The sequence below is a fragment of the Cervus elaphus genome, chromosome 7 (assembly GCF_910594005.1).
Source record: "Cervus elaphus chromosome 7, mCerEla1.1, whole genome shotgun sequence".
Taxonomy (NCBI): Eukaryota; Metazoa; Chordata; class Mammalia; order Artiodactyla; family Cervidae; genus Cervus; species Cervus elaphus.
The window spans coordinates 26212867-26357045 of NC_057821.1; the positions used below are offsets into that span (position 1 = coordinate 26212867).

General features: G+C 38.5%; 4 protein-coding genes and 1 long non-coding RNA gene across 16 annotated transcripts; 4 read left to right on the top strand and 1 right to left on the bottom strand.

Moving 5' to 3' along the window:
* The first annotated feature begins 326 nt into the window (after positions 1 to 326).
* Positions 327 to 18423, top strand: BTNL2 (butyrophilin like 2). Of its 7 annotated transcripts, none has more exons than XM_043908750.1 (10): positions 327 to 482; positions 745 to 869; positions 3415 to 3498; positions 5338 to 5685; positions 7858 to 8139; positions 9963 to 9983; positions 13475 to 13822; positions 14918 to 15199; positions 15869 to 15973; positions 16516 to 16795. In XM_043908750.1, exons 3-10 carry the CDS (start codon positions 3420 to 3422, stop codon positions 16638 to 16640), a joined length of 1590 nt encoding a protein of 529 aa, XP_043764685.1. In that variant the 5' UTR covers positions 327 to 482; positions 745 to 869; positions 3415 to 3419; the 3' UTR covers positions 16641 to 16795. The 7 variants fall into 7 exon arrangements, with proteins under 7 accessions (XP_043764685.1, XP_043764686.1, XP_043764689.1 ...); XM_043908751.1 differs by having other exon boundaries at positions 745 to 813; XM_043908754.1 differs by lacking the exons at positions 327 to 482; positions 16516 to 16795 and adding an exon at positions 17569 to 18423 and having other exon boundaries at positions 507 to 869.
* A 2072-nt stretch (positions 18424 to 20495) lies between these two features.
* Positions 20496 to 29294, bottom strand: LOC122697768 (butyrophilin subfamily 1 member A1-like). The gene is made up of 10 exons (XM_043908755.1): positions 28995 to 29294; positions 28392 to 28519; positions 27478 to 27825; positions 25247 to 25528; positions 24723 to 24890; positions 24340 to 24360; positions 24219 to 24245; positions 23155 to 23181; positions 22915 to 22941; positions 20496 to 21464 (listed from the first exon to the last, which is right to left on the bottom strand). The coding sequence occupies exons 2-10, from the start codon at positions 28468 to 28470 to the stop codon at positions 20812 to 20814; spliced, it is 1632 nt and encodes a 543-aa protein (XP_043764690.1). The 5' UTR covers positions 28471 to 28519; positions 28995 to 29294; the 3' UTR covers positions 20496 to 20811.
* A 5021-nt stretch (positions 29295 to 34315) lies between these two features.
* On the top strand, positions 34316 to 42062 carry LOC122697769 (butyrophilin-like protein 1). Of its 3 annotated transcripts, none has more exons than XM_043908756.1 (10): positions 34316 to 34621; positions 35188 to 35293; positions 35957 to 36307; positions 37177 to 37458; positions 37600 to 37800; positions 38360 to 38380; positions 38471 to 38497; positions 38680 to 38706; positions 40536 to 40562; positions 41272 to 42062. In XM_043908756.1, the coding sequence occupies exons 1-10, from the start codon at positions 34481 to 34483 to the stop codon at positions 41769 to 41771; spliced, it is 1683 nt and encodes a 560-aa protein (XP_043764691.1). In that variant the 5' UTR covers positions 34316 to 34480; the 3' UTR covers positions 41772 to 42062. The 3 variants fall into 3 exon arrangements, with proteins under 3 accessions (XP_043764691.1, XP_043764692.1, XP_043764693.1); XM_043908757.1 differs by having other exon boundaries at positions 34316 to 34592; XM_043908758.1 differs by lacking the exon at positions 37600 to 37800.
* Positions 42063 to 47514: 5452 nt separating this feature from the next.
* LOC122697770 (butyrophilin-like protein 1) lies at positions 47515 to 76622 on the top strand. 4 transcript variants are annotated; one of them, XM_043908760.1, is made up of 9 exons: positions 47515 to 47652; positions 52335 to 52355; positions 53221 to 53241; positions 56936 to 56956; positions 70621 to 70641; positions 74404 to 74430; positions 75125 to 75151; positions 75753 to 75779; positions 75957 to 76622. In XM_043908760.1, the coding sequence occupies exons 1-9, from the start codon at positions 47616 to 47618 to the stop codon at positions 76019 to 76021; spliced, it is 267 nt and encodes an 88-aa protein (XP_043764695.1). In that variant the 5' UTR covers positions 47515 to 47615; the 3' UTR covers positions 76022 to 76622. The 4 variants fall into 4 exon arrangements, with proteins under 4 accessions (XP_043764695.1, XP_043764696.1, XP_043764697.1 ...); XM_043908761.1 differs by lacking the exon at positions 70621 to 70641; XM_043908762.1 differs by lacking the exon at positions 52335 to 52355.
* Positions 76623 to 88950: 12328 nt separating this feature from the next.
* Positions 88951 to 105235, top strand: LOC122697218. Its single transcript, XR_006342021.1, has 2 exons — positions 88951 to 89210; positions 105125 to 105235. It is a non-coding gene; the product is annotated as an uncharacterized LOC122697218 (long non-coding RNA).
* Positions 105236 to 144179: the final 38944 nt, after the last annotated feature.

Genomic DNA, 144179 nt, shown 5'->3' on the forward strand with positions numbered 1-144179 from the left:
AAGGGGAACTTAAAGGAAAATCTAAGTTAAACCAAAGTGCGTGTGCATGTGCGCACAATGAATGTGCCTATAACTTCCCTTTTATAATTTTTGTGCCTGAACATAGTATTGAAAAGCTTTTTAAATTTCTTTGGTTCAATGTCTGTAATAATTAAGCTCTTTATTACCCATCAAAGGGAGATAAAGAACCAACGTTAAAAGAGCAATAAACTAGCAGGAGAGACCTTGGCCTGGTGCTCTGTTCCTGGAGAAGGTAGTTCCTGTCTCTGGGCCTCGGGCTTCTCACTATTGGAAGACAGGAAGGATACTTGATATTCAGTCTTGAGTCCAACTTTAAGCCCCGTGTGCACTGTTTTGTGGAGGCCTGACACTGGGTGGGAGTCCTTAACGTCTGTAGACAGATGGCCAGCCTGAGGGGCTGTGAGGACCTGCCAAGATGGCCCAGACCAGATGTTAGATGGGGCCTGGCTTTCTGGGAAAGGGTGAGGAGTGTAAATGTTAGAGTTTGGTCTGCAGGTCTGGAGAACTCATAACTAAACCCGGTCAAAGTTCACTTGCCACCTGCGTTTCACTTTTCAAAGGATTACAGCTAGGAGGTGAAGATGTGATTCTGACTGGAGTTTCATCTTCAGGGATTTGGCTTTTCCTTCAGTTTGGGGGAGGCAGCTTAACGCCTGCTTCACCCAAAGCCCAGGGGACCGGGGTTGCCTCCCCCCTTTGACTGTGCCCCCATTCTTGCTCCAGGCAGCACTTCAGGCTCTGACCTGTCTCTGTGGAACCTGCTCTGTGGATGAAGGGCGCACCCGAGACCAGGTGAGGAGAGACCCCAGTGGCACCCTGCCTTCACCCGGAAGGAGAGAGGGAGACACGTGAGTGGACTGGGGAGTCCCTGGTCGGGGAGGAGGAGGATGGGGGAGTTGACTAAGATGAGGAAGCAGGGCCTAGAGATGCCTGGCAGGGACGCCCTGCCACTTGTTGTAACACCCCCTACTTGTATTTTATACTCACCCCACCCTATGTTTTTCAAAGTGCTGCCATGGCGTATTTGAGCCTCACAATATTGCAGTGAAGCAGGCTGGGTGAAGAAGGGGCTCTAGATTAAGCCTCAGAAAACCGGGATCATATTACTCCTTTGTCTTGTCTGAAGCTGTGTTTGTGCCCCTGAGCCTTGCTTCCTTGTCTATCACATGGTGATGATTCAGCTGGATTTGCAGCATCTGCCTGCAATGCAGGAGACTCCAGTTCAATTCCTGGGTCGGGAAGATCCCCTGGAGAAGGGATAGCTACCCACTCCAGTATTCTTAGGCTTCCCTGGTAGCTTAGCTGGTAAAAAATCCGCCTGCAGTGCGGGAGACCTTGGTTTGATCGCTGGGTTGGGAAGATGCCCTGGAGAAGAGAAAGGCTACCCACTCCAGTATTCTTGCCTGGAGAATCCCATGGACTGTAAAGAGTCGGACACGACTGAGCAACTTTCTTTTTCATTGACATTTGAGACTGGGTGATTCTTTGCTGTAGGGACTTTCCTGTGCGTTGTAGGATGTTTAGCAGCAATGGTGGCTAGTACTCATTATATGTCCCCCTCCCCTTAGGTGTGACAACCGAAAATGTCTGCAGACATTGTCGAATGCCTTCCAAAGGCAAACCGTCCTCCCTCCCCACTGACAACCCTGGTTTAAGGCATTTATTCTCCCTGTTTATACCCTCTCACCAATCTCTTTCTGAGCCTCATTGAAGGTTCACATGCATTTTCACAGCTTTTTTCAAAAGCTTCCCTGGTTTGGACAGCTTTTTTCCTAGAGTACTTTTGTCAGTTTTCTCTCTGCTTTCACATAAAGAGTCTAAAGGAACACAAGCTTACAAACTGATTTGTAGCAAGTATGGGTCCTTCTTAGCTTGCCTCAGTGAGTGATGGTACTTTGACATGGACTTTGCAGGTTTTCTTAGCTTTTACTTGCTGGAACCACATATTTCTGCTTTCCCCAGGAGGAGTTAAGAAGTCAAGATGGTAATTTCCTTCCATCTGAGGGAACGGGACTGATCCTTTTCAAGCGGCAAACTACTACTGTTCCGCACTGTCTTCTAACCCTCAGCCTCATTTTCCTTAAATATTTGACCACTCTTTCAGGTATTGTGGTTTTGTGACTGGGTTTGTATCACATTTCTTAGAGATATTTTAGATGAAAGGGACTTCCCCGGTGGTTCAGGGATAAAGAATCCGCCTGCAATGGAGGAGATGCAGACGACACAGGTTCCAATCCCTGGGTTGGGAAGATCCCCTGGAGAAGGAAATGGCAACCCACTCCAGTATTCTTGCGTGGGAAATCCCATGGACAGAGGAGCCTGGTGGGCTACAGTCCATGGGGGTCACAAAAGAGTTGGACACAACTTTGCAACTAAACAACAACAAACGACAACAGTGCATCACTTTAGAGAGTAAACAGTCATAATACAGTAAAAATAACCTCCTGAACCATTTGGTTCATCATCTCCATTTCAGATGAGTGTTGGTTTTTCCTCCTGCTCTGTAAAATTGTATTGGCATTAGTTTATGGGGGGAGAGGAGCAATACCTTATTGCTCTTGTGCAAGTTCTTATATGTGATGTGAAGTTTTTCTTTCCATAAGATTCTTAACACAGCTGATAGACTAAGTCTTAGATACCTTTCACCCTGAGTGTTTCATTTTCCAAAACCAAATCCAGCATTTTAATCTTGGTAGTTTTAAAATATTTTAACTGTGTGGAAGTATTTTTATGTTGTTGGTTACAATGGACATGTTGAGTTTGCCCATCTCTACCAATTAGGCTTTTTCTTTTATTCATTTCTGTGTCTTCAAGATGATACAGAAAGATGATACTGAAAGGTTATTCAAGGTCATTTCCTTGGTCATCTTCTTCTGTATCACCGTTTCCACTATTATTTTCTTTACTTTCCAAGGCATCCCCTTGCCCTGGTGTTCTCCTGGTGATGGCTTCCTGGTTCTGAGGCCTTCTTGCTCTCCTTTGCATCCAGGAGACTGTAGAGATGAGGGACTTTTCAGGACTGACTGAAAGGGGAGGGGTGAGAAAAAGTAGTTGAATACTGCTCTCTAATTCTGCATGCTCAGAATAGATGGACCGAAGGAGACCTTTTGTAATCAAAGCATCATTGTCCCTTTGGCCCCAAAGATCTTTTCATTTCAGTCAGAAATCTACCTTCAGTGCCCCAAATAGCATGAAATACAACAGTGTAAGTAAGAGGTTGGAAATGATCGATAAAAGCAGAGAAGGGGAGCCAAGCCCATTTCATCATTTGATTATGGAAGGTGTTGATGTTGCTTCCCTGTTACGTCTCCATAACCACTGGAAACCACAGAAGCGCTTGTGTATTGCAGCCACATTTAGGTACCGTTGTATTTTCTCTTGTGTTTGCCCCAGGGAGGATGGTGGAGCTTCCTGGATACAGCCTGTCTGGTGTGTTTGCCTCCTTCTTCTTTATATTTCTCAGCATGAAGCAATCAGGTAGGATGCTCTTCTTCCCTTTATCACGTATTCCATTGCTCAGAGGTCCAGTCTGGGTGCTGACTCCCAAATTCAAAGGAGCTAGCGTAATATTAAGAGTGAGGATCCAGGGGTCAAAGCCCTTGTGTTCCACAAAGACCTCCTTCTCTTCCAGCTGTGTTATGTTCGGAAAGTTACTTGAATACCTTCTGCCTTAGTTTTCTCATCCTTAAGAATGACAACCTAACTGTATCTCAAAGGCTCACATGGGCTTTAAGAGTAAATGAGGCTGTACATGAAAAACACTTGAATCAGCACCTGGAACATGGTGAGGCGCTCATTCTCCTGCTTCTATTCAGGATAGCTCTTTCAGGGCAAGAAAAGGGGTTGCTTCTTACCATCAATTAAACAGTGTAAAAATACATGGAAATAAACTAGAAGAAGATTTCAAGAAATGGGCTTGGAAAGCTCAGTAGCTAAATTTTCTTGGTTGAAATATTATATCTTGAAAAGGGATTGTGAAAATTCAAGGCCAGTGGGTAATGTCAGAACCCCCAGTAAAATGCAGGATGACAAGGTGGGAAAAAAGCATGGGCACAGGACATCGGAAATCACAGGGTCCAGACAGAGGCTGCCAGGAGCTACGTGATGTGGTGAGGCTGCCCTCCTCTCTAGTGATGCACTTTCCCAAGCTGTAAAATTCACCCAGACGGCACAACCTCAGTTCTAGTGTTATGTTCAGATTTCATCCACACAGGATACCAGCAGATATCTGCCTATGTTCCATAGTGAGCACCATTAACTTGATACTGAACAACAACTCAACAAGATGAAGTTCCTTCTTAGGAGGTTTGGATCTGCACAGAGAAAGTGCAACTGGCCCTGGAATATTTTAGGATGAGAAAAAAAACATAATATACATGACATGAAATTAGGAAGCATAGGGACATACAGACCTATGAAACATCTGTTCAATTTGTAGATAACAGAGAAGTCAAACATGACTTAAAATTTTATTGGAAGGCTCGAACTCTTCATACTAATCACCGCCCTTAATCTGCCAAAAATATCCTTGCAAAAGCTGCATTTTACATAGCCCTAGTAATTGGAATCTTGCCTGTTTCAGAGAAAAACAAACAAACAAAAATCCAGTTCATTACTTAGGACAAGACAAGAACAATTCTGAAAAGCTGAAAAGTCTATTGAATAAATCTATTACCTAAAATTTAGGAAAAGTGATTACAATGTCAGTCACTAAAGTGAAATTGTTATCATTCAGTTGCTAAGTCGTGTCTGACTCTTTCCATCCCCGTGAACTGCAGCATGCCAGGCTTCCCTGTCCTCCACTATCTCCCTGAGTTTGCTCAAACTCATGTGCATTGAGTCAGCAATACCAACCAACTGTCTCATCCTCTGTGAAATTACTAACTATAAAATAAATCACAGTAAAATATAAAATAAGCCACTAACTAATAGAGTTTTCAATTAGAAAATCAGTTTAAACTTTAACTTATTTGAGAATAAAAGCAGTGCAGAGATGGTAGTGGTTAATCTTAAAGATGAAGAAATTAAGATTGCAAATCAATTTCTTGAGAATAATGGATTTCTCTCCAAATCACACAGCTGGTAAGTGATAGATTCAGCACTCATACTCAGGTTTTTGAACTACATGCTATTTTCAGTACACAAGATTATCTCTGTAGCCACCAAACATACATATAGTGCTGAGTTTCTTTAAAACATTGCAAATAGAACCTTCCCTCTTCCAGGGGCCTCCAATTGATCGAGCAGACATCCCAAAGAAATCGTATTGCTCCTCCAGGTGGCATTTCCCAATTCCTCTGTGTCACTCTTTTGTAGATGACTTTAGAGTGACGGGTTCTGCCCATCCTATCCTGGCCATGGTGGGAGAAGATGCCCAGCTCACCTGTCAGCTCCTTCCCAGGAGGACCGCAATGGACATGGAGGTGAGGTGGTACCGCTCGGAGCCCAGCACTCCTGTGTTTTTGTATCCGGGTGGAGATGAGATAACGGAGATACAGATGGAGGAGTACAGAGGCCGGGTAGAGTGGATAGAAGACGGCATCACTGAGGGAAGCGTGGCTCTGAAGATTCACAGCCTCCGGCCATCTGATCACGGGCAGTACTGGTGCCGTTTCAAAGACAACAACTACCTTGCAGAAACAAGCCTGCTGCTCCAAGTAGCCAGTGAGTATCTGGGGAAAGACATAGGCTCTCAGAAGGGGAAGTATATTAACCTGCATTAAGTTCATTTCCAGGTGAACAATTCTCTTTCAATCGTGGAGGCAACTGCTGATGTCCAGTCTGATTTATTTGGAGGCAAGTGGTTCTGCAGGCTTTAAAGTGAGCTCACTTATAAACAATTTCCCCAAGTTTAACTTACACAGTTTTGGCTATTCTTGAGGGTTATTTAAAATTGATGACACGTAGTCATTAGCAATTTTGCTGAGGCAAGAATTCATGCCATACGGGTTAGTGTGCAAAGGCAAGTCAGCTGCTGTGTGAGTGAGTCTAGTTGACAAGCCCCGCATCTCTGCTTTCTGCTACTGCTAAGTCACTTCAGTCGTGTCCGACTCTGCGCGACCCCATCCCCACGATTCTCCAGGCAAGAACACTGGAGTGGGTTGCCATTTCCTTCTCCAATGCATAAAAGTGAAACGTGAAAGTGAAGTCACTCAGCCATATCCAACTCTTCTCGCCCATGGACTGCAGCCTACCAGGCTCCTCCGTCCATGGGATTTTCCAGGCAAGAGTACTGGAGTGGGGTGCCATTGCCTTCTCCTCTCTGTTCTCTACTCAGCCTCAAATACACAGTCACTGAGATGTGAACTCACTATTTGAGTAATGCCGCCTTCAGTTAAAAAGCTAATGATGAGACTGCAGAGGTCAAGAGCGTTGTGCTTTTATGGAGATTATGGATACTAGTGTTTAGTGAATTTGGGGCTCACAGATGATTTGGGGACATACCCATTGTGAGTGGCAAGGACCTGCATGATGCTTTTGTGTTAGCAAAGCAGGAAGGGGTTGGAAGAAAGGTTGGAAGAAAGGATAGCTCTGTGGAAAAACAAATATCTGAAAGTAATCGATTGTATCGTCCCTGGCAGGAGTAACTACTTCACGTGCTAAAGAGAAAATTGCTCTTGTCATTTAGTCACTAAGTCATGTCTGACTCTTTGTGACCCCATGGACTGTAGCCTGCCAGGTTCCTCTGTCCATGGGATTTCCCAGACAAGAATACTGGAGTGCGTTGCCATTTCCTTCTCCAGGGGATCTTCCCAACCTACGGACTGAACCCACATCTCCTGTATTGGCAGGCAGGTTTACCTTTACCACTGAGCTGCCAGGGAAGCCCAGAAGAAAAAATTAGGCAAATCCATTTACCGTATCAGGAAAATTGTTCTAAGAAGAATTTAACTTCCCTAGCTGATGCTGCTCTCTTCTTTGCTCCCCTAGGAGGTTGATCTCCAACACCTTCTTTTTCTCAACACCTATGTGTGATTATTACTGTTATTAAGCTCAAGTTGATTCAAGATGGATGAAAAGAATCCTCAAACTTCTGAGATATGGAGTAGGGAGGGCCCGTACTAACGCATTTCACTTTCAGGGACATCTGAAAAGAAGCCATGCATTTTCTAAGGCTCTGGGTGAAGAAAATCGGTCTCTGTTCTCAACAAGTGGTAGGGACAAAATTGTCATCTATGGAAAATAGAATCCCCTTTGTTTGGGTTTGAGAGTTGTGTTGAATAGAGAAAGAATTTCATGATTATATAAAACTAGGATTCTCAAAAACATTTTCCATGGAATGGAGTACTTAGATACAGAAAGTCCTCATGAGACTTCCCATTTTGCATACCCCAGGTTATCTGTTTTCTCCCCCAGGTCACAACCACCAACAAAAGGAATGGGAAGAATATTCTCTCTGGAGAAGAGATCTCACTTTACAGTAAATATTCTGTTTAAATTGGAGTCAAGATATCATCCAACATGTCCAAGTGCCTGACACAATAATATTAAGATGAAAAAGGCAAAGTCTGTGGCACAAGGGGGTTCATGAGTAAATTGTAACACATCTTAGTTTGCAGTGCTAGAGACAGAAGCAAAATGTCATTTTGTAACTCTTATTTTCCTGACTGAGTCTGAATGAAAATACTGCTCATCTGCTAGAATTTAAAAATCCATACTAGGGTATAAAGGGTATGTAAGCTCCAGTTTGAATGGGAGGAGGACTTTGGCCCACCTTTTGCTTCCCAGAGCCTCGAACTCCTGCTTTCTCCCTATGAGCAAGGTCACTGGACTCCCAGCTCTGTGATTTGTGCCTCCATGGGCTCCGGGACCCAGGGCTGTGTCTTTCTACCACAGGTCTGGGGTCTGACCCTTACATCCACATGGGCGGATCTGTGGAAAGTGGACTCCAGCTTGTATGCACTGCAAAGGGCTGGTTCCCGGAGCCTCAGGTTTCCTGGCAAGACATCAAGGGAGAAAAATTGCTGACTTTCTCTAATCATAACTTCCAAGATGAAGATGGCTTGTTCTATGTAGAAAGCACTCTTGTGGTCAGGGATGCCTCTACAGAGACTGTGTCCTGCTTCATCCACAACCCCTCACTCGCCGAGGAGAAGGGCTCAGATGTCTCCATCCCAGGTCAGTGCTCTACCTCTAGGACCAAGATGCTTCCATTAGTGGGAAAGGTTGAAGGGACTGTTCTGTAGCACCTAATATTTTTTAATCAAGAAGAATATCTAATATTTAGTAATATGCATTGTGTATGTGTGTTAGTTGCTCAGTCATGTCTGACTCTTTGCAACCCCATGGACTGTAGCCTGCCAAGCTCCTCTGTCCATGGAATTCTCCAGACCAGAATACTGGAATGGGTTGCCACTTTCCTTCTCCAGGAGATCTTCCTGACCTCGAGGCTCCTGCATTGCAGGTGGATTCTTTACCACCTGAGCCACAAGGGAAGCACCAATATGCATTAAAAACTATAAAACATTTATGGCTGGAGATATACATAGCCTATATAGCTATATTGTTAATGGCATTCCATTTATTTTTGGATTCTGCCTTTTCTTCTTTATTAATTTTCTTTTCTCACAAGTATGTGTTACATTGTGAAGGATATACAGCTGTTCATTCAATTGAAATGTTTTCTTGTGCTGTATTTTTGCCAGTTACATCTAGGAACTTATCACCTGAAGATAATCAGAGATGGAGACAGCTATTTAGTAATGCATCTTTATTATAGCCTCATTTATAAAGAGCAGCAAAAATAGAAGCCAGAAACGCAATACAACAGTGGAGTGTTAAGTGTCTTATGTTACTATACGTTATACCATTGATGAAAAACAGTATTTCAAATAATTTTAATGGTTGAAAATAACCCCGATGGACCATTTCAATGATAAAGATTATATCTCTCTATAAATAGACATTTCCAATCATTTACAGATTATTGGCTTTAAATAACTTAAAATTGCACTAAGACTTTTGGGACACCCTCTACATTTAGATATTTAAAGATGTAAGTACTTAGCTATTTATATAAATGGTTATAGGGAAAAAGTTAAATGTTATATGTTGCTGTTAAAAGGAGTCAAATTTATATATACATATGTATATATAATTGCAAAGCATATATTAATATACCTCTCAGTTTGTAATTCGGAGAAGGCAATGGCACCCCACTCCAGTACTCTTGCCTGGAAAATCCCATGGATGGAGGAGCCTGGTAGGCTGCAGTCCCTGGGGTCGTGAAGAGTTGGACACAACTGAGTGACTTCACTTTCACTTTTCACTTTCATGCATTGGAGAAGGAAATGGCAACCCACTCCAGTATTCTTGCCTGGAGAATTCCAGGGACAGCGGAGCCTGGTGGGCTGCCGTCTATGGGGTCGCACAGAGTCGGACACGACTGAGGCAACTTAGCAGCAGCAGCAGTTTATAATTATGGGTGATAATCATCTTTGTCCACATATCATAAAGGTATAAAAATATGCTTTTCATATATGTGGAGAGGGAGTGTCTAGGGGAAGGCACAGGACAGCCATTGTGAGTTTCTAGTGTGAGTAAGCAGCGCCATCGTGGTAACTGGCCTCACCCACCAGCTGCACCCTCTCACCCTTCTATGGTTTCTGCACCTGCTCTTCATCCCAAAGGGCCTGTATTTATAAAAAGAATATTATTGTTTCAATAAAATAGTTAAATATGTTAAAGATAAGCAGAAATAAGCAGAATTATGGGGTGGTAGAATTGAGAACAGTCTTGTTGTGCAGAGAAAGGGAAAAATAGCTGGACCACCAGGTGATGGATGGAGAAAAGTCATTATTTTTCTACCTTTTATTTCTTTCTTATGAATCACCTGTTTCGAGAAAATGTAGACCTTACGTTTTGAGGGAAGGGAAGGAAATATTTTCTCTCCTTTCTCTTAGAACAAATTCCTTGATATGTTATTCTCATTCTTTTTCCAGAAAAACTCCAAACAGAGATGGGTAAGCGGAGATGGCTGGTGTGCATGAGTGTACACGAGCCTCTGCCCTCCCTCCACCCCTGAGGAAGGCGATGCTCCCTGGACAAAGCTCACACAGCAAAGGCGACACATCGTGACCCAGATGAGAAACTGGGGCATGATCTTCCCAGTCTCATCTTAATACTGGAGGGACCAGCCAAGCGCAGTCTCACGCAGGCACCACTACACTGCATAATCTGCCACTTTCCGTGTCCGTGGGGACCCCCGTGAGCCCCAGACGGATGCCTAAAATGGGTGTAGATGGAAGCTTTGTCCCACCAGGCAGGCGGAGAGAGAGTGTGTAGGGAACGGGACGGGACAGCTGCTGTGAGTTTCTGGTGTGAGTAAGCAGTGCTGTTGCGATAACTGGAGGTCCTCACCCACTCGCCGCCTGCACCCTCTTGCCTTGCTATGGTTTCTGCACCTGTTCTTCACCCCAGCTGGACCTGACCTCATCACTGTTGGGAGGAAGTTGTGACTTCCCTAGATGCAGCCTGGGACCCTGTGCTCAGGGTGGTCATTTTCCTCTTTTTCTTTACTTACTAGTCGGATTGCAGGTATTATTTTATGGTACCTAAGATAAGTGGTTTAAACAATAACCAACTGATTTTTGAGCCTCTTTCAGTTTCTCTTCTGTTGCCTTTTATCTTCCCTGCTTTCCTCCTTCCTGTGACCTCTTCTCTGAGCCCATAAAAACCAGTCTGCTACCTACCTGCTCATTTTCTCCTTCCGTCCATACCCCGCTCTCCTTTAAGTCACCTGCTACAGGATTATGTGTGAAGGTGTGTGTGGGTGCCTGTGTGCATGTTAGGTGAGTTTAAGCACATTTTTCAGCCCATACAGGAGCTTTCAAGGAAAATTAAGATGGAGAGCACACCCCAATTTCTGCCAGAGTCTAGTGTGGTACTTTGGACGCCTTTGGGCCATAAAGATAAAGAGAAGGGCCTTGGGACAGTCAAAGGTAACTCCGTAAACTGCGCAGATAAGATAACTCTGTAGACTGTGCCCCGATAAGCCTTACCTTCCAAGTCAAATCCCTTCCCTCCTCGGGCGGACAGAAAACTTGGCTGGCAGAACTTGTCAGTTACAGCTCAGCAAATCAAGCCAGTGTTGGGCAGGCTGACCCACATCTCTGTCCCGAAGGAAGGTCCTCTCATTTCTCTGGGTTATTTGAATCAAAATGACATGCTTCTTGGAGATCCAGCACACAAAGTACAGTCTGATGTCCTATTGTTTCTAAGTGGTGCATGCCTTCTGGGACCAAAGGTAAATAAGATGAAAAGACCAGAACTTCCCTTGGCTCTGCCCTCAGGAGCCTTGAGGACAGGCTGGTAATAGAGAGGAGATCAGGGAGTTCAAAGCTGCCACTGTGTTGTTAGAGCTTGTAACTTAGAGCTCAGAGGCTGCTGGCAAACCAAGATGTCTATAGAAGTGCTGAAAATGAAATCCTAGTTCCTACTCTGGCAAATGTTATTGGTTATAAAAATAATAACTAATTTTTTTTGAAATGATAATCACATGCCCAGTATGATGCTAAATGATTTTTGGAAATTATTTTTCTTTTCTTCCAATAATTTAAAAGGTAAATAGATTTATCATCATTTTACAGTTGGCAAATAATCAATTTTAGCTCTTAATTACCAGTCTCTGGTAGGGCAATCTAGTTTGAGACTATTTGAGACTAGTTTGAGATATGTACCACAGCGCATGGATAGGAGAAAAAGAAGAAAACCTCATATAGATAACAGAGATGAGGAAATGGTCTGCTTTATTACTCTAAGAAGCATGGATGGAGAAATAGCAGCAAACTAACTCCTAGGTCTTTTTTTCATGATTCCTACTTTTGTGTTTAGATTTTAACAAGTACATATAAAGTGGAAATAATATGTTTTAGGTAAAATTGCAAAACAAAGCAAACAACATGCTGGAAATAACTGGGAGACAAATTGTATCAAGAATAGAACAGAATAATCTGAAAATTAGAATTATGTTTCTAGAGAAGTACCTAGAAGATTACGCATGAAATACATAATGAGGACATTTTGCCTTTGATCATTGATTCTTCACCCAAACAAGTTACAAAGTTATGCCTGGATTTCTATCATAAATTACCATTTTGTTGTTTAGTTGCTAAGTAGTGTCCAACTCTTAGCAGTCCCATGGACCGTGGCCCACCAGGCTCCTCTGTCCATGGGATTTTCCAGACAAGAATACTGGGCAAAATTCTAGGCAAGAATAACATTATAAGATCATTATAACAGTTTTCAAGGTCACCCGAGAGCACTGACTAGTGTGTGTTTAGAGCCTCACATATGTGGGACCTTGGGGCACCGAAATGTGATGACTGCTTCTGACTTATGAGTAAGTAAAGTCGCTCAGTCATGTCTGACTCTTTGCGGCCCCATGGACTGTAGCCTACCAGGGTCACCTTTCCATGGGATTTTCCATGCAAGAGTACTGGAGTGGGTTGCCATTTCCTTCTCCAGGGGATCTTCCCGACCCAGGGAACGAACCTGGGTCTCCAGCATTGCAGACAGACGCTTTACCATCTGAGCTACCAAGCTAGGGGGGTTTCTTCATATTTCATTACTAAAAAGTCACCCCATTTTCATTTCGTTGCCATTATCAAGGTCTATAATGGGATTGGCTCCAATAACCTCAGGTCTTGAATCTCTTGCCTCACTCACACTGCATTGCTATCATTGTAATCCTTTTTATATGGATTATTTTGTTTGAAAGTGAAAGTTGCTCGTCATGTCTGACTCTTTGCAACCTCATGAACTATACAGTCCATGGAATTCTCTAGGTCAGAATACTGGAGTGGGTAGTCATTCCCTTCTCCAGTGGACCTTCCCAACCCAGGGACCAAACCCAGGTCTCGCAAATTGCAGGTGAATTCTTTACCAGCTGAGCCACAAGGGATGTCCAAGAATACTGGAGTGGGTAGCCTATTCCTTCTCCAGGGGATCTTCCTAATCCAGGAATTGAACCAGGGTCTCTTGCATTGCAGGAGGATTCTTTACCAACTGAGCTATCAGGGAAGGTTTAACTCCAGGCAAACCTTTTTATTTTGATAATGACATATTTATCTTGCAGTATAAGAAGCTGAGACATACACAGATTAAGAAGTAGTTTAAGGTCATGCAAATTTGGAATGATAAAATGTTAATTTGATTTTAATTGCAAAATTATTTTCTTATGGGTCTATAAACTGAATAAGATTATAGGAAAGGGATGCAGGTGTGGGTCTAATTAGTGATAATCTTCAGATGGAACCATGGGATGGTTCTGCCTTGCACAGGGGCAACCTCTATCCTGATTCCACCAAATCTCCACATCTGTAAAGGATAACTCTGAACCTCAGGCGCCCTTGGATGCCCCTGGGTCCTGAACACTACTCTAGATGTTCTTGCAGATGACACTCTTTGCTCCAGTTTGAATCTTCCATTGTGTTTTTTCTGCTGTATTTAACAGCTTCCTTAAAAGTGATTGGACCTTCCCAGCCCATCCTTGTTAGAGTGGGAGAAGACATACAGTTAACCTGCTCCTTGGCTCCAAATACTGATGCACAGAAGATGGAGGTGCGGTGGGTCCGATCCCACCGTTATCCTGCTGTTTACGTCTATATGGATGGGGCCCGTGTGGCTGGAGAGCAGATGGAAGAGTATCGGGGGAGAACTGCATTGCTGAGTGATGCTATGAGTGAGGGGAGGCTGACCCTGCAGATAAATGATGCCAGGATTTCAGATGATGGGAAGTACTGGTGCCTTTTTGAAAAAGATGGAGTCTACCAGGAGGCGGATTTGGATCTGAAGATTGTAGGTAAGGATTCTAGACAGATGTTCTGAATTCAATGTCTATTCCTACTGCATGTAACTTGCTGGGTCCTGGAAAATTTCTCTGACATCTGAAATTTTCTTAATGTCCATTCACTCATCAAATGTATAGTAAATTCTCCCTTGTGCAGGAGCTATCATAGATACATAATGTCCACAAACTCAAATGACCAGACCTAATTCTTTGTGTGTAGAATTTGTATCCTTCCCAGGATCTCCATAAAGTGGTCATATCTCTAGTGAAATGTGAGATTCTTACTCCATAATGACACGGGACTCATTATTTCAGTGTGTTACTAAAATATCGGGAAAGATGTAGTTATTTGGAAACATGGTAATTTGAAGGTTAAACTGTTGGGTTGGCCAAAAAGTTCATTCGAGGTTTTTCCATCATGTCTAAACAGAAAAACCCAGATGAACTTTTTGGCCAACCCAACAGATCCACCACATAAGAAAAAAAAAAATGTTGACAGTATTGGCAGGGATGGAGTAGGGACAAGATCACTCCCTGCATCATGATTTCCCTCTGTCTATATTTGTGGGTGAAAACTGATTTTTCTAAGCTTGGCAATTGCCATTGAGGACATTGCCTAACTCATAGATAATCTGTTTCTTCCATGAGTGGTGTATCCAAATTAATAAATACGTTTAGAAAACATCCATGGGAGCACATGTTAACAAGTTTAATGAACTTCATCATTTTCTGCCATTGGAAATATGTATTTATAAGATTTTGTTCTTTGAGAATATTCTCATCCCTTTTTCCGGCCATGTTGATTCATGACCTCATCAGAGTTAATTTTTGGGGTATAGAAGAATAAAAATTGGATTTGAAACTTATTACATCCCTTAATCTGTTCCAGAATGATTTTAGGAGTACAAAACATAAAAATATGCAAACAAAAGGAAACAAAGGCTCCAGCTAGTCTCATTCCTAAGCGGTGTATAAACTTCGCTTACCCCCGTAAGCTTCGCCTTCTGCTCCAAGTCTCTGAACCCATCTCTCCCCTTGCAGTGAAATCACTGACTATATAACCATTTGCAGAGACTCTCAGTTGCCTTCCTTGGTCTTTATTCCCAGGTCTGGGTTCTTCACCTCAGATCTCCATGGAGGGACTGAAGGATGGAGAAGTAACGCTAAAGTGCACTTCAGAAGGCTGGTTCCCACAGCCCCATGTGCAATGGAGGGACACGGAAGGAAACACAATACCATCCTTTTCCCAGGACCTGACTCAAGGCAGCCAGGGGCTATTCCAAGTGGAGGCAATTCTACTGGTCACAAACAGCTCTGTTGTGAATGTGACCTGCTCCATCAGCAGCCCCCTTCTAGGCGAGGAGAAAAACACAACTTTTTCTACTTCAGGTTAGTGATTCCATGTGCTCCTCTCAGCTTTGTGAATTAAATATGAAGACCAACCCAGACTTACTCATTTTACTGCTTTTCTATTTTTTTTTCTTTTCTGATGAAGTCTGTTGCTATCTCTTGCAAAGCTGGTCTTCAAGACACCTAGGATTCTACTCTTTTGAGCTTCTCCCTGAAATCCCCCACTAAAGCCTTAAGGTTATATGGTTACATCGTCAGCTACTAAATTCCAAGAATTGACTCTATCATCACTGTATCTAGACTCTTTTCTTCCAATGCAAAAACATTGACATCACTTCCCCCTGTCCCTCATGACAGGTTTTCTTCCAGATTAGAAATTAATTTTCCATAGCACCATTTTCATGGCTGCAGATTCGGTAAATTTATCTTTTTGCCATTCTTGTTATTCCAGTGATTGTGGTGATGATAGAGTTGGAAAAGAGGAGGGGGAGAAATGTGTGTTTTTCTGAGAGGAGCTAACGGGAAAGCTAGCATGAACCTCTAGTCTCTCCTCGGCTTCTGCAGAGCAGGAAGCAGGAAACCAACTTTCTTCTTGATAGGACCAATTCTCATCCACCTCTGCAGCCTAGGAGATGCTCAGATGAAAAGAATGATCCTGAAATTCTCCCAGTTTCATGATTTAATGTGATTCTGGGGCTTCCATTTCAGAGTCCGGGATGATTTATTCATGGAAGAGACTGCTGATTTGGGGATTGCTTCTTCTTCTTCTTCTTGGAGTTATAGGCTTGATCTGGAGGAAAAGCTGTGGAAAAGGTGAGTTAGGAGAACAGAAACAGCGTGGAGCAGGCTTTGTGGTGGGAGCATTTTCAGCAGACACTGAAGCACAGAGGCATCCAGTGGATATTTAGTAATTAAGGAAACATGAGAGTCCATGGCTTACATGCATGTAATTGAGGATCAGTGTTGAATGAGATCAATTTACAGTAATAATAGAAGCAAAAGGAGTGAAAGATAATAATTTAATCTCCCAGTGCACATTCCCAGGTGATCTAGTGAAGGGAGAGGAAGATAAAAAAGTGTCATTGATATCCTTGCTCTGAAGCTGAGACATAACTGAATTCTGTCAGCATGAACTGAGATCATTGAAATATGATGATTGACTTATTGGTTTTCCTTGCTCTGAAGGAAGGGTTTCTCATATACTGGTGATTTTGTGAGCCCTAGAAAGTTCTTCCACTTTAAATTTCTTAAGTCATCATGCCTTTTTCCCCTGTTTGGATGTTAATATTATGAAATTAATATTTTAAAATATTCTTATGTTGGTTATTATCAGACTGGATTTTCCTTCTTTGCAGTGAAGGACACACTGGGTTCAAAAACAGCTCAACGAATCCTTTCTGAGGGAAACAAGCTTGTGGCCCACAGACAGTCACGCAGCCAAAAGTCCCGCAAAAATTTGACGACCTCCTTCGCAAGCTAGGACGGGAGGGGCTCGTCTTAGGAGGGTGGTACTGAGAGGTGGAAGTTAGGGATAGGACAGAATAGGCCTTGACTGTTGCCAAGGACAGCGTCCGGAAGAAGTCATCTTTATATTATCTGAGAATGAGTTGGGGCAATGGGTTGCTATGGATATGAGGACTGGGCCATTTCCTCTCCTGTAAGCCTCCACTGCCTGAAGATGTCTCTAGGGCAAGTTAGAATTTCCCTTGACTACACCTCTGGAGGCCTCTCCTTTTATAACTTGAACAAGTGCCCTATTTATGGTGCATGAGTGCTCAGTTGTAAATTTTAGTACTGTGCCACCTGGGAAGCCTTATCTATACTTTCCCCCAATTTTCTTATCTGAAATTCTGCACCCCCTGCTTTCTTTGGTCTCCTAGTGTGGATCCTTCTGACATCTTTCCTGCACCCAAAGGAGTCTCAGCAACACCTCCAATTACCCTGGATTCTGGAAACCAGGGTTATATTCTAAGTCCCAGTTCTTTTCTCTTTTCACCAACTACTAGAAGGGGACTCACACACTCACTCACTTACCTAATCAAGAGGATTCAACCTTACTCTGGTGTCATGTCTGACCTGGAGACTTATCCTTTCTGTGAGCTGTCATAGCCCAAGCTCTCTAATATCCTGCCTGCTGATCACAATCTGATATCTGATAACAAAAGACCTTTAGAAAATCCAATGGAAAATGCAACTTAGCCTAGGGGAGGAAGTGCAGGGAACAATCAAATATTTGATTTGTGTCCCTAGAAAAGTAACAATTATCCCAATGGGACTGAGAAAACAAAAAGATACAGTTAAAATAAGGAAGAGAAAATACAGATAAATGTAAGGAGAAAAATCTGATCACTAAGATATAACCTTAAAAATCCCATAGAGTGTGTAATTTCTGCATCACACTTTTTCAGGAAGTTAACTGAGAGTGTGGAATGAGGAAATTTTTCAGAAATACTAGACCAAGAGGAAAATGTGTTACATGTCATGTATATGAAAATGTCAATTTTAGTTTTAGAGTGCAAAAGCACACAATTTAAAATGAGTACTTATAAAAGAAACAGAAGCAATATGTACAACACAAGCAATAAAATTCAATGGAAATAAAAAATACTTTAAATCACAGTGAATTAAAGAAGAGAAGCCACACATAGGAGAAGAAGAATGTGAAAAAGTAAAGATTTGGAAAAAGCCTTAAAATCTTCTGAAGTGAGAATGAAGGACACCTGCAAACGACAGACTGCCGCTTTCTAAGAAGGCAGACAGCACGGTTTTCACTGTCCTTTGAAGACTATTCATCTGTGGCATTCTGGAATTTTCTCTTTTGGATCATGTTATTTTTTCTTCTATATTTAAACTCATTTATGTTTGAAGTTATGTACTGAAATATTATAGTATGTAATATTATTCTTTTACAAATATTTTCACATTTATTTAGTTTTTAAATTTTTCCAACTGTCATAAAATACACATAAAATTCATCATTTTAATCATTTTAGAGTGTCTAATTCTTGTTGTTGTTTAAACTAAAAGAGAACCAAAAACCATAAACAGTTTCAGGGCTTTATTCAGACTCTGATTTTACAGTCTCTTGAAGAGAGAAATAGCAATGGCAGAATGCAAAACGGGAAAGATGCTATTACTAACATAAGAAAGATATGTAATTGCTGAAATGATGTCTCAAATCTGAATTCAATTAAAATTAGAAAGAATGTAATCAAATTGTATTTAATTTTCCTATCCATTAAAGTGTTGTTTAAGGAAAAGAATTAAGTGTCCAAGACATCGGTATTTTTTCCATTCACAATATGTGCAACCATCATTAGTGTTCAGTTCCAGAATATTTTGATCCAAAAGGAAACTCCATCACCATTAAGCAGTCATACCCAATTTCCCCTCCCTCCAGCCTCTGTCTACCTTGTTTCTATAAATTTGCCTACACTGGGTATTTCACATAAACGGAATCATAAAATACTGTGCCTAGACTTTTTGTGTGTCTGTATTTTTCTTTTTTACTTAGTGTAATGTTTTCAAAGTTAATCCATGTTGTCAAATATTCCAGTACTTCATTCCTCCTTTTTTTTCACTAAAATATTTTATTTTTTAAGAGTTATTTTCCTCAGGTTTACAGCAAAATTGAGTGGAAAATCCAGAGTATTCCCTTATCCCTCCCCTCTCACCCTTTAGTATCCTCTATTATTAACAATTTGCATTGGTGTGGTGCATATATTACAACATATGAGCCGAAATTGATACAATATTTTCAGTTAAAGCCTAGGATTTGTTTATGCGTGATATATACATACTTACATACATGAACACACACACACACACACACACACACAGGCTTTCCCGGTAGCTCAGAGGTAAAAGAATCTGCCTGCAAAGTAGGAGCAGCAGAGGATGAGGGTTCAATCTCTGGGAGGGGAAGATCCCCTGGAGGAGGGCATGGCAACCCACTCCAGTATTCTTGCTGGAGAATCCCATGGACACAGGAGCCTGGCGGGCTATAGTCCATAGGGTCGCAGAATCAGACATGACTGAAGTGACTTAGCGCGCGCACACACACACACACATATTGTGTGTGTATGTGTGTATATATATATATATATATATATATATATATATATATATATGACAACAGTAAACTATCCCAACTGAGCCCATTGTCCTTCCTGTTCCATGCCACACTTTCAGTATTATTGTACTCATTCTGTTGCTACCGCCACATATCTTCATCCACCACGTCCATTTGATTGTGCCTATTAATATATTCCCCACCTTTCCTTTGCCTCTGTCTTGCTTGTTATTTAAGCCCTTCTTTTTTTGTAAGTAAAGTTAATATTCTGGGCCCTGAATTTATTCTTCTTAGATTCAAATACTGACTGCCACTTAGCGGCTGTGTGTTAGGGAGGTTTTGCTATGGAGGTGTATCTTCCAAGAGAGACTGTTCAAGGGACTTGCCACTTAAAGATCTGCTCTAAGGGCAGAAAAATTTAAGGGGTCTAAGTTGATCTCTTCTACTGTCAGAAAGAGAAGGTTCATTTGATAGGAGAAGCTCGTATTTTATATTCTTAGGGAAGTAAACTTTGTAATAAATGGCTGGAGAAGGCTTAGACTTATTAAAGGCAAAGGGAAAATCCTCACAAGTAGGAAGAACTGGGTCAGAAAGAAAAAAAAAAAAGCCAGTATTAACAATAACTTTTTCTTCATGAAGGGTGAGGCTGTTTCTTCATTCCTTTGACAATTTTTTTTCTCTGAAAATACAAATTGCAACATTGGTTTTTTTTTATTCACATACAATTCTGAACTTGCTGATCAGTAAGAACTTGTTTAAAAGAGGGGAGAGGGGCTCCTCCTTCCCAGAAGGCTTGGTCTCCTGTTGAAATAGTTTTATAGCTATTTATTAGTCTTCTCCACACCTTGGCAAAGTCCAGCTTTAGAAGCTGATGGACACTAAAGCCTGAAAAAAGGACAAGCTGAGGCATTAACCTATAAATACTTGAGATTCCTTTGTACATCTCCAACAGTAGTGTTCAGCTGGTACCCTTCCCTTTAAACATCACTCCCAACTCCAGGCTTCCCAGGTGGCTCACTGGTGAAGAATCTGCCAGCCAATGCAGAAGATGCAGGAGATGTTCAGTTTGATCCCTGGGTCAGAAAGGTCCCCTGGAGAAGGGAATGGCAATTCCAGTATTCTTGCCTGGGAAATTCCATGGCAGAGGAGTCTGGTGGCCTGCAGTCCCTGTGGTTGCAAAAGAGCTGGACGCAACTTAACAACTAAAGAGCAATAACAACCCTCCTCATGTTTGATAAAAATAGTGACAACAGAGACTTCCACTTTAAATGTAGCTTTAAACATCTTTACTTCAAAACACAATAAATACCAGAACTGAAGAAAGGCCCATGTGTTTACTTGGAGTTTCCTTGTGACAAATCATTGCTGTCCACATTGAGTACTTCTCCAAAGATAACACTAGAGGAAATTCCCCCAGACATTTTTAGCTGCCCATTTCTCTTTCTCCCTCTATCTCTCTTTGAAAGAGGCTGAATTTAAACCTAATGAGAATGACCTGCTCTTCGAGAAGGACAGTGTTCCTGGACAACATACCTGTAAGAAGCCTGAGCAGGGGCAGCGAGGTGCTGACACTCACTTCTTACAATAGAGAGTTAGATTCTTGGGGGACGCTTGTTTCACAGCTACTTAAATGAGTTAGAGAGGTCTTTGGAGAAGAATCAGGACAATTCTCAGGGTGATCTGAAGTTGAGCAGATGGTCAAAGATGTACCAGTACCCCGAAGGCTAAAATAAGGAAAAAAGTTCCCACAGAAGGCGATGCCAGTAAAAGAATAGATGTGGGACCCATCGGCCATGTTATAAAAGGACAGGTTCTCAGCTTCCCAGTCCAGGAAAACTCCTATCCTGTGGAGCTGCTGCCTCAGTGACAGAGAGATTTTCTGGGAGGTGGGAACTATGACTTCTCCTTCCTTGTATATCAAAACCCAGAAATGCTTCTCTGGCCTTTCTACAAACCAGCCCTCTCTCTTTGCTGTCTCTGAGCAAATGCCCAGAGCCCATCGAGTTGCAGATCCATCTTCTTTCCTCATATTTACTTCTACCTCCCAGTATTGCCTCTCCATGGTGAGGGACTTCTCGCCCAGAACACTGAAGATGGCTTCAGACTCCCCTTGCTCTTCGTGTGTTGGGGTATCACCATTCTGGGGAACATTATTTTTTAAAGAAATGCGTTGTTTGTTCTCAGATAAGACGAGGTTGGGATGAGCTGTTTCCGGTTTCAGAGTGAAAGCCACTGCAGGTATGGAGGGGAAAATAAAGGTCATTCCACAGTGGAGACTGGTTGGCTTTAGGAAAGATGCAAATTACGGGGAAAGGAGAATGGAGGAAAAAAAGAGAAAAATGGGAGATTAGGTAAAACAATGCATGTTATATTCTATGTTCATTCACAGGAGACATGTGATGTGTAGGTCATAGAAGGCCAGGGATGGATAGGACCCTAGGTAACCATGTGTTCCAGACAGGCTGAGAACACTTAACTAAGAAGTCTGTCTCTGAAAATCCCCAGGGTCATGTATTTCAAGTTGAGGCTTCTCTAACCTCCTGCAAATGCCGATTGCTTTACTGCTTGCTCTTAATAATTAAGCCATTTCTTATTTCCAATCACAGTGTGCTCACTTTCATTTACGTTTCTTTGGGGTTCGTTTTCTGTGTGATTAGGTAATAACTAAGCCATCTATAGTTCTTATCTTACACTCTTCTTATACTTTTAATGGTTTAAATCCCAGGCTCTGTGGTCAGAAAGATATGAATTTGATAATTGCTCTGCTTTTAGTAGTGGCAGTCTTGAAGTTACTTTGCTTCTCTCGGCCCCACTTTAATCTCATGAAGGTATACATAATTATGATGCCTCAGCATAGAACTACTGTGAGAAGACAATGAAATAATATGCAGAGAACTTAGTACTATATTTTGTCCATGATGAACACTTGGTAAATTTTAGCTTCTGATGGTTATAGTAACACTAATACCTGTAGTAACAGTAGCAATAGTGTTAACACTAGTAGTAATGAATCTGCTTCTGGTCAAACCAAACGTCTTCAATAACTAAAATTTTTCTCATAAGAATGTGTATGTGAATGATTACAATATATTTTAATTTTTGGAGGATTAAATTAACTAGGCAATGTTTGTGGATACAGGGATATTCAGAGTGAATAGCAAGAAGTAGAAATAGAGAGTTGTGACTTGGGGAAGACTCTAAGATGCTCAGGGCCCATTTTCCACTTGCACTGAGATGCAACAAGCCCTTCTCTGTCTCAGACTGAGTACACAGCCGACATCTTTCTGATTGAACTACTCTCTTTCGCATGAATAGATCTACAGTAGCAGTTAAGTCTCAGACTAAATATAAATGCCTCAAGGGAATTCCTTTAATCCACCATTTTTTTCTTCATGGCAATCTCTTATTCCTTCATAAGGCATCACAGTTTGTACATGCACTTTCCCATAAAGTCAGAGACCAAATCCACTTTATTTACTTGGCACTAAGTAAATAGTTGTATAATTTAATGCTGAATGAATGAATGATGTCAGAATGGTAAGAAATCTGGTAACATTTCTGCGTTAGATTGAAGTGAAAGCCATGAAATGAATAACCAGTTTAGTATTGTTGGGAGTTTATACAAAGTTTCTCAATTGTATAGAAGAGATTAAAAGAGACAAATAATAGTAAGGTAACTCACCTGCTTTGAACTGTTCCTTCCTCCAGTCTAAAAAGGAAAAAAAAAATCAGATGGAAGAATATGCCAAGTACATGTCCTCTGAACTAGTGAGAAGCTTCTCCCTTTATCCCCTTGTGTTTTTTTGGACTCCTAGATTCAAAGTAAAATCTCCCGAGGATAGCTCCTATCTGAAAAATGCTCTGAAAATGCCTCACGAAATCCCGAATTACCTGAAGCCCCAAGACAATATCAGTTACTCACCAGCATATAACTCAGCTTTTCTCCAGTCTGAAATAAAACAAAGACATTAGCTTCTCCCATTTACAGGAATGTCACTTCAGAACGTGAAAATCTGAGGGTTTACCATAGTACAGTATATTTGTGTTTATGATCTCAATGACAATTCTGATGTACTTATCTTCTTTTACATCTCCAGTTTTATTTCTCACATTTTTCACAGTCTACATCTATGATAAAATAAGCAGGTTCTTTTTTTTTTTTTTTTTTTGGTTGGGGAGAAAGAAAAGGTAGGCTTAAGTTTTGAGAATATATTGGAAAGCCTAAAATTTTGTGTGCTACCTTGATACCCTTGAGCTTCACAGGGTTCCAAATGCCTAACTGGGGGTTCTCCTGCTCCAGCTCAGATGGTGAAGAATCTGCCTGCAATGCAGGAGACCCAGATTCGATTCCTGAATCAGAAAGATCGTCTGGAGAAGGAAATGGCAACCAACTCCAGCTTTCTTGCCTGGGAAATCCGTAGACAGAGGAGCCTGGTTGGCGCCAGTCACAAAGAGTCAGACACAACTTAGTGACTAAACAACAACAACAAAGGACAACCTGCTCTCACTAGATAGGTCCTCTAGTCATCAGGAAAGTCTCCCCTCTCAGCTAATTTCCCTGTGGGCCAAAACAGCTGAACCCCACCTGATCTTCAACCTAATGAATTTTACCTCTCTGTCAGCCTGCACAATTAATCAAACAAGCCAATTACATACTTCCACAGAAACAGGGTCACTTCATCCTCTTGTTACTACAAAACCTGTCTCCCACAGACCTTGCTCTATTCATTCTGCTCTCAAGTGCAACCTCCACGTGCTCCGGCATGGCACGCGGTGTCTTTCCATCACAGGATGTGAATATATATGTGAGGATATATGTGTTTAAAAGACGGCTGTTATTTGTCCAGTGTTGGATATCACGAGTTTGACCATTTTATACTGTTTAGGGTAGTCGGTCCCTCTCTCACTAACAAGGTAAATAGAATACAACCAGAAGAAAAGGGCCGATTAGAGGGTTTCTGTAACTATAACAACAGTATAACTCACCTTGCTGATATAATGCTTTCCTTTTGGCTGAAAAAGAATAATAGTCTGTGAGATGCCAGACATACAGCATACAGTAAGGACTCTATCTCCTATTTTAAAGCAATGAAAATGGAAAACTTACCAAGCTCTCTCTTAAGTAATTCTAAAAAGGAAAAAAAAAATGGGTTTAACAGAAAATATTTTCTAGACTATGTTACTAAGCCCAGATTCTAAATGCTACTTCCATATATCTAGAACAAAAAAAAAAATCCTTTGAGAATTATTATTATGACCATTAAAAAAATAAGCTCTATGACTATACCAGTGATTTTTCCCTCTCCAGTGGACTCAATTATAATATTTTTTGCCTTAGGAAGTTGTTGAGCTCCATGTTTTGCTGGAGGTCTTGGGGTTCTAACTCATTCTTGCACATATCTCTGCATTCCCCAAAAATGCCATTCACATGCACATGGTAACAAATCCATAAAGTCACATATCTCCACCAAGTCTGATGCCCAGTTTTACCTTTAGCTTTACTTTCTTTCTCCTTTTCTCCCTTGATTTTTGATAGTTTCTTCTTTCCCCATCGTTCCTTCAAGGTCAAATACACAATAGCACCAACCGAAATCCCAAGTATCACCAAAATCACAGCAAATGCTGCCTTCCAAGGAGAGGGCCTAGGGAAGAAGGATTCTGACACAGGATCCCCAAAACCTGATTAAAAACGTATGCCAAGCAAGCCTATCCCATCCCACGTGCTAAATATTCCTTCCTTGCGTGTGTGAGTGTGTTTAGGCACACAGTCATTTCTGACTCTTTGCAACCCTATGGTCTGGAGACCGCAGGCTCCTCTGTCCATGGGATTTCTCAGGTAAGAATACTAGAGTGGGTGGCCATTTCCTCCCTCAAGGGAATCTTCCTGATCCAGGGATCAAACCTACATCTCCTGTGTCTCCTGATTTGCAGGTGATTTTTTACCCACTGAGCCATCAGGGAAGCCCGTATCCCTTCCTTACTCCTCTCCTATCTCCCAAATGAGCAGCACGGACCTGGGATGAAAATGGTTTCCACTTGCTCTTGTCCAAAGAAGGGGTTCTTCATGGAACAGGACACTTGTGTCTTTGAGCTGTCTCTCACAATGAGGGATGCCTCAATCTGAAACAAGCCATCATCATCTTGTATCTCGTCCTCAGAGACAGATGGGATCTTCTCTCCCTTCGCATCTTCCCATTGTACTTCAGGCTGGGGAAACCATCCCTTGCCTGTGCACTTCAACCTTATTCCTCCATCTTCTGGACCCACCAAGAAAACACGAGGATCAGAACCTAGACCTGGAGAGGAAAGTCATTCATCTGAGACTTGGAGAGTTTTTGCCCAGAAGTTCCTCATATTTCACAGCTACACCAGTGGAGAAAGATGGACAAAGCGCCATAGTTCTCAGGGGATGGAAGGGGGTTCTTTTCTTTTCCCATGAGATCAATGGTTATCTGAAGTTCAAAAGGTAAAAGAGCATTGAAGCTGATTCTGGGACTTATACCAATGTCTGTCATATCTCCTCTATACAAGCATATCTGCAATTGGCCATAGAAGGATAATAGGGAAGGAAGAGAGTAAAATCTGTCAATGTTAAATTCTTTCAGAAAAAAATTACTGTATCTATATCACATGTCTATTTCAGCTGCTGCTTAAGTTGAGATTTTTCATAGTCGCTTCCTTAAATAATTTCCTCTTCCAAGTTTTCTTTCTTCCCCTGAGTAAAGCTTACCTAAAAGTTGAACGTGTAACATGGTAAAGTGAGTCCATGAAAGAGTCAAGATATTTTAACTTTTCCATTCTCACTCCTTTCTTTTCCTTCTACTCCTCCTCCTCTTCTTCAATTTTGCATGGGCTGGGTCTACTAGTAGATTCACATAACCAAGACCCGTGTTAAAATATAACACTACCAGAATACTAGATGAATCCACCATGTCTTTGAGAATGATGACTGTTCTGACTTCTAAGACTATGTATTATTTGTCTTTATAAAACTTAATATCATAAAATATGGCTCCACCATGTCTGGCTCAGTCCTGTTCAACAAACTGCTTCTAAAAGATTGGACTTGTCTTCATACCCAGAAGTCAAGAAACTAACATGGGAAAGGTACTGAAAAATGCTGTCACTTACATGAGGTTATTTCTGTAACTCTGAAAGCATTGACCTCTTACTGGGAGGATATTAAAGTGAGATCACAGTAACATGACTCAGGAGAGTTTGTCACTGGTTTCTTCAAGACCTAATGGATTAGACTTTTCCACTAAAGTTATACACAAAGAAGAAGACAAAATGAGTGTATAGATATTTTGACAAGTAGTATTAAATGAGAGTATTAATTTAAGGTAAACCTAACATATTCAAAGAATGAGAAAAACTTTACAACTAGAAAAACAATATGTTTGTCTTGGCAGAGAGTATAAAGCTTTAAAAATGGAAATACCAAAGAAATGGACAGATAAATCATTATAACCAGATAGAAAATTTAGACTTAAGCTAGTTATCCATAAGAAGTTTATGGGAAGCAATGTACTGTACAGAGCAACTGGTATGGAGATAAGTGAATAGATACATTACAAAATAGTATTTTGAACCTATCATGAAATTTTATACCAAAAATATGTTTCTACAGATGTGAGATCTAAATGTAAAAAGCAAAAGAAACAAACAAAAAAGAGATAGAAATGAACTACTACAACTACATTCAATGAACTACATAGGAAAATCTCAAACATAATGGTGAACAAAAACCAAAACAACCACAACAAAACAGACATAAAAGAGTCCATGTATATGAAATTAAAAAACAAGCACAACTAAGCAGCATCTCAATCTACTATGTCAAACCCTCATTTCCTCCAAACAGTGCATTTGGAACTGGACCACTAACACTTCCAGTTAAGCCTCTGTCCCTCAGTAGCCAACTGGGATTCTCATCTCTGGGCGTAATGGTACATTTTGCTAATTATGGTGCTTTACCTCAAAATATGTGAGGAGAGACATAGAGGGAAATAAATGATCTATTTTTATGATAGATATTTATGGAAATAATTTGTTTTTAAAGTACATCACAATAAATGCATAAATAGGATAAATAGAGGATTTGAGGTTAAATTCAGTGCCTAGGATGTTAACACCTCCAAGGATACTTACTTGTTGCCTCTTGTTCACCATCCTCCTCCCCAAATCAAATGTAGAACACTTACATTTCCCTTACACTGATCTGTATTTTCTGATAATTACTCACCTATCACCTTTAGCTCCAAAACGGCTTCTTCAAAATCAGTTCCTTTTTTAAAAAAGCACTTGTACATTCCATTGTCTGAGACCCGGAGGCTGTGGATTCTCACAGCTACTCTTCCCTCAGTGATGTAGTCTTTCACCAACTCGGCTCTCCCTTTGAAATCTACTAGTTGTTCTCCCACCTGCTCCATTCCATTCTGATACACAAACACAGCCTCTGAGAACTGGTTGCGAAACCACCGGATCTCCATACTCTCCACATTCATGGCTGGGTATACACGGCAGGGCAGCATCGTGTCTGCACCCAGCATGGCCACGATGGGTTCCGAGGGGCCAGTCACTGAAAAGGAATCTGTGGAATGGAGTCACAAGTGAAAAGAATATTGCAATACCCTGCCTGTGCCTCTTAGAATACAGCATTATCACAGGTCCCAGAGACCCATGGGCATTCTCTCTCTCATTAACACAGTAATAATTTGTCACACATATTCAGGCTGAAGATGGCAGTGAGCAAGACAAGGGAGATTTCCACCCTTGTGGAGCTCACAGTCAGCACAGTGACTTCATATTAAACAGACGATTTCTAAATTGCAATTGTAGTAAATTCAGTGGAGGAAGATGAAGGAGTGCTGGAAAATCATGAAGCTAGAGTTTTGGCAGATCTCGGGCATCAGCAATGCATTCCTCCAGAAATTGAGATCTGAATGAATTAGAAGGCAACAGAAAAGAAATTCTACCTGGTCCTTACCTCTAAAATAATAGTGATTTATCTGCCCTTGTGTATGGGCAAATGCATTATTGTATCAAAGTAAAAGATTTGGAATTAACCTAGGTCTATAGGAGACACAGCAGAGTGGTTTAATGATTCTACTCAGAGGGTAAGAGAATCCAGGTATAGAAAATATAAAATATTCTCACCTGAGCCCCACATGGGCATCTGGAAAAGCAGGATCAGAAAGAGGTCTCTTAGCAGAGAGAAGTCCGGGGAACACACCATCTTCTCCAGAGTAGAGAACAGTATGACACTGAGGGGGTCCTGAAAATAGCTGGAGTAAAGATAAAAATGGGACCCACAAGGTAAAAAAGATTATAGCTACATGGTTCACAGGACTTCTAAGAAATGGTCTCCTGAAACCCTAGTGTCTTTCTCAGGGACCATCAGGGAAGCCTTTGACGTTCACAAAAGAGGGCCATTTGTTTCCCCTTTTCCCAGAAAACAGTCTTTATTTCAACAGCCATGCTCTGATGTGATAAATCTGACCACAGTCTCTCTAAATCCCTCTGAAGAAGAACACTTTATCCAAGGGATGGAAAGACAGAGAAAAGGCAGTGAGCAGCCACTGAGAGAGATGGCTTGGGCATAAACATTGCTCTGGCCTCAACAGATTTTCTCACCATACGTTCGTATATGAGGAAGGAGCAGATACAACTTGGCTTGTCCTCTGTCTACCCCCAGGGTCTTTGACCAGATTCTCTCACTTCCCTCCCTCTTGTCCATCATCAAGAAAATGTACCACTCACACAGACTGTTCACATCTTCTAAGTTCTTCTTAGGGGGATGAAGGCATCCTGGAAGTTCTCACTGACGCTGCCACACACACCAGGAATACATACTCTTTGTCGTTCCTCCAGGTTTCCCTCTGCGGGCTGCCTACAGATGTCTCCCGTGATACTTGCTCTAAGATGCCAAGGGAAGACCAGACGTTAGAAATCTTGGAGTCCTGAAGGAAGATTTAGGTTTTTTTTTAAAGGGTTTCAGAAAACTAGAAGAAAGATGGCCCCTGCTCGGGAAACTCTCAGAGTGCAATTCTCCTCTATCTTGCCAACGTATTCAAAACTGAAAGCCAAATAAGATAAGAAAAGAGAACTTTGACCTGGCATGAATAATAAATCCATCTAATAATTACGCACTTCCAAGGAAAGGATAAAAATCCAGAGACTTCTTTTTCTCTGAGAGTGTTATTTATCCAGGCTGCTGCTGCTGCTGCTAAGTCGCTTCAGTCATTTATCCAGGCTAATAAAATATAAATATTAGAACTTGACTGGCTGAGTTAAAATCTTGGCAAGGTCACTTACAAGCTCACGGTTTTGACCAAATTACATAAGCTCTCTGTGTGCCTCAGTTTTCTCATCTGAAAATGGGTTTAATAATAGTACCTACCCTAAGCTGTCATGAGGATTACATCAATTAGTATACACAAAGCACTTAGAAAAGTGTCAGTAACTTTTACATCCTGCTGTGTGGCTGCATAACTGATTTGTGTTTTGAAGATCCTTCAAATCCTACAAGTTCTAGAATAATTGCCTTTCTTGCCTAGAATGACAGACATTCTGAGTTAGAGTCTGAAAAAATTTTAAAAACTCTAAATTACATTTTTGTATTCTGGATCTAAGATTGAACATCTCTGTATGGATTGTAAGAGACATAGTAACAAGATATAAACAAGTATAAACCAGACATGGGGCTTCCCTGATAGCTCAGCTGATTAAAAAATCCGCCTGCAATTCGGGGGACCTGGGTTTGATCCCTAGGTTGGGAAGATCCCCTGAGGAAGGGAAAGGTTACCTACTCTAGTATTCTGGCCTGGAGAATTCCATGGACTCTGTAGTCCATAGTTTAGCAAAGAGTCGGACACAACTGAGCGAATTTCACTTTCTCTTTCACAAACCAGACATAGTCTAACAAAGTTTTAAATATGGTAGTGTTAATTTTAAAATAAAAATAAAGTTCAGAGAGAAATCATTCAAAGAAACGAGATGATCCCTTCAAATATTGGCATTCATCATGAGCACATAACTTCCAAGGACCGCATGGTGCTAACAGCCTACAGCAGAATTAAAAAATGCAAAATCAGTTTGGAACTCAAAAAAGTTTATAACCATAATTAATCAGAAATGAACAGAACATTTCCAGAACATATAAATGAAGCTAGAGAGGTTTTAAATAATATAACAACTATGCCACATCAAATCTTTTACTTTATGACTTGGTGAGATTTAACAATTTCTCTCAGTTTTTGATGAATAGAAATCCACTTCAGACAACATGGATTAGTAGAACGACCCATTATGACACTTACCTAACTCTTTCCTCCAGTGTGCTTAGAGTGCCAAGCCTCCCCCAGATCTGCCTATAAAGTTAATACCAAAATATCTGCTTCTTTCAAGTATTCTCTTTGAAACTTGGTTAAGTATCTAATCTCACTAGAGATTTGGATTTGCATTTTCTAAATAGGCAGGGGTTTGGCATGAGTATGAATAATGCTATCATACTTTTGGAACACAATTAAAATTTATGAAGTCACCGCTGCAGGAAAACCATGCAGTCACCATGGAGGCAAATACTCTATTGGAAGAAGGTATCAGAAAAAGGAGATTAAGTCAGCCCATGATTCTTCCGTTTCTAGGTGACTAATGCCAGGACATGCATGCGTGCTCAGCCTTGAAGTCGTGTTTAACTTTTGTGACCCTCATGGACAGTAGCCCCCACGCTCTTCTGTCCGTGGGATTTCCCAGGCAAGAATATCAGGGTTGCCATTGGGTTGCCATTCCTCCTCCAGGGGACTTTCCCCACCCAGGGGTCAAATCCAAGTGTCCTGAGTCTCCTGCACCGGCAGGAAGATACTTTACCACTGAGCCACATAGGAAGACCATACTGGCCAGAACACGTCTGCTAAATCACCTATCTTTCACTTTACTCCCAGTCACATAACAAAGAGTGGGAGTAAACAACTATGGGATGTAGCCCAGAAGTATTTGTACCTTTCCCTGCTCCAAGCCCTCGTCTTCAACCTGCAACCTTCACTTATCATATAAGTGAAACTTTATGAGAAAAAAAAAAAAAAAGCTTCTGATTCCTTGCTTGTCCAGAATTTTCTTTTGCCCTTAATGCTAGTTTTGTTGCTTAGAAAATTCTAGTTTCTACTCAGGAAAGTGATGAAACAAAATTTATATTTTAAAGCTGGACAAGGAAATTTAAGCACAAAATTCTCTCTGTCTGTCTGTCTGTCTGTCTGTTTGGGTCTCTTTTCTCCCCGTGTAATATGTAATGTACTTCTGCATTGTACATTAACCAGACCTCCTCAAAGGTGAGAATGCTGGCTTGACTATAAAGATAATTTTTTTTTCCTTTCTTCTAATACTAGCAATGTAACTTCTTAAAAGAACAGCATTCTTTCCTGACTCTGTGAGGAATCATGGAGACTTGCTAATTGCTTTGCACATGCTTACCTGCACTATCTCTGGTGAACTTTAATGTAAGATGTCAGTATGTCATTTTGATGACAATCTTTTGTCTTAAAAATGTGTACGGTTGTACCTTCAACTTCTAACAGGTGGGAGAGTTCTCAGAGCTTCTGAATCTGTCTCCTGAATTATAATCCTCAGTCGACTTGAATGAAATTCTCCCTTTGTTTTCTTCACCTGATAATTGAATTTCTGTTGACGAAAATGAAGACTCCATTCAACTGTTTTCTAGTAATTAATATTGAATGACATGTATGATGGAATCTGATTTTTTTTTCTTTTGTACATAACACATTTTCTGCACCCTGGAACTTTAAGGTTTTGTGCTTTGTTTAGTTGTTTGTTTGTAACTCTAAAACATTACAAGAATTCATGTATAAATGACTCTTCTTCTGCAGTAGTCAGCTTTTTGTGAAGTACCCTTCCTTCTGATTCTTGCCCCTAATCTTTTCATCTTGGGAAACATTCTAGGTGAATGTTGAAGTTCTGGGTGGATTTGCTCAACCTATATTTCCCAAATTTTAAGTCTTTTTGATTTTAAGTACCACATAATAACTCCTTTTTTCTAACCCAATATTTTGATCTTCAGCAGTGTCTACTGAGAGCTGACACCTCTATTTATTTTCTACTTTAAGACAATTTTTCATTCCCAAGAATGCTGATTGTTTCTCTAATCCTTCAACTCCTATGAATGAATCCTTCCTAATATGCTTCATATTTGCATTAAAATTTTTATATAGTGGGTTGCCATTACCTTCTCCAGGTGATCTTCCCGACCCAGGGATCGAACCTGGATCTCCCGCATTGCAGGCAGATGCTTTAACCTATGAGCCACCAGGAAAGCCCTGTATTCAGTGTAATTCCCTCTAAATATTCTTCACAGATTAATTGGCTTTACTCAAGCAATTCTCTTTTATTGGGAAAAATGCCTAAGTATGTATGTGACTTTTTAAAATTTATTTTTTCTAACTGTTGGAAATCTATATTAGTCTATCTACATTTTGAGATAGAATATATACAGAAAGCAGAGAAGGCAATGGCACCCTACTCCAGTACTCTTGCCTGGAAAATCCCATGGACGAAGGAGCCTGGTGGGCTGCAGTCCATGGGGTCACTAAGAGTTGGACACGACTGAGCGACTTCACTTTCACTTTTCACTTTCATGCATTGGAGAAGGAAATGGCAACCCACTCCAGTGTTCTTGCCTGGAGAATCCCAGGCACGGGGGAGCCTGGTGGGCTGCCGTTTATGGGGTCGCACAGGGTCGGACATGACTGAAGTGACTTGGCAGCAGCAGCATATACACAAAGACGTATCATACATCTCAAAGTAAACAAAAGAGGCAAATAACGTTTTCAGATAGTTTCTTTTCTCCTTCAGCTTTCCCTTCCCACTCTTTATTGTTTCAGACCTAAACCATAAGGTAGGTGTCAGACCCCAAATAAGACAGGATAGTTTTATGGAGGAGTGCTGCCAGAGTGGTGTGAAAGAATTTGAGTGGAAGGAGATGGGCCTGTATGAGGAAGGGAGACAGCTCCAAAGAAAACTGCAGAATATATGGTCCTACATTCAAACAGTGTAATATTATGTGGCAAGAAAAAATTTTAAATGCACTGATATACACAATGTGGTTGAACCTCAAAAAAACATTTTGTTTAGCCAAAGAAACCAAGCACAAAAGTGTGTATACTGTATGACTCCATTTTTGGTGAAGTTTAAGAGTAGGCAAGATTAAGCTATCATGATTTATATCAAAATACTGTTTTTCACACCCCCCTTGGAAAGGAATGATGGACAATGGACATGAGGAAAATTTCAAGAGACAAAAATGTTCCATAGTTCAATGAAGTGGTAGTTACATGAGTGTAAGCATTTGTGCAGCCTCATTGAAATGCATGTTCTAAAGCCACGCATTCCATTTTATGCAAATTATATCTCAGTACATTTGATTTCTTAAAAATTTCAAATGTACCTTAATATCTGCAGAGAATATTTATTTAGGATTTTGGTATTCATTTGTCCAGACTTACATATTAATATTTATGCAATTGCTTCTTTTGTCCCTGATTATCTGTAAACCTTGTGTGACATGAAAAAAACATGAATTCAACTTAGAAAGAGTGTGAAATGGAAAGAAAACTCTGTGTGAGCATTTTGTATCTGGTACTCTATCACTGTGTTTTTACATCTATTCTATGTTGGGGAACCCTAAGGTTTTTTGGAAACACAGCCCTAATATTCTCAGAGCACAGAGTCCTCCATTCCCGATGTCTTATTGTCTCCCATGCAGCTGTGCACACGGCTTCCAATGTCAGCTATGGTGTGGTAGGAGGAAACGTGCTGCTATTGGCTTTATCCTCAAAATCATCTAACTTTGTGAATCAAGCATTTGGATGACCAACTGACTTGGATATTATACAGGAAGATGATTCTGTCTCCCCAGCTATTGCAATTTCTGTCCTTTGCAGTTTCTAGCAGGGAGCCATACTGAACACTGTTGACCAAATCAACTTTAGAGTTTCTATCATTCTATAGCCCAGTCCGGTTCAAAGTCCTCTGGGATGAACTATTACTTCCACTTTCAAAGTCAGTAGCAGTGCTGGAGGCAGGCTGAGACTTTCTCATTAAACCCATTTCTGAAGAGGCATTCAAATGCCCATTCTTCTTGGCAGCCTTATTTGTCCTCCTTACTAAGAATATTTTCCTAATTGAGGAATGGATTAGAAACCTGCCATTTTCATCACCTGCAGCCACACCCCTGGATGCTGACCACGAGAACAACCAGGTGCAAATTGTGTCTGGAGCCAGATCGTGTAGGTGTGCTAAGGAGACCAGGAGCTTGGTCCAGAAACCCCCCTTGGCTCAACCTGGATGGTGAGAAAAACACGTGTGGGGATGTGCAGGTGTGTCTGTGGGACATGTGGGTCCTGAAAAAAAAGGGCTTGAGTTCTGGGCTCATGTGGGGAGAAAACTCCCTTCCCTTTCAAGAATTAAGCCACAAGAGTATTTGTGGGCAAAATAAATTAATATATGAATGAATGAATGAACGAGTGAATGGAGGGGAGAAATAGTTTGACTGAGGAAAGTGGGTGAATTTTGTGTCTGACTTCATTTCTCAAAGTTGAACTCAAGGTTTTCAATTTCAAGAGAGCCCTGGCGAGGTGGTGAATCCATAGATAGGCAAGCAAGCCCACAGGACACAAGAGAACGGTTTACTGTTTCCTACACCTGCTGGGGAAACGGTTTTCAGAAAAACAAAAGGGGGAAGGAAAAAAAAAAAACCCATATGGGAACGGTTGGGAGTTGGTGGTGTTTGTCTCAAGGTCTGTAAGGGAAAACAGCCAAAATCCTGTGTATAAAAGTAACTCTTTGCACACGGGATTTTTTTTCTGTTTTTCTGAGAACTTTCACTCAGCTGGCTTCTCACCACCTTCTCAACGTCCTCAGAGTGAATGTTTTGTGCTTCCAGCGTGCTCCATGTTCTGCTCTGAAGAAGATGGCAGGTTTTCCTGGCCTCTTTCCTGCTAGTGTTCTACCCGCTCTCCTTCTCTGGGTGTCCATGTGGGGCTCCCCAGGTCAGTGTTTTCTCTCATGGCTTTCATTTGTTGGTTTGTTTTCAGTGGCTCTTCTTATACGTAGGTCCACCAGTCCCAACGCTGCACTCTCTCAAAGGCAGTTATACCTGGGAAAATTGTAGCTCTGCCTGCTGCCAACAGAAGGCTTGACGAGTCAGGTGAAGGGTGGGAGTGATCTCCTTCACATCAACATCCTTTGAGCAGACCTCATAAAAACCACAGCTATAATATTTATCTAAATCTTTATTGAGTGTGAGTGATCTTAGTGATCTGTTTAAATTTGATGTAACTCTTTCTTAAAATATACTTTGTAATGTTTATACTGCCAAGAAAACCCAAATTTGAAAACAAAGAATTTGGACTCAGGATCCCTGAGCTGGTTATGATCTGGGACAAGACATTTATTCTTTCTGGGACATGTATCCTTCTTTCATAAAGTAAAAGGGGCCCCTCAAGATGAAATTTTCAGACTCCAGATTTGATGATAACCAGCCATGAAGTCTCAATAATGACAGTTTCTGATACTGTCTCTTTAATTGGAGATCAAAACATAACACAAATAAGAAAAATACATTTGGGTCTCACATTACAAAATGCATGTGGGTCTACCATCTCATCTCCTCCCCTACCACTTCCCCCAATCTGTCTCTGATTTTCACGCAGCATCCGGGTTTTCTGTGATGGGACCAGCTCAGCCTATCAAGGTCCCTCTAGGGGCAGATGCCACTCTGCCCTGCCAGTTGTCCCCCGAGCAGAGTGCAGCCCATATGCAGATCCGGTGGTACCGAGCCCAGCTCTCCCCAGCGGTGCTCGTGTACCAGAATGGGCAGGAACAAGACGAGGAGCAAATGCTGGAGTACCGTGGTAGGACAGAGTTGGCAGAGGACTCCATAGGCAGAGGGGCTGTGGCCCTGCTGATCCAACACGTCCGTGCATCTGATGATGGCCAGTATTGGTGTCATTTTAATGATGGTCACATCTCCCAGGAAGCCGCTGTGGAGCTGCACGTGATAGGTATGTTAACTTAGCACAAAGTGCATGTATCATGGTATAAAGCAAAGGGAAAGTTGAGAATGTTTGGAACCCCAGCCTGGTGTTTCTCAGGATCTTCCACATGTCACCTTGCAGAATGTCAGCTTTCTAAACTGTACAATGAGGACAAAACCACGTTTGGCTTTTAAACAGCAAAGGAGGCAATCTTTCTGTAGATATTTTGGTATCCAAAAAGATCTCAAAAATTTATTAACTTGTATTAATTCAGATAGATACTGGCACCTTCAAATAATTTTTTTACCCAGTCAGAAGAGAAAGACAACTTGTAGGATTAAACTCACTTTTTCTTTGATTGTCACCGTGCTTTTTTCTTCTTGGAATGACCCCAAAGCTCTCTCAGTCCTAGTACAGTGCAAAAGCATTAAGTTGATTTCAGAATCAACTTCATATTGATTTCAGAATCAGAGGTAAGCCTTATGCTGACTGTGAGCAGTTTTGAACTCTGAGTTTCAGTTTACTTATCAGCCTGCTGCTGCTGCTAAGTCACTTCAGTTGTGTCCAACTCTGTGCGACCCCACAGACGGCAGCCCACTAGGCTCCTCTGTCCCTGGGATTCTCCAGGTAAGAAAACTAGAGTGGGTTGCCATTTCCTTCTCCAATGCATGAAAGTGAAAGTGAAGTCACTCAGTCGTGTCCGACTCTTAGCGACCCCATGGACTGCAGCCTACCAGGCTCCTCCATCCATGGGCTTTTCCAGGCAAGAGTACTGGAGTGGGGTGCCATTGCCTTCTCCTACTTATCAGCCTAGTGAAGGGCAATTAGACCTTCAGCCTCAGGGACTCCTGAGCACCAAGGACTACAGGCCTCAGGGACATGTCTTCTCTCCTCAGGCTTGGGCTCTGCCCCTCACGTTCGCATGATGGGGCCCGAGGATAATGGGATCCAAGTTCTGTGCTCCTCAGGTGGCTGGTTCCCCAAACCCAGGGTGCAGTGGAGGGACATGGCAGGAGGGAAGCTACTATCCCTCTATGAATCTCAGAGTCAAGATGGAGATGGGCTGTTCCATGTGGAGTCATCTCTTGTGGTCAAGGACAGCTCTCTGGGCAATGTAACCTGCTCTATCCAGAACCCCGTCTCTGGCCAGGAGAAAGCGTCGGCCATCTTCCTTCCAGGTCAGTCAGGCACAAACCCCGAGGCAGAGCCGGGTGTGTTCCAGGCAGGGAGGAGTGAAGGAGGGCCGAAGGGAGCCTGGGGGAGAGGGCGGGGCTTCCTCCAGGTCGGTCTCTCACTGTGTCTCCACATGCCTGTGTCAGAGCCTTTCTTCCCCAGAACGTCTCCATGGAAGACAGCCCTGGCTGGGACACTCCCGGTGCTGGTGCTTCTCCTCATCGGGATCAGCTACACTGGCTGGAGACAACATAAAGCCAAAAACAGAGAAGTAAAGGAAAGGGAGAAAGCATCTCAGGAAAGAGCCAAGGTGGCGAAAGAAAAGGAAGAGGCACATTCAGCCAAAAGTAAATCGGGCAGCAAGTCAAATCAGAGGTTCCTGGAAAAGCTGCAGATACTGTGTGTGCAGGGTTGATGGGGAAATAAAAAATTGTTGAAGAATCCTGAGGAAAACACAGGGTGCCAAGAATTCCACAGAACTGGGAGTCCTATGCAAAGGAGAAAACCACATGGGAAGTTAGGAGATCTGTGGGCAGTGGTGTTAAGCCTCCAATCCACACCATGCCCTTTCAAGTCTCTGTACCCCAACCTGTTTCTCTTTGCAGAAATATCTTCCTTTATCTTCTCTTCCTTTTTTATCCTTCAAGAATAAACTCCAGAAACACCTAAGAAATCAAACTCCCATGAAGCATGGACTTCCCTTCCTGTGTGACCCCAGGATTCTTCCCAAATAACTTTTCTTAGAGCTTGCCCTTTTACACTTGACAAAGATATTCATTAATCTTTCTCACCTGCTTCACTATGGGATCCTTAAGAGAAGGTCAAATTGAGTTCATTTAGCTACTCACTGGGCTCAGGAGCAACTAAAACTCAATTTGATGGATTTTTTATCTCTTTCTTTTTCAGGGAAGCTTGAGGAAGATCTCGGTGAGTCTTACTTCTTCTCATGCCCTGTGTAGAATCTGTACCCCTTTCCACACCTGTTCTGGGTCTCTCATTGAATGTTGTTTCTTTCAGAACAGCGAAAGGCATTATACAATAAAGGTAAGCAACTCAGTCATGTCAATTGATGTCCAGATGTCCAACAAGTTCTCAATTCCCTATCCTCAGAGAAAAGACTAAAGGATTCATGACGATTAGTGGAAGAGAAATTATGGAAAGGAAGAGAAATTTGAGGTTGCAGATTAATGTCTCATCTTGTCTTTCCTGTATTTGTTCTGTTTTAGACTGGAAGAAGGCCCTGATATATCCTGGTATGTAAACCTCTGGCCCTTGTCTTGCCAAATGCCTCTGGTATTCTGAGCATAATAAGCAGAGTCATAAATATAAACACACGTACACACACTTGAAAGTTGTGAAATTTTTATTTGGTATCACTCTGTAGTATTTTGTATTTGGAGACTCAAATAACCGATTGTCTTCCAGAGCTGATAATGAAGGAGAAATAAGTGCTGACTAGTCAATTCTACTACATGACTAGGGTAGGACACAACATGAATGTGACTTGTTAGCCCTTCTACTATGGAGAAGGGAAATATGGAACTCAGAGTGACTTTGAGGAGATTTGGGAAGAATAAAGAATATATTATGTCAGCATTTTTACTTTGCAAATAAATTTTAAAAGATCAGAAAATATATTTTATATTCAGAAAAGTATATTAACTATGATTTTACTTATTTTACCTATTTGAAATAAAGAAAGTAAAATTCAATATAGAGGGAGAAGGTTTATGTATGAAAAAGTTGAAAAACAGTTTTTCAAAATATTTTAATATCTTCTGCATAAATATGTTTATCTGGAGGTAGGGGGAATTGGCTATTTTTATACCCTCTGAAATCTGTGTCTACGTATTCCGTAGGTTTATAACTCATGTGTTTCTGTTTGTGTGTGTGTGGAATATGGTGTTGGGTCTCAAAAACACACTAGGTCATTCCTTGAATATATATATCTATGCAGTTTTATATGCCAGGCATGCTAGATGTTGGTGGCACAAGTTATTATCTCTGACCTTGTGGAACTTAAAGTCCACTGGGGGAAGAAATTAGGAGCCAGGCAACTACACACAGCCTGATGAGTGCTCTGATAAGAGAAGGTCAGAGGAACTCCTCCCAAGGATTAAAGCTGATTAAGCAGTTCTGTTAAGAGTTTTCTTTTATGAGATACTGAAAAATGTCCCTGTGTTTCTAAAGGAGTGAGCAAAGTACTAAGGACAACTTTTGACACTTTTAATTCCAAATCTGTCAATTACAACTGGGAAGTCGGGTTATTTTATATTTCTTGACCTCAGTGTCTTTATCTCTTTAGATGAAGAGATTGGAATACATGATCTCTGATGTCCTCCTTGACTCATATATTTATAGATTCCATGCATCCGAGTGCTACATTTCTGACAGGAGGGCAGTTTAGTGAGAGACCACAGAGCTGCTCCAGCCAAGAATTATGGATGGGTCCTTATCTGCCTATTGTCTCAAGACTCAATGAGAATACCGTCTTCAAATAAAATCACAAGGCCTGTTATAAGAGAAGTGGCCACAGGCAGAAGCAGATGCAATTCTTTTTCCCACTAGGAATCTGTCTCTGGAGAAAAATATAAGCTATCCGATTACAATCTGGGTCAAAGTAATAAGGGCTCATTTAAATGCTTTGGTCATAAACTTAAACTCTAAGGAGATCATAGGCCAGAAAAGCTGTAAATAGAGGGGTTTAGAGGAGGAATAGAATAGAATTAAATTAAAAATATATTTTATAGTTCTCATCATTAATGAGGAGGCCCACAAAGGCCTGGAGAGCACAGTAGAGTGGCATGTAGAGTATCAGACCCTGCTCCTGGGGTCTCCAAACCTGGCTTAGGCTGGAGAACAGCCCCAACTTCAGGCTGAATTATGTGATAGTTTCTAATCTGAGAGCACAGAAAGCATACTACTTGTCCTGTAGTTTCTGGACACTACCAGAGTTTGAGGAGTTTAGAGGAGGAAGGGAATGTCACCATGAGAAGGTGATGGGTCAGGAAAATCATCATATCTCCTTTTCATCCCCTGGGTATACTTCTGTTTGGTTTCAATTCATGTTGCTCTTTTTCAGACTGGAGGAAGGAACAGTTTGAACATGGTAAGTGGTTCTTTATTTATCTTTTTGACCCCCTTCTAACCTGCCCTCTGAGATCCCCTCTGAGACCCTGCTTATCCTTCTAACATCCTCTCCTAGTTGAAAAGACAGGCACTACTCTTCTGGTAAAGAGAAGGAGGACGTGATAAGCATTCAGTGTTAGCCTGAACTGACAACTGCTGCTAGGATTAGCTACTCTGATTGTGCTTCCCCTTTCAAATACTGGAGCTTCCCTGTCTGTGGGGTCCACTTGGTTCTGAAACAGAAATTAACATAGGCCCCCAGCTGAGGAGACCCCACACTAAGTAAAAAGGGCTCAAAATAGCAATTCAGCTGTTCTTTGTAGAGCGGTCAGATCAGATGGAGCCTGTGACTGAGGAAAATAGGACTAATTTGCAGAGAACATAGGAGGAACACCGTTCTTCAGTAAACATTCAAAGATCCCTGCACACTCTGGCACTCTGTCAAAACACTGACCGTGGCAAAGATAAGACAAGTAGCATAAAATGGGTAGCAAGAACAAGTAGCAAGAGAACACATCAAACCCCCCTCCCACCCAGCTCCACCTCCCCCAACACACACACCTGCAGAGGAGAGGTGTTCTTTTCACCACTCCTTACACATTTGCTCTGTTTTGTTAAAGCTTCCCCTGTACAACAGTTTTCTGAAATATGCAATCTTGGTTTTATCTTTTCCTTTTTATTTCTTCCAGTTCCTGTGAGTGTCAATCATGAAAATGTTCATCAGAACAATTCTGACTTTACAAAGGAAACTCAGGCAGTATTATGTAATAAGCAAGGAGGTGGCAATCTTCTCAAACTTGATCAGAAAGGATTCACTAAGGGGAGATATTACTGGGAGGTGGACCTTGAGGACACTGATGAATGGACTCTAGGCATTTATGACGAGCCCACAGAGAAGAGTGAGTTACCCAACAATCTACGGGAGATGAAGTTCAACGTCTTAGAGAAGAAGGGATGTGAATACAGGGCTCTCACTTGTTCTTGCCAAGGCATTTCCAAAGAAGAGTCTCTCCTGATTGAAAAGTGCCCACAAAAGATTGTGATTTTCTTGGATTATGAGGATAGTAACATTTCTTTCTATAACATGATTGATGGAACCCACGTCTTCTCCTTCAACCAGGCCCACATCTCTGGGTCAGTCTATCCTTACTTCAAACTGAAATCCATGGAGTTCTCCCCATCTGCATGATATTGAGTGACTTAGAATAAAAACCTGTAAATTGTGAAGATAGTAGCCCATTTTTTGTAAACCCAAGGATTCCAGTCCTGACGGGTGTCCTCAGGACCACCGATTATGAGGCCTCTTGACTTAAGTCTCCATGAATCTGCATGACCAAAGTTTCCAGCCACATCAAGCAGTGTTTCTCAAAAATCTTTTTCCCATCTTGTAGTTTGTTGTAAATGTTTCTTGCATTATGTATTATATATCACAGACGTACTTTTCTGAATAAACTACTGGAAATGATGAAGTGAGTACAAAGACATATGAGTGGTAATTTTATTATTAAATATCATATACCTAACATTTTCTATCAATTCATTCTAAATTTTGTAATACTTTATTTCTATATTTGTTTCATGAAGAATTAGTAAGAAACAGTTTACAAATATGCACTGATCTATGGATCACACTTTTGGGGCTTCCCAGGTGGCACTAATGGTAAAGAACCCACCTGCAATGCAGGAGACTCAGGAGACAGGTTTGACCCCTAAGTCAGGAAGATCCCTGGAGGAGGGCATGGCAGCCCTCTCCAGTATTCTTACCCGGAGAATCCCATGGACAGAGGAGTCTGGCAGGCTACCATCTATGGGGTCACAAAGAGCTGGACATGACTGAAGTGACTTAGCATACATGAACACATGGATCACACTTTAGTAGCATTGCTCAAACAAAAACTAGATGCACAACAACACTGAATAAAAATGACAGAAGAGTTTTATTTTCAAATATTGAAGGAGAAAAGTTAAACTATAATTTGATGAGAAGCTAAACTATATCTTAAGTGCAAGGGTAATTTGATAAAGAAAAAATAAATATCAATCACAATCCAGTTCTAACAAATGTGATGATGTCAAGATGATGGAGGTCTGGGGAAACCAGAATCAAATGAGAGCACATTGAGGTATAAACAGTGAAGGGAAAGTAAACATCTACAGGCAAAAGAATGAAGCTGGCCTCTATTTCACATCATATGTGGAACATTAACTCAAAATGGATTAAAGATCTAAATGTAAGCATAGGTGTAAATCTTGGTTTAGGCTTCTTAGTTATGACACCAAAACCACAACCAAACAAAGAAAACCATAAATTTGACTTTGTTAAAAGTTTTGTGCACCAAAAGACATTATCAAAAAAGTGAAGAGGCAACTCATAGAAAGAGAGAAAATATTTACAAATTATTCATCAGAGTTTAGTGTGAAGAATATATAAAGAATTCTTAATACTAAATAATAAAAAGAAAAGCAATTCAAGTTTTTAAATGAACAAATGATTTGAAAAGACATTTATCTGAAGAAGATGTGCAAATGGTCAATAAACACCTGAAAAAAAATGTGCAACACAATTAGTTATTTGGGAAAAGTAAACCACAATGTGGGCTTCTCTGGTGGCTCAGCTGGTAAGGAATTCGCCTACAATGCAGGAGACCTGGGCTGAATCCCTGGGTTGGGAAGGTCCCCTGGAGAAGGGAAGAGCTACCCACTCCAGCATTCTGGCCTGGAGAACTCCATGGACTATAGAATCCATGGGGTTGCAAAGAGTCAGACACAACTGAGCGACTTTTGCTTCTCACTTTCTTCAAAACCACAATTTAATATCACATCATCCCCTCTAAGACATATATTCTATGTCCTCCCTACATTCCCTCCTCACCAAGTGGAAAATAACAAGTGTTGGAAAGAATGTGGAGAAATGTAAAAGGATGCAGCCACTGTGGAAAATAGTTTAGAAGTTTCTCAGTAAGTTAAATGTAGAATTACCATTGTTGTTGTTCAGTCGCCCAGTCCTGTTGGACTCTTTGTGACCCCATGGACTACAGCACACCAGGCCTCCCGGTCCTTCACCATCTCCCGGAGTTTGCCCAAGTTCTTATTCATTGCATTGGCGATGCTGTCTAGCCATCTCATCTTTCGATGCCTTCTTCTTCTTCTCCCTCGATTTTTCCCAGCACCAGGGACTTTTCCAATGAGTCATCTTTTCCCATCATATTACCAAAATACTGAAGCTTCAGCTTCAGCATCAGTCCTTCCAGTGAATATTAGGGTTGATCTCCTTTAAGATTGACTGGTTTGATCTTGTTGCTGTCCAAGGGACTTTCAGGAGTCTTCTCCAGCACCACAGTTCAATTCTTTGGCATTCTGCCTTCTTTATGGCCCAGCTCTCACAACCGTATGTGACCACTGGGAAGACCATAGCATTGACTATACAGACCTTTGTCAGCAGAGTAGTGTCTCTGCTTTTCAATACACTTTCTAGGTTCATCGTCACTTTCCTGACAAGAAGCAATCATCTTCTGATTTCATGACTGCAGTCACCATTCACAGTGATTTTGGAGCCCAAGAAGAGGAAATCTGTCATTACTTCCACATTTCCCCCTTCCATTTGCCACGCAGTAATGGGGCTAGATGCCAGTCATGTCCAACTCTTTGAGACCACATGGACATCAGGCTCCTCTGTTCATGGGATTTTCTAGGCAAGAGTACTGGAGTGGGTTGCCATTTCCTTCTCCAGGGAATCTTCCCGACCCAGGGATTGAACCCAGGTCTCCTGCATTGTAGACAGACGCTTTACCATCTGAGCCACCAGGGAAGTCCTCCTAGCTTCTCTCCTAGCTCAGTCGGTAAAGAATCTGCCTGCAATGCAGGAAACATGGGTTCAATTCCTGCATCGGGAAGATCCCCTGGAGAAGGAAATGGCAACCCACTCCACTATTCTTGCCTGGAGAATCCCATGGACAGAGAAACCTTGCAGGCTACAGTCCATGGGGTCGCAAGAGTTGGACACGACTGAGTGACTTTCACTACTACTTCACAATGGGGCTAGATGCCATGATCTTAGTTTTTTTAATATTTAATCTTAAGCCAGTTCTTTCACTTTCCTCCTTCACCCTCATCAAGAGGCTCTTTAGTTCCTCTTCAGTTTCTGCCATTAGAGTGATGTCATCTGCATATCTGAGGTTGTTGATGTTTCTCCCATCTATCTTGATTCTGGCTTGTAACTCATCCAACCCGGCATTTCTCATAATGTGCTCAGAATATTGGTTTAACAAGCAAGGTGACAGCTGAAGGCCCTGTCGTACTCATTTCTCGATGTTGAACCAATCAGTTGTTTCATACAGGATTATAACTATTGCTTCTTGACCTGCATACAGGGTTCTCAGGAGACAGGTAGGATGGTCTGGTATTCCCATCTCTTTAAGAGCTTTCCTCAGTTTGTAATGATCCACATAGTCAAAGGTTTAGCATAGTTGATGAAACAGAGATAGATGTTTTTCTGAAATTCCCTTGCTTTCTCTATAATACAGTGAATGTTGGCAGTTTGATCTCTAGTTCCTCTTCCTTTTCTGAACCCACCTTGGACATCTGGAAGTTCTTGGTTCCCTTAATGCTGAAGCCTAGCATGCAAGATTTTAAACATGACCTTACTAGCATGTGAGATGAGTGCAATAGTCCGGTGGTTAGCACATTCTTTGGTAGTACCCTTCTTGGGAATTGGGATGAGGATTGATCTTTTTCAGTACTGTGACCACTGCTGGGTCTTCCAGATTTGCTGGCATAATAAATGCAAAACCTTGATGGCATCCTCCTTTAGGGATGGGAATAATTATGCTGGAATTTCATCGAATCCACTAGCTTTACTAGCAGCAGTGCTGCTTAAAACTTACTGGACTTCACACGTCTGGCTCCGGGTGACTAACTACACCATTGTAGTAATGCAGATCATTAAGATCTTTTTTTATACCGTTCTTCCTTATAATCTTTCCATCTCTTCTTGATCTCTTCAGCATCTAGTAGGACTTTACCATTTTTATCCTTTATTGTGCCCATCTTTGGGTGGAATGCTCCCTTGATGTTTCCAGTTTTCCTGGAGAGATCTCTAGTCTTTCCCTTTTTGTTGTTTTCTTCTCTTATTAAGCACTGTTCATTGAAGAAGGACTTATTGTCTCTCCTAGCTATTCTTTGAAACTGTGTTTAATTGGTTGTACCTTTCCTTCTCTCCCTTGCTTTTCACTTCTTTTCATTCTTCTGCTTTTTGTAAAGCTTCCTCAGATAATCACTTTGGCTTCTTGTTTCCCTTTTTTTTGGGGGGGGGATGATTTTGTTCACTGCCTCTGTACAGTGTTACAGACCTCTGTCCATAGTTCTCCTGGCACACTCTTAACTAGCTCTAGTTCCTTGAATCTGTTCATTACCTCTACTGCGAATTCATTTGGGATTTAAGTCATACCTGGCTGGCATAGTGTTTTTCCCAGTTTTCTTTAGTTTAAGCCTGAATTTTGCTATGCGAAGCTGATGATCTGAGCCACAGTCAGCTACAGGTCTTGTTTTTAGTGACTGTATACAGCTTCTCCATCTTTGGCTACAAAGAATGTAGTCAATTTGATTTTGGTATTGACCATTTGGTAATGTCCATGTGTAAAGTCATCTCTTGTGTTGTTGAAAAAGGGTATTTGCTATGACTAGTGCATTCTCTTGGCAGAATTCAATTAGTCTTTGCCCTGCTTCATTTTGTTCTCCAAGGCCAAATTTGTCTGATATTCTCAGTATATCTTGACTTCCTACTTTTGCATTCTAATCCCTGATGATGAATAGAATATCTTTTCTAGGTGTTAGTTCTAGGAGGCCTTCTAGGTCTACATGGAACTGATCAGCTTCTTTGGCATCAGTGGTAGGGCCATCGACTTGGATGTCTATGATGTTGAATGGCTTGCCTTGGAAAAAAACGGAGATCATTCTGTCATTTTTGAGGGTGCACCCAGGTACTGCACTTTGGACTCTTTTGAGAGCTACTCCATTTCTTCTATGGGATTCTTGCCACATTAGTAGATATAATGGTCATCTGAATTAAATTTGCCCATTCCCGTCCACTTTAGTTTGCTGATTCCTAGGATGTTGATGTTTATTCTTACCATCTCCTACTTGACCATGTCCAATTTTCCTTGATTTATGGACCTAACATTCCAGATCCACCCCAAGAGAAATTAAAGTATATATTCACACACAAAAAATGTGTACACAAATGTTTGCAGCAGGATTTTTCACAACGGCCGAAAAAGTGAACACAACCCAGATGCCTATCAATGATTGAATGGATAAACAAAATGTGGTAAAGCCACATAATGGCATATTTTTCCACCACAAAAGGAATATGGACCCATGTGAGGATTAGAAAGATACAAAGAAGACTCCATAGCAGAATTTAGGTTTACACTAGTAGGCAGAGTTCAGAAGTTACTGAATTTGAGAAGAATAAAGGCTAGTACTAAATTTGGACTGCAGAAGGGAAAATGGAAAGGAACATGGAATCATTGCCTGCTCTGTAACAACCCTGGCTTAAGTTTAATTGGTTTTCATATGTTGTTAAGTGAACATAAAATATCTTCCTTTTTCAGTACTAGGCAGTCTCACTGGGCTTTATCTGCACAAACGAAATAAAAAAGCCACTTATCAATTGAATTTTGTGTGTATATGTGATCATTTGTGTGTGCATTCAAGTGAGGAAATGGACACCTGCCAACAGAATACTGCTTTCTCAGCCTCCAAGGACAAAATTCCAGAGTCTCCTTCCCTGCTTCTGAGACAATTCCATTTTCTACCCAGCTACAGCACTTGGGAGCAAAAGACCTGGTTCACGTGACTGAAGCTCTCCATCCCAAGGATATAGCCCTGAGTAGTACAGTCCCTTTCTTCTGTATTGGTAGAGGGGGCACAAAGACATTTCAAGCTCTGGCAATCCAGATCAGAAAAAAGCTGGGAATTTCCTGTGGACCAACAGATGTGAATCAAACTCCCTTCTGACTTGGTGACTCAGACAATGAGTTGGTTTGTAAAACTCTTTACAAGTGGAGAAGGTGAGTTTGATTTTTGTCATTGTTATTGTTGGTGTTTATATGTGCTGTGTTCATGAATTTAAATGCCTAGTGTCTCTATAAAGGTATTTGAGACAAAGACAGAGTAGAACACAGGATACAAGTCCTGGTGGTTGGAGCTGTTACTCTTAGGTCTGGTTAACCTGTTTTCTCATTCCCTAATTAGACATCTCTAAGTAGTTTTTGGGCTTCCCTGGTGGCTCAGATGGTAAAGCGTCTGCCCGCAGTGCGGGAGACCCAGGTTCGTTTCCTAGGTTGGGAAGATCCCCTGGAGAAGGAAATGGTAACCCACTCCAGTACTCTTGCCTGGAAACCTCACTCATCTATTCTCATTATATATTGATTATTCTTCCACCTCATTCTTCTACCTCACTTCTTTCAGCACACTTTAACTTATGGATACTATCACTCTTCCTATACTTCTCCTCTTCATGTCTGTGATGCTTCTGAATATTCTGAAACTTCTCTCACAGTGCAAACTCCTTGAGTAATTTCACTTTAATCCATCCATTTGTATATTCCCAAAGTAGTGAAAAATCACCTTGCAAAATTGAAGACCAATACTCTCATACTGAGCACCTTGCATAAGAATGAAATCAAACCTTTAAGATAATATATTCATGTGTAATTGTAAGTGGATATTAATATGCATGATTAAAACATTTTAATGTGCACTATTTGGAGGTTCTAAGAGTGGAGCAGAAATCCAATCTCTAGTGATTATGGCTCTAATTCCATATTAAGTAATGAAAAAGTACATGCAATGAGACTTTGAACAAATGATGAACTTTTTCTGTCTTGAAGGATAAACAATGATTTGACTAAGCTTACAGGTAATCAATGTCTATCCACGCACAACTGGTGAATAAGGAAAAGTCTGCCCCTAAAAGAAAAATTATGTCTTGCCATTAGCGGGGTATCATTCAAGTTACCCTAAAATATAAAAGATTTATATAATTTTTCTACCTCCAGAGATATGATTATCACTGTGAACTGCTTAAAGCCTCCTCTGAGAGTAAACACATTGCCCTCAGTTACTCTGGTCCATGATAACACACTTAGCATCCACCAAGGAAAGAAGATCCATCATAGCCCCACAAAGTCCTACATCAATTTACCCAAGCTCTCCCCAGTATCAGTTCAGTGTCTCCTTTCTGGAGAGAGATGTAGGTTACCTGAACTCTGGAGGAGGCTCAAGCTTGGCATGTATGTAGAGTGTCCTTAAATGGAAGCAGCATTGTTTGATCAGTGAGTCCACCATAAACATATCTGTAGTGGATTTTTCAGATTTTCATCTTGGGATAATTTACCCAATCTTAGTCTGGCCATTTGTATTTCAATCCTGATAGCCATGACATCTAATCATTTCATGTGTAAGAAACCACATGAAAATGATAAGTCAGAGTCATCTTGTGATCTAAACGGAACATTCTTCCCCTTCTTAAAATAATTTGCCTTTGAGTTGAGAACAGAGATGAGCATATTTTGAGCTTCGCAATGCAGATGTTATCTCCAAGCAAGAGATGTCAATATACTTTTCTATGGTCACATTTTTAGCTACAGTTTTTTGCTTAGTGCTGGGAAACTGAATTTGAAAAAATTAAATAAAAAGGAGTCTGGTAAGGGTATAATATACAGAATTGTGAAGGGTCTGAACATTTGGAATAAGATGAAAATTTAAAGGGACTAATGACATTTAGCTTTGAATGGAGAAAATTTTGGTGAAGGTAAAAACTGTTTTCAAATATCGAACACCCTAATATTCAGCAAGTCAGAATAAGTCTTGAAAATATTAAAATGGCCATCTTAGATCAAATGGTGAATAACTTCATCTTAAAGAACCACTTTTTTGTTTCACTGTTTTTCACTATTCTTTTGCCAAAATTTGTTTATCTTCACTCTAGTCTTTATTATTTTCTTCTGCTAGCTTTGGGTTTAATCTTTTTTTTTTTTTTTTAATAGCACCTTAAACAACTGAGCACACACACAGCTATAAATTTCCCTGCTTTCACTGTATCTCATAAATTGGATATGTTGTATCTTTGCTTTCATTGGTCTCAAGACAATTGCAAAAATTTTTTTGTTATTTCTTCTTTGACCCATTGGTATTTAAAAGTGTGTTGCTTAATTTCCACATAGTAGTGAATTTCCTAGTTTTTTTGTTATTGATTTCTACCTTCATTCTATTGTAATCAGCAAAGATACTTTGTATTGATGTCATTATTTTAAAATTCATTAAGGCTTTTTTTTTTTAAGCTCAGCACATGGTTTATCTAGAGAATGTGCTGTGTTCATTAGAAAAAAATGCATATTATGCTGTTTTTCAGTAGAATTTATTTATTTTTATTTTTTTAATTTTTTAAAAATTTTTTTCATTTATTTTTATTAGTTGGAGGCTAATTACTTTACAATATTGTAGTGGGTTTTGTCATACATTGACATGAATCAGCCGTGGATTTACATGTATTCCCCATCCCGATCCCCCCTCCCACCTTCCTCTCTACCCAATCCCTCTGAGTCTTCCCAGTGCACCAGGCCTGGATTTAATATATCAGTTCTGTCGCTCAGTTGTGTCCAGATTCTTTGCGACCATATGAACCGCAGCATGCCAGGCCTCCCTGTCCATCACCAACTCCCGGAGTCCATAGATCTGTTAAATCTGATTGGTTTAATGCTCTTCAACCCTCTGTTTCTTCATCAATCTTCTACTTCGTTATTCTATCCATTATTGAAAATAGAGTACTGAAGTCTCCAATTAATACTGTAAATTCCTCCATTCTGTCAATGTTTGCTTTATATATTCTAGGCATCTGTTATTTGGTGCACACATGCTTATATTTGTTATATCTTCTTGGTGATTTGCTCTTTTATCAATATACAATGTCCCTCTTTGACTATTTTGACAAATTTTGCTTTAAAGTCTGTTCTCATTGATAGTGTATAATTCTGTCTTGGTTAATATTTGAATGGAATATTTTCTTCCATCATTTCAGTTTCAACCTGTGTGTATTTGTATCTAAAATTAGTCACTTTTAGACAGAGTATAACTGTACATTTTCCAAGTCTATACATCCAATCTATGTCCTTTGATTGAGGAGTTTAGTCTATTTCCATTTGAAATAATTAGTGATTAAGAAAGACTTTTACCTTCTTGCTCCTTGATTTCTGTTTTTAGGATTTTTGTCTTTCATCACTACTTTCCTCTGAATTAGTTGTCCTTTTATTGTGACACATTGAGATTACTTAATCACTTCCTTTTCTATATATTCCATGGATGTTTTATTTGTGCAGACCATGGAGTAGCATCTAATATCCAAAAGTTTGAACAATATATTTTGAATTGACAGCAACTTAACTTCAATTGGGTCAAAAATACTCTACTTTTATGCAACTTTATCTCCTCTCTTTTGTAATTGATGTCAAAAATGATATCTTTCTATATTGTGTACTCATTAACATGGATTTATAATTATTTTGAACATTTGCCTTGTGTAACTATTATAATCTTGTGTAACTATTATAAAATGGAGTTACAAACAAAAATTACAAATAATACTAGATGGTATATTTTCCCTTATGCTAATTTTTACTGGCTGTATATATATATATACACACACACACACATATGGCTATGAAATACTTCTAGTATCTTTTCATTGTTAAATATATTAATAATTTTCCCAACCTTAGAGAAGATAAACAATCATAATACTTATAATTTATTCTTTTGTATTTTATTGACACAGTTATCAAATTGGCAAATTTTATTCCTTTTAAATATTTGTAGATGGGCTATGTCTTAATGGAAGTTTAAATATAATATGGCTCTAGATTTCCTGAAAATTTTATATGAGGAACACATGTAACTATTGTCTTGAGATATTTCCAAAAGGAAACCGAATATCATCATAAATTTTAACATTCTCCTTTTCTAATGACATTTTAAAATTATATTCTTGTTTTCATAGGGAATATAATTTAATAATATATTTTTGCAATGTACATTAGAGGTTTTATATAACTACTGCTACACGTACAGTTTTAGACAGATGGGTACCTTTTCTGTGCACCTCCTCATCACTTTTTGTGTCATACCTGCGTCATGTGTGTGTGCATTTTAGCCTGAAAGGACTCAATGAAAGATGAATGATGGACATCATTTAATGCAGTGGAAGTCCTGTTGTTTCTTTTCTTATTTTTCTTCACCTATCTTAACTCTTCTTTCACCAACATGTGGGGTAATGCAAAGAAAACAAACAAAACCTAAAACACTTTGGAGTGTTGAAATGTCCTTTAGAACTTTAATGAACCAATTCTCACAAATATGAGTCAATATGTTGTTGTTCTTTAGTCAATAAGTTGTGTTTGGCTCTTTTGGGACCACATGGACTGTAGACCAACAGGCTTCTCTGTCCTTGAGATTTCCCAGGCAAGAACTGGAGTTGGTTGCCATTTTCTTTTCCAGGGAATCTTCCTGACTCAGGGATCAAACCTGGGTCTCCTGCTTGGCAGGCATTTTCTTTTTTTTCCCCCACGAGGGAAGCCCTGAGTCAATATACACCAAGAAGTAAATTATAAAAGGGTTTTGAATTTTGTCCTTCTCTGTTCCTGACAAAATGCATTCATTTGGAAAGAACTGATTCTTCCTTTCTTTTACTTTTTAGAGAACAGTGAATACCAAAAAGGCAAGTACCAAAAATGTATTCCACTGGGGACCTTGTTATTATTTCATCTGTTTCTTGTACCCTTGCCTTCAATAAGCAAGGATCATCTTCCTCAAATCACATAAACACATATTTTTATCTGATTTTTGTCTTGTTAGCTTATCTTTCTAACTGAGTTTGCTCATTTCATTGGCCATTTAGTTTTCCCAATCATTACTTTTTTGGTTGGTCGTCTTGTCACAATCAAGAGAACAGCCATTTTTTTTTTCATAAATTTTATCAAGGTGTCTTTGAAATGTCAACATATTCAAGGTTTATAACATGTAAGATTACTCCAAGAAAATTTTTGTTCAATTGATTTAAGCTTCCTTAACTGTAACTTAGTGCTTTCCCTCCCTTTGCCCCACATGATGTAGTGAATATCAGCTTTGTTCAGGATGGGTTAAAACAGAAACTCAGATTCAATAAAATTCCATAGTAACCGGTGGACAAAATCTTTGAGCATAGAAGTACCCAGAAACCTAATTATTATTAGGCATTTATAGAGCAGTGATTCTGTTTTCTCTAATACAATGTTTGAGGTGACCTTACACAATGTAGCTATGACAATATGAGAAATGACTGTATTTAATAGCAGTCTAGGACCAAATAAAATAAAACAAACCAAATAATAAGTGAGTTCTGAGTTCCTGCGTGTTTCTTTGTGTGAGTGAATGTGAATAGTCTTCTGCATCCTGATAGTGTAAATTTTAAATACAAATATTTCCTTAAATTTCAATTTCATATCTTGGGCCTGTCTTATGAAATTGACATTGATCTCTGCATTTATATCTTTCAGGGCCTGTCTTATGAAATTGACATTGATCTCTGCATTTATATCTTTCAGAAGATCCTCAGAAAAAAGTTGGTAAGTTCTCTGATAAACTTTACTCCTGAAGCCCTTTAATACAACTGGTTTCTGGATGTCTGTATGATTCCCTTCCTTTTAAAAGATCTATAAGGCATTTATTGGCCCCCCTCTGCTCCTGGATATCTGTACTTCACATCAAAACTTCTTATATTGGACTTCTCCCTATTTAAGTTCTACTCATTTCCATCTTCCTACCTTCCATACATTCCTATTCTTCTATTTCCATTTTATATTGTTTGTTCTATATAGACCGGGCTCCTTCTATCTTGTGGTGGCACTATTTTGGTGAAACAAGGCTCTACATTTGTTTGTTTTTAAAAATAATTTACATCTCCTTAATTTTGAAGGATATATCACTAAATTTAGAATTCTAGCTTTTCTTTTTTTTCCCCTTTTTCCTTTTCAGACTTTCAAGTTGTGGTTTGATAGTCTTCTGGTTTGCATATTTAATGACAAAGAACTATAAGAAATCCATTCTTATTTATTTTATGGTAAAATGTGTTTTTCTCAGACTGTTTTCCAGATTTTAAAAAATGTGCCTTGACGAGGAGCTCTTTTTGTTTACCCAGCTTAGAGCCAGCTGTGACTTTCTAGTTTTATAAAATTTGGGGACATTTAGACAATTATTTTTACTTCACGCTCCATGCTCATTACCATCCTTCTAGGATCTGAAACCCTTGTGTGTCAGTTCAGTTGATGCTATTTACCTCTGTGCTTTAGTTTGGTTATATTTTACTTCTGTTTTAATTTTTAGTTGTTTACTTCTGCGATGTCTAATATGTGCAATATTGAATAAAGTTTCTAATATTGTATTTTTTATTCTAAAACATTCTACTTGTTTTCTTTTTATACTTTGTGCTTCTCTCATAATGTTTTGTGTTTTTTAAATTAGTGAATATATTAATAATACAGACAAAATTATGGTATTTAAACCATTATTTCATTCCCTCATCTGTTATTCCAGGTCTTTTCCTTTTGTGTTATTCTCTCCTAACTATGGTTTGTATTTTTCTCCTCCATCTAGCTAGTAATTTTCTGTAGGATGTTAGATATTTTAAACCTAATTCATTGACTTCTGGAGCCTGTGTTTTGTTTTGTTGAGTACTGAATTTCTCTACTCAAGAATTGGCTTGAATCTTTAAAGGTTTGTTTTCAGTTCAGTTCAGTCACTCAGTTATGTCTGACTCTTTCCAACCCCATGGACTATAGCCATCCAGGCTCTTCTGTCCATGGAATTATCCCTGCATGATACTGGAGTGGGTTGTCATGTCCTTCTCCAGGATATCTTCCCAACCCAGTGATTGAACCAATGTCTCCTGCAAGGGCAGGCAGATTCTTCACCAGTGACCTGTCTGGAAAGCCGATCTGTCCTCAACATGTGTATATATCTGAATTTCATTGTAAAAAAGGATGGCCCAAACAAAGTAAAATGATTGATATTTTGCATCCCCAAAGAATTTCTACCCTATCTCCTCTTAGGGTTTTATTTCCTAATTGGGCTTCCCTGGTGGCTAAGCTGGCAAAGAATCCGCCCACAATGCTGGAGACCTGGGTTGCATGACTGGGTTGGGAAGATCCCCTGAAGAAGGGAATGGCTACCCACTCCAGTATTCTGGCCTGGAGAATTCCATGGACTATTCCATGGGGTCACAAAGAGTCGGATGCAACTGAATGACTTTCACTTTCTTGCATTTTTAGTTTCTTTAGCAGAAAGGGGTGGAGGAATGTAAGAGACAACCCAGCCTTTGATTGGTGAGATGTCCTTTGGAAATTTATGGCTCCAGTTTTCACAAATGTACATCAAGTTGCACCATGCAGTACACTATGAAAGGAGTCACAATTTTGGTTCTCCTTTTTTAACATTATGCTTTTATATGGAATCAGTTGCTTATTTCTTCCTTTTACTTCTCAGAGGAAGGTAACCAAGAAAAAGACAAGTACCAATAATGTATTCCACTGTGTACATTGTCATTCTCTCATCTATTTCTTATGCTCTTGCCTTCAACTCTTAAAGATCATCTCCCTTAGATGCAAACAGAGACATACTTTTACATGATTTTATATAGTACCTCATTCTTCCAACTTAAGCTATCCATCTTCATCTGCTATTCAATTTACAGCATTATTGCCTCTCTTGTATTTCTAGTCATTGCCTTCAAGGAGAGAAAGCCTTTCCACTAACAGAATTTCATTACTAAGATACATGTCAAGTTTGGATATTTAAACTTCTGACTTACCAGTTTTCTCCAAGATAGTCTCAGTTGATGTAGATCCCTCTTCACTGACATGTAACATCACCTTTCTATTCCTTTGTTGCTGTTTCGTCGCTAAGTTGTGTTATACTCCTTGCAACCATTTGGACTGTAGCCCACCAGACTTTTCTGTCCATGGGATTTCCCAGGCACGAATATTGCAGTGGGTTGCCATTTCATTCTCCAGAGCATCTTTCCAAACCAGGGATTAAACCTGGGTCTCCTACAGTATGGGCTTCCCTGGTGGCTCAGCTGGTAAAGAATCCACCTGCAATGCAGGAGACCTGGGTCTGATCCCTGGGCTGGGAAGATCCCTAGAGAAGGGAAAGGCTACCCACTCCAGTATTCTGACCTGGAGAATTCCATGGACTGTATAGTCCATGGAGTCACAAAGAGTCAGACACAACTGAGCAACTTTCACTCACTTACTCCTACAGTATAGCAGGTGGATACTTTACCACTCAGCTACCAGGGAAGCCCCAACTCATTATGAATCAGAAAATAAATTTGTCCTTCTCTCCTCCTGACAAAATGCATTCATTTGGAATGGATTGTTTCTTCCTTTATTCTTTTTAGAGAATAGTAAACAAGGCAAAGGCAAGTATCAATAATGTATTTCACTGGGGACCTTTTTATTATTTCTTCTGTTTCCTGTACCTGTGCCTTCAACAAGCAAGGATCATCTTCCTGAACTAACACACAAACACATTTTTTTTTTTTTTTTTTTACGAACACATTTTTATTTGATTTTTGTCTTGTTAGCTTATCTTTCCAAATGAACTTAGCCACTTCGTTTGCCATTCAGCTTTCTCAATCATTACTTCTTTGGTTGGTCTTCTTGTTGCAATCAAGAGAACAGGTAGTTTTTTTTCTCATAAATTCTATCAAGGCATCTTTGAAATTTAAACATATTTAAGATTTATGACATGTCAGATTTCTCCAAGAAAAGCTCAGGTCATTGTATTTAAACCTCCTTTATGGCCATTTAGTACTTTCCCTCCTTTTTCTCCATGTGATGTAATGAAGATCAACTTTCTTTAGGCTGTGTTAAAACAGAAACTCAAATTCAATAAAATTCCGTAGTAACTGGTGGACAAAATCTTTGAGCATAGAAGCACCCAGAAACCTTACTCTGTATAGACATCTATAGAGAAGTGATTCTATTTCTCTAATATAGCGTTTGAGGTGACTTTACACAATGTAGCACCACATTATGAGAAATGACTGTATATTTATCAGCAGTCAAAGACCAGATAAAAGAAAGCAAACCAAATAATAAGTGAGTTCTGATTCCCTGTTTGTTTCTCTGTGTGGGTGAATGTGAGTAGTCTGCATCCTGACAGTGTAAATTTTAAATATGAATATCTCAGCAAGTTTGAATTCATATCCTGTGTCTATCTCATGAAATTGACATTGGTCTTTGCATTTATGTTTTTCAGAGGCTCTTCAGAAAAAAGTTGGTAAGTTCTTGATATTCTTTACTCCTGAAGCCCTTTCATACAACTGGTTTATGGATGTCTTTATGATTCCCTTCCTTTAAAAAAATCTGTAAGCCGTTTATTAGCCCCCTCTGCTCCTGGATATCTGGTTTTCTCATCTAAATATTTTGATGTTGGACTTCTCCCTATTTAAATTCTGCTCATTTCTGTCTCCCTATCTTGCATACATTCCTATTCTTCCATTTTCATTTTATATCATTCATTCTTTATAAACACTGGCTTCCTCTGCCTTGTAGTGGTACTATTCTGGTGACATAAGCTTCTACATTTGTTTGTTTTAAGAAACAATTTATACCTCTTTAATTTTGAAGGACATATCACTAGTTTTAAGTTCTAGTTTTTCTTTTTTGCCTTTATGCTTTTCAGACTTTCAAGTTGTGATTTGATAGTCTCCTGGTTTGTATATTTAATGACAAAGAACTGTAAGAAATTCATTCTTATATGTTTTGTTTCGCTAAAATGTCTTTTTCTCTTACTGTTTTCCAGATTTTAAAAAAAATGTGCCTTTGTGGGGAATGCTTTTTATTCACTCATCTTGGGGCCAGCTGTGACTTTCTAGTTTTATAAAATTGGGAAAAATTTAGACAATTATTTCTTCTTCACTCTCCCTGCTCATTACAATGCTTCTAGGATCTAAAACACATGTGTTTAAATTCAGTTGATTCTATTTTTCCTTTTTCCTCTGCACTTTAGCTTGGTTATAATTATCATCTCAATTTTTGATATTTTTTCTTCTGCAGCATCTAATATATAGCAATATTAAGTAAATTAAAGTTTCAAATACTGTATTTTTTATTCTTAAGAGTTCTACTTGTTTTTCTTTTTGTACTTTGTATTCTTTTTCTCATAATCTTTTATGTTTTTTAAATTAATGAATATATTTGTAATACAAAAATACAGTCTTTAAACCATGTTTTAATTCCCTGATCTCTGCCATTCAAGTCTTTTCTTTTGAATATTTCTCTCCTAGTTATGGATTGTATTTTTCTCCTCCGCCTACCTAGTAATTTTCTGTAGGATGTGGGTATTTTAAACATTAGTTCATTGACTGTTGGAGCCTGTGTTTTGTTCTGTTTAGTACTGAATTTGTCTAGCACAGAGTTAGGCTACTCAAGAACTGGCTTGATTCTTTTAAGATTAGTTTTACCCTTTGTCAGAGCAAGATTAGAGTAGCCCTTAATAAACGATCCATTTTGTCTTACCACTGCTGCTGCTAAGTCACTTCAGTCGTGTCCGACTCTGTGCGACCCCATCCCTGAGATTCTCCAGGCAAGAACACTGGAGTGGGTTGCCATTTCCTTCTCCACTAGATTCGACCTATTTGGTGTTTTCTCAGTGCACATATATTCAGACATGTATTCAATGATAACTCTTCACTCCAACTGCTATAAACTTGAATGTCTCCAGTCCTATAGAAGTCCTATTAATATTATAGATCCTTTGCCATTGTTTGCCTCACTTCTTTCATTTCATGCATACATACCTTGCTTAAACTGAGCAATAGAGTCAAGGAAAAAATCTAAGCATATTTGGAATTATTTGGAATTTCTAGGATATTTGGAATTACTTCTTTAAAAAGCTTCCTTCTCACAATATTGTCATACAAATTCCAGCTAGAATTTGTATAACTGAATTCCAGACCAACTCATACTTTACTCACAAAAATCTATCTTATTGACTTCACTTGAGGAATACTACAAGATTCTCATTATCTCACTCCTTTTTAAATGAAGTCCAGATAGTGCCTCAAGGCAGAATATCAGGATTATCATAGGATTCAACTTATTTGTCTGCTGTTGCTTAGGAATCACAAGATTTCTTACACAATGTTTGAAAATAAAAATTTTCAATTTCTTTAAATAATTTGAAAATTATTTCTGAAGAGAGTCACAGAGAGCTTACTATAAACATTCAATTTCTTTTTTTTCTAAAGCAATATTATAGTATGCTAGAATGTATGGTAACTTTTAAGTGATTTTTCAAAGTTAAAAAGAAATGACTGACATGGTCTTTGAAAAAAATGTTATATATCAAACTAAATATCTCTTTTATTGAGAAACTCTCTAATAAAGCCACATTAGAGTCTGTGAAAGAAAAGTAACACATAAATTCAGAGAAAAGAGAGAGAAGAGAAAGACAGAGAAAATAAGAAAGAAGAAAAAGAAAACATAGAAGTCTGTTAGATAATGGTAGCCTCCATAGAGAAGGATGAACAACCAGGGAAGAAGGAGGACAAGAAAGGAATAATAATGAGAAGACGAGGAAGAGGAGGAAGAGAGGAAAAGTGAAAGAGGAAGAAGAATCAGAAAACAATGCTACTTTGTCTCTAAGACTGAGACTAAGATTTGTCGAAAACTATCTTTTACTTGTGTTAAAATTCAAGTTACCAGAAAAAGGGAAAGTAGGATCTGCAGAAATGACATGTCTGTGAACTCAGTCACTCCGTGGTGTTTGACTTTTTGGGACTTACGGAGTGTAGCCCACCAGGCTCCTCTGTCCACGGGATTACCCCTGTGAGAATACTGAGTTGGTGGCCATTTCATTTTCAAGGGGATCTTCCCAATCCAGGGATTGAACCCCTGTTTCCTACAGCTTTTGCATTGCAAGCAGATTCTTTTTTTAAAATTTAATTTATTTATTTTAATTGGAGGCTAATTACTTTACAATATTGTAGTGGTTTTTGCCATACATTGACATGAATGAGCCATGGGTGTACATGTGTCCCCCATCCTGAACACCCCTCCCCGTTCCATCCCTCAGGGTCATCCCAGTGCACCAGCCCTGAGCTCCCTGTCTCATGTATTGAACTTGGACTGGCGATCTGTTTCACATATGATAATATACATGCTTCAGTGCTATTCTCTCAAATCATCCCACCCTCGCCTTCTCCCACAGAGTCCAAAAGTCTGTCCTTTACATCTGTGTCTCTTGCTGTCTCGCATATAGGGTCATCGTTGCCATCTTTCTAAACTCCATATATATGCAATAATATACTGTATTGGTGTTTTTCTTTCTGACTTACTTCACTCTGTATAATAGGCTCCAGTTTCATCCACCTCATTAGAACTAATTCAAATGCATTCTTTTTAATATCTGAGTAATATTCCATTGTGTACATGGACCACAGCTTTCTTATCCATTCGTCTGCCAATGGGCATGTAAGTTGCTTCCATGTCCTGGCTATTGTAAACAGTGCTGCAATGAACATTGGGGTACACATATCTCTCTCAATTCGGGTTTCCTCGGTGTGTATGCCCAGCAGTGGGATTGCTGGGTCATCTTGAGAAAGAGAATGGAACTGGAGGAATCAACCTGCCTGACTTCATACTATATTACAAAGCCACAGTCATCAAGACAGTATGGTACTGGCACAAAGACAGAAATACAGATCAATGGAACAAAATAGAAAGCCCAGAGATAAATCCACACACCTATGGACACCTTATCTTTGACAAAGGAGGCAAGAATACACAATGAAGAAAAGACAGTCTCTTTAACAAGTGGTGCTGGGAAAACTGGTCAACCACTTGTAAAAGAAAAAAAACTAGAACACTTCCTAACACCATACACAAAAATAAACTCAGAATGGATTAAAGATCTAAATGTAAGACCAGAAACTATAAAACTCCTAGAGGAAAACATAGGCAAAACACTCTCTGACATAAATCACAGCAGGATCTCCTATGACCCACCTCCCAGAGTAATGGAAATAAAAGCAAAAATAAACAAATGGGACCTAATTAAACTTAAAAACTTTTGCACATCAAAGGAAACTATAAGCAAGGAGAAAAGACATTCTTCAGAATGGGAGAAAATAATAGCAAACAAAGCAACTGACAAAAAATTAATCTTAAAAATATACAAGCAGCTCATGCAGCTCAATTCCAGAAAAATAAATGACCCAATCAAAAAATGGGCCAAAGAACTGAAGCAACATTTCTCCAAAGAAGACATTCAGATGGCTAACAAACACATGAAAAGATGCTCAACATCACTCATGATAATGAGAGATGCAAATCAAAACCACAATGAGGTACCATCTCATGCCAGTCAGAATGGCTGCCATCAAAAAGTCTACATATGATAAATGCTGGAGAGGGTGTGAAGAAAAGGAACCCTCTTACAATGTTGGTGGGAATGTAAATTAGTACAGCCACTTTGGAGAACAGTGAGGAGATTCCTTAAAAACTGGAAATAGAACTGCAAGCAGATTCTTTACCACTGAGCCACCTGGGATTTGTATGACTCCATCAGGCCTTTTTCTGCTCCATCTTGTTCCTAAGTAATCAAGAATGTCTTTCTAAATACAGATTATCTATTTTTTCAAGAATTTTATGTAGATAGATTCAGACTCTATGTATAATTTTATATCTTGCTTACTTCACTCAGAATACTCCTTTTGTGGTTATGCCATATTGTTTCATGTGCATGCTAAATTGCTTCAGTTGTGTCTGATTCTTTGCAACACCATGGACTGTAGCCCCCTCCCCTCCCCCACCCTCCCAGGCTCTTCTGTCCAAGGGATTCTTCAGGCAAGAATACTGGAGTGGGTTGCCATACCTGTCCCAACCCAGGGATCAAACCCACATCTCCTGTGGCTCCTGTGTTTCAGGCAGATTCTTTACTGCTGAGCTACTGGGGAAGCCCATTGTTTCATGTGCCTACAATCTATTTTTTATTCTTTACTGTTGTGTATTATACCATTGAAGTTATATAGGACAGTTTGTTTATCTTTCACCTGCCAATGAATATTTAAATTGCTTCATATTTTTGGCTTGTACTGACAAAGCTTCTGTGAACATTCATTTACAAATATTAGTTGTAGAAATTCTATTTTACTACTTTTTCCTTGGAGAATAAAGTCTGGAACATAACAAGAAGCTTATTACTATGTTTTCAAGGTACCCTAACACTGTTTTCCAAAATGGTTGTCCCACTTTCTCATGACAATTCCAGTTACATTCTTTTTTGGGAATGGAATTTAGGAACATATATCTTTAATGTATATAATAAGTCTCATATGACTCTACTACAGCTACATTTTTGAACAGATGGGTTCTTTCACTGTATGCTTCCTCATCTTTTTAAGGACCTGTTTTCTGTTGTTCTTTAGTCACTAAAACATGTCCAATCCCACATCTCCTGCACTGGCAGTTGGATTCTTTACCACTGAGCCACCTGGAAAGCCCACATGTGTGTATATCTGCATTTCAGTGTAAAACAGGATGGCCCAACAAAAGAAGAATGACTGATATTGTGCATCTCTTAAGAATCCTGGCCTTATCTCCTATTATGGTTTTATTTCCTAATTTAGTTCCTTTAGCAGAAAAGGGTGGAGGGATGTAAGACAACCCAGCTTCTGGTTGGTGAGATGTCTTTTGGGAATTTATGGCTCCAGTTCCACAAATATAGATCAAGTTGGTCCACACAGTACACTATGAAAGAAGTCCAAATTTTTCTTTTCTTCTTTCTTAACATTATGCTTTTATTTGGGATGAATTGTTTATTTCTTCCTTCTACTTTTCAGAGGAGAATGAACAGGAAAATACATACCATTAACATATTCCACTGTGTACATTGTCATTCTCTTATCTATTTCTTATGCTCTTGCCTTCAACTCTTAAAGATCATCTCTCTTAAATGCAAATAGAGACATGATTTTACATGTTTTTATGTAAGTATCTTATTCATCCAACTCAATCCATCCAATTCATTACCCACCTTCATTGGCTGCTCAATTTATGGCATTGTTACCTGTCTTATATTTCTAGTCATGGCCATCAAGTAGACAGAGCCTTTCTGTGAACAGAATTTTATTTCTAAGATAGGTGCCAAGTTTGTGTATTCTAAATTGTTGATCTATCATTTTTCTCCAGGATAAGCTCAATTGATAAAGATACCTCTTCAGTTACATTTAACTTCTATTTTCTATTCCTTTCCTGTTGTTTAGTCACTAAATCATGTCCAACTCTTCACAACACTTTGGAGTGTAGCCCACCAGACTCCTCTGTCCATGGAATTTCCCAGGCAAGAATACTGGAATGGATTGCCATTTCCTACTCCATGTCATGTATCCAACCCAGGGATGGAACCTGGATTTCCTGCTTGGCAGATGGATTCTTTATCACTAAGCCACCAGGGAAGACCTGAGTCAATATATACCAAAGAATCAATTACAAAAGGGTTTTCAACTTTGTCCATCTCTTTTCTTGACAAAGTGCTTTCATTTGGAATGGATTGTTCTTTCCCTTCTACTTTTTAGAGGACAGTAAACATGAAAAAGGCAAGTACCAATAATATATTCTACTGGGGACCTTCATTATTTCATCTGTTTCTTGTACCCTTACCTTCACTAAGCAAGGATCACCTCCTCAGCTCACACAGACACATATTTTTTATTTGATTTTTGTCTTGTTAATTTATTTTTCCAACTGAGGTTGCCCACTTCATTTGTCATTCAGTTTTCCCCATCGTTATTTCTTTGATTGGTCTTCTTGTTTCAATCAAAGGAACAGATAGTGGTTTTCTCATGAATTTTATCAAGATGCCTTTGAAATTCCAACATGTTTAAGGTTTACGATATGCCAGATTTCTCTTTTAAAAAATCAGATCATTTGATTTAAACCTACTTTACTGTCATTTAGTACTTTCCCGCCATGTGATATAGTGAAGATCAGCATTTTTTTTAAGGCTGATTTAAAACAGAAACTCAAATTCAATAAAATTCCATAGTAACTGGTAGACAAAATCTTTGAGCATAAATGCACCCAACAACCTAATTCTATATTAAGCAATTATGGAGCAGTGATTCTGTTTTCTCTAATACAGTGTTTGAAGTAACTTTACACATGTAGCTACCACATTATGAGAAATGACTGTATATTTAACAGCAGTCAAAGGACAAACAAAAGAAAACAAACCATATAAAAAGTGAGTTCTGATTCCCTGTGTGTTTCTCTGTGTGTGTGAGTGTGAGTAATCTTCAGCATCCTGATAGTATAAATTTTAAATACAAATATTTCAATAAGTTTGAATTTCATATCTTGTGTCTATCTCATGAAATTTACATTGATCTTGGCATTTATATTTTTCAGAAGAACTTCAGATAAAAGTTGGTAAGTTTTCAGATATCCTTTATGCCTGAAGCCCTTTGAAAAATTGGTTTCTGGATGTCTTTATGATTCCCTTTCTCTTAAAAAATCTATAAGCCAGTTAGACATTTGTTGGCTCCCTCTGCTCCTGGATGTCTGTTTTTCACATCTAAAATTTTTGATGTTGGACCTCTCCCTGTTTAAGTTCTGATCATTTCTGTCTCCATGCCTTCCATACATTCTTATTCTTCTATTATCATTTTATTTCACTCATTCTAAATAAACGCTCACTTCTATCTTGTAGTGGCACTATTTTGGCTACATGAGCTTCTACACTTGTTTGTTTTAAAAGTAATTTTCCCTCCTTAATTTTGAAGGATAGATCAATAACTGTAGAATTCCAATTTTAATTTTTTTTTCATTTTCAGACTTTCAAGTTGTGATTTAATAGTCTTATAGTTTGTATATTTAATGACAAAGAACTGTAAGAAATTCATTCTTATATTTATTTCTGTTTCCAGATTTTTTAAAAATGTGTCTTAGTGAGGAACTCTTTTTGTTTATCCAACTTGGAGTCAGGCGTGCCTTTCCAGTTTTATAAAATTGGGAGAAATTTAGACAATTATTTCTTTACTGTTCCTGCTCATTCTACTGCTTCTAGGATCTAAAACACATGTGTGTCAGTTCAGTTGATGCCGTTTTCCCTCTGTGCTTTAGTTTGGCTATATTTTTTGTCTCAATTTTTAATATTTTTGCTTCTGCATGCTTAATATATACCCCTATCCAGTAAAGTAAAGTTTCAAAGACTATTTTTTTCCTTAAGCATTCTATTGCCTCCTTTTTGTACTTTGTATGTTTTTTCTTGCTGTATTTTATGTTTTTTAAATTAATGTATATGTTAATTATATAAACAAAAGACTATCTTTAATTGTGGACTGTATTCGAGTAGTCACTAGTAGTAATGCTAGTCATGCAGTCGTGTCCGACTCTTTGCGACCCCGTGGACTATAGCCCCCCAGGCTCCTTTGTCCATAGGATTCTCCAGGCAAGAGTACTGGAGTGGGTTGCCATTCTCTTCTCCAGGGGATCTTCTTGACCTAGGAATTGAACCCAGGTCTCCTGCATTACAGGCAGATTCTTTACCATCTGAGCTATAAGGAAGCACCCATATCTTTAAACCAGTATTTAATTCCCTGATATCTGCCATTCTAGGTCTTTTTCTTTTGAATGCTCCTCTCCTAGTTATGGATTAAACTTTTCTGCTCTACCTAGTGAGTAATTGCTTATAGGATGTTGGATATTTTGAATATTGCATTGTTGACTGCTGGCTTCTGTGTTTTATTTTTTTGAGTATTGAATTTGTTTGGCACAGAGTTTAATTACTTAAGAATTGGCTTGATTTTTTTAAGGTTTGTTTTAAATTTTGTCCAATCAGGATTAGAATAGCCTTGAATATATAATTAATTTTGTCTTACCACTAGATTTGCCCATATTTTGGTGTTTTTTCAGGGCCCATATGTGCAATGAAAGCTCTTCTCTCTAGCTACTATTAACTTGAATACCTTCCAGTCCTATATAAGTCCTATAAATATTATAGATTCTTTGTAATTATTTGCCTTACTTCATTAGTTCCACCCCATGTACACATAGCTTAAACTCAGCAACAGAATCAAGAAATCCAAGCCAATATTTGGAGTTATTTCTTTAAAAATTTTCCTCCTCACTATATTCAGTTATACAAAACCAGCCCCCTTGACCCACAGAAACTGATCTTATTGGCTTCACCTGACAATTACTACAAGATTCTCTGAGTCTCACTCCTCTTTCAATTGAAGTAGAGATACTGCCTCAAGGCAGAACACGGGGATCGTCATAGGACTCAACTTTGAGTGAGTGAGTGAAGGTCACCCAGTCATGTCTGACTCTTTGAGACACCATGGGCTATAGTCCATGAAATTCTCCAGGCAAGAATACTGGGGTGGATAGCCTTTCCCTTCTCCAGGGGATCTTCTGAACACAGGGGTCGAACCCAGGTCTCCTGCATTGCAGGCAGATTCTTTACCAGCTGAGCTACAAGGGAAGCAAGGACTCAACTTATTTGTTCTTATTTGCTTAGGAATTACAAGAATTATAAGACAATGCTTGAAAATAACATTTTTCCATCTCTTCAAATAATTTGAAAATTATTTCTGAAGGGATTCACAGAGAGCTTAGTACAAATATTAATATATTTTTTTTAATGAAGTGATATTATAGTTAGGAATGCATAGTAACTATTAAGGGATTTTTCAAAGTTAAAAGGAAATAATTGATTAATAGTGTTTGAAAAAATTGTATATGTCAAACTGAATTTCTCTTTTATTGAGAAAGTCACTGATAAAGCCATGTAAAAATCTGTGAAAGAGAAGTAATGCATAAATTCACAGGGAAAAGAGAGGAGAAAAAGGCAGAGAAAACAAGAAAGAAAATATAGAAATCTGTTAGGAAATAGTGGCCTCCATAGAGAAGGATGAACAATGAGGGAAGAAGGAGAACATAGAAAGAAGATGGAACATAAAAAGAGATGGAACAGGAGAAAGAAGAAAAGTGGAGGAGAGGAAAAAGAGGAAGAAGAATCAGAGAAAACAACGCCACTCTATCTCTAGACTAAGATTTGTCTAAATCTATGTTTAAGCTTATTAAAATTAATATTACCAGAAAAACTGAAAGTAAGCCCGGCATAAATGATGTGCGTGCATGCTTCTTGGCTCAGTCATTTTTGACTCTTTGCAACTCCGTGGACTGTAGCTAGCCAGGCTACTCTGTCCTTAGGATCATCTGGGCAAGAATACTGAGTGTGTTGCCATTTCCTTCTCCAGGGGATCTTACCGACACAGGGCTCATACTGGTGCCTTCTGCAGCTCCTGCATTGCAGGCAGATTCTTTACCACTGAACCACCTGAAGTGAAGTGAAGTGAAAGTTGCTTAGTCCTGTCCAACACTTTGCGACCCCATGTACTATACAGTCCATGGAATTCTTCAGACCAGAATCCTGGAGTGGGTAGCCTTTCCCTTCTCCAGGGGATCTTCCTAACCCAGGGATCGAACCCAGGTCTCCTGCTTTGCAGGCAGATTCTTTACCAGCTGAGCCATAAGCCACCTGGGAAGCAAATTAATGATATGAGAAATACACAAATGGTTAACGAAAACATTTATTTACTTTCTCCCCACTTTTTCCCATTACAGTGGTCTTACTGAACTTTAGTTCTCTCCTGAGTGACTACAGTAACCTCCTAAACTTACTGCTTGCTTTTCTGCTCAAAGGATATCATTGGATGCTTAGGAGAATTTGTGTGCTTAGTGAATTAAATTCAGTAAAGGGGGATCTTTGGATAAGTTGAAGGTATCCTTGGGTATCTATTAAACTGAGAAAAAGTAAAATGTGATTATGGCAAAAGCAATCCTAACAGAGAAATTGTGGGTTGGGAAAATGGGGGAGAACTTAGGGCTGGAATTTGAAGAGAACTTTGCCTCAAAGCTTCATAGAGATCTAGTTGAAATATAACAAATTGTACTGGTGAAAAATGTATAATTGAATACACTGTAAGATACATACACATCCATGAAGCAATAACAACACTTAAAGAAATGAAACTATCTATACCATTAAGTTTTCTCATGACTTTTGTAATGACTCCTTCAGGCCTTTTTTTGCCCCATCTTGTTCCTATGCAATCATGGATGTCTTTTTTTTTTTTAAATTAATTTAATTAATTAATTTATTTTTTGTTTGTGTCTTTAAGAGTACAGATTATCTCCTATTTTCAAGAATTTTATGCAAATGTACATTTTTTGGGTATAATTTTTATCTGGCTTAATCCACTCAGAATACTCATTTTGCAGTTATCCATATTGCTGCATGTATCCACAATCTACTTTTTATTCTCTACTGTTGTGTATTATCCCCTTGTAGGCATATGCAACAATTTTTTATCCTTCTCCAGTCAATGAATATTTAAATTTTTTTCCACATTTTTGGCCTGTACAGAAAAGCTGCTGTGAATATTCACTTGTAATGTTTATGTAGAAATTCCATCTTAATTCTTTTTCTTTGGAGAGGAAAGGCTGGATCATAATATTAACTTTATTTCTACATTTTGAAGATACCATAACACTGTTTTCCAAAATGGTTGTACAAATTTCTCATGAAAATTTCAGTCATATTCTTTTTTGGGAATAGAATTTAGAAGTTTATCTCTTTAATGTAAATAAGAAGTCTCATATGACTACTGCTACAGATGCATTTTTGCACTGATGGATGCCTTCACCGTATGCTTCCTCCTCACTTTTTAAGTACCTGTCTCCTGTTGTTGTTGTTTAGTTGCTAGGTCCTGTCTGACTCTTGTGCAATCCCTGCAGCTGCCAGGCACCTCTGTTTATGGAATTTCCAGGCAACAATACTGGAGTGAGTTGTCATTTCCTTCTCCAGGGGATTTTCCAGACCCAGAGATTGAACTCCTGAATTTGCAGGCAGATTCTTTACCACTGAACCACCTGGGAAGCCCCGCTGTGTCCTACATGTGTCTATATCTGCATTTCAGTGTGAAAAAGGATGGTCCAACAAAAGACCAATGATTGATATTTGCATCCCCAAAGAATTCCTGCCCCATCTCCTCTTAGGGTTTTACTTCCTAACTTAGTTCCTTTTGTACAAAGGGGTCAAGGGATATAAAACAGCCCAGCCTCTGATTGGTGAGATGTCCTTTGGAAATTTATGGCCTCAGTTTTCACAAGTATACATCAAATTGCACCACACAGTAAACTATGAAAGGAGTCCCAATTTTGGATCTCCTTCCTTCTTAACATTATGCTATTAGGAATGAATTGCTTATTTCTTCCTTCTATTTTTTTTAAAGGAGAGTGAACAGGAAAAAGAAAAGTACTGATAACATATTCCACTGGGTACATTATCATTTTCTCATCTATTTCTTATGCTCTCGCCTTCCACTCTTCAAGATCATCCCTTCAAATGCAAACAAAGACATAGTTTTCCATGCTTTTATGTCAGTATCTTATCCTTCCAACTCAAGTTACCCATCTTCATTTGCTATTCAATTTACAGCATTATTACGTCTTTTGTATTTCCAGTCATTGCAATCAAGGAGACAGAGTCTTTCCATGAATGTTTTTGTTGTTCAGTCATGTCCAACTTTTTGTGACCCCAAGGACTGCAGTGAGCCAGGCTTGCCTGTTCTTTACTATCTCCCGGAGTTTACTCAAACTCATGTCCATTGGCTCAGTAATACCATCCAACCATCTCATCCTCTGTCTTCCCCTTCTCCTCCTCCCCTCAATGTTTCCTGACATGGTCTTTTTAAATGAGTCGGCTCTTTGCATCAGGTGGCCAAATTATTGGAGCTTCAGCCTCAGGATCAGTTTCCAATGAATATTCAGGGTTAACTTCCTTTAGGATTGACTGGTTTGATCTCCTTTTTGTTCATATACCTTACTGGAAGGCATATGAGATTACATTAGATTCCTTTCTTTTAAAGTGAGGAATTATACCCTAAAAGGCATCTAAATTTAGGAAAGTTGCAACTTGGAATACAGGTTGATGTTTTAGTCTAGTAAACACAGGAGAGATGAGAAAAGATGTAGTGGACGTAACACTGCCAAAAAGTTTTCCTCCAATAATGTAGGACAACTAAAAGGGTACCTGGTACATAAGAACTTGAATTATATAAATTCTAAGGGGTCTCAAATGCTGTTTTTTAATAAAATTTCAATTCTAGAAATGAGCTAATCTCTTGAAATTTGCATGAAATTTTAAGGGACTTCAATAAAGTCTGGAGTTGCATTATAGAAAGAAGATAAAACAAAGCACAGCTTTCGGACATTTGCTCATGTAATCCTAGTATTCTTTTCCTCCATTAACTCATTTTTACCAATAATGTTTCCCTCAAATACATGAGTCAGTCATCAGTATCAATTTTATTCCATTTGTTTTCTGTTTATAAGAGGTTTGCTTGCTGAGAAATTTTCTACTGTTATGTAAGTCATTGCATAAGGAGTGAAGCAAATTTGGTTAGAACCATATCACTCAATTTTTTATTTTCTGCAATAGATGATAAAATCAGAGTGTGCAGGCTTTCAAAGTTAATTTTGGAAGCCCTGTGAATTTGTAACATAATTAATTTTATTGCAAATTTGTTAAATGCAAAGAATTAGAAATCATCAGACTTGCAAAAAGTTTGTACCCATACATACATTCATTCACTTTCTTGACAGGTTGTGGCATCTTCTAAAAAGACCTTTTCAGAACTTAAACCTGCGTTTATCACTAATTACACAAATAATGTGTTTACTTAAAAAATCTTGTCTAGTCTGTCATATGTATAATATTTGTTTTAAAGTATCTTATTATTTTACTAAATACATATTTAGTCTAAATTTTGAGTTAGAAATTCCATACTTGGAAATGTTCATCTTACTTTTATTTTTTGTTGATTTTCTATGATATTTACATGAATTTGATTTTTTTTGTTTGTTTTTCAGATGTACTTCAGAATGAAATTGGTAATTTTTTTCTGATCTTTTTCTTTTGCAAATGTATTACCTAGAAATAATTTTTCTTAGTTTCTTTTTTTTCCTTTAATACACCTTAAGGTATTATTTTCTAGATGATTATCATAGTTTCACTATAAGGTTGGTTCAATGAAGAGGGTTGGACTAAGAAGGATAGTGTTTTCTCTATTTAATGGAAAGCTTTCTTTAACTTGGGTTCTTCAACTTGTCCTTTGAGAGAGAATTCCCATGGTTTTGTTCAAGATTTTATCCTGGGTTTTAAAGGAATGGTTCAAACTCCAAAGCTGGTGAGAGACACATTTTTCTTTTTGATTACACACTTTGTCTGTTATAAGTTTCCTGTTGTTGTCCTTTTATATATTTATTACTAACATCACACGTAAACCTGAGACTTGGTCCACTTTTCTTGACCATACTCTCAGTTCAGTTCGGTTGCTCAGTCGTGTCCAACTCTTTGTGACCCCATGAAATGCAGCACTCCAGACTTCCCTGCCCATCACCAACTCCCAGAGCTTACTCAACTTCATGTCCATCAAGTCTGTGATGCCATCCAACCATCTCATCTTCTGTCATCCCATTTTCCTCCTGCCTTCAATCTTTCCCAACATCAGGGTCTTTTCCAGTGAGTCAGTTCTTCTCATCAGGTGGCCAAAGTATTGGAGTTTCAGCTTCAACATCAGTCCTTCCAATGAATATTCAGGCCTGATTTCCTTTAGGATTGACTGACTGGATCTCCTGGCAATCCAAGGGACTCTCAAGAGTCTTCTCCAACACCACAGTTCAGAAGCATCAATTCTTTAATGCTCAGCTTTCTTTATAGTCCATCTCTCACATCCATACTTGACTACTAGAAAAACCATAGCTTTGATGACTAGACAGACATTTGTTGGCAAAGTAATGTCTCTGCTTTTTAGTATGCTGTCTAGGTTGGTCACAGCTTTTCTTCCAAGGAGCAAGCATCTTTTAATTTCATGACTGCAGTCACCATCAGAAGTGATTTTGAAGCCCCCAAAAGTAAAGTCCCCCACTGTCGGGAGCCATTATGCGAGGTCCTGCCCGTGACGAGGTCATGAAGAAAATACCGGGCAGGCAAGGTGGTCTGGGACCCCATCCATGACGAGGTCACAAGAAAAATACCTGACAGGCAAGGCCGTCTAGGATAAGGGACCCTCCATGTTGGCCTCGGCCTCTACCCTACCTTTTCTGCTCCCCCTTATCCTCCCCCCCTTTTCTGCTGTTGTTCTTGTTTTACCCTGTTGCAGATTCTTGTGTTGCCTGCTGAGAGCTCTCCTGCTCCTCTTTCACTGAATAAGGACCAACTTAAAACCCTAATTAATAAATCTCCTGGACGCTGGTACCCTATGAAGGGGTCAGAGATGAAGGAAATGCTTCCATTCAAACATTTTGCTGGCATTCTGGCTTGTTTGATAAATGTGTGATCTCATTGCACAAAATGCTCATGATTGTTCCAAACATCCTAAGCACAGTACGCTAACAAAAGAAACTATTGAGCATAGGTCCCTCCGCAGGGTGAGAAAAGCTCCACAAATATTATAGCCACAAATGTGCCGAATAAAAAATAGTTTAGATAGAGATTAGCTGGTGACTTCTTGCAGGTAATTAACTTTTAGACTAAGAGCCTGCTTTGTGCCATATCTGCTGTTTTTGCAATCCTTTGCATTTCTGTTCTGTAAAAAATGTAATCCTATCTAGTTCCCTTGGAGATGACACCTAATAGAAAGAAAATAGATTAACCACAAAAAAGACAGGGTCGGCTACTGAAGTTGCTTAAAATTGCACCAGGTGCAAGCCATAAATTGTCAACAGGCCTGATAGCCAAAAGATATACATAGAGATTAACCTTAAAAAAGGCCCTAATAGGCACAGAGCCCTTTGGGGGGTGAGGAAGCCCTATTAGAGAATACAAAAAAATATTGTTTTAAAAGTGGTTATTAGATCAACGTTTGATTGATGTTAATGTGCTGAGTTGTGCAGTGGAAACTATTGTTAATATAGTTGGAGATCTAGTAAAATAAGAGTTAGCCCTAGTGTAAAAACAATAAGATAATTGTTAATTTTAACCAGGAGTGCTGAACAGGGGCTGCCTCACCAGAGCCGCAGAGTCTTTGTGTGTTAAACTTTTTAGATAAATTTAGCTGAGAATTTCTGTAAAAAGACTGTCTTTTATGTTAACAGGATTGTATTTCTATTATGTTACAACTTGCTGTACCATGAGACTGCCAATTTTCTGTTTTATGCTAACCTCAAGGCCAGAAGATAATGTACAAAAAATCTATGGGAAAAGACGCTCATAAACAAAAATATACAGAGCACACCTGGTTTCGTGAAGGACAAGCTGATATAATGTTAAACTAAGTCTGTATGCTTATCTGCCCCTTAGAAATGTACCAACTTAGGGTATAAAGGCTATGGTGAAAAATAAAGCAACTGCCAGACTCTGCTGCATATTCCTGGTCTGGTCTCTTTCTTTCTCTCTCTCTCTCCCTAGCAGACTTGGCCCTATCAAGGCCGGTTCTACGTGTCTCTCTCTCGCCGACGTCGTTCATCCTGAGGGTTCCCCTGGATCCTGCTGGGGCTGGACCCCAGCACCCCACTGTGTCCACTGTTTCCCCATCTATTTGCTATGAAGTGATGGGACTGGATGCCATGATCTTAGTTTTCTGAATATTGAGTTTTAAGCCAGCTTTTTCAATCTCCTCTTTCACTTTCATCAAGAGGCTCTTTAATTCTTCTTCACTTTCTGCCATAAGGGTGGTGTCATCTGCATATCTGAGGTTATTTATATTTCTCCTAATTGAAATTAGAGTTAGGGTTAGGGTAGGGTTAGCAATCTTGATTCCACCTTGTGCTTCATCCAGCCTGACATTTCACATGATGTACTCTGCATATAAGTTAAATTAGCAGGGTGAAAATATACAGCCTTGATGTCCTTCTTTCCCGATTTGGAACCAGTCTGTTGTTCCATGTCCAGTTCTAACTGTTGCTTCTTGACCTGCATACAGATTTCTCAGGTGGCAGGTCAGGTGGTCTGGTATTCCCACCTCTTTAAGAATTTTCCACAGTTTGTTGTGATCCACACTGTCAAAGGCTTCGGTATAGTCAATAAAGCAGAAATAGATGTTTTTACGGAACTCTCTTGCTTTTTTGATAATGCAACAGATGTTGGCAATTTGATCTCTGGTTCCTCTGCCTTTTCTAAATCCAAATTGAACATCTGGAAATTCACAGTTCATGTACTGTTGAAGCCTGGCTTAAAGAATTTTGAGCATTATACTCTCAGATGACCCAATATTTTTCCTCATTTTGTCTACTTATTTTCTCTTCCCTACTTTAGTTATTATTCATTTTTATTTCAGTGCAAACAATAATTCAAGAAATTACTCTTTCTTCAAGATATTTTATATTGCATTTTTTGCTCAGATCAACTTCATTGACAATGTATATCTACAGTCTAAGGCTATTTTATGAGGTATTCCTACAATATTTTTTTTAGTACTCCACTGTGTGAACTGTTTAAATTCTCATGACCCTATGTATCAGATAGTTCTCTTCAAATTGAAGTGAATTTTCATTTAGAATGGACTTTAGAGAATTCTCTGATTATTTTAGAAATCTGCATTACTTGACAAATATGCAGACACAACTGTTAGCAGATGTATGACTTTAATGCATCTTCTTTGTAGTGTTAAGAAATCCTGTCATATATATGTATGTTTTTTTGTTTTCTCTCAGACAGGAGGAAGGTGCAGTTCAAACATGGTGAGTAAAGGGTTATTCCTCAGAAAGTTTCGTCCTTCCATCTCTCTTGGGTCCTGTCTCTATAGCAATAGGATAAGATACGGGAATAAAAATTAAAATGTCTACAGTCGGCAAAGAAGTATTTATTTTTCTTTCTCTGTGCTGTGCTGTGTTTAGTCACTCAGTCATGTCCAACTCTTTGCGACCTCATGGACTATTGCCCACCAGGCTTCTCAGTCCTCAGGGATTCTCCAGGCAAGAATACTGGAGTGGGTTGCCATGCCCCACTCCAGAGGATCTTCCCAAGCCAGGGATCGAACCCGGATTCTTTGCCATCTGAGCCACCAGGGAAGCCCATAAATTTCTGTAATTTTGATGAATTCTCTCTGAAATGTGAATGAGGAGTTATTTAACATATTCTTCCTCTTCTCCTCCTTCCTGCCTTGTCTTTATCTCATGCTGTCTCTGTGATGCTCCAACTCTGTCCCTATCACCTTTTGTTTCTTCTATAATTCTACCTGTCTTACACTTACGTGATAATAATTTTTATTATCACATCTGAAAGAAAATGAAATATAAAGGTGATGCAGGATAGAAAGAGGAAGTCCAAGGAATTCAAAAGAATGAATGGGATAAAGACAGGGAGGGATGAAAAAGACAAGAGAAAAACAGGGAAGGAAAAAAGGTAAAGGGTTTTCTATTTGTTCTTTTCCAGCCTGGAGGAATGCACTATTATATCCTGGTGAGAGATATGGACTCTGATGAAGAACATCCTACTATCAAAGATATTTTAAATGAATACCTACAGTGTGCAAAATAGTATATTGAAAATTAAAGAAACTCTAAAGTATACATAGCATGAATTCCATAGATTACTCATTAATAGATAATAAAGTGTTTGAAACATTGAATTTTAACAGATTTTTATTTGCTTGTTTGTCTTTAATTGTATCTTACATTGTGTTCTGAGCATATCTTACATTGTGTTCTGAGCATATGTAGAGTGGTTCTCATCAGTTAAATGCTGTGGAAACTGACTTGAAAAATAAATTATTTTGTCAGACATGCCATGTTCCCTATTTCCTCTCTAACACTAAAAACAGATTCTAGATATTTATCCTGCAAGAATGTCTACCCCTCTGAGAGGGCTAGGAATGGGTCAGGTCTCAAGTCAGATATAATTTAGTAGATTGTAAACAGAAATTCAAGGTATTAAAAAGTATTTTCTTTGGTTGCTATTATTCTTTAATTAATCCTAGGGGATTTATACTCATAGTATTTTGGAAAGACAGGCAGCTGTGTTTTTCAGATGGTAGGCTCTCATGTTCACTTGCTCTTTGTAGATTGGAGAAAAGAAGAATTCAGAACTGGTGAGTATTTGATGATCAACGAGGGACCTTGCTGTTTGTGGGACAGTCTGGAGGAATGTTGGGTGGAAGTGAGCTGGATCTACCTAGGGTCAGAGGAGTCCTTACAGAATGAGAACCCTCTGGCCCAAGTCTACGGAGACCATTCCCAGAAACATGATGGTCCACTTGTCTTTGCAGCAAATGTGGCCCTGGATGCAGCCACTGCTCATCCTGCCCTCCTCCTGTCTGAAGAAGGGAAATGAGTTACCTGGCAAAACAAGTGTCAAGATCTTCCCAGCTCCACACAGAGATTCGACTCCATTCCCTGTGTGCTGGGTCAACTGAGCATCAGCTCAGGGAGATACTTCTGGGAGGTGCAGGTTGGGAATACCTGTTCTTGGGACCTGGGAGTTTGTAGCATTAATGTAAGAAGGAAGGGGAGCATCCCAGTGTTCCCACAGAATGGTTTCTGGGCCATCAGGCTCTATGAGGGGGAGTACTGTGCCCTCATCTCCCCAGCAACCCCTCTTACTGTAAGAGGAAAACCCCTTAGTGTGGGGGTATTCCTGGATTATCAGGCTGGGGATGTGTCTTTCTATGACATGACAGATGGATTTCACATTTTCACCTTTCACCAGAACACATTCTGTATTGTCCTAAAACCTCGTTTTAGACTTTGGTCCTCTGGCCACCTAACCATCTGTCCAGGTAAAGAAAAATAGACTGATCTGTATTTCATAGGCCTACCTTTTCATGAATAATGTTTACTTTGGACTTCAGTGGTGTTCACAGTTTTCCCCCATAAACATAGAAATAGATTTTTTTCCTCCTCCTTACTGACTAATTCTCAAAATAAAGCTCTGGAACACAGATTGATGAGTGCCTCACATATCAATTCTTCCTTTGTCATTAGTTATCAAATTACTGTAGAACTGTGAACATTTGTAACACAACATGAATTATATATGGTTCTATACACTTTCCTACTTTTCTTTTCATAATCAACCTCTCAAAATAGTTATCCAAATATTCTAGTTCTATTTCCCTGTTTCTTATTTCCATATCAATATACCTTTTGTTATGGGCTATATTGTATCCTTCCCAACCCTCCAAATTCATACATTAAAATCCTAACCTCCAATATTCATGATATGAGCTTATTTGGAAGTAGAGTCATTCAGATATAATCAGTAAAGATAAGATCATATTGGAGTAGGGTGGGTCCTTAATCCAATGTGCTGGGTGTCCTTATAAAAAAGGAAATTCAGACACAGACATGTACTTAGGGGTGCTTCCCAGGTGATGCTAGTGGTAAAGAATCTTCCTGCCAGTGCAGGAGATGTGGGTTTGATCCTTGGGTTGGCAAGATCCCTTGGAGGAGGGCATGCAACCCACTCCGGTATCCTTGCCTGGAGAATCCCATGGACAGAGGAGCCCCAAGGTCCACAGTCCATAGGGTCTCAAAGAGTTGGACACAACTGAAGCGAATTAGCACACATGTGTATATAGAGAAAACACCATGTCATCATGTCAAGCTTGGAGTTTTATTGTCACAATCTAAGACTGCTGGCAAACCACCAGAAGCAAAGAGAACAGCTTAGAAGAGATCCTTTCCTAGCACCTTTAGAGCAAGCATGGCCCTTGCAACACCTTGAGCTCGAACTTCTAGCCTCTACAATTGTGAGACAACAAGCTTTTGTTTTTTAAGCCACTTAGTTTGTTCTCTTTGTTACAACAGTCATAATAAATGAATACACTCTATTTTTATTCCAAGAATTTAGTCCATAGGGTTGCAAAGAGTCTGACATGACTGATGTGACTTAGCATGCACACGTGCCAATGTGTTTGATTTGATCCCTGAGTCTGGAAGACACCTTGGAGAAGTAAATGACAACTCACTCCAGTATTCTTATGGGTATAATACAATGGACAGAGAAGCCTGGCAGACTACAGTCCATGGGACTGTGAAGAGTTGGACACAACTGAATGATTAAGCACAGATATGAGCTAAGTGGAAAGACTCTTGCTTGTACAGGGGAAAAGATCAACATTAATATACTTAACAAAATAGAAGTAAAAGTATAACTGGTGCAACCAATTAAAGACTAGACAAATACTTTTGAGAGGGCAGGAGGGAGAAAGTGCAGAGAAAAGTCAGAAGGAATGAATATCCTTATAAGATGGGCTTGTTGTTCTGTCACTAAGTTGTGACCAACTCTTTTGCAACCCCTTGGACTGTAACCCGCCAGGCTCCTCTGTCCATTGGATTTCCCATGGCAAGAATACTGGAGTGGGCTGCCATTCCCTTCTCCAAGGGATCTTCCCAACCCAGGGATGGAACCCGTGTCTTCTGCTTTGTGCAGATGGATTCTTTACCACTGAGCCCCCAGTGAAGCTCTATAAGATGGGCAATTGCCAGCAATGCTGGTAAAAGCGGATATGGTTTCTATCGGATAATGCCCTCTCATGTTTGTAGACTGTGCTGTAAGTAAATAAGCCTAAGATCTAAGTATCTGTATTAAAAAACATTTCTGAAAACAAAGCCAAAATGAATAAAACAATGAGCAAATTGTTTCTGGTGTGTTTTTGCCTGGTGTGAACGGGAGGAAAGAATTAACTAATACATTCTCATGAGGATATACTATATGGTAATTAAAATAATGCTCTGCTTAACACTCATCAATAAAATATGATGTACCATGAGGAAGGAAAAATATCTCTATGAAAGAAGAGATTGGCAGGAGGAAGCCAAGAGACTGGAGTGTATGGGATGGAAATGTTTCATAAAAAGGGCTGTTAGGTGTCTGGGTAATGACAGGAAAGAGAAAAATAAGGGGAAGAATAAGAATCTCCTCTCTGGAGGGTATTGGAAAGTAGACAGAATTCTCCCTTAGGGAACAACAGAAAGGTTGGCTCATCTGTGGGCAATAAATAACCTCATAAATGGAACAAGAATTAAACTTGTACAACTTCACAACCACAAGCTGAAGCATTGTTATTTTAAAAATGTGAAAAATATCTATGATCATCAATTGAGACCTAATAAAAACTGCAGAGTCTAGGTGATGCATATATTAAATATAAGAATTTTTTAGCTTCTTTGAATTAAGGTTGAGTATATATGTTGCTAAGGTTGAATATACTCATAAATGTCCTTTTATAATGATGGGCACCACCTGTGCCCTGTACACCTGTAAGGAGCACAGAGCAGTTGCTGACACAGGAAAAGACTTCCTGAAGCCTGTGTTGTCCATAGACTCAAAGCTTTTTTGGTTGAGATGGAGAAGGTCCAGATTACTGGGTATATTTTCCAGTCTATCCTATTACACTTTTATGATTTTAAGTGTATTCTAAGTGAGTGTGTGTAATAATCATTTGCACAGAGCATGAAGAACCAAAGTTCTATACACATCACACAGAGATTTCATATTGAAGAAATTTTGTGGTTTTTGGAATGCTAAACCTTCCTAGATGTGTCTACATAAACTAATCCCCAAATATATGTTTATTCTGGTATTCCTTTTGTCAACTAAAAAAATAATGTGCACAACTAAAAAGCTGAGAGCTATGTTTTATTCAGAAGACATACTAAGGACTTCAAGCCTGGGAGTCAGCATCTCAAGTAACCCTGAGAAAACTACTCCGAGGAAGTGAGGGGGGAGCCTGGATATATAGGAGTTTTGCAACAAAGAACAGATAGTAGGAACAGAAAAGTGTTGTTAATAAAAGAAAACTAGACAACTCATTAAAAGCAGAGGCATTACTTTGCCAACAAAGGTCCACATAGTCAAATCTATTTGGGTTTCCAGTAATTATGTATGAATGTGAGAGTTGGACCATAAAGAAAGTTGAGCACCAAAGAATTGATGCTTTTGTACTGTGGTGTTGGAGAAGACTCTTGGGAGTCCCTTGAACTTCAAGGAGATAAACCAGTCAATCCTAAAGGAAATAAATCTTGAATATTCATTGGAAGGACTGATGCTGAAGCTGAAGCTCCAATACTTTGGCAACCTGGTGCGAAAAGCCAACTCATTGGGAAAGACCCTGGTGTTGGGAAAGATAGAAGGCAGAGATTATGAAGGACAGGGAAGCCTGGCATACTGCAATCCATGGGGACACAAAGAGTTGGACACAACTGAGCGACTAAACAAGGAGACATCTCAAGTTAAGGAATTTAGTACTTTTCTTTGTATGGCAAGAGTCTGGGTTCACTGAAATCATTCCTTTGCTATGCACCTCAGCTATGTGGGGCCACTATCCTGTGTTTTCTTTCCCATCCTGAGTCCCTTCAGAATTCACCATGGGGAGTGGCTGCTGTCTGATGGCTGTGTGTGTTCAGTTCCTCAGCCGTATCCGACTCTTTGTGACCCCATGGACTGTAGCCCACCAGGCTCCTCTGTCTATGGGAATATCTTGGAAATAATACTTGAGTGGATTGCCTTTTCCTCCTCCAGGGGATCTTCCCAACCCAGGGATCAAACCCAGGTCTCCTACAGCTCCTGCATTGGCAGGTGGATTCTTTACTACTGAGCCTCTGGGAAGCCCTAGGAAGTCTGATGGCTGCTAGATGGCACGTATTCTTTTCTTTCCTGAGTTCTCTCAGGGCTCACCAACTCAACATTGATTGGCTGTGGCTGCAATCCCTGATGACAGTGACATCCTTCGTTTACTGATGTATGTGCTTCATGTTTCCAGGAGGAGTCAAACATGATTAGCAAATCTGGAATCCAATCCAGTATACCCATATGTCAGAGATCACACAGATACACACAAAGAGCTAATGTACATTTTGAAGTATGTTTTATTTATGTGTCATGTACAGATGTGAGAATTGGACCGTAAAGAAGGCTGAGTGCCCAGAGATTTGATGTTTTCAATTTATGGTGCTGAAGAAGACTCTTGAGAGTCCCTTAGACTGCAAGAAGATCAAACCAGTCAATCCTAAAGGAAATCAACTCTAAATATTCATTGGAAGGACTGATGCTGAAGCTGAAGCTCCAATACTTTGGCCACCTGATGCAAAGAGCTGATGCATTAGAAAAGATCCTGATGCTGGGAAAGATTGAAGGCAAAAAGAGAAGAGGATAACAGAAGATGAGAGGGTTGAATAGCATCACCACGTCAATGGGCATGAATTTGAGCAAACTCCGGGAGATAGTGAAGGACAGAGGAGCCTGGTATGCTGCAGTCCATGGGGTCACAAAGAGTCTGACACCACTTAGTGACTGAACAATAGCATATTTTTCATCCTTGAGCAGAGCTTTTTGCTGCACAGGAGAGAAAAATAAGACATCGTTTTAAAGAAAATAGATGAATGAATAAATAGAAAAATTGTAGGTTAGGTTTTCCTGTTAAAAATAATTCATATTATTTAAAAACTGAAACAGGGAGACAAGTATCAAATATAAACAGAAGCTTGAAAGGAAAAGCTAAAGGAAGGAGCAGTTTTGGGCAAAATATGAAATGTTTAATACCATGGAGACCTTATAAAGCTGCACAAGTGTGCACTGCACACCTCAATATCAATCCTATAGACTAGAAATCAGTAAGTTTATTCTATAAAGGGCCATAAAGTAAATCTTATAGGTTTTGGAGGTCACATGTAGTCTGTGTCATGTATTTTGCCCGCCCCTCCCCCATATCCTTTTTAAAATGTGAAAAATCTTCTTGGTTGTGAACTATAAAAAGTTTACAGTGGGTCAGAACAGGTCCACAGGGCTTCCCTGGGGGCTCAGTTGTAAAGAATCAGTGCAATGCAAGAGACAGAAGACACAGGTCTGATCCCTGGGCCTGGAAGATCCCCTGGAAGAAGGCATGCCTACCCACTCCAGTATTCTTGCCTGGGAAATCCCATGGACAGAGGAGCCAGTCCATTCTGGGTTGCAAAACAGTCAGATATGACTTAGCAAATAAAAAGGAAATAGTATTAAAAATAAATGCAATTTAGTGGTGGTTTAGGGGCTTCACTGGTAGTTCAGTCAGTAAAGAATCCACCTGCAATGCAGGAGACCCGGGTTTGATCCCTGGGTCAGAAAGATCCCCTTGGAGAAGGAAATGGCAACCCACTCCAGTATACTTGCCTTGAGAATCGCTTGGACAGAGGAGCCTGGTGGGCTACAGTCCTTGGAGATACAAAGAGTCAGCCATGACTGAAGCATCTGAGCATGCACCCATGCAGAACATGTCCACAGACTGTAGTTTGCAAAACCCTTCTATGGCCTTTGACATCTGGATTGGAGAGGTGCAATATGGTGACCCTTTAACATTAACATCAAGGTTTAGATTAGGTGAATTGTTAAGCCTATTTTTTTTTTTCTTAAAAGCTGAGTGGCATTTATACACTTGTCAAACCTCAGACATTTAGGAAATGAAAACCTAAATCTCTAACTGAGATTATTATATACTTAAGCAAGTTTCAAAGTGAGGAATAAAATATTGCCAGCATATCAGTAAGCAAAGGATGCCACAATCATCTACTGCAGCACGGGTGAGCTGGTCAGCCCTGAGGGGACTCAGGAAGGAAATAAAGAGTTCCGTTAATTCAGTTCAGTTGCTCAGTCCTGTCCAACTCTTTGCAACCCCATGGACTGTAGCATGCCAGGCCTCCCTGTGCATTACTACCTCCAAGAGTTTACTCAAACTCATGTCAATGAAGTCAGTGATGCCATCTAACCATCTCATCCTCTGTTGTCCCCTCCTCCTCCCACCTTCAATCTCTCCCAGCATCAGGGTCTTTTCCAATGAGTCAGTTCTTTGCATTAGGTGGCCAAAGTATTGGAGTTTCAGCTTCAGCATCAGTCCTTTCTGTGAATAGTCAGGCCTGATTTCCTTTAGAATGGACTGGTTGGCTCTCCTTGCAGTCCAAGGGACTCTCAAGAATATTCTCTAACACCACAATTCAAAAGCATCAATTCTTCGATGCTCTGCTTTCTTTATAGTCTAACTCTCACATCCATACATGACTAGAAAAACCATAGCTTTGATGACTAGACGGACCTTTGTTGGCAAAGTAATGTCTCTGCTTTTTAGTATGCTGTCTAGGTTGGTCATAGCTTTTCTTCCAAGGAGCAAGCATCTTTTAATTTCATGACTGCAATCAGCATCTGCAGAGATTTTGGAGTCCCCCCAAAATAATGTCTGTCACTGTTTCCACTGTTTCCCCATCTATTTGCCATCAAGTGATGGGACCAGATGCCATGATCTTAGTTTTCTGAATGTTGAGCTTTAAGCCAACTTTTTCACTCTCCTCTTTGACTTTCAACAAGAGACTCCTTAGTTTTTTTTTGCTGTCTGCCATAAGGGTGGTGTCATCTGCATATCTGTGGTTATTGATAATTCTGCTGGCAATCTTGATTCCAGTTTGTGCTTCATCCAGTCCAGCATTTCTCATGATGTACTGTGCACATAAGTTAAATAAGCAGGGTGACAATATACAACCTTGACGTACTCCTGCCCCCAGGATTACCAAGGGTACCTGCCCCCATAGCAGCCACCAGAGAGCAGCCATTCGCTACAGTGAGCCCTGAGGGTACTTATGATGAGATAAGTAGCTGAGGTGCATGTCAAAGAAATGATTTTAGCAAGCCCAGATACTTGCTTCTTCCAATAAAAAAAATAAGTGCTAGATTCTTTAACTTGAGATGTCTAGTTTTCTTTTGTTAAGAGTAGTCTTTTGTTCCTACTACCTCTTCTTTGTTGTAAAACTCCTAAATATGTTAGCTCCCCCCTCACCTTCTTGGAGCAGTTCTCTCAAAGTTACTTGAGATGCTATCCCCCCAGTCTTCAAGTTCTCAATATATCTGTTAAAAAAGTAAAACTCTCATTGTTTGCAGATCACATGATCCTCTACATAGAAAACCCTAAAGACACCACCAGAAAAGCTAATCAATGAATATAGTAAAGTTGCAGGATATAAAATTAATACACAAAAATCTCTTGCATTCCTATACACTAACAATGAGAAAACGGAGAAATTAAGAAAAAAATTCCATTCACCATTGTGATGAAAATATTAAAATACTTAGGAATAAATCTACCTAAAGAAACAAAAGACCTATATATAGAAAACTATAAAACACTGATGAAAGAAATCAAAGATGACACAAATAAATGGAGAAATATACGATGTTCATGGATCAGAAGACTCAACATAGTGAAAATGAGTATTCTACCCAAAGCAACCTATAGATTCAATGCAATCCCTATCAAGCTACCAATGGTAGTTTTCACAGAACTAGAACACATAATTTCACAATTTGTGTAGAAATACAAAAAAACCTCAAATAGCCAAAGCAATCTTGAGACAGAAGAATGGAAATGGAGAAATCAACCTGCCTGACTTCAGACTATATTAGAAAGCTACAGTCATCAAGACAGTGTGGTACTGGCACAAAGACAGAAATACAGATCAATGGAACAAAACAGAAAGCCCAGAGATAAATCCACGCACCCATGGACACCTTATCTTTGACAAAGGAGGCAAGAATATACAATGGAGAAAAGATAATCTCTTTAACAAGTGGGGCTAGGGAAACTGGTCAACCACCTATAAAAGAATGAACCTAGAACACTTTCTAACACCATACACAAAAGTAAACTCAAAACGGATTAAAGATCTAACTGTAAGACCAGAAACTATAAAACTCCTAGAGGAAAACATAGGCAAACACTCTTTGACATAAATCCCAGCAGGATCCTCTATGACCCACCTCCCAGAGTAATGGAAATAAAAGCAAAAATAAACAAATGGGACCTAATTAAACTTAAAAGTTTTTGCACAATGAAGGAAACTATAAGCAAGGAGAAAAGACATTCTTCAGAATGGGAGAAAGTAATAGCAGATGAAGCAAATGACCAAGAATTAATCTCAAAAAAATATACAAGAAGCTTCTGCAGCTCAATTCCAAAAATAAATGACCCAATCAAAAAATGGGCCAAAGAACTAAACAGACATTGCTCCAAAGAAGACATACAGATGGCTAACAAACACATGAATAGATGCTCAACATCACTCATTATCAGTTCAGTCAGTTCAGTCTCTCAGTCATGTCAAACTCATGTCCATTGAGTCGGTGATGCCATCCAGCCATCTCATCCTCTGTCGTCCCCTTCTCCTCCTGCCCCCAATCCTCCCAGCATCAGGGTCTTTTCCAACGAGTCAACTCTTCACATGAGGTGGCCAAAGTACTGGAGTTTTGTTTCACAACAGTCCTTCCAATGAACACCCAGGACTGATCTCCTTTAGGATGGACTGGTTGGATCTCCTTGCAGTCCAAGAGACTCTCAAGACTCTTCTACAACACCACAGTTCAAAAGTATCAATTCTTCGGTGCTCAGCTTTCTTCACAGTCCAACTCTCACAGCCATACATGACCACTGGAAAAACCATGGCCTTGACTAGACAGACCTTTGTTAGCAAAGTAATGTCTCTACTTTTTAATATGCTGACTAGGTTGGTCATAACTTTCCTTCCAAGGAGTAAGCATCTCTTAATTTCATGGCTGCAATCACCATCTGCAGTGATTTCGGAGCCCCCCAAAATAAAGTCAGCCACTGTTTCCACTGTTTCCCGATCTATTTGCCATCAAGTGATGGGACCAGATGCCATGACCTTAGTTTTCTGAAAGTTGATCTTTAAGCCAACTTTTTCACACTCCTCTTTTACTTTCATCAAGAGGCTTTTTAGTTCCTCTTCACTTTCTGCCATAAGGTTGGTGTCATCTACATATCTGAAGTTATTGATGTTTCTCCAGGCAGTCTTGATTCCAGCTTGTGCTTCTTCCAGCCCAGCGTTACTCATGATGTGCTCTGCATATAAGTTAAATAAGCAAGGTGACAATATACAGCCTTGACGTACTTCTTTTCCTATTTGGAACCAGTGTGTTGTTCCATGTCCAGTTCTAACTGTTGCTTCCTGACCTGCATACAGTTTTCTCAAGAGGCAGGTCAGGTGGTCTGGTATTCCCATCTCTTTCAGAAATTTCCACAGTTTATTGTTATCCACACAGTCAAAGGCTTTGGCATAGTCAATAAAGCAGAAATAGATGTTTTTCTGGAACTCTCTTGCTTTCTCAATGATCCAGCAGATGTTGGCAATTTGATCTCTGGTTCCTCTGCCTTTTCTAAAACCAGCTTGAATATCTGGAAGTTCACGGTTCATGTATTGCTGAGGCCTGGCTTGACTTTTCTAGCGTGTGAGATGAGTGCAATTGTGTGGTAGTTTGAGCATTCTTTGGGAATGCCTTTCTTAGGGATTGGAATGAAAACTGACCTTTTCCAGTCCTGTGGCCACTGCTGAGTTTTCCAAATTTGCTTATATATTGAGTGCAGCACTTTCACAGCATCATCTTTCAGGATTTGAAATAGCTCAACTGCAATTCCATCACCTCCAGTATCTTTGTTCATAGTGATGCAGAAATGCAAATCAAAACCACAATGAGGTACCATCTCCCACCTGTCAGAATGGCTGCTATCAAAAGTCTACAAACAATGAATGCTGGAGAGGGTTCGGAGAAAAGGGAATGCTCTTACACTGTTGGTGGCAATGCAAACTACTATAGCCACTATAGAGAACAGTGTGGAGATTTCTTAAAAAACTGGAAATAGAACTGCCATATGACCCAGCAATCCCACTGCTGGGCATACACTCAAGGAAAGAGCCACGTGTACCCCAATGTTCATCACAGCACTGTTCACAATAACTAGGACATGGAAACAACCTAGATGTCCATTGGCAGATGAATGGGTAAGAAAGCTGTGGTACATATGCACAATGAAATATCATTCAGCTCTTAAAAAGAACACATTTGAATCAGTTCTAATGAGGTGGATGAAACTGGAGTCTATTATATAGAGTGAAGTAAGTCACAAAGAGAAACACCAATACAGTATATTAACACATATATATGGAATTTAGGAAAGATGGTGATGTCAGGTGAGTGTATACTCCTCAGTTCTGTCTCGTCACAACAAAGATTTGGAGTGACAGACATTAAAGCTCTTGGGTGTTGGACAGACTGTGTTATAGCTCTTAGACAAATCAGTGTTACAGCTTTATTTTATTTAGAAAATGGCAGGAGAATCCATCCTCCAGGCCTGAGGGCATGTTGACTCAAAGACGCGAAGAAAAGAGTGCCCCAGCGCATGGGAGAGAAAGAGGGAAAGAAAGAGAGAGAACACTAGAGAGAGACAGAAAGAGAGAGGCCCCGAGAGAGAGAGAGAGAGAGAGAGAGAAAGAGAGAGAGAGCGGGGGAGAGACAGAGAGGGAGAGAGCCCTTTGGCTCCTCTTTTTATATGTTTTTCCCTCCCCCTAAGCCTGCCCTGTGCAAATTGGGCTAGCCAGGAGTGCTGTTTGTTCCACCTGAAGTCCTCACTCCGGTCCTCATACCTTCCTTTGACTTTCCTTTGTTCTATTTTCACGGGCTTTTCCCTTCCTTGTCTTTTAGCCACCACCATTTTGGACTCCTATTTCCTATTCTAACTATCTAACAGTAACGATGCCCTTATATGTGAGACAGCAAAAGAGACACAGATGTGAAGAACAGACTTTTGGACCCTGTGGGACAAGATGAGGATGGGATGATTTGAGAGAATAACACTGAAACATGTATATTACCATATGTGAAATTGATCACCAGTCCAAGTTCGATGCATGAAACAGGACACTTGAAGCCAGTGCACTGGGACAACCCTGAGGGATGAGACGGGAACGGAGGTGGAATGGGGGCTCAGGATGAGGAACACATGATACCCATGGCTGTTTCATGTCAATGTATGGCAAAACTAACACAATATTGTAAAGTAATTAGCCTCCAATTAAAATGAATAAATTAATTTAAAAAACATAACTCAACTTTTACATTGTAAATAAATTTTTTAGTTAACAGGGCTTTGAGGTCCAAACTGCAAGTTTTACAAATGGATTCAAAATATAACTTGTCCTGTGCAGGCTTAGGACAAAGTACTAAGCCCTACCTTTACTCAAAGACTAATTAGACTTTAACTACCCTTATGATTTTTAGTGACATACAACACATTTTTTTATTATTTTATTTTTATTTATTTATTTATTTATTTTTATTATTATTATTATTTTTTTATTAGTTGGAGGCTAATTACTTCACAACATTTCAGTGGGTTTTGTCATACATTGATATGAATCAGCCATAGATTTACACGTATTCCCCATCCCGATCCCCCCTTCCACCTCCCTCTCCACCCGATTCCTCTGGGTCTTCCCAGTGCACCAGGCCCGAGCACTTGTCTCATACATCCCACCTGGGCTGGTGACCTGTTTCAACACATTTTTTATTGAGGGACCAGTGTCTTTATACTCATGAAGACAGTGATAAGGATCAAGGAAACTCAATTGTGATTGAACAGAGTTCAAAATATTTCTTTTGATAAGAAGTGGCTGGTTTGATAAGAGGATCCTTGAACTATACACTCCCTTCCACCTCACCTTGATTTGAGGGCTTAACAGGAGCTGACAGATAAGGGGTAGGAGGCATGGAGAAGTCAGTCAGCCTAAGACTGCATTTCTTAATTCTGGGTTGTACTGTATAATCAGCTTCCCTGATGGTTCAGAGGTAAAGAATCTGCCTACAATGCTAGAGACCAAGATTCAATCCCTGGGTTGGGAAGATCCCCAGAGGAGGAAATGGCAACCCACTTCAGTATTCTTGTCTGGAAAATCCCATGGCCAGAGGAGCCTGGCAGGCTGCAGTCCATGGGGGCATACAACAGTGGGACATAACTGATCACGGGAGTACTAGGGCACCTTATAATCACTTTTAAATTACCAATTCATAGTTCTGCCTTCTCTTCCTTCCTTCCACCCCTAAGAAATTTCTATTTGATTAGTCTGAGATAGGACCTGGGCAGGATTGTTAAGCAGTAACAACTCTGGCTTAGTTTAATTGGTCTATAATTGGTCTACATAAATGATCAAGTGAACAAAAAAGTTCTTCCTGTTTCAGCACTAGACACTCTATGGTTGACTTGAATGAAGAGAAAAATTAAAAAAGAAATCTAATCTGAGATTTATCAGTTGATTTTTGTGTATATGTAGTTATTTGTGGATTTATTCAAATGAATAACTGCTATTGAAGTATTGTTTTATGATCATAAAAGGTTCAGAGTACATAGGTCTCCTTTCCTGCTTCTGGTTAATTCCATGCTGCACCTGCAGCACTCAAGAACCAGAAACCTGATTCATATGACTGAAACCTCTCTGACCCAGGAATATTGTCTTGGGTCATATAATCTCTTCCTCCTCTGTGTTTGTAGAAGGGACACAAAGATATTTCAAAATCCTGCCAACACAACTCAGGACCAAGCTGAGACTTTCTTTGGGCCACAAGTGACAGACGTGAAACAATTTCCTTCTTAAGATGGTGACTTATCCAATAGATCACTATAGAAAATCACCTATGATGGACAAAAGTCATAAAGGTGAGTTTTATTTTTTAATACTGTTGATATTGTTTGTGCTTTTGTGTGTGCATGCGTTAGAGAGAGAGAGAGCGAGCCTGTACGTCTAGCCAGTGCTTCTAACAAAAGCATTTGAGTCACAAAAATAGAGCAGACCTCAGGATACAAGGCATGAGACTTGGACTTTCACTCCCTCAAGTCTGGTCAATCTGACTTCCATACATTCTTTTCTGTATGTCATTCGAACATCACTTATTTCAAAAATATAACCAGCAATTAGCAATTAATGTGTGATATTTGCATTCTAAAGTCATGAAAAATTACCTCATAGAACTGAAAATTAATACTCTCATACTGGCTTCCCTGGTAGTTCAGACAGTAAGGAATCTGCTTGCAATGCAGGAGACTTGGGTCCAAACCCTGGGTCAGGAAGCTACTCTAAGGAAATGGCTACCCACTGCAGTATTCTTGCCTGGAGAATTCCATGGACAGAGGAGCCTGGCAGGCAGGCTACAGTTCATGGGGTTGCAAAGAATCAGACATGACTGAGCAACTAACACACTTTACTCTCAAAACTGACCACTCTGTGTAATGATGAAATAAAAGCTTCTTTTAAGGAACACATTGCTGTGGAATTCCAAGATATTATTTTAGTATTTTTATATTCATGAATTTTAATATCCATTGTGAAGTGCAGTAATTAGAAATATTTAGGAGTGGAGTAGAGATGCAACTTGTGGTGGCTAGTATTTTGATATATAGTAAGTCTTGAAACGGAGAAGGCAATGGCACCCCACTCCAGTATTCTTGCCTGGAAAATCCCATGGATGGAGGAGACTCGTAGGCTGCAGTCCCTGGGGTCACTAAGAGTCGGACACGACTGAGCAACGTCACTTTCACTTTTCACTTTTCACTTTCCTGCATTGGAGAAGGAAATGGCAACCCATTCCAGTGTTCTTGCCTGGAGAATCCCAGGGACGGGGGAGCTTGGTGCACTGCTGTCTATGGGGTCTCACAGAGTCGGACACGACTGAAGCAACTTAGCAGCAGCAGCAGCAGCAGCAAGTCCTGAAAAGTAACCATCTCTGTTTGGAAAAATGAGCAAGGACAACTCATGAACAGATAGAGACTGGAAAATTTTTTTCTGGCCATCAGTGGGGTATTATTCAAATTATTGTAACATAAGATTTACATAATGCTGTAAAACTGTTTTATGTAAGAATATGGCATTGGACTACTTTGATGTTAACTTTAAACGTTGAACTGTCTTGCAGTATGTAGTGAAGACCTTTTTGTTGCAGCTATTTTTTCATTAGAATGGTCGATATGTACAAGTAAGTTTCTTTATGTAGAAGACCATATTATCACATACACATTTTTGCTATTATTGATTAGTCCGTTTAGAATGTAAAATATGCATATATAACAGGAAAGATAATGTAGTTTGTTATATTGACTTCCTCAATGATGATTATATGTCACTTTTGAAATTTAACACAATTTTTCTCATTGCCTTACTTATTATGATTTTATGCATGTATTTCATATACATAATAATTTGCTTGCTTTCAAAGCAATACTCAGTAGTGGAAAAATATGAGGACAAAGAAGTGACAGAGAATGATAGTCCTATGGGTAGGAATGGATGTAGGAAATAATGTTTTCTGAAGGACATTGGTTGAAAAATAAAAAGGTGATTTAGCAATGTTATCGCTGCTGACCATTACCTGTGAATTTGCAGTAAAATCTCGGAGAAGAAGTATAATTATACATGATAGATAAGACAATGGTATGTGATCTGGTCACTTTTTGAGGAAGAAGATAGGATGATGGAGCTAAAATACCAGTAGATGGTATGACCATTTACCTAGAAGGAGAGCTGAACCAAACTTTCTGCTCAAATGGTACCAATAGTAGTTAAGTAGATAAAGTCAGTTCTCTCAGGCATTTCTCAGGCATTTGGCTGAGAAAATAGGTAGGGAATTGGTGTATCTCTAGCAAGAAGAAAAATAATAATATAAACAAAAAGAAATGAGAACATTTTACACTTCTTTTTGTGTAAAACACAACACTACACATAATGAAACTGTAAAATGACATTTCATTAAGTAAAGATGAATACATCTTAGACTTAAATTCTTAGAATTTTTGAAATTTATGTCAATTACTTATTCATCTTAAAAAACAGCAATTAAATAATCTGAATGACATATAAGACTATATTATTAACTTCAGATGCATTTTCTGAAAATATTTAAACATAAAATTTACATTTAAATGAATGAGCTTTTTCACATAATTTTTAAAAGTTATGCTCCATTTACAGTAATTACAAAATATTGACTGTATTCCCTGTGTTGTACAGTACATCCTTGTAGCCTATCTTACACTCAATAATTTGTACCTCCCATACCCATAGCACTCTTATGTTGCCCCTCCCTCCTTTAAAACTGTATATAAAAAGGGAATGAATATTTTTTCATGCAGGCTTCCAAAGTAAACATCAGATTTAGAGATGAAAAAGAATTTTCCCTGTTTACTGCTCATTTCTCAGATTCTTGCTTTTTGTCATAAAATTTGATTCTCTTGGATGTGATTCTGTCTTACATAGTGTTTGCCTCACCAAATAAAATTTCAGATTTTATCTTTTTTTTTTTTTATCTTGCATTTTATTTTTTTTTCCTTTTAACATGTTTTTTATTTATTTTTATTAGTTGGAGGCTAATTATTTTACAATATTGTAGTAGTTTTTGCCATACATTGACATGAATCAGCCATGGATTTACATGTGTTCCCCATCCCAATCCATAACCCTATATGCAAAACAGAAAAAGAGACACAGATGTATAGAACAGACTTTAGGACTCTGTGGCAGGTTTTATCTTTTATATCTTGTTGTAAAGTACTGTTATGTACTCAAATTTAAGTTTCTAGGAAATCAATTGGAAAAGATTTTACTATTTATACAAAATTCTTTTGGATTCTTAGCCAAATTTATATCTTTAAGTAAATTATCTGCTAGCCTCTGTTAGTTTGCAGTTAGATGTTTTAAATGTTTAGGTGATGCACCCATAACTGGAATATTTAAGTGTATCATTTTTACTGTTTCTTTCTTACTGAAGTATAGTTGATTTATAGTTTCATGTATGCAACATATTGATTTGATGTTTTGTGTATTACACTCCATTTAATTATTACATACTGTTGCTACATACTCTGTGCTGCATATTACATTCTAGTATATTATTTATTTATATCTAGCAGTTTATTGGAGAAGGGAATGGCAACCCACTCCAGTACTCTTGCCTGGAAAATCCCATGGATGGGGAGCCTGGTAGGCTGCAGTCCATGGGGTCGCTAAGAGTCTAACACGACTGAGCGACTTCACTTTCACTTTTCACTTTCATGCATTGGAGAAGGAAATGGCAACCCATTCCAGTGTTCTTGCCTGGGGAATCCCAGGGACGGGAGAGCCTGGTGGGCTGTCGTCTATGGGGTCGCACAGAGTTGGACATGACTGAAACGACTTAGCAGCAGCAGCAGCAGTTTATACCTCTTAATCTTCCCCTTTCTGCCCTCTTCCCCTAACTTTTTTTCTCCTTGTAACCACTAGCTGTTCTCTGTATCTGTGTCAGTTTCTCTTTTGTTGTATTGGTTTATTTGTTTTGTTTTTCAGATTCCACATATAATAGAAAATATACAGTATTTTTATTTCTCTGTCTGACTTATTTCATCAAGCATAATACCACCCAGATCCATCCATTTTGTTGTAAATGGCAGAATTTCATTTTTTTTGTGGTTGAGTAATATTCTATATACATATATTCCACCCACATATATATAAAAGAATGACATTTTTTCAAAATAAAAATATGTAGAAAATGGGATTTCTTACACAACTACCTGGAAAATGAAATAGCATTTTATTTTGCTCTTGTGAGTGATACAGTGCCTAATGTACACATTTATTTGCTTAATTTCAAAACGGGAGGAGAATAATTGCTTGTTGTTTTTAAATGTAATCACATTCCCTCCTTGCAGCACCAAGAATATGATCCTCTGTACCACATTCAAGGCTTAGGACTCCTGAGTGTATCTGAGGCTGCACACAAAGCAGGAAACAAGGCCTAAAAGATGACCAGTTCCCTCTGAGCTGGAATGTGATATGGGGTCTTGGGTGGGAAGGTAGCTTCATGATAGCATGGATGGTTAAGAGTCAAAGAGAGAGTCGAAAAGTAAAAAAGGAAAAAAGAGAAATTGTTGTGAAAAATAAGGTCCAGATGGATCACCGGATTCTGAAAAAAATATTGGGAGGCTGAATATGTAGCTCACATCACAATGAAAACAAAAATTAAGGGTTATCTGAGTAGACAAATGGGAGAATAGTCTGATAGCATGCTGTATGAATACTTTATCACAGACTACTGGTGCTGACATTTCACTACTTTGAATACATGTTAGAAACTTTGTTGCTGTTGTTGTTTAGTTGCTCACTGTTTGGGACCCCATGGACTGCAGAATGCCTCACCTCCCTGTCCTTCACTATCTCCCGGAATTTGCTCAAACTTCTGTCCATTGAATTAGTGATGCCATCCAACCATCTCATCCTTGGTCGTCCCCTTCTTCTGTCTTCAATCTTTCCCAGCATCAGGGTCTTTTCTAATGAGTCGGCTTTTGGCATCAGGTGGCCAAAGTATTGACACTTCAGCTTCAGTATAAGTCCTTTCAATGAATATTCAGGGCTTGATCTCCTTGCAGTCCGAGGGACTCTCAAGAGTCTTCTCTAACATCACAGTTCAAAAGCATCAGTTCTTCGGCACTCAATTTTCTTTATGGTCCAACTCTCACATCCATACATGACTACTGAAAAAACTATAGCTTTGACTATGTGGACCTTTGTCGGCAAAGTAATGTCTCTGCTTTTTAATATGCTTTTGAAAATTTACCTCCCTTAAATTCATTTACTTTCCCTCTTTATAATTATATTAACTATAACCTCTATGTACATAGAGAAGCAGATCACATAATGTTACAACTTTTACTTCAACCATCAAATATATTTTAGAAAAACCAAAAGAAAAGAAAAACCTATCATATTTGTCTATGTTTGTACTCCTTCCCTTGTTCTGTCTTCCTTACTGATGTTCCAAGGCTTCTTATTTTATCAGTCCCTTTCAATTTCAAGGCCTTTATTTAGCCATTTTTAAAAAAATTTTTTAGGACAGATCTGCTGGTAAAAAATTCTTAGCTTACCTTAATCTGAAAATGTCTTAATTTCCCAAAGGCTGTTTTCACTGAGTATAGAATTATGTTATTTTCTTTCACCATATTAAAATATTCTGCCCCTTCCTCAGACTTCTCTGGTTTCTGATTAGAAATCTACTATTAATACAATTAAAACTGTTTTCTCATGAAAGTAAAGAACCATTTCTCATGTTTCTCATGAAAGTAAAGAACCATTCCCCTACTTTCAACATGTTTTTTTCTCTTTACTTTTCAGAGGTTGGATTATGATGTATCTTGGCATGGATTTGTTTAGCTTTATCTTATTTGTGATTTGCTTAGCTTACTGAATATATACATTAATGTCTTTTGTCAAATTTGGGACATTTTTAGTCATTATTTCTTCAAAAACTTTCTCAGCTCCACAGTCTTTCTACTCTCCTGGGACCCCAATGACAAGTACATTAGATCTTTTGTTATAGCACCACAGGACTCTGAGATTTTATTGGTCTATCTCAGTCTATTTCCTCTTCATTGTCCAGTTCGGATAATTGGCATAATATGATCTTCAAGTTCACTGACTAATTCTTTTATCATCTCCATTCTCTGCTAAGCCTATTCAGTGAATATTTTATTTTGAATATTGTATTTTCTATTTCATAAATTTCTATTTTATTCTTTATATCTTCTATTTATTTACTAAGACTATATTTTTTCATTTGTTAAAAGTGAGTTTGTAATTGCTTATTGTTATGATTACCACATAAAATCCTTTACAAATATCTTTGTCATTTTGATGCTGGTATCTATTGCCTTTTTTTCATTTAAGATGATATTTTCTTGGTTCTCCCAGGTTATGAAGTGTGGTTTTCTATTGTACCATGGACATCTTGGGTCTTATATTATGAGGCTGTGTATTTTATTACATCATTTATTATATCAAGCCTAAAATGGCACCACATGTATGGGAAAACAAAGATATCATCTCATTTTGCTAAGAGAAGGTGGAAATAGAGGTTTCCCACTTAGCATTATTTAACACTGTGGAAGGAGAAAGGCACTTTGTTACTGTTGGGTAGGGCTGAAAGCTCAGGTTCTCCTTTGGTCCTCTGCTGACAATACCTCACCTGGTAGAGTGAGGGCCACTTCATTACTATTTTCTGTGTATCTCCACTGACTCTGTGGCAGGGCAGGGCCACTGACCTCACTGCTGCTGAGTGGAAATGAAAGTTCCAGCTCTCCACTTTGCCCTCACTGACACCAACCAGGACAGGATGGGGTACATTGTTAACTGAGTGACGGTGAACCACTAGGCTACTCCTACTCAGTCCTTGCTGAATAGCAGGAGTGGGATTATGATTTTCTCTGTGGCGTTTAGCTGGAGTCAGGAAGTTATCACTTAAAAGTTTTCATCTTATTAGGTTGCCCATTCCTGGTCCTGTGACCACAAAGGGCAAGCTTTTCTTGGGGGTTACTATGTCTTAGCATGCGTGTGTGTACTCAGTCTTGTCCAACTCTCTGCCACCCATGGACTGTAGCTCTCTAGGCTTTTGCGTCCATGGGATTTTCCAGGGAAGCATACTAGAGTGGGATTCCATTTCCTCCTCCAGGGAATCTTCCTGATCTAGGAATCCAATGCATGTTTCCTGTGTCTCCTGCATTGTCAGCAGATTCTTTACCAAGCAGTCATTTGGGCTTCCCTGGTGGTTCAGCTGGTAAAGAATCCACCTGGAATGCGGGAGACCTGGGTTCAATTCCTGGGTTGGGCAGATCCCATGGAGAAGGGAAAGGCTACCCACTCTAGTATTCTGGTCTGGAGAATTCCATGGACTGTGTAGTTCTTGGGATTGCAAAGAGTCAGACATTACAGTGATTTCACCAGCACAACCAGCATCTGGGAAGCTTTGTGTTTACCCATTGGCATTTCTGGACTGTTGGTTTCTCCAGCACCCACTCAGGGATACATTAGGAGAAAAAAAAAAGAGAGAGAGAGAGAGAGGGAGAGAGCTCACTATATGTCATTGCTGATATCTTTTACAGTCTTTTTGTATTTGATATATATATACTGCTTGGGGCTTCAGTTATGAGGGGCACAGGGAAAAGTGTCTATTCCATTATTTCCCAGAACTAGGTAATCCCCTGGTTTCTTAATTGACTGATGATATTTTTCTAATGTCTTCAACTACTTGAACAAATGTGCTCAGCAAAGTACTAATAGACTTGAGTTTATTTATTTATTTATTTATTTTTCCCAATTATTTTTATGAGTTGAGGACTAATCCCTTTACAATATTGAAGTGGTTTTTGCCATACATTGATGTGAATCAGCCATGGAGTTACATGTGTTCCCCATCCTGAACCCCCCTCCCACCTCCCTCCCTACCCCATCCCTCTGGGTCATCCCAGTGTACGAGCCCTGAGCACTTGTCTTATGCTTCCAACCTGGACTGGCAATCTGTTTCACACTTGATAATATATATGTTTTGATGCTGTTCTCTCAGATAATCCCACGATTGCCTTCTCCCATAGAGTCCAAAAGTCTGTTCTGTACATCTGTCTCTTTTTTTCTGTTTTGCATATAGGGTTATCATTACCATCTTTCTAAATTCCATATATATGCATTAGTATACTGTATTGGTGTTTATCTTTCTGGCTTACTTCACTCTGTATAGTAGGCTCCAGTTTCATCCATCTCATTAGAACCGATTCAACTGTGTTCTTTTTAATGGCTGAGTAATATTCCATGGTTTATATATACCACAGCTTCCTTATCCATTCGTCTGCTGATGGGCATCTAGGTTGCTTCCATGTCCTGGCTATTATAAACAGTGCTGCAATGTACATTGGGGTACACATGTCTCTTTCAGATCTGGTTTCCTCAGTGTGTATGTCCAGGAGTGGGATTGCTGGGTCATATGGCAGTTCTATTTCCAGTTTCTTAAGGAATCTCCACACTGTTCTCCATAGTGGCTGTACTAGTTTGCATTCCCACCAACAGTGTAAGAGGGTTCCCTTTTCTCCACACCCTCTCCAGCATTTATTGCTTGTAGACTTTTGGATAGCAGCCATTCTGACTGGCGTGTAATGGTACCTCGTTGAGGTTTTGATTTGCATTTCATTCTTTTACAAGTGGTTGACCAGTTTTCCCAGCACCATTTGTTAAAGAGGTTGTCTTTTTTCCATTGTATATTCTTGCCTCCTTTGTCTAAGATAAGGTGTCTGTAGGTTCGTGGATTTATCTCTGGGCTTTCTATTCTGTTCCATTGATCTAAATTTCTGTCTTTGTGCCAGTTCCATACTGTCTTGATGACTGTGGCTTTGTAGTAGAGCCTGAAGTCAGGCAGGTTGATTCCTCAAGGTCCCTTCTTCTTTCTCAAGATTGCTTTGGTTATTCGAGGTGTTTTGTATTTCCATACAAATTGTGAAATTATTTGTTCTAGTTCTGTGAAGAATACCGCTGGTAGCTTGATAGGGATTGCATTGAATCTATAGATTACTTTGGGTAGTATACTCATTTTCACAGTATTGATTCTTCCAATATATGAACACGGTATATTTCTCCATCTATTTGTGTCCTCTTTGATTTATTTCATCAGTGTTTTATAGTTTTCTATGTATAAGTCTTTTGTTTCTTTAGGTAGATATATTTCTAAGTATTTTATTCTTTTTGTTGCAATGGTGAATGATATTGTTTCCATAATTTCTCTTTCTGTTTTCTCATTGTTAGCGTATAGGAATGCAAGGGATTTCTGTGTGTTAACTTTATATCCTGCAACTTTACTATATTCATTGATTAGCTGTAGTAATTTTCTGGCAGAGACTTTAGGGTTTTCTATGTAGAGGATCATGTCATCTGCAAACAGTGAGAGTTTCACTTCTTCTTTTCCTATCTGGATTCCTTTCATTTCTTTTCTGCTCTGATTGCTATGGCCAAAACTTCCAAAACTGTGTTGAATAGTAGTGGTGAGAGTGGGCACGCTTGTCTTGTTCCTGATTTTAGGGGAAATGCTTTCAATTTTTCACCACTGAGGATAATGTTTGCTGTGGGTTTGTCATACATAGCTTTTATTATGTTGAGGCATGTTCCTTCTATTCCTGCTTTCTGGAGAGTTTTTTTTTTTTTTGTCATAAATGGATGTTGAATTTTGTCAAAGGCTTTTTCTGCATCTATTAAGATAATCATATGGTTTTTATCTTTCAACTTGTTAATGTGATGTATTATGTTGATTGATTTGTGGATATTAAAGAATCCTTGTATTCCTGGGATAAAGCCCACTTGGTCATGATATATGATCTTTTTAATATGTTATTGGATTCTGTTTGCTAGAATTTTGTTAAGGATTTTTGAATCTATGTTCATCAGTGATATTGGCCTGTAGTTTTGTTTTTTTGTGGCATCTTTGTCTGGTTTTGGAATTAGGGTGATGGTGGCCTCATAGAATGAGTTTGGAAGTTTACCTTCTTCTGCAATTTTCTGGAAGAGTTTGAGTAAGAAAGGTGTTGGCTCTTCTCTAAATTGTTGGCAGTATTCAGCTCGGAAGCCATCTGGTCCTGGGCTTTTGTATGCTGGAAGATTTCTGATTACAGTTTTGATTTCCGTGCCTGTGATGGGTCTGTTATGATCTTCTATTTCTTCCTGGTGCAGTTTTGGAAAGTTATGCTTTTCTAAGAATTTTTCCATTTCTTCCAAGTTGTCTATTTTATTGGCATAGAGCTTCTTGTAGCAGTCTCTTATGATCCTTTGTATTTCAGTGTTTTCTGTTGTGATTTCTCCATTTTCATTTCTAATTTTGTTGATTTGTTTCTTCTCCCTTTTTTCTCAATGAGTCTGGCTAACGGTTTGTCAATTTTGTTTATTTTTTCAAAAAACCAGTTTTTAGCTTTGTTGATTTTTGCTACAGTCTCTTTTGTTTCTTTTGCATTTATTTCTGCCCTGATTTTTAAGATTTCTTTCCTTCTGCTAACCCTGGGGTTCTTCATTTCTTCTTTCTCTAGTTGCTTTAGGTGTAGAGTTAGGTTATTTATTTGACTTTTTTCTTGTTTCTTGAGGTAAGCCTGTAATGTTATGAACCTTCCCCTTAGCACTGCTTTTACAGTGTCCCATAGGTTTTGGGTTGTTGTGTTTTCATTTTTACTCGTTTCTATGCATATTTTGATTTCTTTTATGATTTCTTCTATCATTTATTGGTCATTCAGAAGCGAGCTATTTAGCCTCCATATGTTTGAATTTTTAATAGTTTTTTTCCCCCTGTAATTGAGATCTAATCTTACTGCATTGTGGTCAGAAAAGATGACTGGAATGATTTCAATTTTTTTGAATTTCCCAAGGCTAGATTTATGGCTCAGGATGTGATCTATTCTGGAGAAGGTTCCGTGTGCACTTGAGAAAAAGGTGAAATTGATTGTTTTGGGGTGAAATGACCTATAGGTATCAATTAGGTCTAGCTGGACCATTGTGTCATTTAAAGTTTGTGTTTCCTTGTTAATTTTCTGTTTAGTTGATCTTTCCATAGGTGTGAGTGGGGTATTAAAGTCTCCCACGATTATTGTGTTATTGTTGATTTCCCCTTTCATACTCGTTACCATTTGTTTATGTATTGCGGTGCTCCTATGTTGGGTGCATATATATTTATAATTGTTATATCTTCTTCTTGGATTGATCCTTTGATCATTATGTAGTGTCCTTCTTTGTCTCTTTTCACAGCTTTTATTTTAGTCTATTTTATCTGATATGAGTATTGCGACTCCTGTTTTCTTTTGGTCTCCGTTTGTGTGAAATAGTTTTTTCCAGCCCTTCACTTTCAGTCTGTATGTGTCTCTTGTTTTGAGGTGGGTCTCTTGTAGCAGCATATATAGGGGTCTTGCTTTTGTATCCATTCAGCCAGTCTTTGTCTTTTGGTTGGGGCATTCAACCCATTTACATTTAAGGTAATTATTGATAGGTATGGTCCCGTTGCCATTTACTTTGCTGTTTTGGATTCGCGTTTATACAACCTTTCTGTGTTTCCTGTCTAGAGACGATCCTTTAGCATTTGTTGAAGAGCTGGTTTGGTGGTGCTGAATTCTCTCAGCTTTTGCTTGTCTGTAAAGCTTTTGAATTCTCCTTCATATCTGAATGAGATCCTTGCTGGATACAGTAATCTAGGCTGTAGGTTATTCTCTTTCATTACTTTAAGTATGTCCTGCCATTCCCTTCTGGCCTGAAGAGTTTCTATTGATAGATCAGCTGTTATCCTTATGGGAATCCCTTTGTGTGTTATTTGTTGTTTCTCCCTTGCTGCTTTTAATATTTGTTCTTTGTGTTTGATCTTTGTTAGTTTGATTAATATGTGTCTTGGGGTGTTTCGCCTTGGGTTTATCCTGTTTGGGACTCTCTGGGTTTCTTGGACTTGTGTAACTATTTCCTTCCCCATTTTGGGGAAGTTTTCAGCTATTATCTCCTCGAGTATTTTCTCATGGCCTTTCTTTTTGTCTTCTTCTTCTGGGACTCCTATGATTCGAATGTTGGGGCATTTCACATTGTCCCAGAGGTCCCTGAGGTTGTCCTCATTTCTTTTGATTCTTTTTTCTTTTTTCCTCTCGGCTTCATTTATTTCCACCATTTTATCTTCTACCTCATCCTATCTTCTGCCTCCGTTATTCTACCGTTGGTTCCCTCCAGAGTGCTTTTGATCTCATTTACTGCATTATTCATTTTTAATTGACCCTTTTTTTTCTTCTAGGTCCTTGTTAAACATTTCTTGCACCTTCTCTATCCTTGTCTCCAGTCTATTTATCTGTAACTCCATTTTGTTTTCAAGATTTTGGATCATTTTTATTATCATTATTCTAAATTCTTTTTTAGGTAGATTCCCTATCTCCTCCTCTTATGTTTGGCTTGATGGGCATTTTTCATGTTCCTTTACCTGCGGGGTATTTCTCTGCCTTTTCATCTTGTTTAGATTGTTGTGTTTGGAGTGACCTTTCTGTATTCTGGTGGTCTGTAGTTCCTTTTTATTGTGTAGGTTTCACCCAGTGGGTGGGGTTGGACGATTGGCTTGTCAAAGTTTCCTGGTTAGGGAGGCTTGCGTTGGTGTTCTGGTGCGTGGAATTGGATTTCTTCTCTCTGGAGTGCAATGAAGTGTCCAGTAGTGAGTTTTGAGATGGGTCTACGCATTTGGTGTGACTTTGGGTAGCCTGTATATTGACACTTACAGCTATGTTCCTGCATTGCTGGAGAATTTGTGTGGTATGTCCTGCTCTGGAACTTATTGGTCTTGGGTGGTGGTTGTTTTCAGTGTAGGTATGGAGGCTTTTGGATGATCTCTTATTACTTAATGTTCCTTGTAGTTAGGAATTCTCTGGTGTTCTCAGGGTTTGGACTTAAGTCTCCTTCCTCTGGATTTCAGTCTTATTCTTCCAGTAGCCTCAAGACTTCTCCAACTATATAGCACTGATAATAAAACTTCTAGGTTAATGGCGAGAAGATTCTCCACAGTGAGGGACACCCAGAGAGGCTCACAGAGTTACATGAAGAAGAGGAGAGGGAGGAGGGAGATAGAGATGAGCAGGAGGAGAAAAAGGGGGACTCAAGAGGAGAGAGACAGATCTATGCAGTACTGTGTTCCCTAAGTGTCCTCCATAGCCCAGAACACCCATAGAGATTCACAGAATTGGATTGAGAAGAGAAGGGGGATGGAGGAAATAGAGGTGATCTGGGGGAGAAAAAGGAGAGTCAAAAGGGGGAGAGAGTAATCATCACACTCCTGAGTAAAAATGGGTACTGAATATTGGATTCTTAAATGTCTAAAATTGATATCAAATACTGAAAAACAAAGATTGAAAATCTAGAGTAGAGGTTAGACTCTTAAAAATACAATATTGAAAACAAAAGCAAAAACACACAAAAAATTAAGAAATATATATGAAGTTCCCTTTAAAAATAGGGTCTTTTTTTTCCCCCCAAGGTTATAGTGAAATGAAAATGAAAATTAAGGAGTAATAGAGGACCTAAAAGAAAATAAAAGAAAATTAAAATTAAGGAGTAATAGAGGAGTAATGGGGAATTTTATAGGAAAACAAAAGAGAAAAAATAAAAATGAAAAAGAAAAAAAATTTTAATTAAAAAAAATAGTAAAAATATATCTAGGATTTTCTCTGGAACTATTGTGGGCAGTGTGAGTTCTGTTCAGTTTCAGATAGCTCCTTGTCCCAGCTTACACTTCTGGATATCTATAGGTCCCTTCTGGTGTAGTCGGTGTTACCTACAGGGATTTTAATATGTTGCACTGGTCACTTCTGAAGCGGTTCCCTTTGTTTATTTGGCTTCTGTTTGCAGGTCTCTTCAGTGTCTAATTTCTGCCCTGACACAAGTGGGAAGAGGTGGTCTCTTGTTTAGGTTCGCTTGTTCAGTCGTGCTGTGGGGAGGGAGGGGCACTGCAGACAAACATCACTGGCCTGTGTGGGGAGCACTCTCAGTGTTCCGGCCACACTGGGTTTGTCCCTGCTTGCAGCGTGTGTGCTTTCCCAGTCTACACTGCTCAGGCTCCAGACTGCGCTATAGGGAGTGGGCCCTGAGTTGCTTGCGGTTCCAGTTTTTGGGTATTCCACATAAGTGCAGGCTCGGTTGGGCCTGCATTTTGTGCCTTCCCCGGCGGAGCATCTCAGGCAGCCAGGAGCTTGACGGGCGCACTCTCCCTGTGTGTGGTGCGCCTTCTCCCCTCCGCAGTTCCCGCCTCAGTTTCTGTGCGCCCCAGTCCGGTGCACCTTGTGTCTGTTCTGGGGAGCTTGTCTCTAGCTGCGACCCTCCCAGTGGGTGTCAACCATCCAGAATCTCAGGAAGTCTTTGGTTAGAAGCTGGAAGCCTGTTTGCGGTTTGGTAGGGGATGCAGTCTCTGGGTCCTCTGGGGCCACGTTTGCCCCTTTCCCCTCCGCGCTGCCTCCTGCCTCTGGAGGGGGATGGGCCGGTCCACAGATGCTAGCTCTTCTTTGGAATTGCTCGGTCCCTTGTTCTGCAAACGGCTGGCAGTGTGTTCGGGCGGTTAATTTTCTCTCTCTCTCTTGCTATCCCACAGTTTAAGTTGCTATCTCACATTAGCTCCCTCGTATTGCCCTCAGGGCATTCAGGCCCGGTCCTTACCCTAAGCAATGCCGCCCGCTCCTCTCCATTCAGCCCCCACTTGCTGGTGGCGGATGCAAGTGTCTGGGGTACTTTTCTGCTGGGAGTTGCTTTTAGGCATGTAATCTGTGGGTTTTATTTATTTTTCCTCCCAGTTAGGTTGCCCGCCGAGATTCAAAAACTTCCCCCAGACCCGCCTGTGAGAGGGTTTCCTGGTGTTTGGAAACTTCCTCTATTACGACTCCCTTCCTGGGACTGGTCTCCATCCCTAGCTCTTTTGTCTCTCTTTTTATCTTTTATATTTTGTCCTACCTCCTTCTGAAGACAATGGGCTGCTTTTCTGGGCACCTGATGACCTCTGCTAGTGTTCAGAAGTTGCTTTGTGGAGTTTGCTCAGCATTCAAATGTTCTTTCGATGAATTTGTAGGGGAGAAAGTGGTCTCCCCGTCCTATTCCTCCGCCATCTTAGCTCCTCCCCCTAGACTTGAGTTTATTTTCTCTGTCTGGACACATTTCTTTACCTTCTTCAATCAAACAAAATTAATCTCACTTACCATTGGTTAATGGCATCTCTTACTTGACTAAGAAATGAGTTATAAAACCTTCTTTGGTGCAACCTTATTTTCCTTTTATATTTTCATGAAGAAATATTTTCTATAATGAGCTATTTAATTTTTAATTTTATAATTTTTCTTATGGCTACTTTACCATAATTTGAAAATATTGTAATGACTGCTAGTCTGGCAATGCCAGTGCATATTGCTATCTTTTAGCAAAGCTGCAAGTATTGTTGCATAATAAATACATATAATTCAACAATAAGACAATGCATACCCTAATGTATCTCAAAACATTTTATTCAAATTCTACTTTTTTCCCCTCTTTTACTTGTTTTGACATGTTTAGTGTTCCCTGGCATTAAAGCAAGGATAGAAAGTAAAATTTTGCAATGCTGTGACAGTCCAGCCACTTAACATGATAGGGAGTTATAACTGTCACTGCATTTCAGTCTTGATGAAACTATTCATCTGTTATCATAGTGAAAAAAAAGTTATAAACCATACATATATGAATAAACATAGCTGAGTTCAATGGAATGACAACAAAATTTGAGTTTTTAATTTTGTGTCACAAATACTATTCATTTTCCATTGATGTAACAATGTGGAAGTCACTCTGATATCACAAATCTTCCAAAAATATATTTCAGATTTGATTTGGCCTGTGGGCCATTGTCAGGCAATACCTGACCTAGATCATGTTAAACTTCATAGGATACAGCAAAATGATGAGGGCATATCGAGAATTTGACAGAGAGTCCCTTATTTACTGTGAGGGGCCCACACTCAGCAATCCATTACAACCCATGGGAGAAGCATCTTGCCAACCCTTGGCCTACCCTGAGATATTCAATTCCACATTGTTTTCTGAGTGGTTGCTGCTATCCATCTCATGATACTTAGAAATAATGAGACCCTCCAAGTCTGTCTATGAAGGTTGAAACTTGGTCATAGACTTATAGGTTACTTGAAGTGTGGAATTAAATTTTATTGTATAAACAACAATAGGATTGGTCTGAATGTTAATAAGAAAATTTTCTGGTGTACCTTTTCAGAATTTCCCCCCAGAGTAGACGGCGTAGACACTTTGCCTGCAATTCACATACTCTACCTCTTAGTGGCATTCTTTATTATTGAAGTATTCCAGAGGGAATATCATAAAAATGGTAAGTTACTAAATACTTAAATAAAGTAATGATATCTTAAGGGAACTGTCCACTGTCTGACAGACTTTGACATGGTTTCTGAATGGTGATGATAATAGAGATGAGCAGGATCTGAACTTCCCTTTATAAAAGCTGAACTGGAGGCAAAAGCAGGAATAGTCTCACTCCACTGTGTACTTTTGGTGGGAACTCATTCATTTAGTTCTGGACAACACTATTTAAGCGAGATTTTGACAAATTGCAATTCATCAAGTGTACCATTCATCCAAACTGCAAAGTTTCTGAAAACATTTCTTTTAAATTAACAGAATAAGTAAATAGTTGACATTGGTCAACTATTTTGATAACTTTTTATTAAGAGTAGATTCTCTCTTTCAGTCTCTCAGTTTCTCGCTTTCTCTCCAGAGTTATTTCAACTGTTAGCATTAGGAATACCTGCTTGAAGCTGTAAAGAGTCATATTTGGGCTCTCTCTATTAGGAAATATTTTTTTTTTAATTTTTTTTTAAATTTTTTTATTAGTTGGAGGCTAATTACTTCACAACATTTCAGTGGGTTTTGTCATACATTGATATGAATCAGCCATAGATTTACACTTATTCCCCATCCCGATCCCCCCTCCCACCTCCCTCTCCACCCGACTCCTCTGGGTCTTCCCAGTGCACCAGGCCCGAGCACTTGTCTCATGCATCCCACCTGGGCTGGTGATCTGTTTCACCATAGATAGTATACATGCTGTTCTTTTGAAACATCCCACCCTCACCTTCTCCCACAGAGTTCAAAAGTCTGTTCTGTATTTCTGTGTCTCTTTTTCTGTTTTGCATATAGGGTTATCGTTACCATCTTTCTAAATTCCATATATATGTGTTAGTATGCTGTAATGTTCTTTATCTTTCTGGCTTACTTCACTCTGTATAATGGGCTCCAGTTTCATCCATCTCATTAGGACTGATTCAAATGAATTCTTTTTGATGGCTGAGTAATATTCCATGGTGTATATGTACCACAGCTTCCTTATCCATTCATCTGCTGATGGGCATCTAGGTTGCTTCCATGTCCTGGCTATTATAAACAGTGCTGCGATGAACATTGGGGTGCACGTGTCTCTTTCAGATCTGGTTTCCTCAGTGTGTATGCCCAGAAGTGGGATTGCTGGGTCATATGGCAGTTCTATTTCCAGTTTTTTAAGGAATCTCCACACTGTTTTCCATAGTGGCTGTACTAGTTTGCATTCCCACCAACAGTGTAAGAGGGTTCCCTTTTCTCCACAGCCTCTCCAGCATTTATTGCTTGTAGACTTTTGGATAGCAGCCATCCTGACTGGTGTGTAATGGTACCTCATTGTGGTTTTGATTTGCATTTCTCTAATTATGAGTGATGTTGAGCATCTTTTCATGTGTTTGTTAGCCATCTGTATGTCTTCTTTGGAGAAATGTCTGTTTAGTTCTCTGGCCCATTTTTTGATTGGGTCATTTATTTTTCTGGAATTGAGCTTCAGGAGTTGCTTGTATATTTTTGAGATTAATCCTTTGTCTATTTCTTCATTTGCTATTATTTTCTCCCAATCTGACGGCTGTCTTTTCACCTTACTTATAGTTTCCTTTGTAGTGCAAAAGCTTTTAAGTTTCATTAGGTCCCATTTTTTTAGTTTTGCTTTTATTTCCAATATTCTGGGAGGTGGGTCATAGAGGATCTTGCTGTGATTTATGTCGGAGAGTGTTTTGCCTATGTTCTCCTCTAGGAGTTTTATAGTTTCTGGTCTGACATTTAGATCTTTAATCCATTTTGAGTTTATTTTTGTGTATGGTGTTAGAAAGTGTTCTCGTTTCATTCTTTTACAAGTGGTTGACCAGTTTTCCCAGCACCATTTGTTAAACAGGTTGTCTTTTTCCCATTGTATATCCTTGCTTCCTTTGTCAAAGATAAGGTGTCCATAGGTTTGTGGATTTATCTCTGGGCTTTCTATTCGGTTCCATTGATCTATATTTCTGTCTTTGTGCCAGTACCATAGTGTCTTGATGACTGTGGCTTTGTAGTAGAGTCTGAAGTCAGGCAGGTTGATTCCTCCAGTTCCATTCTTCTTTCTCAAGATTACTTTGGCTATTCGAGGTTTTTTGTATTTCCATACAAATTGTGAAATTCTTTGGTCTAGTTCTGTGAAAAATACCGTTGGTAGCTTGATAGGGATTGCATTGAATCTATAGATTGCTTTGGGTAGAATAGCCATTTTGACAATATTGATTCTGCCAATCCATGAACACGGTATGTTTCTCCATCTGTTTGTGTCCTCTTTGATTTCTTTCATCAGTGTTTTATAGTTTTCTATGTATAGGTCTTTTGTTTCTTTAGGTAGATATACTCCTAAGTATTTTATTCTTTTTGTTGCAATGGTGAATGGTATTGTTTCCTTAATTTCTCTTTCTGTTTTTTCATTGTTAGTATATAGGAATGCAAGGGATTTCTGTGTGTTAATTTTATATCCTGCAACTTTACTATATTCATTGATTAGTTCTAGTAATTTTCTGGTAGAGTCTTTAGGGTTTTCTATGTAGAGGATCATGTCATCTGCAAACAGTGAGAGTTTCACTTCTTCTTTTCCTATCTGGATTCCTTTTACTTCTTTTTCTGCTCTGATTTCTGTGGCCAAAACTTCCAAAACTGTGTTGAATAGTAGTGGTGAGAGTGGGCACCCTTGTCTTGTTCCTGATTTCAGGGGGAATGCTTTCAATTTTTCACCATTGAGGGTGATGCTTGCTGTGGGTTTGTCATATATAGCTTTTATTATGTTGAGGTATGTTCCTTCTATTCCTGCTTTTTGGAGAGTTTTAATCATAAATGAGTGTTGAATTTTGTCAAAGGCTTTTTCTGCATCTATTGAGATAATCATATGGTTTTTATCTTTCAATTTGTTAATGGGGTGTATTACATTGATTGATTTGCGGATATTGAAGAATCCTTGCATTCCTGGGATAAAGCCCACTTGGTCGTGGTGTATGATTTTTTAAATATGTTGTTGGATTCTGTTTGCTAGAATTTTGTTAAGGATTTTTGCATCTATGTTCATCAGTGATATTGGCCTGTAGTTTTCTTTTTTTGTGGCATCTTTGTCTGGTTTTGGAATTAGAGTGATGGTGGCCTCATAGAATGAGTTTGGAAGTTTACCTTCTTCTGCAATTTTCTGGAAGAGTTTGAGTAAGGTAGGTGTTAGCGCTTCTCTAAATTTTTGGTAGAATTCAGCTGTGAAGCCATCTGGTCCTGGGCTTTTGTTTGCTGGAAGATTTTTGATTACACTTTCGATTTCTTTGCCTGTGATGGGTCTGTTAAGATCTTCTATTTCTTCCTGGTTCAGTTTTGGAAAGTTATGCTTTTCTAAGAATTTGTCCATTTCATCCAAGTTGTCCATTTTATTGGCATAAAGCTGCTGGTAGTAGTCTCTTATGATCCTTTTTATTTCAGTGTTGTCTGTTGTGATCTCTCCATTTTCATTTCTAATTTTGTTAATTTGGTTCTTCTCTCTTTGTTTCTTAATGAGTCTTGCTAATGGTTTGTCAATTTTGTTTATTTTTTCAAAAAACCAGCTTTTAGCTTTGTTGATTTTTGCTATGGTCTCTTTAGTTTCTATTGCATTTATTTCTGCCTTAATTTTTAAGATTTCTTTCCTTCTGCTAACCCTGGGGTTCTTCATTTCTTCCTTCTCTAATTGCTTTAGGTGTAGAGTTAGGTTATTTATTTGGCTTTTTTCTTGTTTCTTGATGTAAGCCTGTAATGCTATGAACCTTCCCCTTAGCAGTGCTTTTACAGTGTCCCATAGGTTTTGGGTTGTTGTGTTTTCATTTTCATTCATTTCTATACATATTTTGATTTCTTTTTTGATTTCTTCTATGATTTGTTGGTTATTCAGAAGCGTGTTATTTAGCCTCCATGTGTTTGAATTTTTAACAATTTTTTTCCTGTAATTGAGATGTAATCTTACTGCACTGTGGTCAGAAAAGATGACTGGAATGATTTCAATTTTTTTGAATTTTCCAAGACTAGATTTATGGCCCAGGATGTGATCTATTCTGGAGAAGGTTCCGTGTGCACTTGAGAAAAAGTTGAAGTTGATTGTTTTGGGGTGAAATGTCCTATAGATATCAATTAGGTCTAGCTGGTCCATTGTGTCATTTAAAGTTTGTGTTTCCTTGTTAATTTTCTGTTTAGTTGATCTATCCATAGTTGTGAGTGGGGTATTAAAGTCTCCCACTATTATTGTGTTACTATTAATTTCCTCTTTCATACTCGTTAGTGTTTGCCGTACATATTGCGGTGCTCCTATGTTGGGTGCATATATATTTATAATTGTTATATCTTCTTCTTGGATTGATCCTTTGATCATTATGTAGTGTCCTTCTTTGTCTCTTTTCACAGCTTTTATTTGAAAGTCTATTTTATCTGATATGAGTATTGCGACTCCTGCTTTCTTTTGGTCTCCGTTTGCATGAAATATTTTTTTCCAGCCCTTCACTTTCAGTCTATATGTGTCTCTTGTTTTGAGGTGGGTCTCTTGTAGACAGCATATATAGGGGTCTTGTTTTTGTATCCATTCAGCCAATCTTTGTCTTTTGGTTGGGGCATTCAACCCATTTACATTTAAGGTAATTATTGATAGGTGTGGTCCCGTTGCCATTTACTTTGTTGTTTTGGATTCACGTTTATACAACCTTTCTGCATTTCCTGTCTAGAGACGATCCTTTAGCATTTGTTGAAGAGCTGGTTTGGTGGTGGTGAATTCTCTCAGCTTTTGCTTATCTGTAAAGCTTTTGAGTTCTCCTTCATATCTGAATGAGATCCTTGCTGGATACAGTAATCTAGGCTGTAGGTTATTCTCTTTCATTACTTTCAGGACGTCCTGCCATTCCCTTCTGGCCTGGAGGGTTTCTATTGATAGATCAGCTGTTATCCTTATGGGAATCCCTTTGTGTGTTATTTGTTGTTTTTCCCTTGCTGCTTTTAATATTTGTTCTTTGTGTTTGATCTTTGTTAGTTTGATTAATATGTGTCTTGGGGTGTTTCGCCTTGGGTTTATCCTGTTTGGAACTCTCTGGGTTTCTTGGACTTGGGTGACTATTTCCTTCCCCATTTTAGGGAAGTTTTCAGCTATTATCTCCTCGAGTATTTTCTCATGGCCTTTCTTTTTGTCTTCTTCTTCTGGGACTCCTATGATTCGAATGTTGGGGCGTTTCACATTGTCCCAGACGTCCCTGAGGTTGTCCTCATTTCTTTTGATCCTTTTTTCTTTTTTCCTCTCTGCTTCATTTATTTCCACCATTTTATCTTCTATTTCACTTATCCTATCTTCTGCCTCTGTTATTCTACTCTTGGTTCCCTCCAAAGTGTTTTTGATCTCATTCATTGCATTGTTCATTTTTAATTGACTCTTTTTTATTTCTTCTAGGTCTTTATTAAACAATTCTTGTATCTTTTCAATATTTGTTTCCAGGCTATTTATATGTAACTCCATTTTGTTTTCAAGATTTTGGATCATTTTTATTATCATTTTTCTAAATTCTTTTTCAGGTAGATTCCCTATCTCCTCCTCTTTTGTTTGACTTGGTGGGCATTTTTCATGTTCCTTTACCTGTTGGGTATTTCTCTGCCTTTTCATCTTGTTTAGATTGTTGTGTCTGGAGTGGGCTTTCTGTATTCTGGAGGTCTGTGGTTCCTTTTCATTGTGGAGGTTTTACCCAGTGGGTGGGGTTGGACGATTTGCTTGTCAAGAGTTCCTGGTTAGGGAAGCTTGTGTCAGTGTTCTGGTGCATGGAACTAGATTTCTTCTCTTTGGAGTGCAATGGAGTGCCCAGTAATGGGTTTTGAGATGGGTCTGTGTTAGGTGTGACTTTGGGCAGCCTGTATGTTGACGTTCAGGGCTATGTTCCTGTGTTGCTAAAGAATTTGCATGGTATGTCTTGTCTGAAACTCACTGGCTCTTGAGTGGTGGTTGGTTTCAGTGTAGGTATGGTGGCTTTTGGACGGTGTCTTATTACTTAATGTTCCATGTAGTCAGGAGTTTTCTGGTGTTCTCAGGTTTGGGGCTTAAGTCTCCTGCCTCTGGATTTCAGTTTTATTCTTCCAGTAGTCTCAAGACTTCTCCAACTATACAGCACTGATAATAAAACTTCTAGGTTAATGGTGAAAAGATTCTCCCCCATGAGGGACACCCAGAGAGGTTCACAGAGTTACATGAAAAAGAGGAGAGGGAGGAGGGAGATAGAGATGAGCAGGAGGAGACAAGTGGGAACTCAAGAGGAGAGAGATAGATCTACGCAATTGTCTGTTCCCAGTGTTCTCTGTAGCCCAGACTCCCACAAAGATTCACAGAATTGGATTGGGAAGAGAAGGGGAAAGGAGGAAGTAGAGGTGTTCTGAGGTAGAAAACAGAGAGTCAAGATTGGGAGAGAGTAATCAACACACTCCTGAATAAAAATGGGAACTGAATATTGGATTCTTAAATGTCCAAAATTTATATCACATACTGTAAAACAAAGATTAAAAATCTAGAGTAGAGGTTAGACTCTTAAAAAAACAATATTAAGAACAAAAACACAAAAAATTTTAGAAATATATGTGAAGTTCGATTTAAAAATAGGGCTTCTCTTTTTTTTTTTTTGCAAGGTTATAGTGAAATGAAAATGAAAATTAAGGAGTAGTACAGGAGTAATAGAGGACTTTAAAAGGAAATAAGAGAAAAAGTAAAAAGAAAATAAAAAGAAAAAAATATTTCCTAATTAAAAAAATTATAAAAATCTACGAAAATGAAAGTTAAGAAGTAGTGGGGGAGTAATAGGGAATTTTAAAATAAAATAAAAGAGAAAAAAGAAAAAAAAAGTAAAAATATATCTAGGAATTTCTCTGGAGCTGTTGCGGTTAGTGTGGGTTCGGTTCAGTTTCTGATAGCTCCTCATTCCAGCTTACACTTCTCGATATCTACAGGCCCCTTCAGGTATAGTCGGTGTTATCTACAGGGATTTTGATCTGTTGCACCGGTCCCTTCTGAAGCGGTTCCCTTTGTTTATTTGGCTTCTGTTTGCCGGTCTCTGCAGTGCCTAATTTCCGCCCTGATACAGGCGGCTGGAAGTGGTCTCTTGTTCAGGTTGCTAGTTCTGTCGCGCTGCGGGGAGGGACTGGCGCTGCTTTCCCCGTCTATGCTGCTCAGGCTCCCGGCTGCTCTATATGGAGCGTGCTTGGCTGCACGCAGTTCCAGCCCTCAGGTGTTCCACAAAAGCACGGAACAAAAAGCTGCGCCCGCCTTTTGTGCCTACGCCCGTCGGAGAGGCTCAGGCAGCCAGGGGCTTGACGGGCGCACTCTCCCCAGGTGCCGCGTGTCTTCTCCCCTCCGCGGTCCCAGCCTCAGTTTCCGCCTGTGCCAGTCGGGTGCGTGCACCTTCTCCCCTCCGCGTCCCCAGCCCCGGTCCCCGCCCGTGGATGTCGACTATCCAGAATCTCAGGAAGTCTTTGGTTAGAAACTGGAGGCCTGTTTGCAGTGTGGTAGGGGATGCCGTCTTTGGGGCTGAGCCTGCCCCTTTCCCCTCCCCCCTGAGTCTAGCCTCTGGCAGGGATGGGCCAGTCCGCAGCCGGCTAGCTCCTCTGGTCTTGCTCAGACCCTTTGTTCTGCAAATGGCCGGCAGTGTGTTCCGGCCGGTTAATTTTCTCTCTCTCTTTTTCTGTCCCACAGTTTAAGTTGGTAACTCACAAAAGCTCCCTCCGTTTGTCCTCAGGGCACTCAGGCCCGGTCCTTACCCTAAGCAATGCCGCCCGCTCCTCTCCGTTCAACTCCCACTTGCTGGTGGCGGATGCAGGCTTCTGGGGTACTTTTCTGCTGAGAGTTGCTTTTAGGCACGTAATCTGTGGGGTTTATTTGTTTTTCCCCTTCCAGTTAGGTTGCCCTCCGATATTCAAAAACTTCCCCCAGACCCACCAGTGCGAGGGTTTCCTGGTGTTTGGAAACTTCCTCTATTAAGGCACTCTTCCTGGGATGGACCTCCGTCCCTAGCTCTTTTGTCTCTTTTTATCTTTTATATTTTGTCCTACCTCCTTTCAAAGACAATGGGCTGCTTTTCTGGGCACCTGATGACCTCAGCTAGCGATCAGAAGTTGTTTTGTGAAGTTTGATCTGCATTCAATTGTTCTTTCGATGAATTTGTAGGGGAGAAAGTGGTCTCCCCGTCCTATTCCTCTGCCATCTTGGCTCCTCCCCTCCTCTTTTACTATTCTTGAACAAATTACTCAAATGCTCCAGTTCTACAAATATTTTACAACATTTTCTTGTCTTTTCCCCATCTATGTGTATAATTTATACATTGAGATTTTTATCAATGCTATTATTATTTCTGCCAACTGCAATGTCTTTTCAATAATTAAACAATATATTGTATCTTAAAAAATCATGTATATTTCAAAATTCAGAACTATATATGTAAATGAAAAGGGAACTATTGTACTAGAATAATTCCATTTTTTTCCCCACAAATCCTTCAAATTTCAAAGTTTAACATCCTCCTTTTCTCCTTGATATTTTTCAATTACATCTTGGTTTACATACTGGATAAATCTTGGGGACATATCCTTTAAAGACATTTGGCAGGCTTCAAATGAAAACAGCTCCAGATCAATTTTCTGACAGAGGGGTACTTTAACTATTCACATTTACATCGTATTTTCAGTACCATTTCATCAATGTGAGTATATGCGTCTTTTGTTATGAAAAAGGTGGAAAGTCAAATTCAAGACCAAATATTGATTCAGTTTATCCCAGAAGAATTTCCATTTTACCATGATTTACTTTTGTATGGTAATTCTTTTGCAGAAAAGGGTGAGAGAACTTAAAATAGCATTGCCTCTCATGAGTTACATGGCCTTTGAAATGTTAGGTTCAAATTCTTAGAAAAGTGGAGCAATTTATATTGAATGAATAAATAATGGAAAGGAACCAAATTATTGTCTTTTCTTCCTCACATTGTGCCTTTGTTTGGTTTGCATGGTTATTTCTTTATTTTTTAGATAAAGGTGACCAGGATAAATGTAACTCTCATTAACATTTCACACTTTGTACCTTGTCATGTTTCATCTCTTTCTTTGACTTTTCTTCAACTCTCAGTGATCATCTTCCTCCACTGCAATGTACATACCATATAGCTTTACATCATTTTTTTTTATCTCATTCTATGACTACTTTAATTGAAGTCTGCCCTCTTCATGGATTATTCAATGCTCCATTATTTTTCCTTTGATTTGTCCTGTGGAAATCTGTGCAATTTACACAGATATTTCCTATTTGTAAAATATATTCAAGTACAAAATTACCTGCAAAGTTTTGCAATTTTTAAAATCCTACTCTGAAAGTTTTATTCAAGATTTTTCCATACATTTGATTTAGAAATCCATTTACTACCATTTAGTGTTTTACTCACCACTCTTTCATTTTACTTTGTAAAAGTAAGGTTCATTGAGGAATGAATTAAAATCAAAGTCTCATAAAATACAGTTATTCATTAAGCAGTTGAGAAAATTGTGAAAAGACGCACCCATGAACCTGACACTGATGTCCTACAAGAGCAGTAGTTCAGAATTTTGTAATTCAATGTTTGGTGATTTTCATATGGCAAAGATACAACTCTCGGACAGTTGAGTATATGTATTTAACAGTACACAGATCTCTTATTAAAGATAAAAATCTGAGTAACAAAAGAGTGTATACTGCCAAAAGGAATCATAAAAACTTTATCAAGTAATTACCAAGTATTTCTTAAGTTTTCTCAATTCAGAAAATGTATCTCTTTTTCCCTTCTTCATTTGGTGAATACTACTCTTTTCTTAAAAGGGAATTTTCAAACACTGCATCCTGTGTGTGTTGGTATAAGTATGTGTGCATTTTCAGTGTTTATTTGCATCCTGAGAATTTAAATTTGCATACAATTTTCAACAAATCTGAATTTTCATGTTTCTTTCCATGAAATTTATATTGACTTTTCATTGTATTTTACAGAAAAATCTCCAAAAAAAGATGGTAAAGTATTTTTGATATCCCTCTACTCTCAAAACATTTTAAAAGGCCTGCTTTCCTGATGTCTTACACAAATCCCAGCTTTCATCAATATGCCTTCATTGGTTTCCACTCACCAGGATCTCTGCCATTCTAAGGCAATATTTGTCTTGTGAACTTCTCTCATACTCCTCCCTTTTCTGGTCTTTCAAAGCCTGAATAAAACCTGAAATCATTCACTGATCAAGTGTAAACTTGAGGGTCCTTCTTACACTGGCTAAAGTTTAATAATCCCAGGTGTGCAAATACTCACATATTTTTTTCCTGGAACTTTTTACATCTAAAGAGAGTAGTTTAAATCCATTCTTATTTACTTTTATTAATGCAATTGTCAATTTAGCCATACTTCAGCTATTTTGGAAAGATTTAAAATTTTTAAGAATGATAAAGAAAAGCACATATCTCAGATTTGAATATTTTAGGTGAATGTCACCATAAATTATTGTCTTGTAATTCCTTTATAAGTTTTTTTTGATAAAACACATAATTATTTATTAAAATTTTAATATCTTATCTTTCTAATGACATTTTTCAGTATACTTTTGTTTTCAGGGAAATCAAATTTATCTCTATAATTCATGCACCAAAGACTAGATAGTCATTGCTACAGATACTGGTTTGAACAAATGAGTGATTTGCTTTCTCTGGTTCCTCATCTGTTTTTAACTAATTCTGTTGGCATGGATGCATGTTAATGTTTTTCCTGCTAAGATGATTGAAATAAGACAAATTTCATTTTGACATGTGCTAATCTAGCAATTGACCACAAAGTTATGCCTTCATTTTTAACATAATGTGAATATAGTTTCCCAAGAACCAAATACTGTATTTTCTCTAAAGCAATTCAGTATTCTCTAACTTATTGTTTGTAGGTACTTTATACACCAGAGCTACAACAAATATGTGATGTGATTATTTATATTTAACAGCAACCAATAAATTTATTAAAGCTAACCAACCAAATAAATAATCACCCAAATGAGTCTAATAAATCAATAACTTATATAAGGAAAACCACTACTAGTATCATTCCTGAAACTCTTCCTCAAGTCAGGAAGATTACTCCTTTTCCTTTTATTAGTTTTTGATCAGTATTATCAGGACATAGGGAAGCTTTCAGCTATACTGGTACATATGCGTCTGTAGATGTGTGTGTATGTATCAGTGTTGGTCTATATTCTGTAACCTCTACCATTGTATGTGAATATTTTACTAAATTTGAATTCTTTTATGTTTCTGTGACATGATTTTTACAGTATTTTTCTGTTTTTATTTTTCAGATGACTTTCAGAAAAAATTTGGTAAATATATCTGCCAGCATTAATATTCCAAAAGACTTTATATTATCCATTCTCAGCAGTTTGAATATTTTTCTGTTGGCTTGCCATCTGTTGGTTTGCTTACCTTTTTCCTGGATGTCTATTCTAACTTCCCAAATTATTTATTTAGGAACTTCACACATATTAAGTTCTCTACACTTTTATGACCCTATAGCTGATTCTTTCCCAATGCTTCCTTTCTCATTTCCTATGTTCTTTCCCTCTAAACATTATCCCAGTCTATCATTCAGAGTGTTGCTAGTTTCATTATAAATTTTGTGAGATGAATAAAATGGGACTGATGAAAACATGGTTTGCATTCTATATTTATTACTCGGAGCACTTCCATTGACTTGGAAAGTCTGTCATGTTTTCAAAGTTCAAGGGGTCATTGATATGCCATCGATACCTCCCCAAACTTCATGAGGTAAGAGAAGACTGTATTCACTGAGTGAAGTTTTTCCAACACTTATCCTTTTCAAAACTGTGTAAATTCAAGTGTGATTCATTGGATCAGTGTGGGCTTTAGACTCACTCTTCCAATAACTTTGACCATTTATTAGCGTCTTCTCTCAGGTGCACAAACCATTTGCTAGGATTATTTTCTCTCACACCATAGTAATTTTACTGTCTTTCTCTTGCATTTTATTGACATAATTTTTAACTTGTCAAACTGCAATAACTTTTAGGGTTTGTATTGTATATTGAGCAAAGTTCATTTACAAAACATTTCTCCATTCTGAAATTTTATGTGAATGGCATGAGAGGCCAGAGTCCTAAGATGCTCCTAAATGTTTGTTTAAAGAAACAGTAATATAACCATTAAAAACTTAATATCCTTCCTTTTGTAGTGATATTTTCAGTTATATTTCTGAATACAGTTTAAGTGAAATTAGTGAATGCACTTCTTTTATGTATGAAGTATTCCTCATAAGAGTACTGCTACTGATAGAGTTTTGGCTAGATGGGTGCTTTTGTTGTAGGTGTCCTCATGACTCCTTAAGTATCTGACTCCTGTACGTATGCATGCTTGCATTGTATTTTAGAAAAGAATAGTACAGTTAAAGAAGTTTCAATGGAATGTATGTGAACAATATTTATTCCCAGAAGTCCTTTTCTTCCTCTTTTTGTAGCATCATTGTTCTATCTTTGTACTTTTGAATCAAGAGGTGATGGCAGGGAAGGATACAATAAAACATGCCTCTGGGGGGCAAGATGTCCTTGGAAAACTTTGCTCCCAGTTCTAAAAGTACTTCTTACTTTAAAACTTGGGGGAAACTATAGAAGTCCACCACATTCCTGTCATTTTCACATGAGAATGTAACCAAATGTTTGTGGATTTTTTCCCCTACTATACTTATAGAATTACTGAAAGCTTGATATTCTCCTTCTCAATAGCATTTTTTTATTTAAGTTTTTTTACAGAGGAAGTGGAATATAGGGATTACTTTAAAGTATTATAGCAGGCCTCATGTAACAACTGGTACATGTATAGCTTGGGACAATGAATTTTTTTTTTTTTTTTTTTTTGCTTCCTCATAACTTCTTAAATAGCTTTCTTGTGAGTTATGTAGGTAACTGATTCTGAAAAAACTGGAAAGCAATGCAGTACCTGTGATAGGTACTGTTTATCCTAGAGGAGGTTCTGCCTCCTGCTATAGTGTCATTTTCAGTATTATTTCTTTGGCACCAAGAAGTGAATAAAAGTTAAAAACCTTTCCTCTGATTTTTGAGATGGCCATTAAGTCTTTTCAGAGAATGGTGCCCGTTCTCAGAAAATGCAAGTCAGACTGTGCCACAGTGTAAAGGATGAAAAATTTTCAAATATTTGCTCTTTTCCTTTCCTGCCTTGGTACCTTCATTTTGAATGTGTTTTAAGATCTTTCCATTTTTATGACATCAATAAGTTTGAAGGGGAAAATCCCAAGTCCTATAGATCTAGTCAAAGTTTAGGCAAACATCTTATTTGTCAAAGATATTCATATTTTCATGTTTTTTCTCACTGTCTAGTCTCTGGCTGAAATTTGACAGCTTTATTTTTCATTCTGCTTCTACCATTATAACTCTGAGATTTGTCTTGTGTTTTCAACTGTCATAAAACTCCCTTCAGTCATGAAATTTTAATTAATCATATACCTCTGAATTATTGGCATTTTCAGTGACTTATGTGAAAAGTTTTACAACATGTGTACTAGTCATGTGATTTAGAACTCTATTTAAATTGATTATATCATTTCCTTCCTGTCATGTGATTTAGTTAAGATAAACTTCATTTAGGCATTAATTGAAATAGAAACACACATAAAGCTTGGTAATATCTTAATTGGTTAATGAAGATGTTGTGAATAGAGGCATCCAGGAAACTAATTCATTTTCTGCTGGGAGCAGTGGCTCAAGATCCTGGATTCAGTGTTTATGGCTGTCATACAACAGAGTTAAAATAAAACTGAGAACGGCCTATATAGTTTTAGTAGCCTTCAAGAAACATTAGAGAAGCATAGTGGCTAATAAGAGCCCAATTAAAATAAAAAAGTATACAAAACTTTCAAAATGTAACTACTTGAACTAATACTTCTAAAAATCTCTCTTCATTTAAATTGACTGTATTTCCCTTTTTATTCTTTTTTTCTCTTTTAAAAACCAAATGATCTCTGGATAAAACAGAGGAGATTTCAACCATTATTGGTGAGTTTATTTTGTGTTCACAATGTACATATGTGAATGTGTTTAGATGCATCTAGATAGTGTCAACATTACTTTTGGACTCTTCAAAATATTTTCCATTTCTTCATGTTTGTTTTCCATGGTATTTACATGGTATTTACATGAAGCTTTTCATTTTATTTCCAGGTGATCTTCTGAAAAAACTTCGTAAGTTTATAACAACTCTTCACTCCAGTAATTCTTCCAGTGACTGCTTCCACACTGTATTGAACATTCTCTGTCCTTCTATTATTATGCCATCCATTGGCTCACTTTTCACGTGGATGTTCATTCACTTCTGTCCAGGTTTTAGATATGAACCTCTTTCTTATTTCATCATTTCCGTTGTTTTTTCCCTATGTTCTGTCATTGCTCATTGCATCTTTTCTACCTTTCCTTCTTACCACATTGACTTTGTCTGTTTCCAGAGACTTCCCAAATGGTATCATGATTTTCTGAGATGAAGGGACTGAACTAACCAGCAAATGCTTGCCATTCTCTATATGTTTTCTGAGAAATGTCAGATAATTTAGAAGCTTTATAAGTATCCAAAACTTTAATAAACTATTAATAGTTTTCCAGTCTTAAGAAATGAGAAAACTCCTCCATTGTCTTGTAACATCTTATAAACTCTATGTAGCCCACTAGATAAGTGTGGTAAAGAGTTCACTCATTTACTCTTCTTGAATATATTACTCAAATGTTCCAGTTTTAGGTTTATTTTTTAATATTTCCCTGTCATCTTCCCATATAGTATTCTTTATTCTTTTTTAATTTTTATTCATGCAATTATTATTTCTGCAAACTGCAATGTCTTTTCAATAATTAAACAAGGAGGTTATATCTTGAGGAAAATTGATAAATGATATATCTCAATTTTCAGGACTTTTTATGTGAATGACAAGGAAAGCTGTTGTCCTAGGATGATTCCAAAATTTTTCTGCATAAAGTACTTCAAATTTCAAAATGTAACATCTCCCTTTTCTAATGACGTTTTTCAATTTCCTCTTGGTTTACAGACTGGACAGAACTTGAGAACATATACTTTTAAGGCATTTAGCAGGCTTCATATAAATACAGCCACAGATCAAATTTCTGGCAGAGGAATACTTTCATTATATACTTTTGAATCACACTTTCCTATTTCATACATTTGAGCATGTTTTTCATTTGTCATGGGCTAAAAAAAAGCTGGAAAGTCCAATTCAAGACCAAATATTGATTCAGTTTTCCCCACAGGAAGTTTTCATGTGCTAATTCCTTTGCAGAAAAAGATGAGGGAGCTTAAAACAGCATTGCCTCTCATGAGTTACATGGCCTTTGGAACATTAGGTTCTAATATTTAGAGAAGTGGAATCACTTTATTGAGTGAATAAATAATGGAAATAAATTAAATTATTGTCTTCTCCTCCTCACACTGTGACTTCATTCGGTTTGACTGGTTATTTCTTCTTTTTATTTTTCAGATAAGGGTGAACAGGATAGAGGCAAGTCCCAATGATATTTCACACTTGGTGCCTTGTAATATTTCATCTCTTTCTTTGACTTTGGTCTTCAATTCTCAGTGATCATCTTCCTTCACTGCAATGTAGATACGAATTTGCATCATTGTTCTCTCATCTTATGATTATTTCAACTGAAGGTTTTCCTCTTCATGGGTTATTCAATGCTCCATTACTTTTGCTTTCATTTGTCCCATCTGTACAATTTATGCAGACATTTGCTCTTTGTAAAGTGTATACAAATATGAACTTAACTCTAAAATTTTGCAATTTTTAAGTTTCTGATCTGAAAGTTTAATTCGTTGTGTTTCTTTTCAATGAAAATTACATTGATTTTTCATTGTATTTCACAGACAAAATTCAGAAAAAATATTATAAAGTATCTCTGACATCCCTGTACTCCAAAAACACTTTAAAATGTCTGTTTTCCTGATGTTTTAAACATATTCCACATTTTCATCAATATGTCATCATTGGTTTGCACTCTACAGTATTTCTACCATTCTAAGGCAATATTTTGCATGTCACCTTCTCCCATATCCCTCTCTTTTCTGGTCTTTGAAAGCCTGAATAAAAATCTGAAATGACTCATTGATGAAGGTCATCCTTACACTGCCCTAAAATCTGGCAGTAGTTCCCAGATTTTCTTTTTTCCTGAAATTTTTTTTATAGCCAAAGAGAGTAATTTTCGCTCTTACTTTTATTAACACAATTGTTAATATAGACAACTACAATTGCTTCAACTATTTGTGAAAAGATTTTACATTGTTAGAAATGTTAAAAAATACTGCATATTTATAACCTGAATATTTTATGTGAATGAAATCATAATCTCTTTTCTGCAATGTTCTATAAGATTTTTTCCATAAAACACAAAATTATTCATCAAAATTTAATATCCTATTTTTTCTAAGGACATTTTTCAGTACACATTGGTTTTCAGAGGAAATATATCTCTTTGATGCATGCAGCAGAGTTCATGTGGTCATTGCTACAGATAATGTTTTGAATATATGGGTAATTTTTTTCTCTTTGGTTCCTCATCTCTTCTTAACAAATTCTGTTTGCACGGGTTCATATTTACATTATTTTGAGAAGATGATTGAGGTTCTTTTTGGCATGAACTAAAATAGCAATTTACCATAAATAAAGTTATATCATCATTGCATAAGAAAATGTTAATAGTCGTTCCTAACAACCATATCCTGCATTTTTCCTAGAAGCAGTTCAGTACACTCTAATTCACTCCTTATGGATATTTTATGTGAGATGATGATTTATAAAAGACTTTATTAAAGGTAACCAATCAAATCATACCATCCCAAGTAGTGTCCAAGTAATTCAAGAACATTTTCTTTTTTGTTGTTGTTGTTTTTTTTTTGTTTTGTTTTTTTTTTCAAGAACATTTTCAAAAGGTAACCACCACTACTAATACACCTGAAATTTTTCTTTAAGTTAGCAAGATTATTCCTTTTCCTCATTTAATTTTTGATCAGCACCAAAGAAAGCTGTTAGCTTCTTTGGCACATTGTGTATACCTGCATATGTTTGTGTGTGTGTGTGTTTAAATCTTGTTACATTTATAACTGTATGTTAATTTTTTGCTAAATTTAGTTTCCTTTGCCTTTCATCCTATTATACTTACCTGTTTTTTTTCTTTTAATTTTTCAGATGTTCTTTGGGAAAAAATAGGTAAATATCCCTGAAGACATTTTTGTTCAATAAGCTTTAAACAACCACATTTTTGGTTCTTTAAGCATTCTCTCTTTTTATCTATATGCCATCTTTTGATTCGGGGTTTCCCTGGTGGCTCAAATGTTAAACAATCTGCCTGCATTGCAGGAGACTCAGGTTAGATCCCTGGGTAGGGAATATCCCCAGAGGAGGAAATGGTACCCCACTCCAGTATTCTTGCCTGGAAAATCCCATGGACAGAGGAACCTGGTGGGCTACAGCCCAGAGAGTCACAAAAGAGTTGAACATGACTGAGCAACTAACACCTAATATTCACTTCATCTTTCAGCTCACACTTTATCTCTTTATCTACTCTTTTCTCCTCAATGTTTCGTTTATGGACTTTTCTCATATTAAATTCTCTCCATCTATTAGCCTAGACCTGTGTAAGTCTTTCTCAGTACATCATATTTCATTTCCCATGTTCCTTCCCTATAAACATGGTCTTTTCTGTCATCCAAAACCTTTTCAGTTTCACTATGAATTTTATGAAATGAAGGGGATGAGACTGAGGGGCACATTGTTTACATTCTGTATTTATTTTCTGGTACACTTTCAGTAACTTAGGCTTTCTGTCATGTATTCAAAGTTCAAGTGGCCATTAACATACCATGGATATCTCCCCAAGCTTTATGTGATAAGATCCCACACTTGCTGAGTGAATTTTCTCCAACTCTTGTCCTTTCAAAGACTGTAAATTCAGGTGTAACTCATAGATACAGTCTGGGCTTTAGGCTCACACATCCAATGCCCTTCATCATTCACTAGTCTACTCTCAGGTACAGATATTTTGCATACCATTTCCTGGGTTTATTTCCCCTTATATCACAGTAATTTTCCTGTCTTTCTCTTACATTTTATTGATATTATTTATGTGGCAAGTGGCAATAATTTCAAAGTGTTTGTAGAAGGACTCTGTATACTGAGCAAGATTGTTTACAACATATTTCTCCATTTTGAAGTTTTACGTGAATGACATGAGAGTCTAGAGTTCTAGGATACTCCTAATTTTTTTTTAATAAAATGCTAATATAACCATTAAAAGTTTAACATCCTGCCTTTTATAATGATATTTTTCAGCTATATTTTTGATTACAGATTGAATGAAGGTAGGGAATACATGTCTTTAACGCATGAAGCATGCTTCATAGGACTGCTGCTACTGATGGAGTTCTAGCTAGATAGGTGCTTTTGTTGTAGATTTCCTCATGACTTCTTACATACCTTAAGTACTCATGTATGTGTGCATTTTTGGATTGTATTCTGACAAAAAGAGAATGTCCAATGAGGTATATATGATTTATGTTGCTTATCCCACAAGTCTTATTCTAACTCACAGTGTCATTTTCTATCTTTATAACTTTTGAATCAAGTGGTGTGTGTGTGTGTGTGTGTGTGTATGATACACCATTGCTCCTGTTTGACACGATGACCTTCAGAAATCTTTGCTTCCAATTAAAAAAATATTGATCACTTTGAAACTTGGAGTAAGCTATAAAAGGATTACAAATTTCTGTTCTCCTTGCATCAACTGTAGATAATTTTTTGGTCACAGTTTTTATAGTTGTTTTATTTTTTGTTTATATCATCCTAACAGTAATTTTAAACTTAACATGCTTCTTTTCTAGTGAAAAATGTCAATTATAATTCTGTTTTCAAAGGAGATGATGATATTTAGGATTGCATTTCTTTAATGCATGCAACAAGATTCATTTCTATTACTATACATTTTTGAAAAATGAATGCTTTTTCTGCTTCTTCATCTCTCTCTTTTTAAAAAATTTTTATTGGAGTATAGTTCCTTTACAATATTGTGTTAGTTTCTACTGTACAGCATAGTGAATCAGCTATATGTATATACGCATCCTCACTTTTGATTTCCTTCCTATTTAGGTCACCAGAGAGCATTGATTAGAGTTCCCTCTGCTATACAGTAGGTTTCCATTATCTATGGGAGCTTAGTTTAATATACATAAAATTATGACAAAAATAAAGACCAAGGCAAGACATTTTATAATCAATACATGACACAGATTCTAAGTGCTGTTAATGTTTAGCAGAAGTAAACACTGCCTTTAAGAAAAATAGGTCACCAGTCCAGGTTGGATGCATGAGACAGTGCTTGGGGCTGGTGCGCTGGGATGACTCGGAGGGATGGGATAGGGAGGGAGGTGGGAGCGGGGTTCAGGATGGGGAACACATGTAAATCTATGGCTGATTCATGTCAATGTATGGCAAAAACCACTACAATATTGTCAAGTAATTAGGCTCCAACTAATAAAAATAAATGAAAATAAATAAAAAAATAAACTCAAAAAAGAAAAGAAAAATAGAGATTTTCCAAATTTTCTAACATTCAATTTATTCCCTTTACTCAATGACCAAAAGGAATTTCAGACCCGAGGATGATAAGTTATGCCATTGAAGGGCTCTTAGAAAATAAGAAGATTGCTAATTATCCACATAATGATAGTTTTAAAAGCCAACAATTTATTTAAAAATGTAAAGACCTGTTTGATAGTGAACATTTTCCCTGCTCTTTACTTAGCAGGATATGCTATGAAATATTAATTTACTTATGATAATATATAACATTTAAAAATAATACTGAATAGCTTCCTTTTTTAGGTATTGATATAATTAAGCATGGATTTCCCAGATGGTGCTAGTGGTAAAGAGCCTGTCTGCCAATGCACCAGACTTTCTATTTTATTTCATTTTGCATTCCCTTGTCATTGTCATATTATTTTCTAAATTAATTAGTTTACTTTAATTGGAGACTAATTACAATATTGTTGTGGTTTTTGCCATACATCAACCTGAATCAGCCACAGTTCAGTTCAGTCGCTCAGTCATGTTCTGACTCTTTGTGACCCCATGAATTGCAGAATGCCAAACCTCCCTGTTCCTCACCAACACTCTGAGTTTACTCAAACTCATGTCCATCGACTTGGTGATGACATCCAAGCATCTCATCCTCTGTCGTCCTCTACTCCTCCTGCCCGCAAACCCTCCCAGCATCAGGGTCTTCTCCAATGAGTCACCTCTTCGCATGAGGTGGCCAAAGTATTGGAGTTTCAGCTTCGACATCAGTCCTTCCAATGAACACCCAGGACTGATCTCCTTTAGGATGGACTGGTTGGATCTCCTTGCAGTCCAAGGGACTCTCAAGAGTCTTCTCCAACACCACAGTTCAAAAGCATCAATTCTTCAGTGCTCAGCTTTCTTCACAGTCCAACTCTCACATCCATACATGACCACTGGAAAAACCATAGACTTGACTAGATGGAACTTTGTTGGCAAAGTAATAACTCTGCTTTTTAATATGCTATCTAGTTTGGTCATAACTTTCCTTCCAAGGAGTAAGTGTCTTTTAATTTCATGGCTGCAATCACCATTTGCAGTGATTTTGGAGCCCCCCAAAATAAAGTCAGCCACTGTTTCCACTGTTTCCCTATCTATTTTCCATGAAGTGTAAGGACCAGATGCCATGATCTCAGTTTTCTGAATGCTGAGCTTTAAGCCAACTTTTCCTTTCTCCTCTTTTACTTTCATCAAGAGGTTTTTTAGTTTCTCTTCACTTTCTGCCATAAGGATGGTGTAATCTGCATATCTGAGGTTTTTGATATTTCTCCTGGCAATCTTGATTCCAGCTTGTGCTTCTTCCAGCTCAGCATTTCTCATGATGTACTCTGCATATAAGTTAAATAAGCAGGGTGACAATATGCAGCCTTGACGTACTCCTTTTCCTATTTTCCTGTTGTTCCATGTCCAATTCGAACTGTAGCTTCCTGACCTGCATATAGATTTCTCAAGAGGCAGGTCAGGTGGTCTGGGATGCCCATCTCTTTCAGAATTTTCCACAGTTTATTGTGATCCACATAGTCAAAAGCTTTGGCAAAGTCAATAAAGCAGAAATAGATGTTTTTCTGGAACTCTCTTGCCTTTTCGATGATCCAGCAGATGTTGGCAATTTGATCTCTGGTTCCTCTGCCTTTTCAAAACCCAGATTGAAGATCTGGAAGTTCATGGTTCATATATTACTGAAGCCTGGCTTGGAGAATTTTGAGCATTACTTTACTAGCGTGTGAGATGAGTGCAACTGTGCGGTAATTTGAGCATTCTTTTGCATTGCCTTTCTTGGAGATTGGAATGAAAACTGACCTTTTCTAGTCCTGTGGCCACTGCTGAGTTTTCCAAATTTGCTGGCATATTGAGTGCAGTACTTTCACAGCATCATCTTTCAGGATTTGACATAGCTCAACTGGAATTCCATCACCTCCACTAGCTTTGTTTGTAGTGATGCTTTCTAAGGCCCACTTGACTTCACATTCCAGGATGTCTGCCTTGTGGGGCCACCCAAGACGGATGGGTCATGGTGGAGAGATCTTGACTGAATGTGATCCAGTGGAGAAGGGAATGGCAAACCAGTTCAGTATTTTTGCTTTGAGGACCCCATGAACAGTATGAAAAGGCAAAATGATAGGATACTGAAAGAGGAACTCCCCAGGTTGGTAGGTGCCCAATATGCTACTGGAGTTTAGTGGAGAAATAACTCCAGAAAGAATGAAGGGATGGAGCCAAAGCAAAAACAATACCCAGTTGTGGATGTGACTGGTGACAGAAGCAAGGTCCAGTGCTGTAAAGAGCAATATTGCATTGAAACCTGGAATGTTAGGTCCATGAATCAAGGCAAATTGGAAGTGGTCATACAGGAGATGGCAAGAGTGAATGTCTACATTCTAGGAATCAGCGAACTAAAGTGGACTGGAATGGGTGAATTTAAGTCAGATGACCATTATATCTACTACTGTGGGCAGGAATCCCTTAGAAGAAATGGAGTAGCCATCTTGGTCAACAAAAGTGTCCAAAATGCAGTACTTGGATGCAGTCTCAAAAATGACAAAATGATCTCTGTTCATTTCCAAGGGAAACCGTTCAATGTCACAGTAATCCAAGCCTATGCCCCAACCAGTAATGCTGAAGAAGCTGAAGTTGAATGGTTCTATGAAGATCTACAAGACCCTTTAGAACTAATACCCAAAAAAGATTCCCTTTTCATTATAGGGGACTGGAATGCAAAAGTAGGAAGTCAAGAAACACCTGGAGTAACAGGCAAATTTGGCCTTGGAGTATGGAATGAAGCAGGGCAAAGGCTAATAGAGTTTTGCCAAGACAACACACTGGTCATAGCAAACACACTCTTCCAACAACACAAGAGAAGACTCTACACATGGACATCACCAGATGGTCAACACCCAAATCAGATTGATTATATTATTTTCAGCCAAAGATGGAGAAGCTCTATACAGTCAGCAAAAACAAGACCAGGAGCTGACTGTGGCTCAGATCATGAACTCCTTATTGCCAAATTCAGACTTAAATTGAAGAAAGTAGGGAAAATGACTAGACCATTCAGGTATGACCTAAATGAAATCCCTTATGACTATACAGTGGAAGTGAGAAATAGATTTATGGGGCTAGATCGAATAGACAGAGTGCCTGATGAACTAAGGATGGAGGTTCGTGACATTGTACAGGAGACAGGGATCAAGACTATTCCCATGGAAAAGAAATGCAAAAAAGCAAAATGGCTGTCTGAGGAGGCCTTACAAATAGCTGGGAAAAGAAGAGAAGCGAAAAGCAAAGGAGAAAAAAGAAAGATATTCCCATTTGAATGCAGAGTTCCAAAAATAGCAAGGAGAGATAAGAAAGCCTTCCTCAGTGATCAATGCAAAGAAATAGAGGAAAACAACAGAATGGGAAACACTAGAGATCTCTTCAAGAAAATTAAAGATACCGAGGGAACATTTCATGCAAAGATGGTCTCGATAAAGGCCAGAAGTGGTATGGACCTAACAGAAGCAGAAAATATTAAGAAGAGGTGGTAAGAATACACAGAAGAACTGTACAAAAAAGAGCTTCACAACCGATATAATCACGATGGTGTGATCACTCACCTAGAGCCAGACATCCCCGAATGTGAAGTCAAGTGGACCTTACAATCAGCCACAGGTGTACATTTTTAAACTATTGCTCTACATCTTTTGAAAAATGAGCACTTTTCCTCTTTGCTTCCTCATCTCTTTTTAACTTGTTCTCTTGTGTATAATTATTAGTTTGCAGTTTATTCTGAAAAATGTAGAAAGTCCAATACAGGACCAGTGATGGATATTGTTTATCCAAGTAGTCTTTTCTGTCTCCTTCCCCAGTGTCATTTGCTGTCTTGATTCCTTTGACACCAAGGGGTGAATGAAAGTAAAATAATCTTTTTCCTGATTTCTGGAAAGGTCTTCAGATCTTATAGAAAATGAGGACATGTTGAACCAAAGGGTAAAATATGGGAGTTTTTAAAATTTTTCTTTATTTCTTTGTCACCTTGGATCATTATTTTGAATATATTTTGAGTTCTCTTTTCTTTTTTTATGTGAAGAGGAAAGCATCAAGTTCCCAATGTAAAGACAACTTCCTCACCTACCTAGTATCGATTCATTCTTTTCTGGTATCTTTGTCTTCAAGTCTCTATGCATGCTTTCATGTGGTTTTGTCTCAGTATTTTGTCTTTCCAACTGAAATTCACCATCTTTATTTCTCATTCAATTTCTTCCATTATGATTTCTTTAATATTTTGTTTTTTAATTTTTATAATTTCTTTAGTTTTTAATGTTTCAACTGGCATAAACAGATACTTCATGCCATGTAAATTTACTAACCATACATTTCTAAAATATTCTCATTCTCAGAGACTATTTTGAAAGCTTTTCCCACATGTGCCCAGGTCATTTGATTTCAATTTCCATATGTTGTGTTTGGAGCATCATTTCTTTACTTTCAAGTGATTTAATTAAGATGAACTTCATTTAGCCATGGATTGAAATAGAAATCTACATTTTAAGAAGTTATAGTTTACTCAGTTGCTGAAAACTTTGTGAAAAGAAGCACTCAGGAAACTAACATGATATTTTTCTATTAGCAGTTGTTCAGACTCCTTTAATTCAGCGAGTGTGACTATTGTGTACAACAAGCACTACCAAAATAATAATCATTGACTCTAAATTTATTACCAATCAAGGAACTTATAAAGGCTAACCTCTACAAAATAGAAATTTAAACAATTTGAATCAAGATAATTTTACAAGATAATAACTGGAAGAAATAATGATTTTTTCCAATAGAGAAAGTTCACTCATTTTTCAAAGAAATTCTTTGCAAAAAAAAGAGAAAAGAAACAGCATAAAAGCATGATATCAGAAACATTTTTTAAAAGTTACCATTATTGCTACTGTTCCTGACATTTTTCCTAAGTAAATTCACTGTTTTTTCTTTTGTAATCCTAACCAATATTCTCCTGAAAAGGGTAGCTTTCAGCAGCAGTTTGTATATGTGTGTGTGCTTGCATGTGTGTGTGTGTTTTCTGTGGATTGGTCTGCATCCTGATACATTTAACATTGCAGGTGAATTTTCATCAAACGTGTATGTGCTTTCTTTTCTGTTCTTTAACACTTATTTGGATCTTTTCACTTTATTTTTCTGACCAGCTTTTGAAAAATTTGGTAAATTTATCTGAGAAATTTTATGGTCCAATAAGAATCTAAATGACTGCTTCCTCAGAGTCTTTCACATTCCCTTTCCTTTTATCTATACACCATCTTTTGGTATGCCTTACCCCTCAATGTCTGTTATTTTCTCTTATTTTGTTTCATAAACATCATCCATATTAAGTAGTCTCAATTACTGCTTTTCTACCCTCTAGCCTCATTTTTTTCCATCCCTTTATTTTTTTCAGAGCACATGTTCCTTCTCTACAAACACTGTCTTCTTTTATTCTGTAGAGTCTCACCACAGTCTCCATGTGAATGTTGTGAAACAAAAGGGAAGAGACTGATGGGTACATGATTACACTTTGCATATATTTTCTGAAAACTGTCTATTGTTAGTGCATGTGCCATATATTCAAAATTCAAAGGCCATTACTATGCAGTTGCTATCTGCCCAAACCTTAGGAGATGAGCTAAGACTCCATTTATTCTCAGTGAAGCTTCTTGTTTTATGATCCTTTTAAGGACTACATAAACTCAGATATCCTTCGTGGTTCCAGTGTGGTATTCAGGCTCCCTCTTCCACTGCCTTTGATCATATCACCCAGGTGCCCTAAATAACAAACATTTAATTGTATTCACTGGGTTTATTTTCTTTCATACTATAGTAATTGTTCCATTTTTTCTTGCATTTTTATTCTGACATAATTATTAATTTAGCAAACTGCCCTTATTTTTAGATTTTGGTAGAAGAACTTTTAATTTGAGGAAATATACAACATATTTCCCAATATTGAAATGTTATGTGAATGACATGAGAAACCATAGTCATATGATACTCCTAAAAGGTTTTTTCATAATACAATGATATAAACATCCAAAGTTTAACATCCTTGATTTCCTAATGATGGCTTTCAATCATTTTAATGAACTTAGTAACATACCTCTTCTATATACTGAGCAGCCTTCATAAGACTACAGTTACAGATACTATTTTAGACTGACTGGTACTTTTACTGAAGGCTTTTTTTGCATGCGTGGGTGCGTGCGTGCTTGGTCGCTTCAGTTACTTCTGATTCTTTGCGATCCTGTGGTCCATATCCCTCTGGACTCCTCAGTCTATGGGCTTCTCTAGGCAAGAATACTGGAGTGGACTGTGGTGCTCTCATCCAGGGGATCTTCCCAACCCAGGGATTTAACCCATGTCACTTATGTCTCCTGCATTGGCTGGTGGGTTCTTTACCTTCAGGGCCACTTGAGAAGCCCGTAGCCTTTTTTGTGCTCCGTTGCTTACTTGGGTCCAACTCTTTGCCACCCCATGGACTGTAGCCCGCCAGTCTCCTCTGTCCATGGAATTTTCTTTATGACTTGCTAAGTATGTGACTCATGTATGTGTGTTTTTTCCACTCCACTCTGAAAAGAAAAAAAGAAGGTCTACTGAAAGATGAATGATTGATAGTTTGCCCTAGTAGTCCTATTCTACCTCTTCTGGTTGAGTCATTATCTGTCTTTGCTACATTTGCTCCAGGTGTTGGAGGTGGGGGTGGTGGGATGTAATACAGCATTGCCCCTGACTGTAGGTAGTGCTGTGGAGTATCACCTTTCCACCTCCTAAAATATTGGTCAATTTAACCTACGGAGTAAACTATAGGCTATAACTGTAGACTACTTTATAACCTGTAAACTATAGGTTTCAAACTTCCGCCCTCCTTATTTGACATTGGGCCTGCATTTTGATGAAAGACTTCTTTCCCTCTTTTTTTTTTAGATAAGATTAAACAAGAAAAAGACAAGTCAAAAAAATTGTTTGCATGTTCTTAGCTGTTGTTTCATCTGCTACTTGCACCTTAAAAAAAAAGTTCTGTCATTTTCTGTTACCTTTCATCTTTTCCCATTCTTTCTTTCTTTTACTTTACCATATGCTTCTCCTATAAAAATTGGCTTCTTTTGAATTGCTTTTCTCTTCTTTTTCCTTTCAGATAAGATTAAACAGGAAAAAGGCAAGTCAAATTTTTTTCACCTGTTCTTAGTTGTTGTTTCATCTGTAACTTGCATCTTAAAAAAAGTTCTGTCATTTTTTGTTATCTAAATTCTATCTTTTCCCATTCGTTCCTTTGTACTCCACACCAATTTTCCCCTAAGACACTGGCTTCTTTTAATTGCTTCTCTCTTCATTTTTTCCCCCCTCAGATAAGATTGCCCAGGAAAAAGGTAAGCCAAAATTTTTGTCACACATGCTTAGTTGTTGTTTCATCTGTTCCTTGCACCTTAAAAAAAAAAAAAAAAAAAGTTGTCATTTTATGTCACCTAAATTCCATCTTTTCCCATTCTTTCCTTTTATACTCCACACCATGCTTCCCCTATAAAGACTGGCTTCTTTTGAATTGTTTTTCACTTCTTTTTTTCCCTCAATAAGATTTCACAGGAAAAAGGCAAGTCAAAATTGCTTTTGCCTGTTTCTTAGTTGTTGTTTCATCTGTAACTTGCATCTTAAAAAAAGTTCTGTCATTTTTTGTTATCTAAATTCTATCTTTTCCCATTCGTTCCTTTGTACTCCACACCAATTTTCCCCTAAGACACTGGCTTCTTTTAATTGCTTCTCTCTTCATTTTTTTCCCCCCTCAGATAAGATTGCCCAGGAAAAAGGTAAGCCAAAATTTTTGTCACACATGCTTAGTTGTTGTTTCATCTGTTCCTTGCACCTTAAAAAAAAAAAAAAAAAAGTTGTCATTTTATGTCACCTAAATTCCATCTTTTCCCATTCTTTCCTTTTATACTCCACACCATGCTTCCCCTATAAAGACTGGCTTCTTTTGAATTGTTTTTCACTTCTTTTTTTCCCTCAATAAGATTTCACAGGAAAAAGGCAAGTCAAAATTGCTTTTGCCTGTTTCTTAGTTGTTGTTTCATCTGTAACTTGCATCTTAAAAAAAGTTCTGTCATTTTTTGTTATCTAAATTCTATCTTTTCCCATTCGTTCCTTTGTACTCCACACCAATTTTCCCCTAAGACACTGGCTTCTTTTAATTGCTTTTCTCTTTTTTTTTTTTTTTTTTTCCCTCAGATAAGATTGCCCAGGAAAAAGGTAAGCCAAAATTTTTGTCACACATGCTTAGTTGTTGTTTCATCTGTTCCTTGCACCTTAAAAAAAAAAAAAAAAAAGTTGTCATTTTATGTCACCTAAATTCCATCTTTTCCCATTCTTTCCTTTTATACTCCACACCATGCTTCCCCTATAAAGACTGGCTTCTTTTGAATTGTTTTTCACTTCTTTTTTTCCCTCAATAAGATTTCACAGGAAAAAGGCAAGTCAAAATTGCTTTTGCCTGTTTCTTAGTTGTTGTTTCATCTGTAACTTGCATCTTAAAAAAAGTTCTGTCATTTTTTGTTATCTAAATTCTATCTTTTCCCATTCGTTCCTTTGTACTCCACACCAATTTTTCCCCTAAGACACTGGCTTCTTTTAATTGCTTCTCTCTTCATTTTTTTCCCCCCTCAGATAAGATTGCCCAGGAAAAAGGTAAGCCAAAATTTTTGTCACACATGCTTAGTTTTTGTTTCATCTGTTCCTTGCACCTTAAAAAAAAAAAAAAAAAAGTTGTCTTTTTATGTCACCTAAATTCCATCTTTTCCCATTCTTTCCTTTTATACTCCACACCATGCTTCCCCTATAAAGACTGGCTTCTTTTGAATTGTTTTTCACTTCTTTTTTTCCCTCAATAAGATTTCACAGGAAAAAGGCAAGTCAAAATTGCTTTTGCCTGTTTCTTAGTTGTTGTTTCATCTGTAACTTGCATCTTAAAAAAAGTTCTGTCATTTTTTGTTATCTAAATTCTATCTTTTCCCATTCGTTCCTTTGTACTCCACACCAATTTTCCCCTAAGACACTGGCTTCTTTTAATTGCTTTTCTCTTTTTTTTTTTTTTTTTCCCCTCAGATAAGATTGCCCAGGAAAAAGGTAAGCCAAAATTTTTGTCACACATGCTTAGTTGTTGTTTCATCTGTTCCTTGCACCTTAAAAAAAAAAAAAAAAAAGTTGTCATTTTATGTCACCTAAATTCCATCTTTTCCCATTCTTTCCTTTTATACTCCACACCATGCTTCCCCTATAAAGACTGGCTTCTTTTGAATTGTTTTTCACTTCTTTTTTTCCCTCAATAAGATTTCACAGGAAAAAGGCAAGTCAAAATTGCTTTTGCCTGTTTCTTAGTTGTTGTTTCATCTGTAACTTGCATCTTAAAAAAAGTTCTGTCATTTTTTGTTATCTAAATTCTATCTTTTCCCATTCGTTCCTTTGTACTCCACACCAATTTTCCCCTAAGACACTGGCTTCTTTTAATTGCTTTTCTCTTGTTTTTTTTTTTTTCCCCCTCAGATAAGATTGCCCAGGAAAAAGGTAAGCCAAAATTTTTGTCACACATGCTTAGTTGTTGTTTCATCTGTTCCTTGCACCTTAAAAAAAAAAAAAAAAAAAGTTGTCATTTTATGTCACCTAAATTCTGTCTTTTCCCATTCTTTCCTTTTATACTCCACACCATGCTTCCCCTATAAAGACTGGCTTCTTTTGAATTGTTTTTCACTTCTTTTTTTCCCTCAGTAAGATTTCACAGGAAAAGGCAAGTCAAAATTGTTTTTGCCTGTTTCTTAGTTGTTTCATCTGTAACTTGCTTCTTTGTCTTCAACTATCAATGATCATCTTCCTCAACCTCCATGTTCATATTATTGCATGATTTCATCTTACTCTCTTAGTTTTCCAACTGATGTCTGCCATCTTCATGTGTTGCTCAATTTCCCCCATTTCTACCTCTTTCATTTGTCTTGTCTGAGAAATCAATGCTCACAGTTCCATTTGTTCAGATAAATTTATTGCTAATATATCTAATAAGTTTGGCAGTTTTAAAGTTTCTGATGCATAAGGTATTCTTCATGAGAAACTCTGGTCATTTGATTTAGACCTCTCACTACCAGCATTAATACCACAATTCTCTTCCTTTCAAGTTAAGGTAGCCAGTACCTTCAAAAGCTAGCAAGTTAAATACTAAAAGTCTCAGTAATGTCAGAAGGTATTATTTGTTCTGCCCATAGTCCGAGTCCCCGGTCGGGAAAGAAGACTCCTCGAAACAATGCAACTCGCAATAGGGGAATTTATTACTGACTCGAGCCAGGGCCTCCCACCCTCATCAAGGGTGTGAGGACGAAAGGCCCCGAGCCCCAGTTCTCTCCGGTATTTATTAGGTCAAAATAAGCAGCAGGTAGTTGGCACAATCGGATTGGTTACACAGTGGGTAGTTGGTGCAAGCGGATTGGTTACACAGTTGCAAGGTAATTTTTGTTGGCCCGACGTGGGGCTTTCAGCTTTCCCCTGATAGGTTCCCTTTTTTCTTGCTAGGCATATGTTGATTGGCTAGCTCCAGGAGGCCTAATAATTATGTTACCCCGGGAAACCAGGCCTACTCCTAATCTAGGCTGCCTGTCATGGCGTTAGCTGTGACAGCCTCACATTAATAACACTTTTAAAAAGTAGTCATCAAATATAACATTCTTAAGATATTTCTCATTCAGTCAATTCTCTTCTTTTATTTCTCTTTTCACTGCTATAGACTATCCCCTGGAGAAGTGTGAGCTCTCAGCTTATGTCTGTATGTTTGTGTGTGTACATTTGCAAACTATGTTTTCATGTTTATCTGCATCCTGATTTGTTTCATGTTAAAATACATTTTTTTTTCCAGCACACTAGATTTTCTTTGTATTTCCCTCACAATATATTTACATTGATCCTTCCATTTTCTTTTTCAGAAATATTGCAGCACGATTTAGGTAAATTTTCTGACAACTTTTTGCTCCGAAACGCCTTTTAAAAGCCCTCCTTTTTTAGTGTCTTTAATTTCTCTACCTTTTTATCTGTATGTTTTCTATGGGCTTGAACTTCTCCTTGGTGTCTACATGTTCTTTCCAAATGTTGTTATGGGATCCTCCTTATTAAGTTCTGTCATTTTCTGTTTCCTACATTTCATTCTTTCATTTTTTTATTCCCTCCACTCTCCCCCTATAAATGTTGGCTTCTTTTGTCTCCAGAGGCTTCCCATAGTTTCTCTAAGAAGTGGTGAGATAAAGGGCATTTGACTAGTAACTACCTGGCTTACACCCATATATGTTTCTAGAGATACCAAATCTTTGGACCACTGTCACACATTTCAAATATTAGGGTCAATGTTTATGCAACTGATGTTTTCCCAAACCTTGTTAGATTCCTTGTTCATTAATTTTCAATATAGTATTTTTTGTCTTGTGAAAGATGAGTCAATTCTGATGTCGTTCTTTGGTCAAATGTAAGCTTGAACCTAAATCTTCCACTGCCATTGATCATAGCACCAAGCATTCACAAGTATACAGATACTTCACATGTTTCCTGGCTTTTTCCCCCCTACAAACCATTGTAATTATTATATTTTTACATTTTGATTTGCATAGTAGTCAACTCTTAAGTGCAACTTTTGATGTGTTTAGAAATACTTTTGGTCTTCAAAAATGGTCTCTGATAAAATGTTCTTGATAGCTTACAGTGAATGATGTTGGATTTGTGATCTCTGAAGAAGATTTAGCTTAGGGACCCAGGACCAGGCTTGGTCACTCAAGAGCTTTTGTGTAGCAGAGTTTTATTAAAGTAAGAAAAGGGACAGAGAAAGCTTCTGACACAAACATCAGAAAGGGGACGGAGAGTGCCCCCCTCGCTACTGTTAGCAAATGAGTTATATACTTTTTAATTAATTATTACAATAAATCAAAGGAATGTCTCAAGTTTGTGAAAATTTTACCAGACCCACTCCCACAAGTTACATTTTAGGTTAACAGGATTAGAATTTAACAATAGAAAGATCCTACCAGACCCACTCCCATGATTTACATTCTAAAATATCAGTATTAGTCAGAAGGATTTCAGGAAGGAGAAAATGTCCTCAAGCAGGAAATATTGTTGTTATGTAATCCCTAGTACAGAGTTTAAACTGAGTTGTGTAATTATCAGTTCTGGGCTTAAAGAAAAAAAAAAAAAAACGTTTTATGTGACTAAGACTAAGAAATATAGGGGAAAAAAAGTTTGTCCTTTCTTCCTCCTTGAGAACCCCAGACCCCTCTCTCCTCCTCGGGGAACCCCAAACTTCTTATCAAGCTGCCTAGGAATTGACTTTCTCATTCTCTGATAATCTGCATTCTGAAATTTTAATGTAAACAGAAAGAGAAAGGAATACCCAAGGATGTTTCCAAGGGTTTACCATCCTCCACTGTGACGGTATTTCTCACTTTTCTGTTTTCAGATTGGATGGAATTGGGGGCTATATTTCTTTACTATGTGCAGCAGGCTTCATATGACTATGGCTATGGACACAGTTCTGGTTATGTGGATGCTTTGCCTGCATGCAATCCTCATCACTTTCTAAGTAACCTCTGTTGTGCATGCAAGGTGTTTGCAGTTTACTTTGAAAAACAGAAGCTCCAAGGAAATAGCAATGATTATCATTTTTATGCCAGAGGATATATCACCTACTCCCTCTCATAGTGTCATTTGCTAACAACTTCTTTTGCATTAAGGACTGAGTGATGTACACATTCCCTCTGACTGGTTTCATGGCATTTAGAAACTTACAGTTCCAATTCTCAGAAATATTGGTCATTTTGAGATAGAGTAAACTATGGATGTTTTCAACTTGTTGATCATCTCCATTCCTGATGCTGTACTTTCATTCTGAATCAATCGATTCTTTCTTCCTTTTATTTTTCAGATAAGAAAGAACAGGAAAAAGGCAAGTCTGGATAATATAATTTATATGTATAGAGAGATCCCATATATTTTGTTTCACTGAATAGATCCAGATATTTCAATCATCTTCCCAGCAATTAAAACACCCATGCCCAATATCATGATCTCTATAAACCATAACTCATGAAAAGAATGGAAACCCTCTCGAAAAAATTGTGCCACTCCCAAGTCACATGGGAAACATCATAATGACTTGGGAACATCTTGTTAAACCACCAAACAAGCAAGCTTTAAATGTCTTTTAGGTTCATTTTAATAGAACACAGGTTTCCCTTGAATAGAATTCCCAGATAGCTCAATTGGTAAAGAATCTGCCTGCAATGCAGGAGACCCCAGTTCAACTCCTGGATTGGGAAGATCCGCTGGTGAAGGGATAGGCTATCCCCTCCAATATTCTTGGGCTTCCCTTGTGATTCAGCTGGTAAAGAATCTGCCTGCCATGCCAGAGACCTGGATTCAATCCCTGGGTTGGGAAGATCGCCTGGAGAAGAGATAGGCTATCCACTCTAGTATTCTGGCCTGGAGAATTCCATGGACTGTATAGTCCATGAGGTTGCAAAAGGTCAGGCACAGCTGAGCAACTTTCACTTCACTTTCACTTTCCCTTGAATATGATCTAACTTCACAATGATGTTGAGATTGAATATCAAAGAAATGGTGACTGGAAAAAGTTTTAAATAATGCATATTTGCATGGCTGAGGAAGAATAATGTTAAAGAAATAATTCACTATTTCCGAAGCAGAGATAAAGGTAAGTTATCAATCAATGATAAAATGTATCTTGTTCTGTTCCTAGTCACTGTTTAATCTGCTTCTTAGACCACTATATTTGTCTCTCAATGATCAGCTTCCTCCACCCCAATATCCATTCACTTTTCCATAATTACTTCTCACTGTCACATCTAACTGATGTGTGCAGTCTTCATTTTCTCTTCAGTTTCCCTCAACTTAATCATTTGATTTGTTGTGCCTTTGCAATACAAGGAGACAGATCCTTTCTGATTTCACCTGAAAATTCTAATCTCATTTATTTTATACCTTATGAAAATATCATCACACCAAGGTAATTTTTCTTGCTGAAAAACTCTGCAACAGAAATACATGAACTTAATGGCTTTCAATAAACCTAGTTACAAAAATATATCATACTCAATACTAATGACTCCAGAGACACTTCCACTTCAATTAAACCAACAAGCCTAAAGTAACTTTAATACCAAATATTAAATTAATACTGATCACATGAATCTGAAATTATCTGGGCCAGTTTCCTTTATATTTAGAAACATTTAATTTGTAAGCATCTACTTTTAGGTCAATCAAACAGCTCTTTTACAATTTAATTTTGATAATACTATCTGAAGGTAGAAACATACCATATTTATAATCCACACAGGCATACAAAATGACATAACCATAGATCTGATTTCCTGGAGGAAATCATAGATCTGATTAAGGAAATCAGTCCTGAATATTCATTGGAAGGACTGATACCAAAGCCAAAAGTCTAACACTTTGGCCACCTGATGCAAGAAACTGACTCATTGGAAAAGACCTTGATGCTGGGAAAGATTGAAGGTGGGAGAAGGGGACGACAGATGAGATGGTTGAATGGTATCACTGACTTGATGGGCATGAATTTGAGTAGGCTCTGGGAGTTGGTGATGGACAGAGAAGCCTGGTGTTTGGCAGTCCATGGGGTCACAAAGAGTTGGACACAACTGAGCGACTGAACTGAACTGAGCCATAGATCTCATAGCTTCACTTTAAAACTTAGTCATGAATCCAGAATTCCAATATAGACTTTCTAGTTTATAAATAAGAGTTGGAATAAGTTAAACTTATTTGCTTGGGTGATGAAGGCTTTACATTTTGTGGAAAAGACATTTAAGATTTATATTTGTTCCTAATAAATCCCTAAGGATGTTGTGTATTAGATTTTAGGTGAGGAAGCCTTTCCAGCAATTTGAGTTTAAAAGACATCCAGAGTCCCCTGCCACCCTTTCCTCTAACTTTGGTTTCAGGTTCTACCTTTTTTTTTTTTTTAAGGTTCTACCTTTTTGAGCTAAGTAGGCTCAGTCTTAGGCCATTTACCTTTCTGATTCTTATGGATGTGCAAGAAAAAACAATTGCTTCGGGCTTCCCTGGTAACTCAGTGGACTTCCCTGGTTGCTCAGATGGTAAAGGGCCTGCCTACAATGAGGGAGACCCAGGTTCAATCCTTCAGTTGGGAAGATCCCCGTGAGAAGGAAATGGCAACTCACTCCAGTATTCTTGCCTGGAAAATCCCATGGATGGAGGAATTTGATAGGTTATAGTTCATGGAGCTGCAAAGAGTTGGACACGACTGAGTGAATTCACTTTCACTTTCAAGCTCAGTCTCAGGCAATTTACCTTTCTGATTCTTATGAATTTGCAAGAAAAAGACAATTGCTTCAGGCATCCCTGGTGACTCAGTGGGTAAAGATTCTGTCTGCAATGCAAGAGACCAACGTTTGATCCCTGGGTCCAGAAAATCCCCTGGAGAAGGAAATGGCAGCTCACCCCAGTATTCTTGCCTGGGAAATCCCATGGACAGAGGAGCTTGGTGGGCTATAGTTCATGGGGTTGCAAAGGATCAAACATGACTTAGCAACTAAGTTCAGTTCAGTTCAGTTGCTCAGTCGTGTCCGATTCTTTGTGACTCCATGGACTGCAGCACGCCAGGCTTCCCTGTCCATCACCAACTCCTGGAGCTTACTCAAACTCATGAAACCCAACTCCAAATAACTGTTCTGCCATATGTTGTTGTTCAGTCACTAAGTCAGTGTCCAACTGTTTTACCACCCCAGGGACTGTAGCCAGCCAGGCTTCTCTGTCCATGGGATTTTCCAGGCAAGAATACTGAACTGGGTTACCATTTTCTCCTCCATGGGATCGTCACAACCCAGGGGTCAGTCGAACCCATGTATCCTGTATTGGCAGGCGGGTTCTTTACTACTGAGCCACTAGGGAAGCCAGGTCTGCCACCTAAATGGTGTTAAAACATTTATATGTCTAACAATATTTTCTTTAATTTGATATTTTATATCATTGATAAGATTTCAACTAAACTTAAAATCAAGCCTTCTATCTTTTAGAACTGTAGGGTTCAATGTATCATCCCTCAAAAGTTTGCATAAGGCATTAGACAAAGACCCTCTTTCTGGGTCTTTCCCAGTTACTTTGGTGTGATGATATTTTTATAAGGTATAAAATAAAAGTAAATTAGACTAGAATTTTCAAGTGAAATCTAAGAATAATTCTGTTTTGGGTGTATCTAAAATAGTTTTGTCAGATAAAACTTTAGTTTCGATAAATTAAGCGCTGGGAAATCACAAATCAAACCTACAGCAAATAATCCCTATTACTGTTTGTATTAGTCTTAAATATTAGCTCTCAGTTTTTATTTCACATTGTATAAGCTCAAGTAACCCTATTGGTTTCCTTTAGTATATTTAATTAATATTGTCTGAGGGACAGATTTATATGCCTTGTCTTATAATACCAGGCAGGGGAAGCACTCGACAGTGAGGTATAATGTCTATCCCACAATATAATCAGACAAAAGAAATATAACATTCTTAAAATATAGGAACTTACTTAAATACAGCAATTTTTAAAAACTTTGATCTCAGTTATATCAATTTTCATATCTTTAACTTTAATTTTCATTAAGATTCCATTAGCAAGTCTTAATCTTCAATGAGTATCAGAAGCTTTTCTTTTTATCCACCGGCCATATTTTGCATTCACTCTTTGGTGTCCTCAGTGAGAGACTGAACCAAGGGAAGACTCTTTTGTCAATCTTTTAATTTGATTAATTTGCCTGACTGTTGCTCCCGAGTAAGCAACTGCTTATCAGATATCTCTGTAAGTGTTCTTCCATGGTGAATAAAGTGGACTTATCTGGGGCCTTTTAATGGTGAAGACCAATAAGGGATTCCTTTGGCCTATCAAACCTTAGGTAGTATGGTATCAAAGTTTGCTTTAATCCTATTAATGTCCATTTTTAAAATTCTGTTTCTCTATAGCAATGGAAAGGTTTTTCTTTTGAGGATGAGTCCTTTTGAAATTTCCACCTATTGAGAAAGAAATTTTTAGGCTTCAGCTTCTTTTTATTCCCATATTAATCAACTTAACTAACAATTGATCTTATATTTTATTAGCATTTATAAGACTACTTGATTGGGAAGCTATGACCACAAATAAGGCTTCCCAGTTTTTTTTGTTTGTTTTAAACTAAAGAGAGTTTTTAGGTTACCCATTTCATAAATATTTTTTAGCCACTTTCTAATTTGTTTTTCTCAAAGGTACCATCCAAATTGCTGTTTATAATGAGAGTTTTCTAACAATTTACCAATTTAAAATTTCTCCAATTTAAAGGATCCATTGTCTGGCCATTGATGAGTAGTACCTTAATAGCAACTTAAACCAATAAGACTCAAAAGGTGTCCCCATGAGAGAGTGCAAAGGATGTAGCCTTCGCAAGATCTAAAATGTTTACTCCCAAAAACAGTCTAAGAAAGTAAAGGGCCTTCACAGTACAGGCAGATGCATTGAAGGTTAAGATGACAAAGGCCTTTTGGGTTGGGGCCACTTATGACAAGTTCCCTGAGAGTTGGCATGCAGTTAGTTGCCCAGTCATATCTGACTCTTTGCAACCGCATGGACTGTAGCTGGCCAGGTCCCCCTGTCCATGGAGTTCTCCAGGCAAGAATACTGGAGTGGATAGCCATTGCCTTCTCCAGGGGATCTTCTTGACTCAAGGATCAAAGCCAGGTCTTCTACGTTGCAAGCAGATTCTTTACCGAGAGAGTTGGCATAGCCAGACAAAAAGATTGCTCAGAATCCTAGTCTATTTGACTGACTGCCAAATGTGTACCATATATGTACCTACTGCACAGCACAGGCCAAGCTCTCAAAACACAGAAAAATGAAATTTGGGAAGAGCAGGTGGAACATTTACATCTCAAAGACACAAGGACAAAAATGCAAGTTCCCCCATAGATGATTTTTTTTTCTTTCCTTTAAAGTCAGATTTCTGAAAAGATGTTCATCAAGCCAGCTTTTTTTTAGCTATGCTTGCAAAAACATTATTTTGGTATGTCTAAACGAGCCTCAATATGGCCTTTTTTTTGGGTGAGATGCCCTTTAATTCACAACAAGCAAGTATTTATAAGTATAAATTCTGTACTTACATAATAAAATCTTCCCATTGTGTCTCAGCTGAGGATAACCCTCCAAGTGTCTTTCAACTGAATAAAGTTTCTCAGTGTCTTTTACTCAGGCATCTCTTCTTGAAACCAAATTTCTATGAAAATCTACTACTCCAGACACAGGTTGATCACCACTGACTAAAACTCAGGTTCATCAGTAAATAATGGGAGAGTCAAGATCTACCCAGAATCATCTGAACCCTCTGAGGAGGCAGATGGGCACAAGGGAACTTTTGTTAGTGCCAAAGCTAGAGATCCTCATGGAGATCAGGTGAGGAAGAGAAGTCTGGTTTTGGCCCCTTTGTTGGTCACCAAACCAAAATTGTTGACTGAAAAACAAATGCACATGCTAAAAGTTTTAAGTTATGTTTTATTCGGGGACCTTACTCAAGACTATAACCTGGGATACAGCCTCTCAGAGAGTTCTGAGGAACTCTTACAGAGAGGTAAGGAAGGATTCAAGGTATCTAGGAGTTTTTACTGAAAAAACAAAACCAAAACAGTAGTGGAACACATCAAGATTACCTCTAATAATAAGTGAAAAAACAAACAAACAAACAAGTTAATGATGTTAATGCCTTTTTATACGTGGTGAGATACAAGAGTCTGGGCTTATTGAAATTATTCCTTTGATATGCATTATAACTACTGAGCTAGTATCCTGTTTTTCTCCATCCCGAATACCCCGAGGGTACACCACTGGGTTCTGATGGCTTCCTGGTAGGCAACATTGATTGTTTACCAAAATGCCAGGCAACAGTTTTTTGTCCACAAGAACAGATTGTCACCATTTTTCCACAATAAAAATATTTGCTTCCTTGGTATTTTTCAGGACTTTTCCTTTGTTTTTTTTTTTTTTTTTCTAATTACATTCATCTTATCTATTTACTGTGCAGTGGAAATTTTATTTTCACTTTCATTTTCTGGTTTTCCTTGAAATTTACATGAGTTTTTCCATTATATTTTTCAGAACAACTCAAGAAAGAAATTGGTAGGTTTTATTATGCTTTTCAAAAGA

What these genes read in the sequence shown, in the direction of transcription:
- BTNL2 (XM_043908750.1), top strand. Translation starts at nt 3,420, where the DNA reads ATGGTGGAGCTTCCTGGATACAGCCTGTCTGGTGTGTTTGCCTCCTTC. An exon ending in CCTGCTGCTCCAAGTAGCCA is followed by an intron (nt 5,686 to 7,857) that starts GTGAGTATCTGG and finishes TTTCTACCACAG; the next exon opens with GTCTGGGGTCTGACCCTTAC. An exon ending in CACAACTTTTTCTACTTCAG is followed by an intron (nt 15,200 to 15,868) that starts GTTAGTGATTCC and finishes CTTCCATTTCAG; the next exon opens with AGTCCGGGATGATTTATTCA.
- LOC122697768 (XM_043908755.1), bottom strand. Translation starts at nt 28,470, where the DNA reads ATGGTGTGTTCCCCGGACTTCTCTCTGCTAAGAGACCTCTTTCTGATC. An exon ending in ATTACTTAAGAGAGAGCTTG is followed by an intron (nt 24,246 to 24,339) that starts GTAAGTTTTCCA and finishes ATTCTTTTTCAG; the next exon opens with CCAAAAGGAAAGCATTATAT. An exon ending in GAAAGCATTATATCAGCAAG is followed by an intron (nt 23,182 to 24,218) that starts GTGAGTTATACT and finishes GTTTTATTTCAG; the next exon opens with ACTGGAGAAAAGCTGAGTTA.
- LOC122697769 (XM_043908756.1), top strand. Translation starts at nt 34,481, where the DNA reads ATGCTGACCACGAGAACAACCAGGTGCAAATTGTGTCTGGAGCCAGAT. An exon ending in GTCCATGTGGGGCTCCCCAG is followed by an intron (nt 35,294 to 35,956) that starts GTCAGTGTTTTC and finishes ATTTTCACGCAG; the next exon opens with CATCCGGGTTTTCTGTGATG. An exon ending in GAAGCTTGAGGAAGATCTCG is followed by an intron (nt 38,381 to 38,470) that starts GTGAGTCTTACT and finishes TGTTTCTTTCAG; the next exon opens with AACAGCGAAAGGCATTATAC.
- LOC122697770 (XM_043908760.1), top strand. Translation starts at nt 47,616, where the DNA reads ATGAGTTGGTTTGTAAAACTCTTTACAAGTGGAGAAG. An exon ending in GGCTCTTCAGAAAAAAGTTG is followed by an intron (nt 56,957 to 70,620) that starts GTAAGTTCTTGA and finishes TTTGTTTTTCAG; the next exon opens with ATGTACTTCAGAATGAAATT. An exon ending in GAATGCACTATTATATCCTG is followed by an intron (nt 75,152 to 75,752) that starts GTGAGAGATATG and finishes TGCTCTTTGTAG; the next exon opens with ATTGGAGAAAAGAAGAATTC.